The 140706-nt window shown below is 55.6% G+C and overlaps 3 protein-coding genes across 13 annotated transcripts in view; 1 reads left to right on the top strand and 2 right to left on the bottom strand.

Annotated features, from left to right (window-relative positions):
* Positions 1 to 4789, bottom strand: part of TWNK (twinkle mtDNA helicase) — a 13274-nt gene extending 8485 nt beyond the window's left edge. Inside the window, exons 1-3 of one of the 2 annotated variants that reach the window (XM_073354532.1) lie at positions 3460 to 4789; positions 2287 to 2527; positions 1398 to 1505 (exon numbers count right to left, since the gene is read on the bottom strand). In XM_073354532.1, the coding sequence (XP_073210633.1) occupies positions 1398 to 1505; positions 2287 to 2527; positions 3460 to 4708 (1598 nt within the window). In that variant the 5' untranslated portion in view covers positions 4709 to 4789. The other variant, XM_073354533.1, reaches the window with a different exon arrangement.
* Positions 4790 to 5312: 523 nt separating this feature from the next.
* Positions 5313 to 12180, top strand: MRPL43 (mitochondrial ribosomal protein L43). Of its 2 annotated transcripts, none has more exons than XM_073354531.1 (3): positions 5313 to 5474; positions 7288 to 7394; positions 11937 to 12180. In XM_073354531.1, exons 1-3 carry the CDS (start codon positions 5344 to 5346, stop codon positions 12164 to 12166), a joined length of 468 nt encoding a protein of 155 aa, XP_073210632.1. In that variant the 5' UTR covers positions 5313 to 5343; the 3' UTR covers positions 12167 to 12180. The 2 variants fall into 2 exon arrangements, with proteins under 2 accessions (XP_073210632.1, XP_073210630.1); XM_073354529.1 differs by lacking the exon at positions 11937 to 12180 and adding an exon at positions 8233 to 8994.
* A 7248-nt stretch (positions 12181 to 19428) lies between these two features.
* SEMA4G (semaphorin 4G) lies at positions 19429 to 127752 on the bottom strand. Of its 9 annotated transcripts, XM_073354523.1 has the most exons (18): positions 127628 to 127752; positions 125228 to 125413; positions 80554 to 80797; positions 50814 to 50962; positions 42820 to 42882; positions 42623 to 42721; positions 41139 to 41232; positions 40494 to 40607; positions 39047 to 39210; positions 38737 to 38906; positions 34583 to 34727; positions 33244 to 33466; positions 32828 to 32943; positions 30506 to 30660; positions 29700 to 29761; positions 27184 to 28353; positions 25598 to 25842; positions 19429 to 23963 (listed from the first exon to the last, which is right to left on the bottom strand). In XM_073354523.1, the coding sequence occupies exons 3-16, from the start codon at positions 80672 to 80674 to the stop codon at positions 27512 to 27514; spliced, it is 2517 nt and encodes an 838-aa protein (XP_073210624.1). In that variant the 5' UTR covers positions 80675 to 80797; positions 125228 to 125413; positions 127628 to 127752; the 3' UTR covers positions 19429 to 23963; positions 25598 to 25842; positions 27184 to 27511. The 9 variants fall into 9 exon arrangements, with proteins under 9 accessions (XP_073210624.1, XP_073210621.1, XP_073210622.1 ...); XM_073354520.1 differs by lacking the exon at positions 125228 to 125413; XM_073354521.1 differs by lacking the exon at positions 125228 to 125413 and having other exon boundaries at positions 19429 to 23960.
* Positions 127753 to 140706: the final 12954 nt, after the last annotated feature.

The following is a 140706-nucleotide window of genomic DNA, read 5'->3' as shown; positions in this document are numbered from 1 at the left end:
TCCAGCACTAAAATGCTACCTGGTGTTGCTGAGCACTGTCAGACAGCTCCCCCTCATTCCCCAGAAGACACCGCATTTCAGCAGTGGCTGAAGTGACCCCTGTGCACTGTCTGTGTATCAGGTTGCTACATTTGCAAAGCTCCTTGAGATCCTGCAGGGGCTGGAAAAGCAAAAAATCATTCTAGTAAATAAAATAATTTAAATATCCCCCCACCAATGAACCATTTTTAATCCATTAGGTTTTTATACCATAACTCAAACACTGCAGCACCACACACAAAGTCACATCAGAGAGGGACTCACCTTGGTACAGTAAAAGCTGTTTTATCTGGCACTTCACCAACCAGAAAGCTCTCTAAACCAGCATTTCTGATCTTCGTTGAAAATCCAGTTTATAGTCCAGTTGGCGTGGGGCCAGCACGGGGTTGGGGCGCAGGAGAGGGTGCGGGATCTGGGGGGCGCTCACCTCGGGTGGCTCCTCACAAGCGACAACCTGTCCCGTCTGCTCCTAGGCGGAGGCGCGACAGGCAACTCTGCACGCTGCCTCTGCCCTCAGGCGCTGCCCCTGCAGCTCCCATTGGCCAGGCAGCACTTGGGGCGGGGCTGGGGCAGCGCACAGAGCTGCTTGCCGTGCCTCCACCTAGGAGCAGCTGGGACAGGTCACCGCTTGCGGGGAGCCGCCTGAGGTGAGTGCTCCCCATATCTGGTACCCCGTGGCCCCTCCCATCCCCCAACTCCCTGCCCCAAGCCTTCTCCTGCACCCAAACTCCCTCTCAGGGTCTGCACCATGCACACACCCTCCCACGCCCCAACCCCCAGCCATGCGCCCAAACTCCCTCCCTCTTAGTTAACCGTCATTTTTCACTTACCAGTATCCTCCATTCCCCTAACATGCCGGATAAAACAGCTTTTAATGTATCTCCTAATGCGAACCCACCTGAAGGAATGCTTTCCCCCCTTTTGCCCTGATCTTCTTGTCACGTAAGATTCCCAGCTGAGAAAACACTTTGCACCAAAAAATCTAAACCCAGAAAACGGTGTAAATGCCAGGGCTCACCTTGCAGGCACTGACTAACGGGACATTCTCTTCAAAGGTATTTTATCGATAGAGCGCCTAGCACAACGAGACCTGGTCTATGACTTAGGGCCCCTAGGTGCTGCCACAATGCAGACAGTAATAAAACCAAATTCCCTAAATACATTATACAGGCAGCACCTCTAGATGAGGAAAGGCTCCCTGGCACACATGGGTCAAGGTAAGAAGAAGGAGAAGGAGTGAGATGGAGCCCTAAGGAACCAGGTTCCACGGTTACACTGGAGAGGACTGCATGAGGAGGTTCTAGGCCGGGGAGAAGCAGCATGAGTGGAACGCGCCAAGTAAGAGGGAAGAGGGTCACCTGTCCACAGTGAGCTGCTCCTGCCCCATCATGAACTGGAGATTGTCAATGACCACGTGGCTGATATCATACATGTACACTGCGTGCAGCATGGTCTCTATCACCGTCCTGAGGGGGAAAGGAGAAGAAGGTGCCTCAGTCACACGCATTCAGCCCAGGCAAATGAGGCACCAGAGAAGCTGGTTCCTGTGAAGGTGAGAGGAGGAATGAGGGGATTGTGGTTGGAGCATGGGACGGGGACTCTGAAGAGCCATTCCTAGCTGTGCCACTGACTCACTGCAAGACCTTGGGCAAGTCACCACCTCAGCCTACCGGCTATACAAGGGGTTTGCACCCTGATCTACAGGCTGGGCCGTGTGGTTAATTAAATCGACACTCACAAGGTGCTTTGGACAGAAGGCATCACAGACACACTTTTGGCTGTAAGATGCCAAACGAAAGGCCTGATCCTTCCTCGTCTGTAATGCTGCTGCTGTTCTCTTCCCCCAGAGGCAAAGGTGTGTTCCCTCAAGTGACCTGCAGCAGACGGCAGGCATTTGCGGTATTAGGTACCAAATGGCTCTGGTGATTCCATCCAGCCCATCTAAGCGCCCCAGATCACAGTCTGCATAGCAACACAGGACCCTCCAGGTCCCTCTCGGAGGTGTGGTCCAGTGGACTGGGCACAAGACTTGGAGTCAAGAACTGCCTAGTTCTAACCCAACTCTACTGGCAGCTCTTGTGCGATCCTGGGGAACTCCCTTCACCTCCCTGTGCCCCTGTCTGCCCCACAGCATGTTATATTAATACGAAATATTCTGGGGGCAGATCACTGCCGCCATGGTGAATGTGATGCAAAGGTCTCACGAGTGTGGATGTGCAAGAGCGGGGCTGCTGGCAGATACGTTACTTGATGCTTTGGTGCCCATGGAAGGTCATGAAGTAGAGTGGCAGGTCCTCAAACTTGTCTGCCCACTCGTCGAACTGGTCCAGTTGCTCCTCCAGCCGCCTGACCGCAAACTGGGTCAGCATGATCTTGGCCAGGCGCACGTTGTTAATCTCAAAACTTCCCCACAGGGTGTTCACCCCCTGCATGCAGAGGTCCAGGGCATACTCGCTGATAAAGGTAGTTTTCCCACTGCCCGTCGGGCCTGTTTCAATGGAAATAGGTTCAATGAGAGCTAGAACTGACAGGCTCTCCTGCCTTGCCAGCCAGAGAATGCTGCAGGGGGTTGAACACCAGGAAACTCTTCCTAATAGAGACTAGGACAAGGGAAGAACCTCCCTAGTTGAGAGCCACTTATCTGGGGTGGAGAAGTCACTGGGGAATATACTGCAGGGCCCAGCCCTCCACTGGTCAAGGACTCAATGAGACCCAACAGGTCTTTTCTGTCTCTAATGCTGAAGGGCCAGATTCTGTGCTGAGTTACGTACACCCTCACAAGAGGGTTCTCCAGATGAAACCAGTGATGCGGAACTAGCGTACGACCTCTCGTGACCATGCCCGCAGTAACAGGCGGGCTAGATGCACAGGGAATTTACACCTCACTTAAAGCAGCCTGGAAAAAAGAAACTGAGCCACGTTTACCTGGATGGACTTCAACAGGATCAACTGAGCCCAAGAGTCCTTCAGAAACTTCTGCAGGTATCTTACATTTTCCAGTGGGGGCGGGAACAAGAGGGAATATAATTTCTAAATCCAATGGTATGAAAAGAGGCTCTATCGCTTCAATGTCTGGCAGCTCCTGCTGCTCATTCCTCACTGGAAATCAAACTGGCTCCTGGTAACATCACAGTCAGCTGTTACAGTGCAGGATATGACATTACCAGTAATTCCAGGTGGGGAAGAGAGGATTAAACAGGAACCCACAAGTCTGTAGGAGCCACCTCAACTGAGTCCTGGCTATAGGAGTACTATCAATGACAAGGGGAGTGACAAGAGCGCCTCTGCAGGAATGGAGAGACCCCACACCTCGACTAGGTCAAAGAAAGACAGAGGGATGAAGTGCTCAAACACAGAGGCCGAAGGTGTCAGAGGAGTCCCACTCTCCCAGCCCCCTCCCTCACGCCACTAGCCAGTCACCTGTGAAGATGGTGAGCTCCCCTTTGCGGTGGCCCTTGAGGAGTTTGTTCAGCTCAGGGAAGCGGGCCCACTTGACCCCGGACACCTGCTCCACGTTGGACAGCTCCCCAAAGACCTCGTCCCGCAGCTGGCGGAAGGAGATGATTGACTTGTGACCGGCAGGCAGGGCGGAGCGGAGGATCTTGGAGAGGTTCATGCCGCGGGTGAAAGCCTCCAGGGGCCGGAGCTGCTGGTCACCGGGTCGCACCAGGGAGCAGCGCTTGGGGTTCAGTTTGCGGGCGAAGAGCTTGGCAGCCTCCCAGGAGCGGAAGTCTTCGCCCAGCCACAGGGTGATGCGCTTGAACTGCTCTAGGTAGGGAAGCAGGGCTGGAGGCAGGCAGGTAGCCCCCCGGGGTAAGGACAAGCTGGGCAAGCCAGTAGCCTGGTACAGTGCCAGGGTGTCCAGCTCCCGGCCTGTCAGCACCACCTCTGTGTCTCTGCGGCCGATCAGGGGCAGCCCGAAGAGGTTGTGATAGGCACTCGGCCGCGGCAGAGTGTTCTCCACGTAACGTACCGTGTCCCCCTGGCACTCAGCCCCCAGCAGCTTCAGGCCCTTCAGGCCGGTGCCACGGGGGCTGAACCAGGGGAAGACTAGGGTGCGAACAGCCCTCAGGTAGCGCACCCCAAAGCGTTTTAGGGTGGCGTCCGACACCTTGGAGATGCCGAACATGGCCTTGGCCGTCCGAGTCTCCTCCTCATCCAGCAGCTCCCAGAGCGGCAGGGCCCGGTCCCAGATATGGCGGGCATCCTCCCCAGTCTGGTCCACCCAGTCAAGCTGCTCCAGGCCAGCATGAGGGACTCCTTTGTGCTTCAGCTCCACACTAGCCTGGAAGTCCTGCCAAGTGCCCTCGGCCAGGGTGGCCGTGCACACGAAGCTGCCCGTGGTCTTGTCAATGAAGAGGCTGTAGCGGGCGCTGCCAGTGGGGGGCTGCTGCTGCTCTCCCGGCCCCTCCACGAAGAGGCTGGGCACATGCAGGCAGCTGTAGCCGTCGTGGAAGGAGATGCCCTGGGCTCGCAGGTACTGGCGGATCTCGGTGATGGTCACGGGCGGGATGGGGCCCTCGGAGGCAGGGAGTGTCTCCTTCTTGTAGTGCCGCTGGGGGGGGCCAGCGAGGGCCCCCAGGCTCCGCGGGGCTCCCCGGCCCCTCGCCCAGCCGGCGAGCACAGAAAGCAGGCGCAGGGGGGCTCTGGAGGGGGGCACCCCCATCATCCCACTGGGGCCAGCCTCCAGCACAGGGTGCCCCAAGTTCACCTGGCTGCCCCCGGCAGCCCCCCCTCGGAGTCTCCCTGCCCCCCCGGCAACCCTCCCTTGGAGTCTCCCTGCACCCCCTCCCACCTCAACCCCTCCTGCCCCCCCACGGAGTCCCCCTGCCACCTCAACCCCTCCTGCCCCCCTGGCAGCCCTCCCGCAGAGTCCCCCTGCCCCCCCTCAACCCCTCCTGCCCCCCCGGAGTCCCCCTGCCCCTCCGGGAGCCCCCCCTGGAGTCTCCCTGCACCCCCTCTCACCTCAACCCCTCCTGCCCCCCCGGAGTCCCCCTGCCCCTCCGGGAGCCCCCCCGGAGTCTCCCTGCACCCCCTCTCACCTCAACCCCCCTCCTGCCCCGCCGGCAGCCCCCCCGCGGAGTCCCCCTGCCCCCCCCGGCAGCCCCCCTCTGACCCGGCGCCCCTCCCCCCAGCAGCGCTGAGCCCGGTCCCGCCCCTCAGGCCGGCGCCCCCCGCGCGCCCCCGCCCGCTCCCGGGCCCCGCACGTGCAGCGCGGAAGGCGCCATCCTCCCCCGACCCCGGAACCACAACAGCCGCGTCACTTCCGGGGCGGGGCCGGAGCCGGAAGAGCCGCCCGGCGCCATGACCGCGCGCGGGACTGCGAGCCGCTACCTGGGCAGCGTCCTGCGCAACGGGCTGGGCCGCTACGTGTGTCAGCTGCAGCGCCTCAGCCTGGCCTTCAGCCCCGGCGGGCAGAGCTCGCGCGGGGCCAGGTGCGTCCCCCGCGACCCCTAGCCGGGGCGGGCAGAGCCCTGACCCCCCGACCTCTGACCCGGGCGGGCAGGAGCCCTGACCCCCCGACCTCTGACCCGGGCGGGCAGGAGCCCTGACCCCCCGACCTCTGACCCCTGACCCGGGCGGACAGAGCCCTGACCCCCCGACCCCTGACCCCTGACCCGGGCGGGCAGGAGCCCTGACCCCCCGACCCCTGACCCCTGACCCGGGCGGGCAGGAGCCCTGACCCCCCGACCCCTGACCCCTGACCCGGGCGGGCAGGAGCCCTGACCCCCCGACCCCTGACCCCTGACCCGGGCGGGCAGGAGCCCTGACCCCCCGACCCCTGACCCCTGACCCGGGCGGGCAGGAGCCCTGACCCCCCGACCTCTGACCGCTGACCGGGGCGGACAGACCCCTGACCCCCCGACCCCTGACCTTTAGCCTGGGAGCGGGCAGGAGCCCTGACCCCCCCGACCTCTGACCCGGGCGGGCAGGAGCCCTGACCCCCCGACCTCTGACCCCTGACCCGGGCGGGCAGGAGCCCTGACCCCCCGACCCCTGACCCCTGACCCGGGCGGGCAGGAGCCCTGACCCCTTGACCCCTGACCCGGGCGGGCAGGAGCCCTGACCCCCCGACCCCTGACCCGGGCGGGCAGGAGCCCTGACCCCCCGACCCCCGACCCGGGCGGACAGAGCCCTGACCCCCCGACCCCTGACCCGGGCGGGCAGGAGCCCTGACCCCCCGACCCCTGACCCCTGACCCGGGCGGGCAGGAGCCCTGACCCCCCGACCCCTGACCCGGGCGGGCAGGAGCCCTGACCCCCTGACCCGGGCGGGCAGGAGCCCTGACCCCCCGACCCCTGACCTTTAGCCTGGGAGCGGGCAGGAGCCCTGACCCCCGACCTCTGACCCCTGACCCGGGCGGGCAGGAGCCCTGACCCCCCGATCTCTGACCCCTGACTCCTGACGGGGCGGGCAGGAGCCCTGATCCCCCGACCCCTGATCTCTATCCGGGGCGGGCAGGAGCCCTGACCCCCAACCCCTGACCTCTAACCCGGGAGCGGGGAGGAGCCGTGACCCCCCCTGGCCCCTGCACTCTGACCTCTAACCCGGGAGCGGGCAGGAGCCGTGACCCCTGACCTCTAGCCGGGGCGGGCAGGAGCCGTGACCCCCGACCCCTAGCCGGGGCGGGCAGGAGCCGTGACCCCTGACCTCTAGCCGGGGCGGGCAGGAGCCGTGACCCCCGACCCCTGACCTCTAGCCGGGGCGGGCAGGAGCCGTGACCCCCGACCCCTGACCTCTAGCCGGGGCGGGCAGGAGCCGTGACCCCCGACCCCTGACCTCTAGCCGGGGCGGGCAGGAGCCGTGACCCCCCGACCCCTGACCTCTAGCCGGGGCGGGCAGGAGCCGTGACCCCCCGACCCCTGACCTCTAGCCGGGGCGGGCAGGAGCCGTGACCCCCCGACCCCTGACCTCTATCCCGGGCGGGTAGGAGCTGTGACCCCTGCACTCTGACCTCTACCCTGAGGGGGAGGTATGTACAGGCAATCCCTGACCCCCAGGCACTCTGAGGACTCACGGAGGACAGATTAAGATCAGTGCACTAAGCTCCTACTCCCTGCACTCAGACCTTTCATCCTGGCTCCCCTGTCTCACTCAGCGGGCTGCTAGGTGCCAGCTGTGTGGTCCCTACGTCAGGGGAGCACACCTGTACCCTGACTCCTTCTGTAAGGTGGGTCATAGAGCTCACATATAGGTGGTATAGTACTGACCCCTCACCTCTGATTTCTCCCTGCTTTTTTGTTGTAGAGGCTACATAGAAGAGAAGGTGTTGGACTTTGCCAAGCAGAACCCTGGTGTGGTGGTGTATGTGACCCCACAGAAATGCAGAAGTCCCACAGTGGTCGCAGAATATTGTGAGTATGAAACATGCTGCTTCCAACTTAAATGAAGGGGAGACTTGTTGAGAATTCCCCTGGTATTTAACAGTCATCCCGGAAAACGGGTTTTAAAGCATCACATTGGAGGGTGCTTCCTCCCAGATCAAAGAGACTTGCATTAAAGGGAAGAGCTGTATGAAGGTAAAAGATAACTTAATCCTCTTTGAAAGTGGAGTTAAACCAGAACTAGGCATTCTTACTTTAGAATAAGAGAGTCCACACATGGAATTATTCAGGACTAGCTAGAGTGCTTTAAATGTACATGCTATCTTAATCTGAATTAATTTTTAAGCACTGACAAGCCCCAGCTTCTAGACTTATGACAATGGACTTCTCTGGCGGTAGAGCTGCGAGTCTTTTGTGGATGGAGAGAATCAAACTCCACGAAGTAAAGCTATACCCAGACCAGACAGATGGCTGGATTGGGGGAATAAGCTCTTGGAAGTATAATGCAGTTCATATTGTGCTGTCAAAGTGCCCAAGAAAATGATAGCTTTTGTTAAATGGACACCCAGTTTAGTCATAGTCTGAAAATCATGCATCTGTTAAAGCAACAAAGAGAACTAACAAGAAACTAAAAGGAAGTTTGTGTAAGCTTGCTTTTAAGACCGCACGTATGCCTCATGTACTCCAGTTCCCCTGTTCGGGGTCTCTTGCAGCAGGAAAGAAGAGAAAAAAACAATTTAAAAATGTGATTGTAAGACCACAGCAGTTGGTCAGGACCAGATGTAGGACCTGAAATTATATTTAAATCAGCTTGAAATCCACTAGAGACAAGGTGTGTGAGAGTCTTTTACTGGCCTAATTTCTGCAGGTGGAGGAGACAAAGACAAGCTTTCAAACTACACAGAGATCAGCCCTGAAGAACAGCTCTGCGTAGCACAAAGGTTTGTCTCTTCCACCAACAAAAGTTGGTCCAATAAAAGTTATTATCTCACCCACCTTGTCTGTCTCATTTCCTGGCAGGTGCGTGGTTATAGCAACACTGCTAATTTGAAATCTAGGCAGTTTCAGTGGGCTTTTAACATCTTGCCAGGGAAGTACTACCTTAGCATCGCAGTACGGCTTCTGAAGGGTAGGTGGTGCTGTCTCCCTGAATAGATTTCTCAGATGCACAAATAGGACAAAAAGCAGAGTAAAGAACTGTATCTGGAGAAGAAAATGCAAAGCACTCAGCATTTTGCTGTGGACAGAAAGGCTAGAGAGGCATTGACGTGATCACGTGTGGAAATGCATTGATCTGAGACATGTCCTCTTAGAATCAGCTCTTGCTGGCAGTAGGTTATTGTTTGGCAATTCAGAGCTTGGAGTAGCTGTACAGAAAGTCACTTCTGCCTCTGAGTTTTGCTCACTGGAAATGGTGAGATCATTGCACAGTGCCCGCAAGCAGCTAGGTTGCTGGCAGAAGACAGGACCCTGTCCCAAAGTGCTTACAGGCTGAATGATGGACTAGACAGACAAGGGAGGATATAACACATGATAAGAAGGGACCCAGGCTGCTGAAAGAGGATCACTCAGTTTAGTTGCTTAGATGATCTGGCGAGGAGAACCCTGTTAGCACTTGATCAGATGGCACAGTCGGTCACACCTGGGGCGGGGGAGGGAGGGGTAAGTATTTCCTTGTAGGTGATGCAGCAGAAGCAAGTTTTGAGGAGTGATGTGGACCAGGGGAGGGCAGCCATTTGCCCAGGAGGTTTCTGAAGGGAAGGGTATCCCAAGCCGTGGGGACAGAGGCACATGGTAGAACAGCTATGGAGGCTGGGGTCACTGGGAGAGCAGAAAGGGGGGAGGGGATGCCAGCAGAGGTGTAACAAGGCCCTGAAGGCAAAGGGGGAGCAGTTTGCGAAGCCAGAGAAGTGGTTCGCAACGGGTGAGGGTGCAGGAGTAAGTGATGTTCAGGTGCAGCATTTAGGATGGGCTGGAGCAGGGCGAGGGGAGGAGGTAGATGTAATTGGGAGACGGGTAGAGGAGGGGGCTGGTCACTTGGCAAATCCCTTTGCTGCTGAGCCCTGCCCCGATCAGGCTCCCCTTCTCCCACCCTGCTGGGCCTGCAGCCCCATGGCCAGTTGTCTCCTGGTCTCTGACTGAGGAAGCGTTCAAGAGCTCAGTGGTTTGGCTGAAGGCGATGGCTGTCTGCAGCCTGCATGCAGCCCTGTTCCTATTCAGGAGTGCCATAGCATACTCCCGTTAGCCAGGCTGCCACCCGGGCATCACACAGAGCATGGCTATCCCAGCTGGCAAACCCAAGCAGCTCTGTAAGGATCAGCAATTGTCTTAAAGTGCAGTTTCCTGCTGGTGCTTTAACCCTCCCCATGCCCGCCAGGGAACTCCCTTCCCCAGCCCTGCGTCCCCCTGCCCGCAGAGCGGGCTCTGAACACCGGGAGCGATTGGAAGAGAACTGGGCTGTCCTCGCCAGGACAGTCTGACGCCAACTGAGTCCCTGCACATGCTTCTCCGCGTGGAGCTGAAACCTGCCAGTGCCGAGCTACAGGAGAACTTGCCCCTTCTTGTCCTCCAGCCTGCCCCCTCCTCAGGTCTCTGGCAGGCTCCTGATGGGAGCGCGTTACCCGGCTGTGTTCCATTCACTGAGCACTCGTTAAGATCACTCCCATCCTGGAGAAAGCCAAGGCCTCTTCTCCCAGCAGCAAAGGGGTTAATTGGCACAAGTGCCATTGACTCTCCATAACTGGTGGGAGGGTCTCAGGAGAGACCCCTGGCCCTGGATCTCCCGCATGGGCCTTGCGGCACATTCTCCCCTTGGTCAGGCTGGAGTGGGGCTGTTGGGTTCAGCGCAGGGACGCGGGTGTTGTTACAGGGAAGCAGGAGTCCTTTGCTGGCCCTTCAGCTGAATGTTTCCTGTCTGGCTCTTCGTGAGGTGCCAGAGCACCGATCAAAAATCGTGCCCAGTGCAAGGGCCGCGGCTACCTGTCAGCCCATCCTGACTGACGCCTCTGAATGCCGCTGGCAGGTGTATTGAGGCCAGCAGTCCTGCAGCCTGTGTGCAGCGAGCTGGCGGGGTCTCAGCTTGGGGGCCAGCTGCCTGCACCGCCCCCAGCGCCATCGCAGCGCTCCCTAAGACGGCTGAACCCACGCCGGAGCCCTTTAACCGGGAACGGGCCCATTCAGAACAGCTCTCCGACGCTCCGCAGAGGCAAGGCGCCTTGGTGCAGGGAGAACCTGCCCTGCCGCTAGCTGGAGCTCTCCTGTTCGGTTCCCCCCCCGGCCGGCGCAGCCCCTTTCAGCAGCACAGCCAGAGAGCTGAGCAGAGGGGGCTGCGGAGGGATTTTAAAAATCAGGCCATGAGGAACCGCAGGACGTTCTAGCAGATGCTCGCGGAACGGGACCTGCCACTGCAGATCGCATCACACTGGGCTAAGAATAGCGGCTGCCCCTCTTCCCAGCTTGCACAACAATCGCCCCAGGGTCTGGCAGGAAGGGGGCTTGCCTGGGCGTGGGCTGCGCTGATTCCCTGGGAGGGCTAGGCACGCAACTGGTGGGAGGCGAGAGAAATGAAGACGGCCCCCTTGCTGTGCTGTGCCAGCATGGAGACACACTGACAGTGTCGAGAGAGGGGCCTTCCTGCTGAGCTGCCGAGAGCACCGGCCCTGTTATTCCTGCGGGGGCTTGATGACGCATGCAGCTGACAAGATGCAGATCCTTGTGCCTCTCACTGGGGGCAGAAGCCAGACGCCCCCTCAGCCTGAAGCTAGCTTTCAACTACCTGAAGGGGGGTTCCAAAGAGGATGGCTCTAGGCTGTTCTCAGTGGTAGCAGATGACAGAACGAGGAGTAATGGTCTCAAGTTGCAGTGGGGGAGGTTTAGGTTGGATATTAGGAAATACTTTTTCACTAGGAGGGTGGTGAAACACTGGAATGCGTTACCTAGGGAGGTGGTGGAATCTCCTTCCTTAGAAGTTTTTAAGGTCAGGCTTGCAAAGCCCTGGCTGGGATGATTTAATTGGGGATCGGTCCTGCTTTGAGCAGGGGGTTGGACTAGATACCTCCCGAGGTCCCTTCCAACCCTGATATTCTATGATTCTATGAGAAGCATAGGAGTCTCTCCTGCATCCCCCTCCGAGGGGTAGCTGGGTGGGAAGGACAGAGGAGTCTGGCTTGCAGCCACGTGCCCAGACCTACAGCTAAGCAGGCGTGGATCAGGGCAATATTTCGACTGCCAAATTCCAAATGGGGAGGGTGACCTACCGCCCCAAGCCCCCTGTAGTTTAAATTGTTTCTCCTTTGCATCCCATCCTCAAGTGTTGTGTACTGTTGCAAACAGCTGCCATGTTCCACCCCAGAGGTGGCTGCATTTCAGTGGGGGAGGGGGTCAGAGTCCATGTAGCTCACATTGGGGTCCCTTTAAATGAGGCGCTGCAGACGTGTGCTTTATTACTAGCCTTGCCACTGCATTTCTTTTGCACCCCAGGCCTTCAGAGACCTCCATGCCGAGCGTAGCCTGCGTGTCCGGCGATAAGAGCAGGTCTGGGCTAACTCCCTGGGCTCTTCTCTCTCCTTCCAGTGAACGGAGCAGTGAGGGAAGAGATCATCGCTGACAAGACAGTGGCTGAGATAACGCAGCTGGTCCAGAAGCTGGCCAACCAGTCGGGGTTGGAGATCATTCGCATCCGCAAGCCCTTCCACACAGACAACCCCAGCATCCAGGGCCAGTGGCACCCATTCACCAACAAGCCGAGCACCCTCCCAGGGCAGAGCCTGCGCAGACTGGAGCAGCAGCCTAATAAAGTGTGACCTGCTGGAAAGAGTGTGACCGAGCATTGTGTGTGTGGGGGGGGGGGAACGACACCTCTCTGGTTCAGATCCAGGGATCCATGGGTTAAATACTTCTGAGAAGTGTCAGCCATTGACCCAGCCCATCGTTAATAGTAACTCTTGGCACTACAGGGGCCTTGCAACTGAACACCTCCAAGTACTTAAACCCCCTGGGATGCAAAGACCCCTTATCCCACCTTGCACATGGGGAAATAGAGGCATAGAGAAGGGAGGAGTCTTGCCCCTGGTCAGTCAGCAGCAAGTACAACCGGGAGTCCTAATTCCTGTCGTGTCTAGTAGTCAGCTGCCCTGTTCCACCCCAGAGACAGCTGCATTTCAAGGGGAGAGATCTCTACCCCGAGTCTGTAACGCCCCAGGGGATCAAGGAGCTATGGGAGGCAGCTGTTCTTTCAGTCCCAGCCCCCACACTCACCTTCACAAAGTCCCGAACTTTTCTCCCATCCCAGCTTTAAGGCCTTGCAGCGTTACCTCCCAGGCCTGGGCCCCTGGTGGGCTGTTCACGGGGGGAATAAACGAAGCGTTTCTTGTCGAGGGGGGTTTCAAGTTCCCAACGGATGTGGTTGTCCCCCACTTGCCCTGGGGGCATTCCACCGCCAGGCCGTTCCGCCTGATTCTCCACGCTGCTTCGGTGGGTCTGCTGCCGATTTCCTGCCGCAGGAAGCAATGAGCAGCGTTTCTCGCTGTGATGGGGAGATCTGGCAGGCCTTCAGAGCAACGGCTGCCCTCCCCCCCCGAAACACGGCCAGACGAGGAGCAGAAACTCAGGTCCTGCTGCATGGCTGGTGCGGCTCTGGAGAAAACCCGGGGGGGGACCCTGATCTTCAGCCCATGGAATGGGGGAAGGGGTGGACTGCAGGGACCTGGAGTCAGACACAGCCAGGTGGTAGATGGCCAGCTGTTCACCAGGGCTCCCTCAACCCTGGCTGACTGGAAGGTGGGTGGATGAGGGGGCTCTGTCCCAGGGGAAGCCCCCCACGATTGGCCTAAGGTGGGGTAGGAGAGTTGGGTTGCTGGCAGAGCAGGATCCGTAGTAGCCAGTTCCTCCCCACGCTGGCCCTGCACCGCGTGGGGTCTCTGTGACCCATTCAGCCCTTGGCCAGTCAGCATGAACAGAGACGGGGGGGTGGGTTCTGCCACACAAATGGGGCAGGGGCCACCACCCACCCACCAGCCCTGAGCGGTGCCAAGGACATGGACCCTGCAGTCCCCTCCCGGGCCGGGACAGGCTGCACCACACTTCCCTGACAGTGGTGGGTGGGGTGCAGCCCCCTCCCCAAACCCCTGCTGAAGCACCTGGGACCTGGCTGCTCTCTCCCGGGGAGGGCAGGCCCAGCTCCAGCCAGGACAGGGGCAGTACCGTGGGCTGTATGGCCCAGCAGCCCCTTCCCCAGCCTGTGCTAGCCAGGTGCCTGGCCCCCTCCTGCAGGTGTGGGGGGCAGGGGAAAGGCCAGACAGGGACTTCACCTCAACAACTAGCAAAGGCCACTGCCCGGAGAGCTAGGGGCCTGCTACCCCCCTTATTCTCCCCCCCCCCATGATCCCCACCCCCCCATCCCAGCTGGCACAGGGATGTGCCACCCACCAGCCCATCCACCCCCTGCCCTGTGCTCCCTGCCCCCACAGCCATCCCTGGGCCCAGAGGGGCGGTCATGCCGTGCTGTGCTGGGTCATGCCCCCGTCACCAGCAGGAGGTACCCGCAGGGCCTGAGCATGGCTCTGGGCAGACCCACGCCAACCCCCACCCCCCAGCTCGGTTGGGGGTCCTGGCAGCACCAGCCCAGTCCCCTACTTGAAGGGCAGGCGTCTGGACTAAGCCGCCCGTCTGGCCAATGCTGGCACATCCAGCCCTTCCCTGGCCGCGCCTTCTGTCGCCTGCCTCCCTGGCTAAGGGGGCCCCTGGCTCCTCCACTCCCCGGGGTCCCCAAACCCCCTTGCCCTGGGAGGAAGCTGGCGGCATCCGACATGGCTAGACAGGGCAGCCCGCAGGGTGAGGGGGTTGGCAGCCCTGCCAGGTTTCCAGGCTCCGGAGTGGGGAGGGCAGGAAGCCCCTGCCAGTTCGTTAGTCCAGCTACGGCTTCCAGCACCTCTGCAAGGGGCTGTAGCTCAAACAGCCGGGGCATGGCCCCAATTCACCCCCCCGGCTGAGTCTCTCACGGGAGAATGGGGCCTTACCGCCCCACTCCCTTAGGCCAATCGCGGGAGGCTGCCCAGCAGCCAGCACGGCTCCCCCTGGGACGGAGCCCCCTCATCCACCCCTCCTTCCAGTCAGCGAGGGTTGGGGGAGCCCTGGTGAACAGCTGGCCATCTACCACCTGGCTGTGTCTGACTCCGGGTCCCTGCAGTCCACCCCTTCCCCCATTCCATAGGCTTGGGGTGCACACAGAGCCCCTGCCATGGGGGTGGGGAATAGGGGATCCTGGCATGGGGGGAACAGAACCCCGCATGGAAGGGGGGGAATGTGGGGAGTTGCTGAGAGCTCCAGCTATAGAGGGGGTACACAGGGAGACTGGGGGGGGGCAGTGAGCTCTGAAGTACCCTGCCTCACTAACAGATGTCGACAGCGTCTTTCACCCTGCAGGATCCCCAAGGGCCCCAGAGCACAAACACTCCACCCACTGCTGAAATGCAACCACTTCTGGGGCAGACCGTGGCTGCCGCTTTTAACACTGCTATGCAGTTTAGGCCAGGAAGCCATGCCGTGCTCCTTCACTGGTGAGGCGGGGTGCAATGGCCCGAGTCAGAGCGTGGCCCAGACACCGGGGCTCACCCCCTGTGCCAGTGAGTAGGAGCGATCTTGAGCCTGGCACCAGCAGGTAGCAATCGAGCTCTGCCTTCCTCCTGCCAGCTCTCCTGGCTCCTCAGGCCAGCTTGGGGGGAGGAGGAGGAGAATTTATGCACGAGCTAATCCTTCCTCCCTGCTAATCCTTCCTCCCACCTGCATGGTGCAGAGCAGGCTCAGCCCCCGGTGCGTAAAACCAGCCTTACCAGTGCAGGGCCCCATGTTCTGAGCCACCTCCTCCCAGCACACACTGCTCCCCTGCCCCCAATCCCTGGGGTTTATAGTCAGCTGGCCCACTCACAGGGCTTGAGAGAGCCAGCCCCTTAACCCTTCCCTGGCTGGGCCTGTGCAGATCAGCCTGGGGCGGGGCAGATTCGGAGCTCAGCTGGGCAGGATGCCCCGGCATGGGGCAGGAGGGGAGCACAGCACCCAGCTCATGTGGGGACATCGATCTCCCAGCGTTGGCATCTCTGCCCCTCACATGGGTGGGTGGGCGGAGGAAGCCACGAACTCCCTTGTGCCCAGACTCCGGCTCTGGGGCTCCTTGTCCCCACTGGGGCCGGGCCGAGGGGTTTCCCCACCCCACACACGCAGGGCCCTCAAGGGCTTAGTCGGCAGCATCCCCAGCACTGGCTCTGGATGGATGCTCCCGGCCGCAGCTCGCAGCCCTTGCTGGGATGGGACCCGCCGGCTAGTCCCTGTTCGGTGGTGTTAAAAGAGCAGCCATGGGTGGCGGTGGGGGGGGCTATGGGGCTGAGATCTCGTTCCCCACCCCTCTGTCCAAGCGTGCACCATCCTTACACCCTGCCACCTTCGGCGCAGTCCCATTGCTGAGGGGTTGAGCTTTTCCCAAGGTTACTAAGGGATCAGTATTTCTGCAAAGTGGAATTTCCTGCACCGATCACCCCCCGGGGCTCCTGGCTCGGCTGATTAAACTCAGCTGTTCCTGCCTGACAACGGCCCAGGGAGAGCAGCAGAGAAATTGAGAGGGGAGCCAGAGTGCCTGGCTCCCGCTGGAGCCTCAGACCCCCCAGCCCGGCTAATCCGTGGCATTGGACGTGCCTTGGAATCTGCTATCGGGATGTGGCCCAGCCGGGGGCGCCGGGCCTGCACACATGGTCCCCGCCTCGCTCCTCACGTGCGTCCGGCGGCAAGGTCCAAGAACAGGCCTGGGAAGTCCCAGCAGCGAGTCCCTGCCACATACCCCCCCAACACCCCCTGCCCGGACCGCTAGCTTGTGCCGGTGAGAGGCAGTCGCGCCCGCCTAAAACTCAGCTGGGCTCTTTGTGACCAGGCCTTTCTGCAGTGTTTGGGCAGCGCCTGGCACGCTGGGGCCCAGTCGGGTTGGCCCCTCAAGGGCCTACGGCACTGGACCCCATAGATCCTAATAGCTGCGAACCGTCCCAGCCCTGTGGCCATGCGGGTGGGGGTGGGGGTCTTGGGCTACCACAAGCAGCCAGGGTTAAATTCCTCCATGCCGATGAGGAGCCCTGGGGTGACCCGGTGTGGCTGCTTTCTGGCAGGGCCAGGATCAGACCTTCACAGGGGGCTTCGCCCCATTTCTGCAGGGTTCTCACCCCTTTCTCTGGGCCACACTCTGCTCCGGGATGGGGACTCCCATGGCAAGGGTGAAGCGTTTCCTGCTAGCCAGCTCCCCCAGCTGCCCTCCTGGCCAGGGGGGAGCAGCCAGGCCTCAGGGTTAGCCCCCCCTGCCCCAAGACCTGGGCTTCTCCACTGAGTCTGGCCATGGCGCCAAGGGCCAGTCACCTTCATTGCCCCAAAGGGCTTAGCTAACTGGAAGGGGCTGGGCTCCTTCCCAGCAGCTGATCCCCTGGTGGAGCCGATGGCTCAGCAAAGGGCTTTGCAACTGGGGGGTGATTCGGGGGGGGACACCCATCCCCGCTCAGCTTCAGGCAAGGCAGAGATGGTCCCGGGCAATCTGAGGGGATGGGCAAACAACGGAGACACCAAGCGTAAACCAGCATGGCTGCTGACCCCCGGCTGCTTGGGCATCCCACCACCCCGGTGCTATCTGGTGTTGAGACACAAAGCAACCAGCTGCCTGGGAATCTCTGCCACTGACTTGCTGGGTGAGCCTGAGCAAGTCCCTGCCCCCTCTGTGCCTCAGTTTCCCTCAAACCTCTCATCTGTTTAGCATGTGAGCTCTTGGGGGCAAGGACTGCCTCGCTCTGTGCCTGTACAGCGCCTGGCACAATGGGGCCGTAATATCAAGGTGCCACCACAAAGTCCTGCTACTGACAGTAATCCTGGGCTGGCCCATAGTGCCAGAACCCCCTGGGAATTGCAGCACTGATCAGTAGGTGTGAACACGCTTTCAAAAGGAGGGGCAGGATCATTTGCTCTATGTTACAGATGGGAAAACTGAGGCACTGGGTGTGCGGGGGAGGGACTTGATCCTGCTCACGCAGTGATTCAGCAGCAGAGCCAGGAAGAGAACCCAGGCGTCCTGCCTCCTCGTCCTACACCCCGAAGAACGAAGCTCTGTCATTTTTTTGGTGGCTGCTAACCCCGGCTGTGAAGGCGCTCCTCTCTAGAGCAGGGCGCAGTCTAATGCCAATGCCCAGCTGAAGGCCTCACAAGCGCAGACCTTCACAAAGCTGCTGGGGGGGGGGGTGCCCCAGCTCCGACAGCACCGTGATTGAACCCACATTGCTATGGGCTGGCGTTGTAACAGCTTGACCTAACACCCCCCTTGCCCCCCCCCACCATTAGCTGCTCCAGAAACTTCAGCTCCTCGCTGGTCTGTCACACCCAGCTGTGGGGCACTGTTCAGGAGGTGGCGGGTCTAGGGCCAGCTGCTGTCAGGGCTGAATGAGGTAGGTTGCCAGGGCCAGAGAGTGGGAGGGCTCACCGGCTGGCTGGGAAGCTCTGCCCCTCCAAGGGCGGGGGCTTGCCCGTGCCGGCGTTGGGCCAAAGGGTGATGGGCCAGGAGAGGGGCCTTTCTTGAGCCTGGTCTCAGCCTGGCCAACCCTTAGGGTTCAAAGATCACGAGGCTGGCTTAAAACCATCAGCCTCTGAAAACTCCCCTTGTGCCAGAAGGGGCCGATGGCTGCCGGCTGCGGGAGTCTTGGGCCCAACCCATCCCAGCCGTCGGGAAAGCCACGGTGCGGCCAAGCACCCTGCTCAGCAGACAGCACCTCACGCCCCTTCATGGGGATAGACCAGCTGCAGGCGCTGGCTGGGCCACCCGCAGTAACAGACTGTGGGTGCGTCCGCACTGAGCCCCGCAGGCTAAGGCCAGTCCCTGGAGGGCAGTTGGAGACTGTGGGTGTGGGTGTGGCAGCTGTGAGTGTGTCCCTGATGGGAAGCAGACCATGGCTTTTTGGGCACAGAGCTGGTAGAAGGGCAGGCGTGGGGGTTTCTTAGACAGGGACTGGCCAGCTGCTGTTCACTTGTCCAGAGAAGCAGGCCGGGGTCACTATACAAGTTTACACCAAGAACACCCTGATTCATATGGTCGCTGTCTCAGTGTAATGGAAGCAACTCAGTGAACCTCTGGATTTTGACCCCCCAGGTGGGATAAAAGGGGCACCCCTAATACATTCAAGGGGTGTTTTCTTTGCCTTTTGGCTTCGGCCCTTTCAGTCACATTTGGGTCCCGTTTTCGATGAGAGTCTCTCCTAATCACGGGACTCCTGGAGCTGGGGCTTTAGGAGAAGCACCAAATATGAACATTGGCAACGCTGTTCTGGTGAACCTTTGTGCACTAGGAGCTGAGCGGAGGCCACTACCCATGGCACGAGGGCCACCAGCCAGGTGGTAACAGATCCCAGCCATTCCAGAGAAAACGCCCAACCCAATTCTGTGCATGGAGCTCCCAGCAGCTGAGGGGCAGTTGGGCTGGGATCCTGCTTCCCTCTCCTGACCCCAAGCCTCACACCTAGAACTCCCCTCAGCATCAGAGCAGAACCATACACCTTGGGCTGGGTTCAGCCTATGAGGTCAAAGAAGCCAGATACCACGGTGACGGGCACAGTCTCAGAATCTGAATAGGAGGGAGGTGCCAGCTGGTGGCCAGATCCTCAGCTGGTGCTAATCAGCACAATTCCAGTGAGGACAACGCAGCTGAGCCCGTCTCCACCAGCAGAGTTCACTGTCATTGTTAACCCTTGAACCTACCGAGGGCACTTAGACATTATAGTGCCGGGGGCTCATACCAGTAGCTAAGAGCCACATACTGCCCTCTTATACTGTAGCAGAGACGGTCCAATGGACCCACATGGGGTGACCCCGGGGCTGTCCCAGTACAATGGCCAGAGAGAGCTCTCTGACGCCAAATGGGTTCCCTGGTTTGAATCTGGAGGGTCTGCAGTGCCCTAATGAACGGTGCCTCTTTACCCTCGCAGCTCTGCCCCCACCTCAGCGGTGCCGCACACTAGCAGAGAATGGACCCCCGAGGCCAGATTCACACCACACTGGCTCATTCAGACAGATCTAGGTTTATTGAGCAGCTAGGGGCAGAGGCAACCAGACGCAAGGTGCTGTACGCTGCTGCTTTGACTGTCCATGGTGGAATGTCACTGAGGACAAGGCAGGCCGCTGGGCAGCCAGGTTGGTACATAGGGTTTAGATCAAGCCATCCTGGAGACAAGGTGCTTCCATTATGCAGGGCTCCAGCCCTGCTCCTTCCCAGGGGATCAGCCACGGATTCAGCCCCGGCCACGCTGATTCCTCCCTCCCTTTCCCATTCCAGGAACCGGGTGCCAAGGCTGGCCGACAATCTGCCCTGGAGCAGGGCTCGAGAACTCCCCTGGCACGCAAACACAGCCCTGGGTCTGTGCTGTGCTCCCCGAGCCATGCTGACCGGGGCCTTTCCCAGGCATGGCTGGGGAATGGGCAAGGCCCAGCAATGCTGAGGTGCGGGGTACAGCACCAGCCTTACCAACCCCGCAGCAACAGCCTGGGACGGCTACAGCAGCACCTGGGGCCACTGCTGTCGGATCACCAGTCGGCTCGCTCTACATTTCTACCACGCTGTCCCAATGCTGGAAACCTCCCTCCCCGCACCTCCCAACAGCAGGGAGGGAGAAATTACCCTTGCTTTATGGAGGGGAAACTGAGGCTCAGAGAGGAAAGGTGACTTGCCCAAGGTCAGCCAGTGAGTCAGTGGCAGAGCTGGGAATAGGCCCCAGGCATCCTGACTTCCAGTCCCCTCCCCGAGCTGGGAATAGGACCTGACTCACAATCTGCTGCTCCTATCACTGACCCAGACACCCTCCCACTTGAAATATTTTCCACACGAGGGACGTTCTGTACACGTCTCTCCTCCCCTCCTTCCGCCCCCCATTCCCATGCACTGAGCCTGGCATAGCCAGGTCTAGGATGGCCGGCAGCATGGCAGGCCAGCGGGGGACAGCCTGAGCCACGCAGACTCAGCGACATTATTGCCCCAGGCAAAGCACCACCCAGCCCTTCCTCCACTCATCTGGGGCAGCGCATCCCCTGGAGCTCACAGAGATCCACATCAGCGGGGCAGGGCCTGGGGGTGCCAGTGAGGGAACCCTCGAAGAGCGCAGCCTTCCCCTGTGATTGTATGGAGAGGCAGGCAGGAGGGCGATGCGGAGGTGGGGAGCCCCATCGCCTGGGCCATTTAAAGCTAGAGCAGGCGGGTGCTCAGAGACCACAGGAGCGGGCAGCCTGGCAGCCCCTCACAGGCCTGGCGCAGTTGCTTCGGGGGGGGGGACCTGTCGTGCCCTGGCCAGACAGAAGAACCACCTCTGTTGCTCACTTCCATGAGGAACCACGGCCTGCCCCCAACTCCAGCTCTCCAACCCCAGGGCTGCGGTCCGCGTGCTCGGGGTGCCCGCTCCACGCAGAGGGAGAGGTGGGGGGCAGGAAGGCAGATGCTGCTTGATGCTGCCCCTGATGCTGCAAACGAGGACTGGGGGAGGATGCACGGGACATCCACAGCTCCCATCTGCCTCTAGGGGCTGGCCCACAGGCTAAGAGCCAGCTTGTTTGCTCTGCCAGAGCTACCTGCCCTGGTGGCACAGGGCCCGAGCGGTGGGGAGAGGAAGATCCACCCACCCTGAGAGCTCGCCCACAGCCGTGGGGGTGTTTGTCCAGCAGACCTGTCTGCATACACCTCCGCTGCTCTGGTTACAAGGTGATGGGTGCAGGGGGGGGATGCTTGTTCGGGAGCTGTCTGCTTCCAGCCACAGCAGGGTTTCGAAGCGGCTTCATGGGTGGTCTCTCCCCCCCTCCGCAGAACGCCAGGGCAGCCTGGTAACGGAGCGAAGGCCAAAGTCAATTAGCCGGGGAGAGCTGGTGCCGAACTCCCACGGCGAGATGGCCTGCGAAGCCTCCCGAGGAGGAGAGCGGGCCGGGGCTCTGCCAGCCTGTGGGAACGGTGCCCCGAGGGACTCAGAGCCAGCCCCATCGCTTGGGCCCCTTCCCACCGCGCTGGCTGGGCAGGGGGCGTGGCGCGGCCGGTCTGGTCTCTCAGTGGCTGTGATGTTCAGGAGACGCCGCGGTAACTCGCGCTGCCTAGCGGACTGGCCAGATACCACCGGAGCCGGGGGTGTGCGCGTGGCCTTGGCCAGGCAGTCTCTCTCTCTCTCTCGCCAGGACGCTCGGGGCCATCGGCCGGCGGCCGCTCCGGGGCCGACTGTCCCTGCGCTTGAAGCGACGGCCGTCGCCCGCCGTTCCCAAGCCGCGCTGGAGGCCCGGGCGCCGAGTGCTCGCTAGCGAACCAGTCACTTCGCACGGCGCGGCGGCTCTGCCGGGGGTGAAGCCGCGGCCGAGCAGGGACGGAGGGAGGAGGCGGTGGACAGGCGGAGGCGTAATGACAGGCGGAGCAGGGGGGCCGGTCTCTGGCGTGCGTCGCACACCCGCACGCTCCGGGGGTCCGTGGCTGGGATAAACCCAGGCGGCGTGCACAGGTCTTCGGCACCGGTGGGGGCCAGAACTCGCAGCCTGTGCTCCCCAAGCACCCCCTGCAAGGGGGTCCCCGTGGCGGCAGGCGTGCTCGCGAGCAGGTACGGTCGCGTGGCGGGTCTGCCATGCCAGCGCGCGGAGCTGGGCGTGTGCACCCCCCCCACGCACGCCCACAGCAGGGCCTGTCACAATGCCCTGCCCTGCCCAGCTCCATAGGCAGGGGGCGCCGGGGCGGGAAAGACCCAGGCAGCAGGCAAGGGAAGCCAAGGGGAGCTGGAATCCGGGACCAGCACCTGCTCCCAGTTACACCAGAGTTACCCGAGCACCTGCACTGGGACAGGGCACAGGATGGGGCCCTCCCCTGGCTGTGAGGACGAAGGAGGCTGTTTGGCCGCATCACCCGGCCCCCTCACCTGCCCCGTCCTCTGTGCTGAGCCTGGCTCCTGGGGTCTTGGTTCCCAACGGCCGGGGGGGCCTGGCAATGGGAGGGCACTGCCACAGGCAAGGGGTGACCCCGACACGCACCACTCCACGGCCACGCTGCCGTGACCACCCACACGCACCACTCACGGCCACGCTGCCGTGACCCCAACACGCACCACTCCACGGCCACGCTGCCGTGACCACCCACACGCACCACTCCATGGCCACGCTGCCGTGAACCCCACACGCACCACTCCACGGCCACGCTGCCGTGACCACCCACACGCACCACTCCACGGCCACGCTGCCGTGAACCCCCACACGCACCACTCACGGCCACGCTGCCGTGAACCCCACATGCACCACTCCACGGCCACGCTGCCGTGAACCCCACACGCACCACTCCACGGCCACGCTGCTGTGACCCCGACACGCACCACTCCACGGCCACGCTGCCGTGACCACCCACACGCACCACTCACGGCCACGCTGCCGTGAACCCCACACGGACCACTCCACGGCCACGCTGCCGTGACCCCAACATGCACCACTCCACGGCCACGCTGCCGTGAACCCCACACGCACCACTCCACGGCCACGCTGCCGTGAACCCCACACGCACCACTCCACGGCCACGCTGCTGTGACCCCGACACGCACCACTCCACGGCCACGCTGCCGTGACCCCCACACGCACCACTCCATGGCCACGCTGCCGTGAACCCCACACGCACCACTCCACGGCCACGCTGCTGTGACCCCCACACGCACCACTCCACGGCCACGCTGCCGTGACCACCCACACGCACCACTCCATGGCCATGCTGCCGTGACCCCCACACATACCATTCCACGGCCACGCTACCGTGACCCCCACACGCACCACTCCACGGCTACGCTGCCGTGACCACTCACACGGACCACTCCACGGCCACGCTGCCGTGACCCCCATACGTACCACTCCACGGCCATGCTGCCGTGACCCCCACACGTACCACTCCACGGCCACGCTGCCGTGACCACCCACACGGACCAGTCCACGGCCACGCTGCCATGACCCCCATACGTACCACTCCACGGCCACGCTGCCGTGACCCCCTACACGTATCACACCATGGCTACGCTGCCGTGACCACCCACACGGACCACTCCACGGCCACGCTGCCGTGACCACCCACACGGACCACTCCATGGCCACGCTGCTGTGACCCCCATACGTATCACTCCACGGCCATGCTGCCGTGACCCCCATACATACCACTCCACGGCCACGCTGCCGTGACCACCCACACGGACCACTCCACGGCCACGCTGCCGTGACCCCCTACACGTATCACTCCATGGCTACGCTGCCGTGACCACCCACACGGACCACTCCACAGCCACGCTGCCGTGACCCTACACACGTACCCCTACGCACTCACTCTGCAGGGCCTGTCTGCCCACTCTCTGCCCCACAACCTGGCTGCAGCTTGGCATCGCTAGGATAGCTCCAGGCTACTCTTGCTGGCGATGGAGGGGCCAGGCACAGCTCGCTCCCCACCACGTCAGGCTGTGTTGAAAGCCGGTGTCCCCCAGCCCTGCGCTCCGGCCTGTGGCGGTGGAGCCAGCCCCTTCACGGCCACGTCGGCGTTCTGCACAGACTAACGGGCTCCTGCTGAGAGACAGACAAGGGCTTGTGTAAGGCATTTGCACAGAATGTGCAGCAGGGTCCCCAGCCCCAGCTACACCCCCCTGCACCCCCTGAGCTGAGACATCCCCTGCATCCCCCAAGCAGAACAGGGATGCCCCCTTGCACCCCCTAAGCGGAGCGGGACACCCCCTGCACTGGGAAATGCCGTTCAGTTCCGCCCGTAAAACCAGCTGGGTTCACCAGTTCCAGCTCCAGGGCCCGGTCTGGCCCCAGCCCTTCTCCTCAGGAGCCGGGTTCGGGCTGTGGCACCGGACCCTCGCCATCAGCTGCCGGTTCCTGGCTGGCTGGGCACGTCCTGACAGTGCTGCCCTGACACCACCCTGGCCCCAGTGCCCCGTCGCCGGTGCCTTTCCCTCTCCATTATTTCTGCACCCCCCCCCGCCACGCCGGACACGGCCTGCCAAACCTGTCCCTCCCCCTGCCTGTGGGATGGGCACCGGCGCCAGGAGGCGGGCAGTGGGAAGCCGGCAGGGGCGGGTGGGAGAGAAGCCGACAGCCACGCCCGCGGGGGCAGCCTAAGCAGGGCCGGGGCAGGGTGTCGGGAAGTGGAGGGGAGACCCCCCCCCCGGCATGCTGCCTTGCTGAGAGCAGTAGCCATGGCTGCTTGGCAGGTGGCACTCTGCCCTCCGATGCAGATGGCAGAGAGTTGTCATCAGATGCCTATTACCCGGGCAGCTCAGTGCCAGCCAGGGCCCCGCGCTGCTAGGAGGTGGCTGGAGAGACGTAAAACAGCCCCTCAGCTTGCGGGCACGACAGCTCCCCTGGCAGGCGGGGGGGTGCCGGCCCTGGCGTCCCGGCCGAATCCCAGCAGGGGTGATTACATCCCCCGCCCCGGGGTCTCGTGACTGGAATCTGCAATTGGGCGGCCTGGCCTGTCCCGAATGCCGAGCGGTGCGGCCCTGCTGCTAAAGGAGGCCAGGGCCCAGGGATTTGCAAAGAGCTGTGGGGGTGGTTCCTGGAGAGGGGGGCATGCGGAGGCAGGTTGCTATGGGGAGCAGCTGAGGACGGGGCCGTGGGTCTGGCTTCTGTCCCCCGAGCCGCTCGGTCTGGCCCAGCCTTTCTGGCCTGGAGAAGGGGGAGCCCAGCCGCCCTGGATCAGCGATGGGACAAAGTGATTCGTTAATGGGCTGGAGGGAAAGGGCCTTGTTCAGCACAGGGCCCCGGGGGAGGCTGGGGGTCTGCAAACCCGACCTGGCCAGACCCAGCTGCAGGAGGGAGCTGGAACCAGCCCAGCTGCCCGTCCCGAGGCAGGGGGGCGCTGCGCTGGAAGGGCTCAGTGCAGCCAGGTGGGATGCGGGCTCAACCCCATCGGCAGGAGCTGGGCGACAGCCTAGCCTGGCACTGATGGGCCCCACTGCTCCCGTCTCCTCCTCCAGCCCTCGCCTTGTCCCCACTGCTCAATGGCTCCTGACCCACTCCTGTCTGGTGCCTGGACTCTGCCAGCTCCAGCTGCCTGCTCCCTTGCCCGCCCTCCACCAGTGCCACCCCGAGGTGCCCACCCCCGAGTCCCTGCAGACGGGCTCCCCTTGCCATGTGCTCAGCTCTCCAGGCAGGGACCGACCTGCCGAGCCCCTCTTCAGCGCTCGCATGGATCCTACCTTTCCAGCTCTCCTCCGCGCCGGGTTCCCCGTCTCTGTCTCTCGGCCCAGCGGGTCCCAGGGGCCATGTCTGTGGCACAGGAAATGGGGGGCACTGCATCTTCCTTCCAGGCCAGGACCGCTTTGGGGCTGGCTAGGACCACACGCTCTGCCCGGGTCCCCATGGACGTCAAACAGACTCAGCCCAGGCTGGAAGCTGCCGCTGGCCACAGAGCCGGGGGGTGGTTTTCTGTGCCTTCCCCCATCTGCACACGCATGGTGAATTGCAGGGCCCCACGACAAACGTGGAGGGAGGGGAGAGCCATGCAAGAGTCACACTGGAGTGCATTGCTGCCCCCTCACCTGTCACCCCCAGGGCTGAGCCCAGCACCCCACGTCGGAGCAGCTCAAAGAGCTGGCAGATGGGAAACCCCCTCCTGCCATGGGGAATCCACCCCCCAAATCACCCCAAGGGCCAGGATGGGCGTCACGCTGCCCAAGACCACAAAGTGCTTCTCTTCTCTGCCAGTACAGACGCCAGGGCTCTGCAGGCCAACCCCTCACCACGGGCCCACCGCCCGCTGGGATGGGGAGCCCTGCCCCACGCTGGGTGTGTGGGAGGGAACTTCCTCCCCACTGAGCACCGGGAGCCAGGGAACTATGGCCCCTGGTGGGACAGATGGAGGGAGACAGAAAATAATCCCAATGTAATTTGTTCAGACTTTGAGAACTGTCCCTAAAGTGCTACCCACAGGACGGGCGGGGGAGGAAGGGGGCCGCCCTCATGGGAGAGGGGCTGGGTCACCCTGTGTGAGCCACAAAGCCACCCTGTGCCTGCTGGTCAAACCATTGGACTGCCCTGCCAGCCAGGTATCCACAGACACCCCCTGCCCCTCCAAGTGTGTCACAGGGCTCTGCACCCCTGCACCTCCCCTATCATTGTGCACATCCCCCCTCCCATCCTCTGCGCACACCCCCCCGTCCTTGTGCACCCCTCATCCTGGTACACACACCCACACACACGTATTCTGTATATTGAAGCTCCAAGGTCCTTCAGCAAACAAACCACACAGCCGTCGTCAGGCAGACTGGCCTACTGGTTCAAGCACTAGGCTGGGACCCGGGAGCTGGGGGTTCAATCCCTGCTCTGCCACAAACTCCCTGGATGAGTCACTTAGCTCTCCTCTGAATGGTGGGGATGGCGCTCCCCCTCTCTCCCCCCATTGGTCTGTCTCCTCGGCTTAGACCGGGTGCCCTAGGGGGTAGGGACCGTCTGACTGTCTCCGTCCGGCCCCAGCACGACGGGGCCCCGATCTCAGCTGGGGCAGCTAGAGGCTGCTCTACCAGAACCAACCCCCCACCGGCAGCCGATGAAGTGCCCAAGCCGCAGTGCTGGGCGAGCCCCTGGCAAGCAACGGCCAAAGCATTCAGCCCGGACCTGGCGCTGGGACGCTACACGAGAGTGGGGCAGCCAGTTTCCCCCGGCGCCGTGCCCCCAGGCAAGGGCGTGGAGCCCCCTAGCAGGGAATCAGCTGAGTTCTTCAATCCCGGGGGAGAGAGGCCTTAGAAAGCAGCTCTCAGGCAGGGCTTTATTAATCGTCACCTACCTCTTCTCAGCACGCAGGGGCCAGCTCCCACCTCTCCCGCAGGAGCGGTCCGAGGCCAGCGTGCGGGCAGGCGTCTCCTCCCGCCCCACCCTGACACAGCCGCGTTTCCGGATCGTCATCTTTTATCCATAAATAGAATTCCCATTTCAATCCACGTCTCTTTACAGCAGTGTCCGAACCCAAGCAGTCCCAGCAAGGGGGATCCCGGCGCCCCGAGGCCCGGCCCCGCGCTTTGGTTCCAGAGGTAGTTTCCCGTGGGTCTGTGTAACACTGGTTGGTGGGGGGGGACGGGGACAGGGGACTGAATCCGGCCGGCGTCCGGGGGCCCCTACACGGAGCTCTCGTCCAGCTTGTCCACCAGCTGCGTGTGTTTCCGCTTCTCCAGGATCTTGCTCAGCTCCTCGGCGAAGGAGGTGGTGTACAGGGGCGAGGGGCTGGCCTCCTCCTGCTGCAGCAGCATGTAGCTGTTGCCGTTCATCTTGCGCAGCACGTTGGGCAGGGCGGCGATGCCGTTGGTGAACTCGGCCGGGAGGGGCGGGGGCGGCGGGGGGGGCGCCGGGGGCATCTCCCTGGCCGGGGAGGCCGCCGGCGGGGCCTCGCCCGGGACGATCTGCAGGCAGCCGGCCTCCCGGTCCAGCTCTTCCTCCGCGGCCTCCCGGGCCCTGCCCAGGCAGCTGGCCGAGACCGTCTGCAGCTCCACGGAGGGGGCGCGGGGGGCGCCCAGCACGTACCTGCCCTTGCGGCGCTGCAGGCAGGAGACGTGGAGCAGCACCGTGCTCAGCACCAGGCACAGCCCGCCCAGCACCGTGATGACCGCGATGTAGACGAACTTCATGTCGGGGGAGGCCTGGCGGGCGGTGCGGGGGGGCGGGGGGGCCGTGGGCGCCGCCGGCTCCTGGGGAGGCTCTGGCAGCACCGTCAGGGCGTAGGCGGCCAGCGGGGAGCGCAGGCCATTCTCCTCCCCGTAGCAGCTGTACTCCCCGCTGTGCTCCGGCAGGGCGTCCGTCACCAGCAGCCCGTCCGCCCCCAGCCGGAAGTGGCCCTGCCCGGCCGCCAGCCCCACCGTGCCGTTCACCAGCCACGTGGCCTGAGCCAGGTTGGAGCGCTGCTCGCACGGCAGCAGCACGTCGTCGCCCCGCAGCACCGTCCGGTTCTTCTGCACAGGGGGCGCTGGGGGGAGAGACGGGAGGGGCGGAGCTCAGCCTGCGCCCCATGGCCTGCGCCGTGGGCTGAGCCCAGAGAGCGCTCCCAGAATGTCTTGGGACTGCCCCCCCGCCCCGCCCCAGTGACTGCCATGGTAAGGCAATGGCTGAGCCCAGAGAGCGCTCCCAGAATGCCTTGGGACTGCCCCCCCGCCCCGCCCCAGTGACTGCCATGGTAAGGCAATGACTGAGCCCAGAGAGCGCTCCCAGAATGCCTTGGGACTGCTCCCCCGCCCCAGTGACTGCCATGGTAAGGCAATGACTGAGCCCAGAGAGCGCTCCCAGAATGCCTTGGGACTGCCGCCCCCCGACCCCAGTGACTGCCATGGTAAGGCAATGGCTGAGCCCAGAGAGCGCTCCCAGAATGCCTTGGGACTGCCGCCCCCCGACCCCAGTGACTGCCATGGTAAGGCAATGACTGAGCTGTGAGAGTTCCCAGAATGCCTTGGGACTGCCGCCCCCCCGCCCCAGTGACTGCCATGGTAAGGCAATGACTGTGCCCAGAGAGCGCTCCCAGAATGCCTTGGGACTGCCCCCCCCGACCCAGTGACTGCCATGGTAAGGCAATGACTGAGCCCAGAGAGCGCTCCCAGAATGCCATGGGACTGCCGCCCCCCCGCCCCAGTGACTGCCATGGTAAGGCAATGACTGAGCCCAGAGAGCGCTCCCAGAATGCCTTGGGACTGCTCCCCCGCCCCAGTGACTGCCATGGTAAGGCAATGGCTGAGCCCAGAGAGCACTCCCAGAATGCCATGGGACTGCCCCCCCCCGACCCAGTGACTGCCATGGTAAGGCAATGACTGAGCCCAGAGAGCACTCCCAGAATGCCATGGGACTGCCCCCCCCCGCCCCAGTGACTGCCATGGTAAGGCAATGACTGAGCCCAGAGAGCACTCCCAGAATGCCTTGGGACTGCCGCCCCCCCGCCCCAGTGACTGCCATGGTAAGGCAATGACTGAGCCCAGAGAGCACTCCCAGAATGCCATGGGACTGCCGCCCCCCCGCCCCAGTGACTGCCATGGTAAGGCAATGGCTGAGCCGTGAGAGTTCCCAGAATGCCATGGGACTGCAGCCCCCCCCCCCAGCGCAGTGACTGGGCAAGGCAGGGGACACCTCCCTCCCGGGGAACAGGGGGTGAAGGTGGGGACGGTGAGGGGGCCAACGGGACGCTTCCCCTTCTCTCCTGGGCAGTGCCAGAGCAGCTGGTGCTGCCCACAGCCCCAAGGCGCCAGGGCCCAGAAGGCCCCTGTGGCTCCTTGGGGGGGAGGCTGGATGGTCCCAGCATGAGCACACAGGCCCGGGGCGGAGCCTCACCCTGAGCAGAGCCGTTCCTGCAGCCCTCCCTGCCGTGCTGCACGTCCTGGGTCAGCTGGGTCCTGTGAGGAGCAAGACGGGCCGTGTCAGCAGGGGGTTGGTGGCCAAAGGCCCCAAGAGACACGCACACGCGTGCACACGCAGCCCCGCCCGCAGACACACACATGCAGCCCCGCCCGCAGTCAGTTACACACACACACACGAACACAGACTAGCTGGTCCCCAGCAGCCCAGCTCTGATCAGAGCCCAGCTAACGGTGCCATTCTGGGTGCCATTCTGGGTGCCTTGCTGCCCGGGGGCAGCAAGGGAGCCGGGGTGAGAAGTCGGGGCTTCCTGAGCACGAGGGCCAACTCTGGGAAGGGGCCACCAGTGCCCACGAGGGGCTAAGATGGCACCGCAGAACCTCCGGGCGGTGGAGCTGGCAGGGGGGTGGTTTGCTTCGTGGGCCAGGGCGTAGGGAAATCCCAATGTTTCGGCACGCGCCCCTAGCAAGAGACACCAGGATGGGGGTTCACCCTGACAGGGTGAGCCGTCCTGCCGGGCAGCGTTGGAGGAGGCTGCGGTGCCCCCATCCGCACCTGGCTCTGGGCAGTGTTTGCACATGGCAGCGATCCAGTTCCGAGTCCAGCTGGGAGGGATCCAGCATCACTCCAGCCCAGGCTGGAGCAGGGACGATGGCTGGGCCGGCAGCCTCTCTGACCTCATGGCCGTGTCTCACCCAGGCAGCAGGAGCTCGGTGGGGCAGGCCGCGCAGGGGCCGGGACCTCCCCACTGGGAGGCCTGGGGCAGCTCAGCGGATCCGTACCTGTCCGCAGCGCCGGCCAGCTCCCGGCAGCCCTCGCCGTCCCAGGTGCAGTAGGGGTCCCGGGCCAGGATGCAGTCATAGCAGGAGCCGTACCTGGCGCAGCTGGACAGGGGGAGCTGCAGGACTCCGCTGCCAGCCCCCACGTACACGCTTCTCTGCCAGGCAAAGAGCGGAGACCCCGGTGTTACGCGCCGGCAGAAACTCGATCACATTAAGGTGGGAACGCACCGTCCCTCAGGGCATTGTAAGACACACCTGAACCGAGACCTAAGAGGATCTGCCCAGAAACGAGCCCCAGCCGGGCAGCAGCTCCGCTGGGCACTGTGTAGAGCGCGAGAAGACATCCAGGCCGGGAACAGGCGGCACAGAGAGAGGCAGAGACAAGCCGTGAGGAAGCCCAGTGGCCGCCTTTGGGCACAGCGGGACCCTGGGAAAGCTCCGGAGAGTTTTGGGGTCTGTTGGCTACAGAGGCTGGAAGCTGGGAAATGCCCCTTCATTCCCGGTTCTGCCCGCGTGCGGCACGGCAGGACGCGTGACCCTCCTTGTAAATAAACAGGAGTGCAGCAAACGATGCCGCCAGCTGGGATGTCCCCAGAGCCTGCGCTTTGACCAGCCGCTCGGGCTGAGAAGGGGCCACGCCGGCTTGGCGCGCCCCGGTGCCCCATCAGGCAGGCTGGGTGGCAGCATGGCTGGGAGGGGGCCGAGGTGAGCTGGGGTCTCAGGACAAAGTCAGTAACACAATCGCCCCTGGTCGGCGACCTCCAGGGGCCGAAGGGAGACAGGGCGCTGCTCTCGTCCCCTGGGTCCCGCCCCAGGCCACGCCATGGCAAGGGCTGGGTGGGAGCTCAGACAGAAGGACAGACTCTCACGGCCCTGTTAAAGCCACCTGGGAAACCCGGAGCAGAGCACGGAGCCAGCACCTGGCCTGAGCGAAGCCACAGAGCCCCCACCCCTCCCTATCCCCCCATGCAGCCGCCCAGCCTCGCTACACAAACTACCCTGCTGGAGGCTGGGGGCCCGGACTCCTGGGTTCTCCTCCCAGCTGTGTCACTGACCTATGTGTGTCCTTGGGACGGGGCTCACCCCCCAATCGACTCACTCCCGTGGTGTTGGGGAAGCGATGGGGGCCCGGGGTTGGGTGGCACCAAAGGGATCAGTACGTTCCTGGATGCCTGGTTCCTAGGATCCGGGCTGCACCCCGTGACTGAGGAGATGGGATGGGGGTGCTACGAAGAGGGGGGTTTCCCTTCCCCCATGCAGAGACCCCAGTAACAATGGCCCTGGGGGAACAGCCCCAGGCCCTGCCCCACTGGGCTGGCGGCAGGGCCTGGCTCTGCCGTTGCTGCCTCCTCTGGCTTTCTGAGGCCTGTGCTTGGAAAGCCAGCAGGGGCACAGGGGGGCCTCCCCAGGGCCTCGGATAAGGACAGCAGGGATGGAGACCCCGAGCAGGGGGGGGGCCCAGGGATGCCCCTCTCATTCAGCAGAGCCCCCTGCCCCACGTCTGTCAGCCAGTGCCTCGCCGAGGAGGGGTTAACGTTGGGGTGTGGGGAGGTGCCCTGCCCCACAGCACAGCTCTGAGCCCCTTCCCTGGGGCAGGCAGGCTGGCAGGCAGCCGAGGGCACCCAGGCTCCGATAAGCTCTGGCATTCCAAGCTGGGGTCAGCCAGTGCCAGGCAGAAGTGAGGCCGCACCTCCGCCGTGGGCAGGGGGCCAGGCTGGCTAATCAGAGCCACCCTGCGGTGCTGGCAGCTCTCTGGGCGAGACGGGCCCCAGGGAGCGCCGGGCACCCACCGCCAGGCCTCTCTGCTCGGCCAGCTGCCCCAGAAGGAGTTTAAAGCGTGGCTGGGTGGGAGACAGGCTCCCAGAAAGGCTGCGGGGGCCCCATTCACTGCCGCCCTGCAGCACCAGGGCCTGGCAGCCTAGGTAACCATGCAAAGGCAGCTGTTTCTCCTGCCCCCGCCTGGGCAACTGTACAGAGGGGCAGCGGCTGGGTGGGAGTCAGTGGCAGACTCTGGAATAGAACTCAGGTGTCCTGGCGCCCGGCCCCGTGCTCCAGCCGGCAGAACTCCCTGCCCCTCCTTCCTTGCCCGTCTTGCCCGCCCCAATCCCCCCTCAGAGGGTGCCCCGATGCGCCACTAGATTTCAAGGGGCCTGGCTGCGGGGTGTGGCAGCCGTGGATTTCAACACGCCCATTTTGTTCTGCCTTCTACAAGCGAGAGGGCCCCTGGAGGGGCAGCGTGTCCATGGTGCCTCCCCCTCGGGGAGCCAGTTCTACTCTGTCCCTCCCGGCGGAGTCGGGGTGCAGCCCGGAGCAGCATCTCACCTGGCCTTTGGAGATCACCAGGCTTTCCACGGGCTGGGGGGTCCCGAAGACCTGCAGCTCCTCCACGATATGTACGGCAGAGCCGATCACCACCCCCTTGTGCAGCCAGCCGTCACCTGGGCAAAGGCAGAGGGGCACGGTCAGGGTGGCACCGGGCGGGAGAGTGCTGTGCCCATAGGCCAGGGCTGGGGCCGGGCAACCGCACTGCTAATTTCCCCCCTGGCCTGGGCCCCTGGCTGCTGCCCCGATGGGGGGATGGAGCTCTCTGCTACCCCCCTTCTTCTGTGGGTCCCGTCTCCGGGGGCAGCTTTCGCCCGGGCACCCCAGCCACACTGGGGTCCCCCATCCCGCTCAGCCTGGGCGAGTGACACAGGGCCCCCAGATGACACTGCCCCCCCAGCCCCTGGCCGACGCACCCGTCCCCATGAAGAGCACGTCGTACTGCTGGCCGTCCAGGGCCGGCGCCCTGTCCACCGCCAGGGCCGTGTAGAGCACATTCTTCTTCACCAGCAGGGGCTCCCCCCGCGCCGGCTTCACCTCCTCGAACATGAGTGGGTGTAGCTTGACGAAGTCCAGCACGCCGTTGGGCAGGTCCTGGGAGGAGTGGTAGCCGTCCTCGCGGGAGCGGTCGGTGATGCACTGCAGCGGAGAGGAGAGGTGGCTAGGGACGGGTAGCAGGCTGCCCGCTGGGGCAAGGCGGCCACCTCTGGGATCACCTGGGCTTGGTCTCACCTAACCAGTGCCCTGCCATTGCACGGATCTCGGTGGCACCTTGGGCGCTGCTGTTCTTTTCAGTCTGACTGTACCTGGCCTCAGCACGGGGTGAAACACCTGGTCTGTGCTTTGCGGGAGGTCAAACTAAATGATCTAATGATTCCTTCCGGCCTCAGACTCCAGGGCTTTCCTCGACACCAGGGCCAGAAGCCTCACCCCCTGCAGAGCACATGCCAGAGACCTGCCCCCAAATCCCTCCTCGAGCAGCGTTCAGACAAGCGCTCAGGCTGGATTTCCAAACCGCCAGTGACGGGGAATCCACCAGGCGCTTGGTACATTGCTCCATGGTTAGTTACTCTCACTGTCCACATTTACCCCTCGTTTCCGGTCGGAACTTCTCTAGCTTCAGATGGTGTTAGAGCTTCCTCTGCCAGACTGCGGAGCCCGTTAACCAATATTTATTCCCCACCTAGGTGCTGACAGATTGTGATCAGTCCCCCCTTCACCTGCTCTGTGTTCAGCGAGCCAGACGGAGCTCCTTGAGTCTGTCACTACAAGGCAGGTTTTAACCCTTTAACCATTCTATGGCTCTTCTCTGAGCCCCTCCAGTTGATCAACATCCTTCCTGAACTGCGGGCGCCAGACCCGGACACAGGACCCCGGCAGCGGTCGCACCAGGGCCAAATACAGAGCTAAAATAACATCTCTTCTCCTCGAGATTCCCATTTATACAGCCCCAGATTGCATTAGCCCTTTTGGCCCCAGCATCGCCCTGGGAGCTCATGTTCAGCTGATTCCCGCCCTCCCCTCCCAGCCTCCCAAAACTCAGGAAGTGGCTGGGGCGCGAGCACCAAGCCCTGCCCCCCACGCCCCGAGGAGGGAGCCATGCATGCTGGAACCGGTGGGCCTGGCCGTGAGTCAGCAGCAGAGCTGGGACCAGCATCCAGGCCTTCGTGGCCCCTCACCAATCCCTCCTGGGGATGAAGCCCGAGGGCATGTTTGCAGCCCAACAGGGGGCACTGGCGTCTCCGGGTCACTTACAAAGCCCGGCCGTGGGTCCGGCACCTCCCCGTCATAGCGGGTCCATTTGCGGGTGGTGTCCTGGTATTGCATGTAGGGGCCCTCGAAAGCCCTCTGCAGCTCAGAGATGTTGTACTGGCAGACGGCGGATGCCTCCATGCTCCTCCTAGGAGAGACAGCGAGAGGATCAGCGATCCGTGGCCGCCCCACGGGCTACACACACCTCCCTGCTCCGTCCGCCAGACGCCCCAGCCACTGACCACGCCACCCGCTCCCTCACTGAGAGCTGGGGCCTACAGAAACAGCTCCAAACACCCAGGCTTTCCTGGAGGGGGACAAGGAGCTGCTGCCCTCTCTGAAATGACAACAGGGCCATCCCACGGACCAGCAGCTGGAGACCTCAAAGTGGATCTGTTGCATAATGTCCATTTTACAGATGGGAACCCAAGGCCCAGAGGGGGAAGGGGCTTGCCCAGAGTCACACGGCAAGGCAGTGGCAGAGAACCCCAGTTTCCTGAGGCCCAGAACTGTCTCTCCAGGGAAAGGGAATGGAAAACGGAGAGACCCCCATTGCTCCATCAGGCACTGGCTGGCAAACGCCAGAGCGGCAGCTGGCATTGGCAGAGCTGTGGCAGGATGGGACGTGGGCGCAGCAGGCCCTAGGAGGGACGGGGGAATGGACAGTGCGTCCACAAACGACACAGAGCCGCTGTCCAACCCCAGCATAGGAAGCAGATGGGCGACCTCACCAATCCGGGCAGCACACAACCCTCAATCCCGACCCGCAGCCCCCGTGCTGTTCTGGTCCTGGTCTCCCAGGTGGGCTGCTCCGCAAAAGGAACCAGCAAAAGCCCAGGTGGTTCTGGTTCTGCTCCCAGCAGCTGCCTCGCTCCGGCAGTGAGGTCGCGGCACCCCCGCGCTGTTTGCCACCCCCTGCACGCAGCAGCCTGGGCAGATCAGCCCCAAAGGCACCAGAGATGAGCTCAGAGGGAACGGAGATGCTAACGGGTACACGGCAATAGCAGGGTCACTCGCCATACATCTCCTGCCTCAGCGGGGGGTGGGGGAGTGTCAGGCAGAGCCCCTGCAGGTCGGGGAAGAGCCCCCAAGTTTGGGAGCCTTAGGGCTGGCGATTTCCCAAGCGCAGGGCTCTCCAGGGAGATCCCAAGGGTGCCCCAGACCCGGCCTGCTGGAGGTGCTGAGCGCAGCAGGCCCGCAGCCCGCAGGGCATGCGCTCACCAGAGAGGAACGCTGCCCAGCCAGGCCTGGCAAGCTGGCACGTCAGCAGGAAGGGAGGTGGAGAGAAGCAGCCATTCAAGGACTCCAGGAGTCAGGACGAGCCCCAGCCACAATGTGTGCCTCAGTTTCCCCACTCTGTTAAACCTACCCTTGGAGATCCTCTGTTTAGCGGCCGTCGCATAGAGCCGAGAAAGCACAGCCCCTGGTGAGCGGTCAGCCCTCTGCACGTGGCTTGGGGGACCCCTGCTGGCTCTCACGGCCCCGCTGGCTCCTACAGCCCCTGTGCCTCCAGAGGAAATTCCTTCCCAACCCCAGACAGCTTGGCATCCACCCCCACAGTAGGGTGGAGTGAGAGGGGGCTTCTTCCTCACTGCTGGCCTGGCCCCATTCCCACCTCACAGTTGCTGACCTCACCAAGGTCTGAGCCCCGGCCCAGCGCCCTCTGCCCAGCTTACGGTACAGCTGGGAGGGTGACCGCCCAGCTCCAGGCTTGGTAGCGGGGTGGCCCTGTGATCCCCAGAGACGCTTGCCCTGGGCCGCTGCCCCTTCCTCGCCCAGTGTGCTCAGTGCAAGAAGCTGGCACTGGGGACGGGGACCTGGGGGAGACCCAGCTCAGGAGGTGGTTTCCAGGTCCCTGGTCAGCAGGAGTGGGATGGATTACTGCTTGCTGCTGCCTCGAGATGCTTCCTCCCCTCCCTGCAAAGGACCCGCTCATCTTCACCCTGCTGCCTCACTGGAGAGTGGAGCAGGGCCCCTACTAGGCCAGGTGCCTCAGCTGCTCTCCTTTTAATTTAACCCTCTCCCACCTGCATTCTTCCTGGCTACCTGCACACTCCCCCGGCAGACCCACTCCTGGGGGGTTACTGAGCCGCCTGAGTGATCATTAATGAATTTCTCTATAGAAACCATCCCCTCCCCACCGCCCAGTTGCTCTCCCTGTCCCATTATGCTATAAATAGCCACGGTCAGTGTCAGGCTTCTAGAGGCAGGCCGGGCTAATTAGCCAGGCAGCGATTCATTAGAATTCATGTCGACGTCAATAACCAACAGGAAATGCCCTTTTCCATTAAAACGGCTGTTGGAGCACGGATATGCCCAAGTGAAATCCACCCCGGCTCCTCAATAGCTCCCGTTCCTGCTAAACCTCCTGTTTAACTGGGCTGCTTTTCCACCAGATAAGGCGGAGATAGGAAGCCTGCCAGAATGGTTCGACTCCCTCCCCTGCCACCCGCGATGTAACGCACGCAGCAGCGATTAACCGCGCTGCAGGAAGCCTTCGGGCTCCGGATGGGTTCTCTGTGCCCTGTCGGTCCCCTGCTCTCCAGGTTTGCCCTCTGCACACAAACGAAGCTTTGCAAACTGGGGCCCAAACGTTTGCAACGCCCGACGTGTTTGGAACGGACGGTGAGAGCAGAAAGCCCCCTGTGGAGCAGGAGTGCCGAGCTTGGGAAATAATCCAGCAAATTCGGGAAAACACCACCTCTCTCTCTGCCGTCCCAGTGTCCTCCTGAGCTCCGGGCACTGGGTTTTCCCAGGCCTGTGCTTTCCCAGTGACACGTTTATACACTGCGTCTTGTTCGCACCGTTCGCAGGAGCAGTGCCATCATCAGCCCCGAGCCGCCCCATGCGACGGTGCGTAGGCGCGTCGCTCTGCGACGAAGAGCTTGTTCAAAGCCACACGACGGGCTTGGCTTTTCTCACGGTCCCTACATGTACGTTCCTGTGCTGCGGAGTGTGGCCAGATCTGCGCACACTGAGGTGGATCATCACTTTGGGGTGGGGCGGAGGGGGACACGCTTTGCGGGATTTGGCTATGTACAGCTCAGGTAGTCTGGTTCATTGGGTGAAATTCCTGTATCAGTGAATGCCTCAATGGGGCATGAGTAGGGTGACCACATGTTCTGTTTTTATAGGGACAGTCCCTCTTTTTGGGACTTTTTCTTATACAGGCGCCTATTACCCCCATCCCCGTTCTCGTTTTTTCACAGTTGCTATCTGGTCACCCTAGGTGTGAGTCAGCCATGGGGCCCCCTGTCTCTATAGCCACCCCTTGGTCTGGAAGAAGTGGCAGACTGAACAAAGGAAGTTGTTAACCTTACTGTCTGCGCTCTGGCAGGACAAGGATTATGCTGAAGAGCCTGCCTGAGCTGGGGGAACCAGAGCTACCCAGGTGGTTGGCCAGGAGGAGGATTTGGAGCAGTAGAATTTCCCCACGAAGGGGAAACACAGGCCCAGAGTCAATACGAATCTTTAAACCCACACAGAGTGATGGAGAGGGGAAGGGCGGTCCAGGACCCTTGCAAGGACGCTGCAAATCCTGCAGAGTGGGGAGGAAACTGAGGCAGGGGATGGCGTACGGGTGGTTTAGTAGGCTGTCTGGAGCTGCGTATATCCCGGGCTGTCTATAGGAAAGAGGGACTGGTTTGGGAACAGTTTGCACAGCCTGTGCACAGCTCTCAGAAGCGGGCGCTAGGAGGAACATCTGCCCGCCCAGAGTGCGCCGAGAGAGCCAGAGGCAGGGCCTGGCTTGGCACAGATCAGGGAGCTGAAAGCACATGGACCCGGCCCGGCAGCCTGCCTGGCCAAGCAGGGTTGTGATGGGGGAACGGGTCAGATGCTGGCAGTGGACAAAGCACAGAGCCCACTGCTGAGGGCCAGTTTCTGGAAGAACCCGCAGTGGAGGAGGACCTGTTTGGGGACTGCAAGGAGCTGTGACGTGTCCATGAGGGGAATGGCCAGAACCAGCTATTCCGACCAGGGCAGGCGCCCGTGCGGCCAGGGGCAGGGGATCAGCCATTCCATCAGCTCTCGGGGTCGCCCGCAAGGGACAAGGCGACCCTGCTGAACTGCTCCAGCCCGCGTCCCCCCAGTGGCTCCATCACCCTGCTCTGGGGACGAGCCTGTGGGCCCTGCGGGGAAAGCAGAACCCTACTCACCAGTGAGCCGACAAGGTGAACGTGGCGTAGAAGACGGTGCTGGGCCAGCTGCCCCCGTCCACGGTGTGCACGGCCTTGAGCACTTCGTAGTAGGGGATATAGCAGACCAGCCGGGCCTTCATGAAGGACGTCCATTTCCGCTGCAGGATCTTCTTCCCACCCAGGTCGCTCTGCGAAGGGAAGGGAAGGGAAGCGCTGGGAGAGGGCGAGGCTGTCACCTGGGCTGACCCCATCACAGCCTCTGAGCCCTGCGGGACTGGGGTGCTCCCAACCCCCCCCCCCTGCAGCTGCTCCGGCAGCGTCTCTTCACCTTGCACACCCGGGCCACTCTGGCCACCCTGGCCACCTGGCTCTTGTCGAAGGAGGCACTCTCCTCGGCCGCCCGCTCCATGAAGAAGTAGTAGATCTTGTCATCGTCCCCCACTGGGCTGCGCACGCTCTCCTGGACCAGCACAGAGGCCACGAACTCTGCATCTGCAAACAGCACCGGCGTCAGACGCGCCCCGCCACCGGGCGGGTGGTGGATCTGATTGGTACCTAGCTCTGCCACTGCCTGAGTCCCTTTCCCTCTGGATGTCTCAGCTTCCTTCACTCTAAATAAGGACGGATGATACCGCCCACCCCTCTGCCTGCAGGGTTATTGCAGGGCCTGACAAGAGCTTTGAGATCTGCACTTTAGTCAACTCTGTGTCTCATCCCCTCCTCACCCAGCTCTGAGCACTCCAGCTGGCCTCTGTGCCCATGCTGGTCTGCTTAGCGAACCCCCCAACTCCTAGTGATCTCGGGCACCCCGCCCGCCCAGACATGGCAAGAGGTTCAGGGTGCCCTGTCACCGGAGTGACCCAGATTCCCAAGGGCAGGTTCTTGCCAGGGTTGGCAGCGGGACGGGCTGCCACTCAACATGGGGCAAGGGTGGGAAAAGGTTTGGAGAGCGATCACCGCCAGGACACTCCCCAAAAAGAGGCGGAGGGCAAAGACTGAAGGGACAAACACGAGAAGGAGGAAGGAACTCAGCCGTATGGACAAAGCAGAGCCGCCCGCTCCGTGGCCAGTGCCGTGCCCTCCCGGGGAGTGAGCACAGAGGCGGCTTGCTAGGATCAGTGCCAAGGCTCCGAGGACGGCCCTAGGCTCCAGTGACCGTGGCACATCTTGCCACACATGCCCCCTCTGCCCTGCTCTCCGCTAACGGAGAAGGCCCCGGGCTTCTGCCCTCTCCATGGCTCAGGCCCGTTTGGCGCTCTGGGGAAGGCGGGCATAAGGAGCAGAAACCTCCCCACGTTTGTGTGAATATCTGCAGCCCCACCGAGCCACGGGCATCTTTGCCCCACTGCCAGGCCCGCCCGTCTGCCGGCCGACCTGGAGGTGGGCGAGGCGTTGCGGAAGCACACAGGAACGACCCGCCCTCGTGAGTCCGGCTGACGCCCTCGGCCCAGCTTGGGCGCGTCGGAGGGCAGTGTAAACCCCCCCCGGAGCGCACCACATTGTGCCACATGCCAGATGGGCAGCGAGGCGGTGCCGGGCTGCGGATCAAACGCACAGCCGAGATTCGGACCGCAGGACGCCCTTCAGACCCCGGGGGACGCGGGGCTGACTCAGACGGGTCTATTCTGCCCGTTTAAATGCCCCCTGGGCGATACTCTGCCCGAGGACGGCAGGGTTGGGCCCGGAGGGGGCAGCAGTGCCTTTGGCGGTGAAGGGGGGCTCAGAGCCGGCAACGGAGGGGGAGGCTCAGGTCTCTCCTGGGGGCTGGATCTTACCGTTTAGCCCGTGCACGGGGGACTCTTCCGTCTTCAGGGGCTGCTGGTGCAGGTTGCGCCTGATGTCCGGCAGGCTGCGGAACTCGTACCGCGTGGCCGTGTACAACCCGCCATCTGAGATCGGGGGTGGGGAAGGATGGGTCAGGGTCCCCCAGCTGTTTAGCCACGTGTGGCCCAACCTGCATCCCGATCCCTTAGGCCCCGGGGCGGGGGGAGGAGGGTGGAGGAAGGGGAAGCCGCGTGGCCAGGCTGGACCCACTTCGGGGACTCCTACGTAACGTGGAGCAAGTGGTGCCCGTGGACACTGCTCCCCAGCCCTGATCGCATCGGGACCTGGCTGGACCCTCGCAGAGACCCTGTCGGGGGGGAGGGCGGGGAGGAGAATTTCTCCTTCGTTAGGGCTCGGGCAGGGTTCGGGCCAGAAGGGAACTGGCATGCCATGCGGCAGGTGGGCGTTGTGGGGAGGTGACTGGCTGTGAAAGGAGAGGTGGGGAGAGGCTGGCTCCAGCCCCTGAGGGGTGCACAGAGATTTGGGTGGGGGCAGGGGGAAAACCTCCCTGGCTGCTCCAACTCACTCAGCGACAGCCCAGAACCAGATCAAGCTGCGACCTCCCCGGGGAACCCCAGGTGAGCGGCCCCACCTACCTACGATGAGGCCGGTGTAACCGCGGGTGGGGTCATACGGGCACTTCTCCTTGCCCTCCTCCAGGTGGGACGGCAGCGCGAACCTGTCGGCATCCTGCAGAGAGAGGGGAGCAAGGGGGTGAGGAGCCGCTGGGCTGGGCAGGACGGCATGAAAGCAGCACCCACAGCTCCAGGGGCCTTCATGCAGCCACGGATCAGGGACAGGTGAGGTTCCACCACGTTCCCCAGGCCGTGAGCTGGCAGGACCCCCCTCCAGGGGCAGACAACCACACCAACGTCCTGTGATGTGGGCATTTCCCGACCAGGCAAGTGGGCAGAGACTGCCCCCCACCAATGCAAATCACAGAGCCCCCAAATGGCTACGACTGTCAGCCACTGCCCATCTCGGGCCGGGCGGGAGCTGGCAGCCTGGGGATGCAGAGCTCCGGCGCTCATTGGCCTCCCCCCAGGCCATGCACGAGAGCCACCATCCCCACCCACCCTGCCAGTCTCAGGGCATGCCATGCTGTCACTGCTGGAAGCCAGCCCACCGGGATGCGCCATCGTTACCGGCGGGCTGGGGAACACGGTGGAATCAGGCGGCTACCAGGGCTTGGCTCTTCCAACCAGACGCCTAGACTAACTAACGGAGCAAGTGGTTACCAGACAGACATGGTCAGAAGCAACTGAAAACAGGGTCTTATAATGGAAGTGTCAGGCAACCTTCCACCAGCCCTGACTATTTTTATAAATTTGATACCCCTATCTATGCCCGTGTCCACAACGTCTGACATCAGCGAAGGGACCTTCAGATGAAAGCCCACACACTGGTTTAAAAAGTGCCCTCTCCTGTTTATCAAAGACCGGAGGTGAAGAACAGAAAGCCCAGAATGGACTCTTTTACTCCCTGCGCTGGGTGGGGCAGCGTGAGGTGGAGGCCTAGATCCAGCCATGTTCCTTGCGAGCCACATTTAATTTGTGACTGTCACGCGGGAGGGCCTGGGCAGGAGGTTTCGGGTTGCAGACGCTGCGAGGGGAACGCTCAAATAAAGACACTGATGCCCCTGGATTTCGTTTTTCCCCTTTACGTTTCCTGAAAACGGTTCCGCCCATCTTCACGTTTCTAAAACAGCCACAAGCTGGGACCTTGAACCAATCCAACCAGCTCCCCCGAGAAGAAAAACTCAACCCTAGGGGTTTTTCTCCTTCCCATAAAGTGACAGGCCCATAACCCTTCCAAAGAAGGGCTGGCTGGAGCGCCCCCTGCTGGCTAACAATGCCCCGCTCCCTGCGTTGAACGGGTCCATGGATCAACCATGAGGGCTGGCGGCAACTTGTTGCCAGGAGGTTATTGCCAGCCAGGAGGGAGAGCACCGAAGAGCGACAGAAGCCTGTGACGGGGCCGGAAGCACGGAGCGATGAACAAAGACGGAGGGAGCATCCAACACCCAGCAAGGGTTTCCCTCCTCGTGAATTCCCTCCCCACCAACCGTGCTTGCACTCACAATGGCCGCGCACAGCGGGTGGAAGGCGTAGGTCCCGCAGGCGTACAGGTGAGTGTCGTTCAGCCTCTGCACGAGCCGGATGTGGTTGAAGCACTCGGTCTGCAGAGAGGAAGAAAGAGCATCACGCGGGGGCCCGACTCCCGCGCCTGCAGGCCGCCCGCGCCCCCCCACACGTGCAGAGACCCTGCCGCAAATACCTTGTTGTTCTTGCCCTTCTGGAGGCAGTCGGTTTGCTTCTCCGGAGACGCCTCCCACCGGATCTGTGAAGGGGAAAGGGGTCGTTACTCACCGGCGCCTCCTGGCTGTGGAGACGATAGCTGCCCCGCAACGCCCTGGAGCGATGTCATCGAAGCTCCTAAAGAGCCGACGAGGCTGGTAAACACTAATGGCAGGTTGACCAGTGCCAGGAACAGCCCTATGCCTGGGTCCATTTATTTTCCGCGCTTCTTGACTAAAATAAAGACCTGGTTGCTATTAATCCCAGGCCGGGGGCCCGCTGAGCAGAAGAAGCACCCAACTCACCTGGAAAATGCCTTTCACAAACTGGGGTTTTAGTGCTTTGAGTTCCCTTGCCTTCCCCGCGCAAAGCAAAGGGGCAGACTGTCCGGACTGACGAGTTCACTTTGTCCCACTTATGGAATCATAGGACTGGAAGGGACCTTGAGAGGTCATCTAGCCCAGGCCCCTGCACTGAGGCAGGACTAAGTATTATCTAGGCCATCCCTGGCAGGTGTTTGTCCAACCTGCTCTTAAAAATCCCCAGTGACGGAGATTCCACAACCTCCCTAGGCAATTTATTCCGGTGCTTAACCACCCTGACAGTTAGGAAGTTTTTCCTAAGGTTCAACCTAACCCTCCCTTGCTGCAGTTTAAGCCCATTGCTTCTTGTCCTAGCCTCAGCGGTTAAGAAGAACAATTTTTCTCTCTCCTCCTTGTAACAACCTTTTATGTACTTGAAAACTGTGATCATGTCCCCTCTCAGTCGTCTATTCTCCAGCCTAAACAAACCCAGTTTTTTCAATCTTCCCTCACAGGTCATGTTTTTTAGATCTTTAATCATTTTTGTTGCTCTTCTCTGGACTTTCTCCAATTTGTCCACATCTTTCCTGCCATGTGGCGCCCAGTTGAGGCCTAATCAGCGCAGAACAGAGCAGAAGAATTACTTCTCGTGTCTTGCTTACAACGCTCCTGCTAATACAGCCCAGCGTGATGTTTGCCTTTGCAACAGCGTTACACTGCTGACTCATATTTAGCTTGTGATCCACTATGACCCCCAGATCCCTTTCCGCAGCACTCCTTCCTAGGCAGTCATTTCCCATTTTGTATGTGTGCAACTGATTGTTCCTTCCTACGTGGAGTACTTTGCATTTGTCCTGATTGAATTTCATCCTATTTACTTCAGACCATTTCTCCAGTTTGTCCAGATCATTTTGAATTTTAATCCTGTCTCCAAAGCACTTGCAACCCCTCCCAGCTTGGTATCGTCCGCACACTGAATGAGTGGACACTCTATGCCGTCATCTAAATCAAGGATGAAGATATTGAACAGAACCGGAAGGAGCTTAAATCACCCAGCTTATGCGCTGGAGAATCCACCCCAGGAGGGGGTACTGCCCTCCAATGTGAAACTCTAGTGCCCAAACCCACCACGTCCTGGGCCAGAGAAGGCATGGGCCAGAGAGGGTGCCACCATAATATACATAATAAATACATAATATGCATAATAAAACTATCGTGCAACTGGGACACTGCTGCCGTCGTGACAAAAGCCCAGGGGCTCCTCGTGGGAAAGGCTCGGAGAGACAGAGACGGGAAGCAAAAATGCCCCTCCACCGCCCAGCGACACCATCCTGCCAATGCAGCGGGGCTGGCAGAGAGACGGCCTGGCTGTCAGTAAGACCTCCGGATGGACTGGCACCTCGCGGGGGAGGGCAGAGACAAGATTCATCACCCACCTATTTGTCAGGTTGCGAAATCGCATCCGCTGCTCCCGTCAGCGGGGGTGGGGGATGTCTTAAAATTGGGACACAAAAGGCTGTGTGTGTGTCCAGGACAACAGGATCTGGAAGGACTTAATGGCTGGAAAGCCTTAACTCTATCCTGCAATGGTCTGACCTCCCAACCACCTGTGGGCACGTATCCTTAGCTGTCGGCTACCACCAGTCCTGCAGGCCCATTCTGACAGCGTCCCTCATCGGGGCCTCTGGGTTGGCACTGCAGGAGACCCTGGGCAGAGAGTGTTGGGGTAGGATGTGCCGGCTCAGTTCATCCCATCGAGCCAGCACCCTGGGGGGCGGTCCCATTGTCCCAGGCACCCAGCAGCAGCTGCAGAGTTGGAGGGGAGGGAGACAGGGGCGCTCGGCAGGTGTCAAGTTTCTTCAGGAAGGGGTGCCCAGGGGATCTGGAGAGGGGGGTGTCCAAGCATGGGCGGGGGGAGGGAAGGACTTTAGCGGCAGCATTCGGGATGGGCTGTTGGGGGAGGGGAGCAGCAGGAGCACCCGCGAGTGGGTTACAGAGGTCACGGCTTGGGGGAGGGTGCTGGGGCTTGGGGCTGCAAGGAAGGGGACACTGGACCGAGGGGCGTGAGCCAGACAGGCGGAGAAGGATCCAGGACGGGGCGAGGCGTCCAGCTTTGGGGAGACATTGAACTGGCTGCAGGGGAGCTGCCTGCCCCACTGCCTTCAGGCTATGCCTCTCCCCCCGCATCACCCCAGGCCTGCTCCCCCCGGAGCTCCCAGGAGCCGGGCTGGGCAGAAAGGTGTGGGCCTACAGGATTCAGAGCTAGGAAAGCCCGGGGCGGGGGTGCTGCCTATGCCATGAGTTTGGGGAGGAGGAGTGGACAGATTCGCAAGTGAGCGGCTGCCTTTGGCACCTGCTGGGTGGCTCTGGCCTAGCCCAGCACGGCGCACTCAGGCCGCCAGGCAATTCATGGAGGACAGTCGCAAGGCTCCCAGAGAGACGTTGGCATGCCCCCGGCTGGCCACAGACGAGCAAAAGCTGCCACAGCAGCTGGGCAACTAGCCAGAGCTCGGACCAAACCACCCCTCCACCAGAGGACAGCTCACCCTCTCCTGCCCGTCTGCCGGCGTCCCCCAGCACCATCTCTGGAGTCTCCGCCGGCTGGCCCTGCCGCACCCCGTTCCCAGCCAGAGAGCAGGCGAGCCGCTCGAACACGCAGAGCTAGCGGGTGGCTCGCCGTCTCTCGCCGCGCCGCTCTGGGTCATTTCCACAGCAGATGGAAAAGGAAACGAAGACAAAGCCACAGCAGGCAGCTGCAGGGCAGGGGTAAACCCACAGGCCTACAAAGGGGACCCGCTGCTGACGGCTCCTTCAGTTGCGGCATGGCCCAGCAGCTGGGCGGCCAGACGCCCTGCGAGGCCTGGCGTGGAGGCTGCATGGACTTCAGTGGACCGTGTTGCAATGGCAGCCCAGGAGCATGGCATGTGGGGGGGGCCAGTGGGTCCGGGGGTTAAAGGTCACTTGGGGACACATCTGGGGAGGAGCTGGGCGCCAGATGTGTTTGACCACGTGGGGTTTGGGGGTAAGGAGCTCTGCGAGATGGGCACGGATGCTGCCTGGTGCCCGTCGCCGTCCTGGCTGGATGCACTGCCCGCGGCTTTAGATGAAAGCAAAGGGCTCTTCCGCGGCACAGGGAACCAGTGCTCCACAATCCCCGCCCGCCTCAGCCGTAAGAAGCTGCCAAGGGAGACTGAACAGCGGGCAGTGGGACTAGCGGAGAGCCTGGCCAAAGCAGTGCGGCTTGCAGCGCTTCCTCCAAGTGGCTGCGCTTGGGCTGGGGACCAGCAGAGTCCACGAGGGAGGGCTGACTGCTGAGGACACGCTGCCCCCGGCTCCCTCCAGCCCCCTCCTGCACCCCAATCCCCCGCCACGCTCTGCCTGGGGCAAACAGCCTGGACTTTGGCCTGCTCCAGATTCCTAGGCTCCCTGCTGGGTGAGGGTGAACAGCCTGTGCTCTACAGCAGGTCTGGCTAGGTTACCGGGGGGCCCCATCTGGCCTTAACGCCTGTGACCCCAGACCGGGTGCTTTATAGAACCATGGGTTGGGTTGGGTTGGGTTTCAGCTGCTGGGTGCCAGGGCCCAGGGAGGAATTTGCAGGAAGGGTGTTCTCCCCAGCCCACCTTGCTCAGCGGACAACAGCCGGCATTGCCGGGGGGCTTGGCATGTACCTCAAAAGAAGAAGGTAAAGCAGCTGAGCTTTTGAGGGAGAAGCACTTGAGGGCATCAGCTGGGAGGACAGATGGACCAACCCCAATATGCAGGAGTGGTGGCAAGTCACTGAAATGGACCCGTATGCCCGCGGGGTGATGGCCCGGCCCCAGGAGGGGACGGAGACCCCGGGGAAGAACAGGAAAAGCAATCTGCACCCTGGTCAGGCAGAGGGGGTTGCTGGGAGCAAACTCACTTGGTACCAAGAACTAGCTCAGCTAAGTCAGGCAACGGAGAGATGATGGAGCCTGGTCATTGTTACTAATGACTGGAATCATGGTAGCACCAGCCGAGATCAGGGCCCCCTGGTGCTAGGCGCTGTGCATAATGAGAGAAGGTCCCTGCCCTGAAGAGCTCACCATAGACGCAGCCAGGCAAACAAGGGAAAGATTACTAGCCCTGTTTTGCAGATGGGAAACTGAGGCACAGAAGTGACTTGCCCAAGGTCACGTGGGGATCCTGAGGCAAAGCTGGGAAAAGAACCTTGATCTCCTGGGTCCCAGTCCTGTGTGTTAGCCACATGCCCATCCTCCCTCTCTCATGGACTTGAGAGTCAATTTTGCCTGCTCTGCCAAGGAACAGCCTCCTTCGGCCTCCTGGTCCTGTGGGCGGGAGTGGAGCTGCTTGCCCTGTGGTTGCTGCACCTGTAAAAGGCGTCTCCTTTGGGGCTGTCAGCCCAGAGCCGTCCACTAGCATGCAAAGCGCTTGTTCCTGCCCCAGAGAGAGGGCAGGTGCGGTGAACAATGGTCGTCACCCCAATCAACTGGACAGCAACACAGGGGGCTTTGGGAACGGCTAGGGGAACCCGACCCATTTCTGCCCTTTAAGTCCAGGCTTCAGAAACAGCCAGCACATGCCCCATTCTATCTAGTTGGCAGCCGGTATCAAGTGGAGTACCCCAAGGGTTGGTCCTGGGGCCGGTTTTGTTCAATATCTTCATAAATGATCTGGAGGATGGTGTGGATTGCACTCTCAGCAAATTTGCGGATGATACTAAACTGGGAGGAGTGGTAGATACGCTGGAGGGGAGGGATAGGATACAGAAAGACCTAGACAAATTGGAGGATTGGGCCAAAAGAAATCTGATGAGGTTCAATAAGGATAAGTGCAGGGTCCTGCACTTGGGACGGAAGAACCCAATGCACAGCTACAGACTAGGGACCGAATGGCTAGGCAGCAGTTCTGCGGAAAAGGACCTAGGGGTGACAGTGGACGAGAAGCTGGATATGAGTCAGCAGTGTGCCCTTGTTGCCAAGAAGGCCAATGGCATTTTGGGATGTATAAGTAGGGGCATAGCGAGCAGATCGAGGGACGTGATCGTTCCCCTCTATTCGACATTGGTGAGGCCTCATCTGGAGTACTGTGTCCAGTTTTGGGCCCCACACTTCAAGAAGGATGTGGATAAATTGGAGAGAGTCCAGCGAAGGGCAACAAAAATGATTAGGGGACTGGAACACATGACTTATGAGGAGAGGCTGAGGGAGCTGGGATTGTTTAGCCTGCAGAAGAGAAGAATGAGGGGGGATTTGATAGCTGCTTTCAACTACCTGAAAGGGGGTTCCAAAGAGGATGGCTCTAGACTGTTCTCAATGGTAGCAGATGACAGAACGAGGAGTAATGGTCTCAAGTTGCAGTGGGGGAGGTTTAGATTGGATATTAGGAAAAACTTTTTCACTGAGAGGGTGGTGAAACACTGGAATGCGTTACCTAGGGAGGTGGTAGAATCTCCTTCCTTAGAGGTTTTTAAGGTCAGGCTTGACAAAGCCCTGGCTGGGATGATTTAACTGGGAATTGGTCCTGCTTTGAGCAGGGGGTTGGACTAGATGACCTTCTGGGGTCCCTTCCAACCCTGATATTCTATGATTCTATGATTCATTCTCTGCACCGCCAGGTTGGGAACTCTCTGATGAACAGGTGTCCCCCCCCCCCACCCAAAAAAGCTAATTTATCGAAACCCAAACTATTCACAAAACTCGGTCAGGATCAACAGAACACCAGACTTGGAAACCTTTCGTCAAAGAGACCAGAGACAGGCGAACCGGAACGTTTCGGTTTGTCGTCAAAATTACTTTTAGTTAAGAAATGTCTGTAAATTTACACTAAAAAAAAAAGCGGGGTGGGGGGAGGCTAAAAAAGTCAAAACGTTACGTTTGGACTGACCTGGACAGTGGATCTTTGGTTCTTGAACATTTTGGACATTTTGACTTTTTTCCACAATCTGGGACAGGACCATTTTTCAGACTGTTGAAAATTCTCCTGGGATTAGAAAACCGTGTCTCACCCAGCCCTAACGAGCATCCAACCGGAGCTGTTAATTGCTCTCCAGAATCTCAGCTTGTAGAACAAAATAAAAAGTCTGCAGCTGTCCTCCTTAGGAAGACAATCGTGAAAATGTGACAAGTGTCACTGAGGCAGAGAGCCTGGGGCAATCGCTAGAGGAAGTGAAAACCGCCTCATTCAGCTCTGCCAGGGGTTAGCTCAGACACCCAGGGACGCCAATTCAGACATCAGCCTTGTTCGTTCTGTCACTGCTTGTGTGAGGAAGCAGAGGGAAGGACACCGATCCACACGTTCTCCTGGGAGCCAGGCCTCGTTTTGGGGACACACGGGCAGAGTATATTTTTGTGGGTGGGGCTTATATTTGTGGGTGGAGCTTAGACGAATACCACCACCTTGCCCTCCCCCCATACCAATCTGACCCCTATATGTCATTTAAAAAAAAAAAAAAAAGGCAGCTAGGAGCCAAGGAGAAGATTTCAAGTGACCAGTGACTTGGTTTTGCCCAGCTGCAGATGCCTGATACTCAGCACCTGTGACGTTCAGAGTGGAATCTAATATCTCATTGAAAGGTGACACAGGGCCAGAAAGAGTTAATGAACTCCCAGACTGACCTGACCCAGGGCCGAACTTTAAAGACTGGTTAGGAAGAGATGGAAATGAACAGAGCTTTGAAATGCAGCCCCATTGTTAGAGAGAAAAGGGGAGCTGTGTGCTCAGGGCTTGTGATGTCAGCAAACAAGTCTTGTCTATTACTATGGCTTTGATTCAAAGATCAAAAAAAAGGAGTGTTAATATTCAGGAAGACACCTGAGTGAAATAGCACTGTTGTCTAGATGTCTCTTTGAAGGTTGTGGTAACCTGTTTAATGGATAAATGACCCTGTGCTAATTGCCAGGATGTTTGGGAGAAGGAAAGTTAAGCCAATTGTCTTCTCAGGTCAAAAGGCTTCTGGAAATGTATAAAAACCCTGGGACACTATCCTTCTTCATCTCAGATCTGCTTTGGGTTTCAAGAAGGGGAAACCCTGAGCCATAAGGATTGAGATCCCCAGTCACTGACTGGAGTCACCCTGAATATGGACATTGGACTGTAACCTGTAGACTATTTCTAAAAGGACTTTTGGCAACTACAAACTCACCATCTCTGCTAGGTATCAGGACCTCAAGAAATGGAACTCAAGTCTGTCTGTATATTGATCTTTCAACAAACTCTCTCTCTCTTTCCTTTTTTAACAAATTTTAGTTTCGTTAACAAGCATTGGCTGTCAGTGTGAATTTTGGGTAAGATCTAAGTTATCATTGGACCTGGGTGTGTGGCTGATCCTTTGGGACTGGAAGACCCTTGTCTTTTATATGATGAGATAACACTTCCAGTAATCATCATCATATCTGACATGTGTGTCTGGAGGGAGGCCGGAGGCTGGGCACTTTAAGGGAACGGCGTTGTTTGGACTTCTGAGTAACCAGAGAGGTAAGACAGAGGCTGTTCTGGTAAATCTACGTACTGGAATATCCACCAGGGGTTTGTCTGCCCCGTTCTGTTTGCAGTTCACCCTAATTGAGTGACCTCAGCTGGCTCCTACAGGCAGCATCGTTGCCGCACCCAAAACAATCCACTGGCCATGCAGGAACCTCAGCCAAAGCTGCTGCAAAGGGAGCCAAGACCAGGCGGGATATTGCTCACCTCCCTCTGGGAGCCATCGGCAATGTTGCTGGAGTTTAAGGCGAATATGGCCCCTCGCGCTCCCACATAGAGGATCCCCTTCTCGTCCTCCAGCAGCAGGGTGGTGTAGTTCAGGGCGTGGCTGCTGAAGCGCCGGACGTCGGACAACTCTGCGGAGGGAGAAGCACAGGGCAGTGTTAGAACAGGACACTTGGCTAGCTGGCTCAGGTCATCTAGGGTGAAATTTGCCCCTACAAGAAGGCCCAGGTCCCATCCAGCCCAGAGAGATCTAGGTCTCTGGGACTAGCCCTTTGTCCTAGCCCACCAAACAGGGGTGAATTGCACCTTTAATGTACCTGCATGAGACAGGAGTGGGGATAACTTCACTGGCATTAGAAGGGAAATCCACTTCTCTGGTATCTGCAGATCTATATGAACGTATGTTTTCCCAGGCCCGGGCCGGAGGTTCCTGGGTGCTATTGTGAGATTTCAAAGGGGGGAGAAGGATTCAGGATTTGGCCGTGCACAGCGGGGAAACCGTTTGCACCTCCAGAAGAGGACGGACCTGGGGTCTGTTGGCCGTGTGCGCGCCAAGCAGAACTAAACTGCAGGGGAATTGTCACTCCCGTAGACAGGCAAAGCAAAGCAGGACCTGCGGACAGCACTCAGCGTCGGGATGCGGAGGCAGCAACGTGGGTTTTGGAGCAATCTCCTGGACTCACACAAATGTGGGGCTGGAAGGGACCCTGAGAGATCACCCAGCTGATCTACACGGGGTGGGAAAAGGAAACCAAGCATCTGGATGAGTCTGAGCAGAGGAACCGATGCCCTTCTGCAGACGCACCAGGGCACATGCAGACAGATGTGATCGCGGCTTCTGAGCTGCATTTATTAGGAGCTGAAGGACAAGGCTGCTTCCCCGGAGCCAGTGTGACTCATCTCTGGAAGTGCCCGCAAGCCGCACACCAGCTGTCGATGCTGAGTCCTGGTCACTTGGATTCAGCGCTTGCTCTTTGTTGGGCTGCTGTATCGGGTCCCCCAGCTCCAGGGAACCCCTCTCTCTCACCAATCTGTGTTTAAGTTCTGCATCTACCAGGCACTCGGCTGTCACTCCCCCGGGCTGCTGCTGCGCAGCTGGGTTTATTTCACGCTCGTATCTGGACCTTTGCGTTGGCTCAGGAGCGTCCATATGAAACATGAATCTGTGCTTTACAGTCAGACGGGAACAGCAAACTCCTGCAGCTGTGGAGTTGGGTGGGGAAGGTGCTGGTGCGGGAGACGCAGCCCCCTCCCCCCCCGACTTTGCCCAAAGGATTGCATGGTGACACAGAGCTGCTGCTCCTCTATCCTGGAGGTGGGGGTCCGTGGAGAAGTGGGTCCCAGCATGCAACAACAGCACTGCATGCTGGGCCCAGGGCGTCCTGGCAGGAGAGAGGTTTCAGGAGAGAGACTGGTTTAGGGAGGGCATCCCGCTGGAAGGCACGTGGGCACAGGGGGCAGCATGAAGGGGCAAAGCCGAAAGTGGGAGGAAGGACAGAGGGGAGCGGAGAGAGAGAGCAGGAGGGAACAGGAGCAGAGACATGCAGGGAGGGTGAACAACCAGAGCTTAATGCAGAAGGAAGCTAGGGAAGGGATTCGAGGAATCAGGGACTCCCAGGAGCCCATCCCCGGACTGTTATACCCTCTCAATTCCCACTTGGCAAAGGGAGCTTCTCACAAGCTGAGCTGGCCGTCTGAGGGGCTTGGGGGCTCAGGCCAGGGGTAGCCACCTCTCCAGGTGGACGAAATGGGTGTGGGGCTTACAGGACGCAGCAGGGGGCTAGAAACCAGGCCTGAGGGGGAAGAGAAGGGCAGCCTGAGGTCAAGGAGAGAGGGAGAGCCATGCAGGGAGCAGGAGCCTACTGGGTGAAAAGCCCCCGCTCAGAGGACCACCAAGGAGTCGTGTGGCTGGAGGGAAGGCAAGGCAGGCTGCAGGCCAGGCTGTAAGCCAGGGGAAGCCCTGAAAAATGAACACGGAGACTTTGGAGCCTAGAGGGAAACTGAGGCAGCAGATGGGCCCAAAGCCAGCCCAAGTGAGTCCCTGCTCAGAGTGTCTCCCCTGCCCTCTGGCTTTAGTGCATTATAGGACCTCCCCACATCGGCTTGCATCAAGGGCCCACATGGGAGAGGGGATCTCGGCTGGGAGAAGGCACCTTTCCAAGCGGCAGAAGCTGGCAGGGCTGCCCATGACTGTGGCCGTGGCCCGTTCAGTTCCTCTTAGAGCTGCCAGCCTGGCCCACGCCCAGGGGCAGGGAGAGACGGGAAGTGGGGGCTGGCTGGCGGCTTGCTGCTTCCCTTGGGGGGGGCGGGTCCGAGGCCGGCTGGGGCTTCGTAAGCAGAAGTGGGAAAGCCCCACCCGGCGGCGGGGGGGAGCAGCTGTGACGTCACAAACGCCGCAGGAAGACGGGGCTCCGCACCGCCGGCTTGGGGTGCAGCCACAGGAGCCTTACGGCTGTAACTGCCGGGGCAGCTGCAGCCGGAGTGCTTTACCGGCTGCGTTATCGCCCTGCCCACGCAGGAAGGGGGGATCAGCTAGGCCGGTGGGTGGCACCTTTTCCCCGGTACAACGGCCCTGGTTTAACTCGACTTTAAAGCTGGGTAGTCCCACGGCAGGCAGCCCGATGCAGTGCTGATGCTGGGCCTGTCGCGTGTACGTTCCCTGAGTTCGGCGAAGCCCCTCTGACCCGGCTGAAACGGTCTCCACCCAGGCCAGCCATATGAGCGTTTGTGTCCGTTAGTTAAACTGGTGCCTCTTCTGCCTGGCGACGAGGCCTCAGTGGGACTTCCCCTCACGAGCGGGAGACGGCTCCAGCCAGAGTCCGCCATATCGTGCGGGTTTTAAGCCAGGAGACTGGGCCTGGTGGGCCACGAAGAGGGGCCCGTTTCCAGCCAGACGGTGGCTCGGGAATCCCCAGGCCTTGCTGCCGTGAGACAGGCCGATCTGTCGCATTTCACAGCGGAGCGCGACGCAGGAAGCACGTGCCGCTGGGCAAAGCGGAGAATGTTTCCCTGTGGCATTTCACACCCGCGCGGTCACTGGGCTCACAGCATGGCGGGAAAAATGAAAACAAAAGCCAGTGGCCCAGGAAGGGATTTAGTGTACTGGCGAAGGACTAACTGCCAGGAACTGGGGCTCCTTATCTTGGATCTGCCACTGCTTCCTTCTGAGGCCTTCACCAAGTCACCTTCTCTTTGCCCTGGTTTAAGAAGCGGAACCGTGGGGTCCTTGCCCAGCCCAGGGAAGGGACTGGGGCAGAGCCGGCCAGAAACCCGTTTAGTGAACAACTTAAAAACTGTCTTCATTCGGAAGTGTGCGAACGAGCACATTTTAAGTTTTGTGGGTGAAATGTATGCACTTCCCGCCCCCCAAATTCCTGAAAACATTCTCCCAAACATTCCATTTCCATTGCCCAAACCCCTGGCTGTGGGGAAACAAAACACTGCCATACAAATGGGATGCACCTTTCTTTTTAAAAAGTGTTGGTTTTTTTCCCACCCAAAAAAAGACCTTTTCATCTGAAGAAACTGAAAGCAGCCCCAGGGGTGAGGATTAACCAACGTTTGTAAAGCACTTTGAACGTGCACATCGAGTATTATTATTTAACCAGCTTGGCTAACGAGCGAAGAGGACAAAAGAAATAAATGAGGAGGAAGGTCTTGTGGAAAGCAAACAGCCCTAATTGCTTTCAGTCTCGTGTTGGAAAGTTTTCTTCACCAATTAAAATCCCTCTTCAGATTCAGGAGCCACTAGTGTCTGGGTCCTGCTACAACAAATCACACCGTTTATGACACCGGTGTCTTTCCACGGCTGGAAGGAGAAGAAAACACATCCCTGGAGAGCCCGGCTGAGGGCTGTGTACAGAGTCCGGCTGGAATTCATCAAGGAATAGTGTTGTTTAGGAGTTATAGAGCCAGGCACAAAAGGAAGACGCACGGAAACCTGACTGCGGCTGTAGGGAAAAGAGCCAAACCTTTCCACCCACTCCTTAAAGCAGCAGTGCGGTCTCCCTACAGGTGCCCAGAGGCAGCTGTCTGAGGTTTGTGTCTTGTTCCTGGGTCTAACGCGCACAGGAGCTGCAATTCGAAACGGGAGGGACAAAGGACGAGGTGCTCCCGGGACCCAGTTCCACGACAGAGGGAGCTTTCCAAGGGTTTAGTAAGCTGCTAGGGGAAAAGAGGGGCTCAGCCTCTGTGGCCCACCCAGCTCATTGTCCCCCTGCTGCGGCTGCTCACCTGGGGCACAATCGAGCCCAACAGTGAGCGGGAGGGCGGGGTGCTTCCTGCCGCTAATTTCACACAGGCCGCCGAAGAGCCATTGTGTGGGAACAGCGTCTGGGCCCAATCCTGAGGGGCCTGCAGAAAGAAGGTAACTAACCAAAAGCCCCAGGCGGGGGCTCCTGCCAGCTGGGCTTTGGAGGTGCTGAAGGGTGAAGCAGCTCAGGAGATGAGCTCCCCACAATGGCACAGTCTGTCTGTGGCTCCCCCCCCCCCCGACCCCCGATTTGCGCCGCTGAGAGATCCTTTCAGGCCCCAGCCCGGCGGGCCGAGCCAGCCCGGTGCTAGGAGATCGAAGCCTGTTTAGGTGCAGGAAGCATGGGGGACCTTGCTGCCCCCGCTGGCTGGCTCATAACTCTCTGGAGAGCAGGTGCAATGGGCCCATCGCAGTCACATACACGCACCACTCGACCCTGAGCCCTCCCAGAGCTCTTTGCAGCCTTTAGAGCTCAAAGCTTAGTACAGAACAGGGAATGCAGCTTTCACTCCCGTGCACAGGGTCGCCCTGGCCTGCAGCAGAGCTGGGAGCAGAATCCAAGCTTGCAAGCCGGTGCCTTATCCATTGGCCCATAGGCACCAACTCTGTGGGTGGAGATCCACTGGGAAAAATAAAGTCAGGGCCTATGCAGTGGCCCACATAGTCCCCACTGGACCCACGTTTGCACAAGTGGCATCATCGGCTGCCCGCATCTTTCCCCCAGGGGTACTTCGGAGGCCGAGTGGCCGACTGTGGTCGCCGGCTGGGTGGGAGAAGTGAAGCAGCTTTTCCCTGAGATGGCTCAGCGCGGCGCTGGGCTTCACTCCAGCCTGTGTCAGGGCCCTTGGCCCCTCTGCTGAGCCTGCCCCCAAGGCCCAGGCCCGCGGCTAAGGCACTGGCGGGGGAATCAGGCCACCGGGGTTTGATTCTTGCCTCCGCCGCTGAGCAGACGTCAGCACATCGCTGCCTGTCTCCGTACCCCAGGTTCCCCTCTAGGAGGCTGCGCTCGAGACAGGAGATATCGAGAGCCAGAGCTGACAGCAGGGACTCAGGTGTGGACAGACACCGCTCAGACCACCCACGCAGCTCTCAGGCACGCCAGGTGTTATTGAAGGCCAAAGCTCAAGGGAGAGGAGCTCGTGGCTGGCACGACGCCCCTCACGGCTCCAAAGGCGATCCCCAAATGGCTGTGAGGCAACCAGCTCCGCTCTGCGAGGGATCCATCCCCCAGCAACGGGGAGGGAGAGATTGTAACCTGGCCCAGGGACTCCGCACTCGGTGCTGGGATCCCAGGAGGGGGAAACCTCCAAGGGTCACCTGGCTGGCGCAGACGTGCCACTGCGGACTGCAAGGAGGAAAAAGGCTTCCCTCTGACCCAGCACTGAGTCAGCGACGCAAAGGGGCCTCCAGAGGAGGCACAAAACTGAGGTCTTAACAGGCTGGTCATCGGCCATAGAGCAGATTTCTCTCTGCCACATTTCCGCATCCAACTGAAAGTGCAGGAAAAGAGCCAGGGAGGTGGAATTCCTGTGTCAGCTTTTCAGGCCAGAAGGGACCATTAAATCATCTTGTCTGGCCTCAAGGAAGCAGTCCAGGACTAGCAGAGGATGGAACTGTTATGTACCATTGCGTGGGGCCATTAGATAGCTGCCAGGTTTCGCCCCAGAGGTGGCTGCATTTCGGAGGCCAGTGGAAGCGGGCCCTGCAGATCAGTTGAAGTTTGGAAACCACGTTGGGATCCTTGGGCTGGAGGGCGCTGCAGAAACTAAAGTTATTCGTGAAACAGAACGGGTGAGGCTAGTGTGGGGCACTCTGGGCTCCAGCCCCACACCCATGAATGTAACCAGCCAACCAGGGCCGAGAGCTGGGCTCCCAGGATTCACTCTCCAAAGCACTGACATTAGACAACCGATAGAAGCAGCCAGTTCACCCCAATTTCACTTGGACGGAGAGAGGGTGGGGCTGGGGAGTTTGGCCACCTGGCAGCAATTCATCAGCTCTCACAAAGCAAGAGCCTGGCAGCTGGCCCGCAACAACTCAAACCCGCCCAGCAGGGGAAAGGGACGGGTTGAGGAAGGTGGCACCAGGGCTGGATTCAACAGGTGCCAGGAAGGAGCAAAGAGATGGCCAGCATATCCTCTCCCCGTTCCCTGCTCGGCAGGAACACTCAAGAGCTGGTTGTTAGAGCACGGTGGAGTGGTTAGAGCATGTCACATCTCTTGTAAGCTCGGGGGCTGTCTTTTCAGGGTGTGTATATACAGCGCCTAGCACCACAGGGTCCTGCTCCCTAATAACAACGCACTAAACAAACAGCAGAGCGAGGAACAAGGATCTGTCCCCAGCGCTGCCTCGGAATCACTGTGTGACTTTAGACAGGTCACTTAACCTCTCTGTGCATCAGTTTTGTTGGCACAATGCAGATAATGTGAGACAGAGAGAGTGAATGAGTGTGTGTCTGTCCATCCGTCCATCTCCATCCTACATGAAAAGCCAGCAATGGCTGTGAGGGGGTTTGAGATCTTTGCTATTGGCCAGTTCTTCACAAAGTTCAGGCACACAACTGGATGCTGCATGGCCTAGTGGATAACGCACTGGAGTGGGATTCAGGAGACCTAAATTCTACTCCCAGCTCTGTCACTGGGCTGCTGGGTGACCTTGCCTCAGTTTCCCCATCTGTAAAATCGGGATAATAATACCGCCCTCCTTTGTAAAGCATGTTGAGATCTGCTGCTGAAGACTGCTAGAAACACCAGGTATTATTCTTTTGCACATGTAATATTGATTGTACAGTCCTGCCCAGCAGCCCCACTCAGGATTGGGGGCCCACTGTGCACGATGCTGTACATACAATGAGGTAGACACAGTCCCTTCCCCAAAGAGCTTCCAGTCCACTAAATGACTGGCCTTTCTGACTGCACACGCCATCACTGTGACGGTGCATACAACTGAGGTGCACGACCGCCTGCCCAAACGACCTGGAATTCAGACAGGCAAGGTATTTGCATCGTTAAACTTTTACAAACAAACAGGCCTGTGCAGAGTAAATAAAGGATCCCCCCCAGCCCGAGCAAAGCATCTGATCTTGACCTCCAGGCTGCTGGAACCCTGGCTGAGGGGAGTGGGAACAGATGGCAGGCACCTGCCTTGCAGAGCGACTCTCCAAAGCGGCCAGGAAACAAACAGGACTTTCTAGGCTCCGGCCGTGGGGAGGGAAGGCAACTGAGGCCAAGAGCTGCAATTAACCAGGTGACTTCCCCACCGACAGGACCCCGGCTGCCATCTGCTGCGACGTGGGAAATCAGGCACTTGCCAGCAGTCACCGCATGCGCGTTCCCCGCTGGTTTTCGGAGTCAGTGACCTCACGCGGCGCCAGGCAACGGCATACTCTCCCCAAAGGTCCCTGGAGCGCTAGATAGTGCAAAAGCCATGGCACCCCGGCAACCGCTGCTTCCCTGGAGAGCCGGCGGCTGACCGTTCCTGCCCGGATCTGAGACCGTCAGGCTTGCATGGCCCAGGGAAGAGACCCAAAAGGCCACATGGCGGGGAGGGCTGGCAGCCACTTGTCCTCCTTTTTGGGGCGTCCTTTGATTGCCTTGCCAAGGCGCTCCGGAGTGTGCTTCCGCTCTGAGGGAATGACTGGGGAGGGAACCCCGTTCTACGTAGCTTCCCACCCAGTGGGTCGTGACAACGGCCCAAAGCCAGAGCTCTCCTCTCCGGCAGCCTCCCAGGTAAAGCACCGGGAGTTCTGCCAGAGTATGGCCAGAGGAACAGGGCAGGAGGGCCTGCTACCTATGCCTTACGTAAGGGGACTGTTGACCCCTTACTAACAGTCAGTGGGGGTGTTTTGGTTGGCTAACTCCCAGTACTACAAGGGGGAAGGGTCGCTGGGGAATCAGGACCCTGAGACTGACAGTCCCCAGGAACAATGGGGAGAGGCCAATGCTCCAGGTCAGCCTGAATGACAGGGCGAGCAGGCTATTCAGGGAGTCAGGAGGCCAGGGAGGTCCGGTCCTCCGTGTGAGCTGGAATTGGCTGGGTCAGACAGAGTGGGGCCGAGCTAAGGAGAAAGCAGGGGCCTGAGCTGAGCTGGGGAGCTGAGCTGGGCCAGATCCAGCAGCCCAGAGAGAGCAGACCCTGTCCTGGGAGCAGAGCTGCAGCCCCAAAGCTAGAGGCACAGCCCAGAGAGAGCAGACTTGCCCTGGGAGGAGAGCTGCAGCAACCAGAGCCAGAGGAACCAGAAAAGCAGCCCAGGAAGCAGGTCAGTGCTGGGAGCAGAGTCACAGAAGCAGCCTGCAGAGCAGACCTGCCCTGGGAGCAGAGCTGCAGCAACCAGAGCCAGAGGGGCCAGAGGGGCCAGAGCAGCAGCCCAGGGAGCTGGGGGCAGAGCAGCAGCTGTGCAGAGACCGAGTGGTGGGGCTGGGGCTGGAGCAGTCCGGAGCTGGGTGCAGTGAGCAGCTGGGGAGAGCGAGGGGGGACCCTGGGCAGCGGGCCCCGCACAGGGAGATGCCTCAGCCAGGAGGCTGCAGGCCAGACTCGGAGCGGGATTGGTAACCCCGACAGGGCGGGGGCGACACTGGGCAGAAGGGTCCTGCCACCTAGAGCCTGAGAGCGTGTGGCCACCACCAGAGCGAGTGTCCAACCCGCAGCATCCCTGCAGCACGGCCAGGGCCTGAGCAGGAGGCCTGGGGCTTACAAGGAACAGATTGTGAACTGCCCTGACACTCCAGAGACACTGTTTGTGATGTTCCCTGCCACAGAGCGGGGTGATGTGTTTCCTTTAACCTTTCCCATTTTCCCTTATTCTTTTCAAAATTAATTGTTGATTAAATAACTTGCATTTGCTTTAACTTGTATGTAATAGTCAGTGGGTCAGAGAAGTGCCCAGTGCAGAGAGAGTACCCCAGAGTGGGGACACCCTAGCCCCTGTCCTAGGTGACCACAGCAGGGTTGGGGGTCGAGCCCCCCAGGAATCCTGGGCCCAGCCTTGTTGGGGTTACGAGGACTCTGCCAGACAGGAGAGTGGAAGGGGAGTCCTCAAGGGCAGGGAGGCCACTGGGTAAAGGAAGTGGGAGCGAGGACTCAGATCCTTTCGCTAGCCCACTTCACCGGGGTCGTGCAGAAGCCAGGAAAGTTCCCCACAATAGCAGGACTGTTCCCCCGCTTACACTTAGGAACTGTCACATTACCGCGTTCACCTGGAGTGATTATTCTCTTCTAACGCAGAGTGTCCCCAGCCAGCCTGACCCCACCCAGGCTCCAGCATGATGGAAGGACACCAGCTGCTGGCAGCATAGGGCCGCTCCGGATTGAGACCTGGCCTTGCTCGCGCTTCCCACGTGCTTCCTGCGCTCACGGCCTGGGTTGGGTTGGCTGGATTTGCCTGGAGGCTGGGACCATGCAAATCTTCCCTCGGCTAGTCACAGGAGCCCCCTCTGCTCACTGATTCTGTCTTCCCTGCCCGGGACCCTGCAGTGTACGATTCTGGGTTGGGACAGCAGGATACACACGCTGACACAAAGGCCTGGGAACCGGAGGAGAGATGCCGTTTGCACGTGGGCGTGGAGAGCAGAAATCGCTCGCATCATAAATCCCCCAGCGGCCATCCCTTTGCTGGGGCGCCAGCTGCCTGGGGCCCAGGTTTCGATCTCTGTGAGATCCTCCGAGTTTCCTTGAAGCTTTTCACCTTCTACTCACCAGCTCCCTGCCTCCCCCAGCCTTGGGAGCTGGGAAGATGGATGTGGAGGGAGGGGAGCAGACAGGGCAGGATGGGCAGGTGCTGCCTGGGGGGAAGTACAGGTCTGGGGTGGAGCTCAGCCCGGGTGATATCCCAGAGCCACATAAACCCGACCACGCCCCCTTTCTGTGCTCCACCGTTTGCCCCGCAGCGGCATTGCAGCCCCTCTGGTTCATATGGTGCCCTGGGATGTGCTGAGACCCCTGCTAAGGACCGAGACAAGCTACGCCTGTTATCAGGCTGTAGGGTTACGACTGGATACTGCAGGGTCGCTGCGTGAGAGCCAGCACGGGCAGCTGACGGAGACTCCTGCACTGCAGGAAGCCGTGTGGCTTGCGCCCGAGGCTCCCCCTCTCCTCCCCGCAGCACCAGATGGGGACCAGGGGCAGGGCAGCGAGGTGGAAGAGAGCCATGCAGATGGTAAGGGCTACCGAGGCAATGGAGCCAGCCTGCCATCACCCCAGCAGCCAGAGCGTGTACAGAACCAAAGCCACGGGCTCATCTGGCCATGGGCCACCCCAACGGCAGCCCCCACCCCTCCTCCCCCTGCCACGGCACTGCTGGAACAGACTCACAGCTCCCAAGGCCAGAAGGGACCAGTGTGATCATCTTGTCTGACCTCCTGTCTAGCACAGGCCAGAGACCTGCCCCAGAATAATCCCTAGGGCAGATCTCTTAGAAACTCTTATGTTCTACAACCACCCAGCCTTATTTTAAAATTGCCAGCCATGGAGAATCCACTCCGGCTCTTGGTAAATTGCTCCAATGGTTAATGACTGACTATTAAACACTGACACCTTATTTCTAGTCTGAATTTGTCTAGCTTCAGCTTCCAGCCATCGGATGGTGTTAGACGTTTGTCTGCTAGACTGAGCAGCCCGTTATTCAAGATTTATTCCCCATGCAGATATTTGCAGACTGTGATCAAGTCACCCCTTAAGCTTTTCTTTGTTAAACTAAAATAGATGGATCACCTTGCTACAAGGCAAGTTTTCTAACCCTTTAATCAATCAGTCTTGTGGCTTTTCTCTGACCCCGCTCCAATTCATCGACATTCTTCTTGAACGGTGGGCACCAGACCTGGACACAGGATCCCGGCAGCGGTCGCACCAGGGCCAAATCCAGAGGGAACATAACCTCTCTGCTCCTACTGGACAGTCCCCTGTTTACGGATGTCTGGCCACAGCACTGCGCTGAGACCTCAGGGTCCCCTGATTCTCTACCTCAACCTCCAAATCTACAAGTTGCTGCTTCCCAAGCTAGCCTCACCCGTCCTGTAAGCACGGTGGCATTCTTCCTTCCCAGACGGATACATTTACATTTAGCCATATTAAAACACATTGGTTGCTTGTGCCCATTTTACCAAGGGATCCAGATCACTCCATCAGTGACCTGTGCGCTTCATTCTACACAGACCCCCACAATTCTTGTGTCACCTGCGAACGTTACCAGTGATGATTTCATGTTTCCTTCCAGGTCATTAATACAAATGTTAAATAATGGAGGGCCAAGAACAGGACCCTCCTGGAAACACCCCCGTTGGGTGCCGCTGCCCCATTGACCATTCCCTTTTGAGACCTCTCAGCTAGCCAGCCGTTAATCCACTTAACGTGGGCCATGTTAATTTGATAGCTTTCTATTTTTTTAATCACCATGTCAGGTGGTACCAAGTCAAATGCCTTACAGAAGTCTTAAGGGGGTCACAAGCATGTTCCGGACCCAAGCCTCCCCTAAACCAGCTGGCAGCTGATCTCCCCCTCAGCAGCTGGAAGAAAGGGCAGCCCTGGGGGGCGGTGGGGACGACAACGCAGGAACGGTGGGAGAAATGAGCTACCCCTATGTGCTGCAGCTGGCCAGACAGGGCCAAATCCAACCTCTGGGGAAGACTGCGGGTCAGTGTAACCAGGAGCAACATCTGGCCCAATGGGGGTTGGCCCATGGTAGAGGGATGGGAATGCAGGTCAGGTGACAGGCTGGTGCATTCACTCAACACCTATACAGAGGGCTGGGCCGGAGTCTCCATGGACAGGCAATGGCATAGCCAGGATTCAAATTCTGCTTCCTCCCCAATCCTTTGCTCAGAGCAGCAGCCGACACTGACCGGCAGAGCTGGGTGTTTCCTAAAAGGCGGAGAAGCAATCTTGGTCTGATCGGCGTCTAGGGCGCAAGAGAAATAAAACGAGCAGAAGGCAAACAAGCAGGAGGCTGAAAGATCCAGAGATTCCACACGGTGCCTTGCTTACTCAGGATCTAACGAGGCCCGGAGCTACAGAGCCCCAGTCAGCTCCACCGATGTGGATGACGGTCTCTGCTGGCGGATCTGAGTGAGCCTTTAAACAGCCCCATTGGCCTGGTACCAAGGCAGTCGCCCCAGGAAGGAGCTGTCATCCCTGGGACCTGTCTGCCTGCTGATAACACACCCAGTGGGTCCAGAGACCAGAGCTGGACAACGGAGCCCTTGGCTTGGATGCTCTGGTCCGCTCTGTGGCCTGGGGATAAAACCGGTTGATGATGGGTCCAGGGGGTTGGGTGACCATAGCACAAAAGGCTCCATCATGACTGATCCCCAGAGAGGCCCTGGCTAAGAAGGCCTGGAGCCTACCGTCCCCCCTTACTGGCAGCAGACTGGGCCCTGGGGCGGGGTAAAGCACAGTGCCAGGACATGGGGGAGGGAAGAAAGCTTGCTGGGGGTGGGGGGGGTCTGTGCTGTACCTGTCCCAGGGGAGGGCAGAGGAGCAGGTTTTCACTCCAGCAATGGAGAAGAGGGAGGAATCTGCAAGGACGCTTTTCCCCAGCAGCTTCCAGCCTGACCCAGTTTTGCTTTCTGCAGTGAAACCAGGTCTCGGGAACGGCTGCGTGCAGGACCCAGGCACGGTCTGATTGTGCATGTGGCCTTGATAAGGATTTTTACGCAGTTGCCGATGGAGTCAAACGATGGTGCCGCCCCGAGGGAGCAGAGAAGCTGGCTCCCTTAGCACAGATCCCACAGGCAGGAGCTCTCCCTGGGTCCTCGTTCCACCTCTTCCCCCTCTCTGCCCTGCTGCAGCGACCAAGCGGAGGAGAGAGCTCAGCTGATCAGAGGAAGGGAGGGCTGTGTTGCACTCCCAGTACACAGGTGGGCTGGATGATAGTGCCCTTCACAGTCACTTTAGAGGAAGGGAAGCCCAGGCTGCTGTGAGTGGATCCCAGCCTGGGCTCACCACCACGCTCGCACAGAGCCAGAGGAGCATTTCTGTTTTTAGAGTGAGCTCTTGGATCCCCCCCGAAAGCGACTGACCCGGCGTAAAACACACAGCAATGTCCCAACCCCAAGGGACGCTCGCTCCCCTTCTCGGTGGGCAATAAGCTCATCACTGCAAGGGCAAGAGACACAGCTGGCCCGGCCCAGCCCACAGGTTTGCTGAGCCTTCCTCCAAAGGGTTAACGGGGACTTCGAGTGTTATTGTCCTGGAAAACAGCCGAGCAGCGCCCCTCCCTGCACAGGACAGCTGGCAGCTGGTCACACACCTGGGGCCGGGTGTGTGCTACAGAGTTAGGCTGGCATAGCTCTGCCGGCCAGGGGTGTGAAAAAATGACACCCCGAACCGCCATAACTGCTGGCAAAATTCCCAATGGAGACGTAACTATGCCAGCAGAAGAGCACTTCCAACAGCGGCCTGACATCGGGTTCGGGGAGGTGGGGCAGCTGTGCCAGCAGCTGCCTTACGGTTCATCTACACTAAGGGGCTCTGCCAGAGTCAGGCCTTAGCAACGGGCAGACGCCGGTCCTCAGAGAGGGGAGAAGCATTGGGCGAAGCAATGCTTGCGGGGAGGAGGGGCAGCACGGAGCTCGAGGAGGGGCAGAGCTGGCCTGGCCAGATGAGGGCTGCAATGCACTTGGGGGTGACGTGGCAGATGGGCTGCAGCGCTGGGTGACACACTTCCACGATGGCGCAGGGGCCCCAAAACATACATCGCAGGCGGCTTCGCTGGTCCCGCAAGCCACAGATGCAGGACAGACCGCCACAGCGGGGCTGCGTGGTGGCCCTGCGCCAAGCCCTGCTTCGGCGCGCGCCAGCCAGGGAGAGGGAGAAGCCGGTTTACTCCACGGAATCCTGAATTCTTCTGTGGAGGAACGGGGCCGAGGCCTGACAGTGGCCGGTTCACGTCTCGGCAGGGGCCCATGCGAGCAGTGGTCGGCCACGGCACACCCAGCCGGGCTCTGGCAGTGACAGGAGTGAGCCAGAGGGCCCCAGAGTGCACCTGGAGCTCATGGAGGGGAGGCGGACGCGAGTGGAAAGCAGTTTCTCCCTGCCCCCATCAGCTTCTTCCCCGAGGCGCGAGAGAGTCGGTCACCTGGGCTGTACGTGTAGAACTCCAGGGACCGGCGTCCTCCTCGCCCTTCCCAGCCAGGCCCAGCGGCAGAGGACCCACCTGCGGCGTCCGTGGCACAGAGGCAGCAGCCGGGGGGTGGGATTTCAGGGCAACGCAAGGGTTGAAGCGGAGCCAGGCTTTTATCAAAGTGCTAAGTTCCCTTTCCCACTGTGCCCGCCCTGCAGAAGGCAGAGAACAGCCGTGGCGCGGGGACATGCAGAGTCAGTGCCCTGAACGGTCAGTCTATTCTGAGCCCCTTGCTGGACTTCACGCTCCTTCTGATCACCCCACATCAGAGCCCAGTGGGCACGCCGATTCCAGCCCAGCTTGCTTTGCCACCTTCATTCACCAGGCCGCCTGCCCCCAGCACTCCCACCCGTGCTCCAGGAGCACTGGCAGGAGGAGACAGGTCCACAGCAATTATCCCCCTGCCCAGAGCACACAGCAGTGGGGCCAGCTCCTACGGGGCTCCCGTACTGCATCCAAAGGAAGGAGGAGCTACATCTGGGAGGTCCCAGGGTGTGGTACAGAGACCAGCAACATTCTCCTCCACTCTCCGGATAAGAATCCCCGTAGATGGCACATCCCCTACTCCCTTGGGAGAGACTATTCCCCAGGCTACCTGAGATCTGAGTTCAACACTGGCCTCTGAAACCAGATTTTCCCCTGGAGGGTGCTCAGAACCTCTGGGGGAAAAATTCAGGCTCCTTATGACTTGGGATGTGGTCACCTACATCCTCAAGTCATTGCCCAAGGGGCTCAGACACCACAGCTGGTGAAGAGGGCCCAGCTGCAATGGATCTGGGATGAGGTCCACCAGCGGGATCGGGCCCACGGTCCCTATGATCTTCATAAGAACAGCCATCCTGGGTCAGATCAATCATCTGTCTAGCCCAGTATCCTGCCTTCCAATGGTGGCCAATGCCAGACGCTTCAGAAGGAATGACCAGAACCGGGCAATTATCAAGTGATCCATTCCCTGTCATTCTGTCCCAGCATCTGGAAGTCAGAGGTTTAGGAACACCCAGAGCACAGGGTTACACCCCTGACCATCGTGGCTAATAGCCATTGACCGATCTAGCCTCCATGAACTTTCTAATTCTTTTTTGAACCCAGTTACATTTTAGGCCTTCATAACATCCCCTGGCAATGAGTTCCACAGGTTGACTGTGCGTTGTGTGAAAAAGTACTGTTTGTTTTAAACCCTGTTGCCTATTCACTGGGTGACCCCTGGTTCTTGTGGTATGTGAAGAGGTAAATAACACTTCCCTATTCACTTCCTCCACACCTGTCATGATTGTATAGACCTCTATCATATCCCCCCTTCGTCGTCTCTTTTCCAAGGTGAACAGTCCCAGTCTTTCAAAACTTTCCTCATACAGAAGCTGTTCCATCCCCCCGATCATTTTTGTTGCCCTTCTCTGCATCTTTTCCTATTGTAATATATCCTTGTCAAGATGGGACGACCAGAACTGCACTCAGCTGCTTCAGAGAGTGGCTAATTCTGGCAGCTGTTTGAGTCCAAAGGAAATCTCCGAAAGCCTAGGCAGCCCATTAAGCACCCTCTAACTTTGATAACCCAGGGCACTGCTGAGCTGCCGTATTTCAGGCAGCTAAGCTCACTGCAAGAAGAGCTGAAAGCTTTCCTGTTTGCCACAATTGTGGCACATGTATATTGGAGCCCCAAGAGTTAGAGATTAGCTTTACCCTTCCTTCCCTCTGCTCACCTTACAGGGATGCAGCCTACAGTGCGAGAGGCAATTTAACAGGCCTGGTAAAGTTAGACGGAACCACTCCAAAACATTGTAGGCCTAAAAGCAAACCTGCCCTGCGCCCCTCTTGCTGTCTCACAGCTTCCACCTGGCCGCAGGAAGATTGTAGAATAATTGGAAAATGATCTTCCGTCAGGGAGTTTTAAAATGTATTTCCCTGCAGAGGTTCGGAAAGGCCCCCTCCAAACACAGCAGTGTGTCAGATTGAACTGGGCGCTAAGACAGTGAGAAACCAGCTGGGAAAAAATCCAGAATTGTGCTCCACACCTGAAGCATCCATCTGTTCCAAAATGGGCCTCTGTTTGCACCTGCAGTCAACTGCATCCCAAGTCGGCACAGCAGGAAGCTAACGCTTCAGCACACGGATTCAAGAATCAATAAGAAAGGAAGTTGTGGGTCACATACTCCACCTTACCCTGCTGGGGAGGTCAGCCATTCTGCACCGGCCCACCTGGGTACTTGGATCAGTACCCATTCTGCACCAGCCCACCTGGTACTTGGTACCCATACCGCACTGGCCCACCTGGTACTTGGTACCCATTCCGCACCGGCCCACCTGGTACTTTTTGGGGCATAGAAGTTCATCTCAACCACTTCACCGTCACTAGTCAATAAGACCCATCTTTGTCCCACCTCTACCTTGCTGGCCATCTAGCTATCCCTTGCAGGTCCAATGCCTCTTGTTTACAGAACCTCAGATTGCGCTGGTCCCTCGTCCATAGAAAGGGCCCTGCTTTCCACCCATCCTTCTGCCCAGCACAGCTGAACTCCATGGCAAAAGTCAAAAACAGCTGTGGGGCCCACGGCAGAGAAGCACGTATAGACCTACCCTACAGGGAAGTCCAGGATTATTATTCCTCAAATGGTGCATTCTCTCGCTCCCTCTTCCCTGAATCCGTGCTAGGGCAGCTATATTTCCAGTGCCTGAGGCACACGCAGGGCCCCCCGCAACCCACATTCTGATCTGTTACAAATTTCCCGCAGCATCGCTCAATTCGGACTTCAATGAATTTACTCTGAATTTATCCCAGAGTCTCCCGGACCAGAATTTATGAATCGACCCCCTCTGCATTTAACACAGGATACATTCCATAAAGAGGGTCACATCTGCAGCATAAGCCACAGCGTCCAGATCTTCAGTCTAGACCAGTATTTCCTGATCCCCAGGGGAGGCTGCCTGATGGGGTCATGGCTTTTTAACACATTTAGATGCGTCACAGGGGGACTCCTGGCCAAACACAGGGCTGGAAAGCCTCTTCCCCTCCGGCTGCAGCTGCAAACCTCCCCTTGGGCTTCCCGCCTGAAACGAGCCCTTTCAGCAGCTCTAGCGAGCAGAGGTGATGGGGGCCAGCCCAGGTGGGGAGCTGTGGTGCTGCATGGGGCTGTTTTTAGAGACTGTCACGTTTAGCCCGCAGCACAGGGGCTTCAGATGATGCTGGTGAGCAACGAGGAGCAGCTCTGAAGAGCTGGGTCGAAAGCTGGTGGCTACAAGATGGAGCTGTCCTCAGAGGGAGGAAGTGGGGCAAGACCTTCAGGGAGGCAGGAAGGGGGGTGGGGTGCAGCGGCCCCTGACCGTCAAGAAACACATAGACTGTTTTTTACCTGAAAGAGGGCGACTGTAACTTTTCACACTCTCTCCCCAACCTCTCCATCCTCCTCCTCAAAGGAAACCTGGGCAGCACCTTCAAAAGACCAGCTGGGGGGCTCGGGCCTCATCCACACTTCAAACGCGACAGCGGCCCAGCTGCGGTGCTTAGTGTAGACGCTCCCTACGCCAACGGGGTTTCGGGGAAGGTCTCCCAGCAGCCTGGGCAATCCACCTCCCCGAGAGGAAAGAGCCAGAATGACGGAAGAATTCTTGTGTCGACCTAGTGCTGTCCGCGCTGGGAATTAGGTCTGCTTAACTGCTTTGCTCAGGGTATGGATTTTCACACCCCTGAGCACCGTGGCTGGGTCGATGGAATTTTCTAGGGTAGACCAGCCCGTAAATTCATAACTGCCAGGCCCCAAAAGCCATGGACTCAGTTGTGACGCTGGTTTACCAGCTCATCACAACAATCTGAATCACACTAACTCTCCTTTCTCCCGGGGCAGCAGGAGGGTTAACTGCCCACTTCACTCTGAATGGTCTCTTGCAACCCGTGCAACTCCTTATGCTTCACAGAGCACGTCTACACTACAAGCTTAATTCAAGCTTTGTTAGGTCGATTAACAGCCGCTGCAGTAATTATTTTGGTGGCTGATGTCCACACTACCCTTCTGTCCTCACCAGGAGCGCTTCCACCCACAGAAGAGGGGTGGGGTGCGGGGGGCTGAGAGCCAGGGCTCAGCTCTGCATAGCTCCCTGCTGGGAGCCCAGCTGTCCCCGGGCCGTCATGCCTTCCTGCTCCTAGCTGGGAGCGAGGTGGGAAGCCTCCTGGAGCTACTCACCTCGGCGGGGAGATCCTCGAGGGCAGGTGTGGGCACCATGCGCTCATCACACAGCTCCTTGGGAGATCTGACTAGCCCCGGGGGATCCCTCCTGGCAGAAGAGGTGGATTCCCGGGGAACCTTAGAAGAACAAACAAGATGGAGGAGAGAAGCCCTAGCTCCAAAAGACAGAGTTGTGAGACGAGAGGAAACACGCCAAGATGACTCGGGACCCCGTTATTGTTTCAAGGCCCTCGTTACACCGTTCCCAAGCCTAGAGAGCAGGCTCAGCTCCCTCGTTCGGATGGAATTTTACTCCTCTCTGATCCAGGCCACGAGCCCGCCATTGTGGTAATTCAGGGCGAGACCCAGTGATGCACGGTGCATCTCGCTGTGCTGTGGGCTGCACCCACAATACTCCTGGAATGGCCCCCATGCTCCTCCTGACCACCCAGCTCCTTCAGGAGCCATCCCCTCTGCCCAGATCTCGGGCTCCCCGCACCCAGAGGGCAGGGAAAGAAGCACTCACTCCACACGCACTATGGAGAAAAACCCCAGACAGGGACCAATACGGGTCTGGATTTCTCTCCTCCCCAGTGACCACGTCCCTGATCCCCAGAACTTCTGTTTCAAGAGAGATTCTGTGGATTCCACAGGGTCTGAACATGCCTGGGTGGCCAAGAGGCCATGAACTCACAAATCCACAGTTATGGGCTATTCCAACTTCTAGCCAGGCCCCAGTATGGGCGTAAGGAGCCGCCCTGGTACAAAGCTGCCCGCCATGAAACGCCACCAAGCCAGTGTGGAGCCATTTCACTTTTGTGCTCCGATTCGGGGAGTGGTTCTAGGATTCCAAAGATCACCAGGGATGGAACCAAATCAGGTAAGATGAGGTGGCTTCAGCCCTGCCCCGCACTGTTCCCCTCTCGGTGTGGCCCCTGCAGCTGTCAGGAGAGGGCAGAGCCAGGGAGCTCAAAACACCCCAACACAAGCAGGTTCCCGGGAACGTGTGGTCTCCAACTGTTTATATTCTGCACGTAAGTGTTCTGTACAAGCACCGCTATTCACAGGCCTCAGATTGACACAGGGACACACACCCGTGGTTTGCAGATTTGCATCTTAAGACGCTGTTCTGTCGAAGTGTGAAGAATATCTTAGCACCTCCCGTGGTCTCTCTCCCCCCAGTGCGTGCCAGGCGCACACCGGGGGTGTATGGGAGGAGTCTCACACCCACACACACGTACGTCGAGTGCATGCTTATGTCTAGGGGCTGGACTGGCTCCGTCCTCAGTGGTTCACCAAGCCAGGCCTTTATTTTAGAAGTGAATGTCTTGTCTCTAGCCCGCAGGTCACACGCGCAAAAAAGCCTTCAAAAGGGGAAGGGACACAGGGACCCCTGCTGGAGTGTGCAGCACCGGCTGGTGCAGCGAGACGGGGTGTCGGTGCACAGCCCCCCCCCGTGCCAGAGTTACTGGAGGTTGTCCCCCGGCTCGGTTTCACTGCTGCTTAGAGCGTGCAGGGGAGGCCGCGAATGGCCGGGACAGGAAGATCTAGGAGCACCGTCTCATGGTGCGGGAACAAACCACCACCTTCCTCCCCCACCCCGCGTGGCTCCTGTGTGCAGCCAGAGCCCTTTGTCCCCTGACTCACAGCGGTCTGGGGAAACCCAGAGACATGCTAAATGCTTCACACTAGATGACGTGACATTCTGGGGACACAGTGACCTCGGAGGAAAGAGATTCCACGCAGCTATCTGCTCCCATCCCTTGCGGGGGGAGAGCAGTCACCTGCGCCGTGACACGCTGGCCCAGGGCAAAGCCCTTTCAAACGAAACGGGCGAACGGCAGCGGGCGGCACGGGCCGTGTTCAACAGGCCTGGAACCGCAGGGCGGGCTGCTGATCACGCCAGCGGTGCTTGGCCAGAGCGACAAATGGCCAGCTTGCGCTAGGATTAGCTCCAGCCACTCCCACCGGTTCTGCATTTCATGGAGTGCCAAATACAGCCGAAAACTGAAGATCCGCGCTAATGCAGCGAGAGGCAGCGTAGCCTAGTGGATAGGTCACTGGACCCAGACCTGAATTCCAGTCCCAGCTTTGCTACTGACCTGCTGGGTGATCCTGAGCGGACAAGTCAGATCCCCTCCCCTTGTCTTACAGCCAACTGGCAAAGGGGCTCCAGGAATATCCGGGTTCTGGTCTTTACACTCCGGTGGGGTCTCTAGATGCTATTGCAATAAAAAGTGACCCCAAAACACACGCACCCCCACGCACTTCCCTGGGAAGGAAACGTCCTTATTTTGCCAATTGCTCGGGGTTGTGGCAGGTACAGAGATCTCTAGACAGCTTAGGGTGACCGGATAGAAAGTGAGAAAAATCGGGATGGGGTGGGGTAATAGGCACCTATATAAGAAAAAGCCCGGAATATCTGGGCCATCCCTATAAAATCGGGACACCTGGTCACCCTAAGACAGTCTGACTCAGTGAAGGAAAACAAGTACGTTCCGGTTTCCCAAACCTCACTGGGAGGGTGGGGTGGATTGAGAGCCATGTACAGAGACGAACAATCCAAACAGAGTGGGGACGCTTGGAACAATCTTTCAGACGTGAGGCGAACACCCCAGAATCCGCTCGCTAATTCATGCCCACACCTGCCTGTCTGCTCCAAGCCTAGGCGATGGAGGTGACTGTCTAATAAGAAGAATTCCTAGCTCTTATAGAGCTGTCTCTCGTCAGATCTCAAAGCGCTTTACAAAGGAGGTTGGAGGCATTATCCCCATTTTACAGATGGGGAAACTGAGGCACAGAGAGGTACAGTGACTTGCCCGCAATTACTCCACAGGCCAATGGCAGAGCCAGGAATAGTACTCAGGTCTCTTGAGTCCCAGTGCCCTCCCCACTAGGCTATACTGCCCAACAATACCTGTGAACACAACACACACAGGCAGGAACACCCGCCAAAGCTCCAAAGAGCCATGGCGAATCCCAAGCACTGCCCATGGCTGCAAGCTTGCACCCAGATCATGAAAGCACAATACGGGCTCTGCTGGGTGGACAGGTCCACGCTAAGTGGATTTTAATCACCTGGTGTGTTGGGCTTATTTGAAAAGCCTCCAGAGCGCCATTCAAACACTATTAATTGCCAATCTCTCTTAATGCGTGCAACATGCCCGCACTGTCTCCGTGCCATGGTGGGACGCTCGCCCAGCTGCTAGAGCCCATCGTTCAGACACCAGCCACAGCCACTTAACTTCCTCATCTGGGACCTGCCAGACGGATCCCACACAAGCTGACAGTCATCATCAAGTGAAAAGGCAAACCAGCTCGTTTCTCTCCTCCCGCCCCGGGCCTTCCTGCTCTGCTAGGTCTGTAGCTGCATCTTCCTTTGCAAACCCACGCTGGGCAATCCAGGGCACGCAACATCACGGCTGCAGAGTTAAGCGGCAGCCCAGGAAAGCATTATGGTTCCTACAGCAGCCCAGCTCCCTGAACCTCGGGGCGGGGGCGGGTTTGCAATCAAATCAGCAGGCTAGATGAGTGAGGAACATGCTAAAGCCCAGCTAGCTGGAAAGAAACAACACACAGGCGACCTTGGGCCACCACTTTTAACGATGTCGCCAGCTGATTCCACGCATCGAAGCATGAGCCTCGACTGCCAGGTGCAAGGGACACAGGCCTGTCAGCTCAGGGCCTCTATGGGGGCCACAATTCCTCGCACGCGCTCGGCCCAAACCAGCATGCTCAAAACCAGCAGCGTGGATGTTGTGGCGCGGGCTGCGGCTTGGGATGGCCACCCAAGTTCCCGTCAGCCTGAGCTTGGGTAGCTAGCCTGAGCCGGCCCCGCCGCTGCAACGGTGCCCCGGCTATTTTGAGCAGAGCGGAGCTGGTGCGAGTCTGTCTGCCCGGGCTGGGAACCGCAGCGTAGACGTGCCCTTGGCTGCTGGAGGAACAAAGTCACACTGCTAGCGTGCGCAACGGGGCCAAAGTAAGCAGACTTTGGGTGCCCGGTCAGTAGATCTGACCGGACATTGTCAGGTCCCCTTTTTGGCCAGGCTTTCCGGTCGAAAACCGGTCACCCGGCAACCCTACCAGGGCCATCTTAGCAAAGTTTTTGGCATTTCATTTCCTAGGATTTCTTTTCAAAGGTAGGACTGCAGGTAACCCCAGGATTTCTTGCTCTTTGGGGTGCATGGGCTTTTCGTCAGCTCTCCTGGATGTCCTGGGCTTTGGCCAGGAAGGACTCTTCTGCGTGGAGCAGTAAGAGTTATCCCCCCGAATCGCGCCAGGTGTCCCAGCAGCAGCTCAACCCAGGCAGGCAAAGTGCACAGATCATCAAAGGGGGAGGGAGCTCGTCCAGGCTCTGCTCAAAAGCTCCACCGATACCCACTGACCGTGCACAGAAATTATTCTTCACCCCTGCATGTTCTCGCGCCCCGCCATCATCTAGCAAACCATGTGCTCCTGGAGGGCGGGGCCCAGCCCACTTTGGCTGAAGCCTTGTTAAAAATAATGCATTCGGATTTTCTTTTCGAAAAAGCATCACAAGAAGGGAGCCCTCCCCCAACCCGCAACTTCCCCTCCTGCAGGAAGAGGTGAAGGATTTTAGCGTGTAGTGGCTCAGGCTCTTGGGGGTGATCTTGGGCTACTCCTTTCCCCTCTCTGTGCCACATCAATACATTTTTGGAAACTTTTAAAACACCACGATAACAGAGGCTCCCCCGAAGAAAAACAAAAAACGGTGAGAAGGCCAAAAAACCACCCCCCTAGCAAAACAGAGTAAAAGAGGCAAAAAGACATCCTTTCAAAACGGGAAGTCAAAATCCTACTGAGGAAAACAGAAAGGACCCTAAACTCTGGCAAGTCAAGTGTAAAAGTATAATTAGGCAGGCCCAAAAAGAATAGAAGAGCAACGAGCACAACTAAGAGCAGATTTTTTAAAGTACATCTGAAGCAAGAAGCCTGCCAAACAGTCATTAGGCCCACTGCACAATCGGGGTGCCAAAAAGCACTCGGGGAAGACAAGGCCGTTGCAGAGAAGCTAAATGAATTCTCTGCATCGTTCTTGACGGCTGAGGAGAGGAGGGAGATACCTGTACCTGAGTCCTTCTTTTTTGGTGACAAATCGGAACAACTGTCCCAGATTGAGGTGTCAACAGAGGAGATTTTGGAACAAACTGGAATTACCATGTAATTTAAGACACCCCGACCAGATGGGATTCACCCCCAAAGTTGGAAGGAACTCTAATATGAAACTGCAGAACTACTAACAGGGGTACGTAACCTATTGCTTAAATCAGCCTCTGTATCAGATAACTGGAGGGCAGCTAATGTAACCCTGGTGTCAGAGTAGCCGCCGTGTTAGTCTGTATCTGCAAAAAGAACAGGAGGACTTGTGGCACCGTAGAGACTAACCAATTTATTTGAGCATGAGCTTTCGTGAGCTACAGCTCACTTCATCAGATGCATAGAATGGAACACATAGTAAGAAGATAGATATATACACACAGAGAACATGAAAAGGTGGAGTAAGAGGCTAATTAATTAAGATGTGCTATTATCAGCAGGAGAAAAAAAAACTTTTGTAGTGATCATCAAGATGGCCCATTTAGACTCCTCCTGAAGGTTGAAACAACAGACTGGACTTCTACATAGAGTGCTTCCGTCGACTTGCATGGGCTGAAATTGTGGAAAAGCAGCATCACTTGCCCCATAACCTCAGCCGTGCTGAACACAATGCCATCCACAGCCTCAGGAACAACTCTGACATCATAATCACAAAGGCTGACAAAGGAGGTGCTGTCGTCATCATGAATAAGTTGGAATATGAACAAGAGGCTGCTCGGCAGCTCTCTAAATTCACATTCTACAGGCCATTATCCTCTGATCCCACTGAGGGTTACCAAAAGAAATTACACCATCTGCTCAAGAAACTCCCTGAAAAAGCACAGGAACAGATCTGTGTAGACACATGCCTAGAACCCCAAGCAGGGGTATTCTATTTGCTACCCAAGATCCATAAACCTGGAAATCCTGGATGCCCCATCATCTCAGGAATTGGCAGGATTGTCTGGCAATGTAGACTCTCTCCTCAGGCCCTATGCTACAAGCACTCCTAGCTATCTTCGAGACACCACTGACTTCCTGAGGAAACTACAATCCATCGGTGATCTTCCTGAAAACACCATCCTGGCCACTATGGATGTAGAAGCCCTCTACAACAACATTCCACACAAAGATGGGCAACAAAGCATCAGGAACAGTATCCCCAATAATGTCACGGCAAACCTGGTGGCTGAACTTCATGACTTTGTCCTCACCCACAACTATTTCACATTTGGAGACAACTTATACCTTCAAGTCAGCCGCACTGCTGTGGGTACCCGCATGGCCCCACAGTGTGCCAACATTTTTATGGCTGACTTAGAACAACGCTTCCTCAGCTCTCGTCCCCTAATGGCCCTACTCTACTTGCGCTATATTGATGACATCTTCATTGTCTGGACCCATGGAAAAGAAGCCCTTGAGGAATTCCACCATCATTTCAACAATTTCCATCCCACCACCAACTTCAGCCTAGACCAACAAGCGGTCTATTTCCTGGACACTACAGTGCTAATAAGCAATGGTCACATAAACACTACCCTATACCAGAAACCTGCTGACCGCTATACTTACCTACATGCCTCCAGCTTCCATCCAGGACATACCACACGATCCATTGTCTACAGCCAAGCTCTAAGATACAACCGCATTTGCTCCAATCCCTCAGACAAACACCTAAAAGATCTCTATCAAGCATTCTTAAAACTACAGTACCCACCTGCTGAAGTGAAAAAACAGATTGACAGAGCCAGAAGAGTACCCAGAAGTTGCCTACTACAGGACAGGCCCAACAAAGAAAATAACAGAACGCCACTAGCCGTCACCTTCAGCCCCCAACTAAAACCTCTCCAGCGCATCATCAGAGATCTACAACCTATCCTGAAAAATGATCCCTCACTCTCACAGATCTTGGGAGACAGACCAGTCCTCGCTTACAGACAGCCCCCCAACCTGAAGCAAATACTCACCAGCAACCACACACCACACAACAAAAACACTAACCTAGGAACCTATCCTTGCAACAAAGCCTGATGCCAACTCTGTCCTCATATTTATTCAAGTGACACCATCATAGGACCTAATCACTTTAGCCACACCATCAGGGGCTCGTTCACCTGCACATCTACCAATGTGATATCTGCCATCATGTGCCAGCAATGTCCCTCTGCCATGTACATTGACCAAACCGGACAGTCTCTGCTTAAAAGAATAAATGGACACAAATCTGACACCAGGAATCATAACATTCAAAAACCGGTAGGAGAACACTTCAACCTCTCTGGCCACTCAGTAACAGACTTAAGGGTGGCAATTTTGCAACAGAAAAGCTTCAAAAACAGACTCCAACAAGAAACTGCTGAGCTTAAATTAATATGCAAACTAGATCCCATTAACCTGGGTTTGAATAGGGACTTTGAGTGGCTGGGTCATTACACATATTGAATCTATTTCCCCGTGTTAAGTATCCTCACACCTTCTTGTCAACTGTCTAAATGGGCCATCTTGATTAGCACTACAAAAGTTTTTTTCTCCTCCTGATAATCATCTTAATTAATTTGCCTCTTATCCACCTTTTCATGTTCTCTGTATGTATATAGAAAAGGAGGACTTGTGGCACCTTAGAGACTAACCAATTTATTTGAGCATAAGCTTTCGTGAGCTACAGCTCACTTCATCGTATGCATTCAGTGGAAAATACAGTGGGGAGATTTATATACACACAGAACATGAAAAAATGGGTGTTACCATACACACTGTAAGGAGAGTGATCACTTAACATGAGCTATTACGAGCGGGGGTGGGGGGAGAGAAAACCTTTTGTGGTTTTAATCAAGGTGGGCCATTTCCAGCAGTTAACGGGAACGTTGGAGGAGCAGTGTGTGTGTGGGGGGGGGGTGTTCCTGTTAACTGCTGGAAATGGCCCACCTTGATTATCACTACAAAAGGTTTTCTCCCCCGCCCTCCCTCCCCCGCTCTTCTGCTGGTAATAGCTCATCTTAAGTGATCACTCTCCTTACAGTGCATATGGTAACACCCATTGTTTCATGTTCTGTGTGTATATAAATCTCCTCACTGTATTTTCCACTGCATGCATCTGATGAAGTGAGCTGTAGCTCACGAAAGCTTATGCTCAAAGAAATTGGTTAGTCTCTAAGGTGCCACAAGTCCTCCTTTTCTTTTTGCGAATACAGACTAACACGGCTGTTACTCTGAAACCTGTATGTGTGTGTGTATATATATATATCTTCTTACTATATGTTCCATTCTATGCATCCGATGAAGTAAACTGTAGCCCACGAAAGCTTATGCTCTAATAAATTTGTTAGTCTCTAAGATGCCACAAGTCCTCTGTTCTTTTTAATATAACACTGATTTTTTAAAAAGGCTCCAGAGGCTATCCTGGCAACTACAGGCCAGTGAGCCTAACTTCAGTATCAGGCAAGTTGGTTGAAACTATAATAAAGAACAGAATTCTCACACACACAGATGAACACAATATGCTGGGGAAGAGCCAACATGGCTTTTGTAAAGGGAACTTACGCCTCACCAATCCATTAGAATTCTTTGAGGGGGTTGACAAGCATGTGGACAAGGGGGATCCAATGGATATAGTGTACTTGGACTTTCAGAAAGTTTTTGGCAAGGTCCCTCACCAAAGGCTTTTAAGCAAAGTAAGCAGTCATGGGATAAAAAGGAAGGTCCTCTCATGGATCAGTAACTAGTTAAAAGACAGGAGACAAAGGGTAAGAATAAATGGTCACTTTTCAGAATGGAGAGAGGTAAATAGCAAGGCCCGCCAGGGACCTTTACTGGGACCAGCACTGTTCACCATGTTCATAAATGATCTGGAACAAGCAGTAAACCGTGAAGTGGCAAAGTTTGCAGACAATACAAAATTACTCAAAATAGTTAAGTCCGAAGTTGACTGGGAAGAGTTACAAAAGGAACTCACAAAACTGGGCAACAAAATGGCAGATGAAATTCAATGTTGATAAATGCAAAGTAATGCACGTTGGAAAACATAATCCCAACTACACATATAAAACGATGGGATCTAAAATAGCTGTTACCACTCAAGAAAGAGACCTTGGAGTCATTGTGGAGAGTTCTCTGAAAACATCCACTCAATGTGCAGCGGCCCTCGAAAAAGTGACCAGAATGTTGGGAACCATTAGAAAAGGGATAGATAATAAAACAGAAAAATATCAAATTGCCACTATATAAATCCATGGTACACCCACATCCTGAATACTGTGTGCAGATCTGGTCACCCCCTTTCAAGAAAGGTATGTGAGAATTGGAAAAAGTACAGAGAAGGGCAACAAAAATGATAAGGGGGATGGAACAGCTTCTATATTAGGAGAGATTAATGAGACTGCGACTTTTCAGCTTGGAAAAGAGACCACTGACGGGGGATGTGAGAGAGGTCTGTAAAATCATACCGGGTGTGGAGAAAGCGTATGGGGAAATGTTATTTACCCCTTCACATAACACAAGAACCAGGGGTCACTCAATAAAACTAATAGGCAACAAGTTTAAAACAAACAAAGGAAGTATTTCTTCACACAACGTCCAGTCAACTTGTGGAACTCCTTGCCAGGGGATGTTGTGAGGCCAAAACCATAACTGGGTTCAAAAAAGAACGAGCTAAGTTCATGGAGGATAGGTCCATCAATGGCTATTAGCCAGAATGGGTGGGGATGGTGTCCCTAGCCTCTGTTTGCAGAAGCTGGGAATGGGCAAAGGGGGATAGATCCCGTGATGATTGCCAACTCTGTTAGTTCCCTCTGGGGCACCTGGCACTGGGCACGGTCGGAGAACAGGGTGCTGGGCTGGATGGACCTTTGGTCTGACCCAGTCTGGTTGTTCTCATGTACTGGGCTAGACGGACCATTGGCCTGACCCAGTGGTGCCGTTCTTATGTAAAATGGAACAATGACACCAAACTGTTTCGTGGCTAAGGGTTTATAAACATCTCTCTGGTTTTCAAAGCAGTTACACCCTCAGCGATAGATGTGTGAAAAAGCTGGGACCAACCTCTTGGCTCCGAGCCCTGAGCTAAACCCGCTAGCCCACACGGCGCTCATGGGACACTTCCTACTCATCTCAAGCATGAACTTTTAACCAAGCTCTCGGCTTCTCCTGAGCATTCTGCAGGGATATTTCAGTCAACCCTTTTGCGTTGCAAAGAAATTGCTGCAGTTAATTGAAGGTTTTATTTTTCCATGAGAATTGAATTCTCCTTGCTCCATTAGCCTTTAAATTAACGCTGTGCAAATGTTAGCTAATTAATCAGCCCTCGCATCATCCCTGTAAGGTAGAGACTCTTGCCTAGGGTTCACTTCCAAATTCTCGTGAAGTATTTAGCAGCATCTCAGGTGAGATGTCACCAAGCCAGCCCGCAGGGCAAAGGCCAAGCCTTCTTCTGTCTATCCAAGACAACTGCAAGACTCCCACTCCTTTCCGACCTTGCAACCAGGAGTCAGTCCACAGGCTGGGGGCAGATGATTCAGGAGGCTGGATAAACCAGTCCTGCCAAGAAAGCCATGCCATGGTGGGCCTGCGACAACCTATCTGACCACCCTCCAGCTCACCACAGGCGGAATTCACCCCTAGGCAGAGGGGCCAGGACAAGGTTCATGCTCCACCTTATGAGCTGAACTGGGGTTTACATGGGATGGTGGGTGGACCCCAGGCCAGCCCCTCTGCAGAGAAGACAAAATCCTCCCTTCAAGCCCCCGGGAAGGAAGCAGGTGGGGATGTCATAGGGAAGGTCAGTCTAACACAATTGCTCGGGGAAGCTCTAGCAGCTGGGGGCTGAGCAGAAGCAGCCAGGAACAGGCGGCCTCACCAAAGAGCCTCCATGCTCGAGCGGCTGCGGCCATATGTCCTTGTGCCACGGCAGCCTGGGAAAGGGGAGATGCTGATGTCATCGGCCAGGCAGATGCTGCCGTGCTGACAGCTCCGATCTGGCATGTAGCAATCGGCAGCAGCCCCCAGACAGCATGCAAGGCAGGCTGATGGCTCTCCGAGGAGGTTCCCCCCGAAAGCCCCAACAAGGCCTACCACTCCCGGGGCAGGAGTCAAACCGAGCTTTTTTACCGTTATCGGCGATCGTCATCCTTGGGGTGGCATCCAAATCCACGGCGGATCGTCGAGAGGGGTAGCCCGTTGTTGCGGCCGCCAACAGGACCAAGAGGTAACAGGCCATACGGCTTCTCATCTTCCCAGGTGACCGAGGTCGCTGCTCTGCCGACACAAACTCTTTGCCAGTGGATGGGGGCCCAGCTCACAGAGATCGCCCCGCCGGCTCCTGCGTGTCTCACGGCGAACCACGATCGTGCTCCTGAAATACAGAGGAGAAGTTGAGCAGTGGAACACGCCGGTCCTTTCACCTGAGGATCTCAAAGCACTTCCCCAAACATTACGCTTCACAACAGCCCCATGAGACAGGGAATCATAGAACTGGAAGGGACCTTGAGAGGTCACCTAGTCCAGCCCCTGCACTCATGGCAGGACTCAGTAGGCTTTTATCTAGACCATCCCTGGCAGATGTTTGTCCAACCTGCTCTTAAAAATCTCCAATGATGAAGATTTCACAAACTCCCTGGGCAATTTATTCCAGTGCTTCACCACCCTGACAGTTAGGAAGTTTTTCCTAATGACCAACCTAAACCACCTTCACTGTAATTTAAGCCCATTGCTTCTTGTCCTAGCCTCAGAGGTTAATGAGATCAATTTTTCTCCCTCCTCCTTGTAACAACCTTTTATGTGCTTGAAAACTGTTCTCATGTCCTCTCTCAGTCGTCTCTTCTCCAGACTAAACTAACCCAGCTTTTTCAATCTTCCCTCATAGGTCATGTTTTCTAGACTTTTAATCATTTGTGTTGCTCTTCTCTGGGCTTTCTCCAATTTGTCCACATCTTTCCTGCCATGTGGCGCCCAGAGCTGGACACAATACTCCAGTTGTGGCCTAATCAGCGTGGAGTAGAGCAGAAGAATTACTTCTCGTGTCTTGCTTACAGCGTTCCTGCTAAGACAGCCCAGAAGGATGTTCACTTTTTTTGCAACAGTGCTACACTGTTGACTCATATTTAGTTTGTGATCCACTATGACCCCCAGATCCCTTTCCGCAGCACTCCTTCCTAGGCAGTCATTTCCCATTTTGTATGTTTGCAACTGATTGTTCCTTCCTAAGTGCAGTACTTTGCATTTGTCCTTATTGAATTTTCATCCTATTTACTTCAGACCATTTCTCCAGTTTGTCCAGATCATTTTGAATTTTAATCCTGTCCTCCAAAGCACTTGCAACCCCCTCCAGCTTGGTATCATCTGCAAACTTTATAAGTGTACTCTCTACACCATTATCTAAGTCACTGATGAAGCTATTGAACTGAGCCGGACACAGAACTGATCCGTGCGGGACCCCACTTGTTATGCCCTTCCAGTATGACTGTGAACCACTGATAACTACTCTCTGGGAACAGTTTTCCAACCAGTTCTGCACCCACCTTATAGTAGCTCCATCTAGGTTGCATTTCCCTAGTTTGTTTATGAGAAGTATTATCCCCTGCTGATAGATGGGGAAACTGAGGCAAAGAGAGGGGATGCAATTTACTCCAAGACACAGAATGAGTCAGTGGCAGAGGTAAGTATAGAAACCCAGGAGTTCTGAGCGTCACCTGCACTAGCCACTACACATCACTCCCTCTGGCTAGGGATTCTGTTCTGATAGGTTCTCCTCTTTCAACGGTATTAATTTGCTACATTTAATAAACATGCACAGCCTGTGGGAAAGACATTCAAACAGAAATGGCACCTTACCAAACCCCAGAAGCCTGCTACCCTCATCAAATCCAAACGCAAAAAGATCTACATCGCTACATTCTCCCACAGGCAAACGGTGGCCCACGTATTACAGAAATCGAAAGATTCCGTGCAGCTGGGTAACAGCTCAGTTACTCATTCTATCTGCATCATAACTACAGCATCTGAAAAGCTTGGGTGCAGCCATTTCCAGAAGAGGTGGTGTGGGAATAAACTGATTTATCCCTGCTCCCCCAGATTTTTTTATGCAAGATGCTAAGATGCACAAACACGTCACATTTACACTGCAATGAATTCGAGAAGGAGAGGATCCTTCGTGTTTTATTATACCTTGCAATCCGAGCACTTCATTTGAAATAATCAAGGTAATAAATATAATTAAAAAGAAGAAGTGGGACTTCCAGCCATCCTTGTGGTACCAGAGTCCCTATTTGCACTCTGCGTCCAGCACAGAGTCCTATGGAATGCATTGGGCATTTAGGGCCAATATTTCAGTCTCGTTTCGGCTAGTTTTTTGTTTTCCTACTGTACTAACCTGCCCCACCTGAAAGAACAAGCTAATCTAGGACCAAATTAAAGCCAAAAAAATCCAAGAGGAAACACTTGAGGGAGCAGGCAGCCTGCGGAACTCCCTGCTGCATGATGTCATGAAGCCTGATCCCAGGTCTGGGTTTTTAGAAGATGCAATGCATTTATTACTAACCCTTGGACCTATCTAAGCCGAGGAGCATTACAGAATTCATGCTTCATGGAGTCACCCCTCCCGTGTACTGCAATTACCAATTTGCACCCACAATAGATTCCAGTTCAAAGTCTATCTATCCCTTCATGCAATTGGCCCCGGTTCCCAGGGAGATCAGCATACCCTCTACCACTACAATCTCCGAGGTCAGCTCTGAGCTACAGAAACCATGACAACGCCAGCGTGGAGTGTCGGGGAGAAGGGCAGCAGGGAGAACGGTCCCGGGACTGGACAATTTCAGTGCTTTCATTCGCCCTTGCAAGAGACCTCCCTGACTAAAACCTCACCCGCTTCTTAGAGTTAACTGTCCCTGGAAGTGTTTTCCATATGCCATCCACCTGCTCACCCCAGACAGGAGACCCTGGGAACCAACCAAACTGCTTCTACAGGCAGGGAAGGAAGAGACAGAGTTTGGGTGATGTCTCTTTTTAACTGCTCAGGAGGCACTCAGACACTATGGAGATGGGTAACGGATAACACTAATAACCGATTACAAATGGGGGCAAGAAAGAATTAAGTAAGAACACAAGAACGGCCATACTGGGTCAGACCAAAGGTCCATCTAGCCCAGTGTCCTGTCTTCCAACAGTGGCCAATGCCAGGGGCCCCAGAGGGAATGAACAGGACAGGGCAACTTCAAGTGATCCATCCCCTGTCACCCACTCCCAGCTTCTGGCAAACAGAGGCTAGGGACACCATCCCTGCCCATCCTGGCTAATAGTCATTGATGGACCTGCCCTCCATGAATTTACCTAGTTCTTTTTTGAACCCTGTTATATTTTTGGCCTTCACAGCATCCTCCGGCAAAGAGTTCCACAGGTTGACTGTGCCTTGTGTGAAGAAATACTTCCTTGTGTTTGTTTTAAACCTGTTGCCTGTTAGTTTTATTGGTTTGTATGTTATGGGAAAGAGTAAATAACACTTCCCAATTCACTTTCTCCACGCCAGTCATGATTTTATAGAACTCTGTCATATCCCCCATAAGTCGTCTCTTTTCCAAGCTGAACAGCAGGGCCGGCTCCAGCTTTTTTGCCGCCCCAAGTGGCGAAGAAAAAAAGAAAAAAGAAAAACCCAATTGAGCTGACGCCAAATTGCCGCTGAAGAGGAAGAGAGGGAATGGAGGGCTCACCGCCGAAGACCCGGACGTGCCACCCCAATAACGCAAGGAGTGCGCCCCTTTCTATTGGCCGCCTCAGACACCTGCTTCCTTTGCTGGTGCCTGGAGCCGGCCCTGCTGACAGTCCCAGTGGAAGCTCTTCCATTCCCCTAACCATATTTGTTGCTTTTCTCTGTAACTTTTCAAATTCTAAAATACCTTTTTTGAGATGTGGCGACCAGATCTGCACGCAGTATCCAAGATCTGGACATACCAGGGATTTTTATGGAGGCAATATGCTATTTTCTGTCTTATTATCTATCTACAGTATATATATATGTATCATTAGAGGCAGAGCTACTTGCCTAAGGTTCTGGGGAGGTCACTGGAAGAGAACCCAGGTGGTCCCAGACTCCTGCACCAGCCCCCAACTGCGTCTGTGCATGGTGAGGCAAGGTCACCAGGGAAAACCCCTTGAGACAATTTTAGCTCGTTTCCAAGACAGCAAGTTGTGATCACAGCCACACCATGGCGTTGAAGGTGCAATGCCCCTGATTCATGCCATGCGACGCAGCCGTCGTTAACTGAACACGCTGCAATCGTTAAGCCAAACTAGTTGCAGCAACTTGCTAAACCGTAAGCCAGAGGTGGAAACCATCAGCAAAAATCTTCCCGCTCCCCCCCAAGTGCCGAGCCGTTTTCTAGCAAGTCTAGGGAGAGGTGTGAATTCCTCCTCACACCAAAGCAGAGGGTGAGCATGGCGCGCCAGCTTCCCGATCCCTTTGAGTTTTGCTGCAGCTGGTCTTCTTCCAATTCAGAATATTGTGGCAAGAAACAGGGCCCTCCGGTGCACCTGCCCAGGCTGAAAGAGTGTGGGGAGCAAGGGCCGGCAGACAGCTAGCGACACCAAAGGGAGCAGCTCTGCCCAATGCCTCTGGCTTGAACAGTCACGCTGCTCCGGCTGCGTGAAAGGAAGGATATAGCACTGCGGTTTCCTTATCATCCAGAAACTTACCCAGCCATCCCAAGGGACAGCAAAGCCACTTAGACATGCAGGAGGGAGGAGAGACTTGGCAGGGCCGACCGTTTGTTCCAGCTTTAAGCTTCTAGCTAGCTAAATCGGGAGCAGAGGGCAGCGGGGGACGTGGCAGCTGTGAGCCCCCCATGGAAGACAATCCCATGATACCAGGGCTGTGGGTTAAGTCTCACCTGAAAGACAGCGCCCCCTACTGCCATGCTACAGGAATACGCCCACTACCTCCCCAGAGGGAAGGCTGCGGCCTGTTGACTGGCACCTCCTGCCACTCTCCCCTGTCTTGCCCCTACAGGTCTCTCTGACCAGCCCTGAACCCGCTTAGGGGAAGCTGCAGAGCTCCGAGGGAGGCCGAGATACTGCAGGAGGCAGCGAGCGATTGCATACATTTCAGGTTCTCTTTCACAACCAGGGGGGTGGGCACAGAGAGGAACAGTAGCCGAGTCAGGCAGCCAGACTCTGTTCTCTTCATTTCACAGCTTCCGAGCTGTTCAGACTCCAATAAAAGCCGTCACCTCTGATCCCTGCCAGCTTTTCAGTGCTCTCCAGCACTGCGAGTAAGTTAGCGAGACTCTCCAAGCTTCTATCGTGGCAGCTTTTCTGTAGGCGTTCTGAGCAATGCCGACTCGTCCCAAAGGATCACAAAGAGCCGGAGCTATCATTTAGCGTCTCTGCGAGCCACCGGTCACAGCAGGAACTCGGTCACTTTAATGATTCAAAGTGAGGGAAGCGCACGTTAGAGGTACCCCTGTACCATCACAGGCCTGGTAGGCTGGCTCGTAGCCAGGCAATTTTACTCTCCGCTTATGTGGCTCAACGGCACTGGCCGTATATAGTTAATCTCTCACCAGCACCTTTCAAAATCCAAACGTGTGTGTGTGAGAGAGAGAGATTCACACCTACCACTGACAATGCAGCAGCTGTGTCAGCTGCAGGGATTTTAGGACAGGCAGTGAAATGTTGGCAGGACACAAGGACAGACCACTCCTGACTCCTGAGTGGCCACGGGGGATACAGCAGGGGGTCTCAACTTTTTTCTTTCAGAGGCCCCCCCCAACATGCTATAAAAACTCCACGGCCCACCTGTGCCACAACACCTGGTTTTCTGCATATAAAAGCCAGGGCCGGCGTTAAGCAGGACAATTCCCCAGGGCCCCATGCGATGGGGACCCCCACAAAGCTAAGAAGCTCAGGCTTCCGCTTCAGCCCCAGGTGGTGGGGGTCAGGGACCTGGGATTCAGCCCCATGCGGTGGGCCTTCGGCTTTCTGCCTTGTGTCTCAGCAAGTCTAATGCTGGCCCTGCTTGGTGGACCCCCTGACACCTGCTCGCGGCCCCCGGATCCCTGGTTGAGAACCACTGGGATATATCATGGCTCCATGTGGTTAGAGCCTTGGGTTTAAGTTTTGCCCAGCAGATGGCACCTGCAGTCTAGCGCCCTGGGCCAGCATGCTGGGGCATCAAGGCACCACTGGCCCGGGTACAGGGCTTTCCCCATTTCAGAGCAGTTCAGCCCTGGATCCTCCATGCCTCTGGGAGGGTCTGTCCCCGTTTCGCAGATAGAGAAGCTGTGACAGAGAGATTCAGCAATCTCCCAAAGCCATGGGGGGAGGCAGGGCAGGTGCTCCTAGTACAATGTTCAGTCGTCCAGTCTTCTGTCCCCATCTACAGTCACCCGCTGCTAGCAGGCTGGCTCTCTCTTGGTCAGACCCTGCTTTTGCTTGCAAGCCAGGGCAGCACGGCCAGCCCCTACAGTTTCTAGAGATTTTAGGCGTAGGTTAGAGACCTCCATCCCCTGCAAGAAGTGTTATGGAGAAAGATTTCCCAGCCTGCCACCAGAGCCTCTGGAGCAGAGGGGAGACCATGGGACAGGAGGGGTTGGTTCCTGTTACTGGCTGGGAATCCATCTGCTTCAGAATGGGAAGCAGGAGAGGCTTGGCTTTCAGGTCCCTCCAGTCTCTCCCCATGACTGATCCCCACAAGGTATGGCTTTCCTCTTGGGTTTGTGGTCCCTTCCAGCCGTAAACTCTGTGCCTTGGCACAGTGCCTTGCTCCGAGCTGCCCCTGAAGCAGGCTCCCTGGAAATCAAACCAACAAGGTTCCTTTCATGGCAGGCCGTGATGTCACTGTCCTGGAGCCACTCCTGCCCGGGAAGGGCAGCTCAGTGGTCAAAGCAGGGGAGGTATTTGGAGTCGAACTCCTGGGACCTACCCTCAGCTTTGCCACTAACTGCCCTTGGGCACGTCAATTAGCCTAGGTAAAGCAGGGACAATGCCCAGGGCCCAGTGCACTGGGAGACTTACTGCTTTGCAAGACCCTCTGATGACTGGTGCTACAGCGGCAGTTCCCAAACCATGGGCCGTCCACCCAAATGACATCACCCCATCAGCAGTTGGGATTGCCGCAATCCCTAGTGCAGGGCGGATGCCATTTGCTCCACTCAGCGTGACCTCGCATGCCCCACTGCTCTTCACGATGATGCCCTCCATGCTGTCTGGGGCCCCAGAAGAAATAATTCATTACAATGGGGTTGTGCTGGCAAAAAGTTTGGGAACCCCTGTGCTGTGGGAAGGTGACGTGATAATCTCTATTATGCTAGCACTGAGGGACCCGATCCTGGATCGAGGCCCTGCTGCGCTAGGCGCTGTACACCCCCCCACACACACCCTGAAATGACTGTCCCTGCCGCACACAGCTTACAACCTGAGTCAGAGACAAGTGACAGCCAGTAGAAGCACGGGGAAACCACCGGTCAGCACGGGCAGCGGTTGTGGGCTCTGGTACCTGGCCTTTGCATGGGGGGTTACGGTAACAACCCTGTTCCAAGGGGACAGGTGTACCCGCTGCATCGTACACGGGAATTCTGACTTCAGCCCTACGGCAGGCAGCAAGCCTGCGGCTTTTCCTGCCAGGCTGTAAGCATGCTAGCCAGCGGCTTCATGGAGGCCGCTGGGTTTACTCCCCATTCCACCGCTGACTCACCACGGGAGGCCAGGGAAGGCAGGTAGGCTTTTCCCTGCTTCCCAAAGTTGGGTTACAGACCCATGGCTTCGAGAGCTACGGCTGGAAAGTACTAAGTCATCTTGGCAAGGAGCTAGACTAGCCGACCCTCACGGGCCCTTCTAACCCTACGGGTCTATGGAGCATGGTTCTGACTGCGGCCCACTCAAGCCTGGGCTCCTGGAAGGGATTCACTGAGAGGGGAAAGCGTGGATATCTGTCTGGAATAGCAACCGCTCGGTGCTCGCTCTCTCCCAGATGCACAGAGCGGCTTTCCTTTGGAGGAGACCAGCTGCCACCGCTCACTCACCAGTTGGCACTGGTCTCGCTGGCAGACCCCCCATGCTGCCAGTGCATGCTGGAGACCACCCAGCGATCAGCGTTCGAGGGAGGATATTTGCAGACGGTAGCTCATTGCAGCCAGGCTGTACCAACACAAACGTCCGTGTTTATGCAACAACAAGCTCCGGGCCGTGCTGCAGAGGCCTGACTTTCACAGCAAGAACGCCTCCGTGCCTGGGGTAACGGGGAGGCTGGTCTCCGTCGGGGCATCTAACTGGAGATCAGCTGGAGCAGCACACACTTGGCTCAGCTGGAAGTTAAACCAGCAGCGAGCTGCGTTTTCAATGGGGTGTTCTCAACGTGTGCAGAGTTAAGTACATTGTACCAGACCTAACGGGGAGCTTGAATTACATGCCAGGTAGGGAGGTCCCGGATGACCTTTCCATCCAGCCCTGGGGCAGAGTATTCCTTGTGTTATTCCCATCCCGGGGCTCAGGCATGGTGAAGACAATTCACTTCCACTCTGAGCCACGGGCCCCTCTCCGCTAGTCCAGATCTAGGCCACCCAGAAACCCTGCATCAGACAGGTGGCACATGTGCACAGAAGTGGGGAGAAGCCACCAAATTCGTTATCGCCCATGACCCAAGGTTGCACCTGGCAATGTTTCAGGAAAGTAGAGCTTATTTCATGGCCGGGTGGCTGGAGAAACTTTGGCTGCTCTCTCTGCTTCCTGACTCAAGGGAGCGTAGCATCCGATCCGACATTCCTTGGGCACCCCAAGCGCACCGTGGGAGTTGAGGGGGTGACAGGCTGTGCACAAGGGCAGAAGGGGCTTGCCAGACCTCGGCTCATCCGCCTTTTGCTACATCATTGCCCCTAACTTCAAATCCAACGTGCTTTGATCTGCAACAACGGCACCTCTGCCAGCTTCCCTAGGCATTCTGGCCTGATGGCTCTTGAGGCTACGAATTATCTTCTTTAAAGTCTGGCCTAAACTTTTCCTTCCTTCGCCTTCAGGCCATTTTTTGCACTGCTGACCTGTGTGAAGAGTAATATGTAGGAGAAACAATTGATCTTAGTCACACGGCAGAGCTGGAGGGGGAAAGGAGGGAATTGCTGACTCTGAAAATGAAACCAATGAAAAGATAAAAAAAAACCCAACAGGCCGTTCTAGGAGAACCTTAGCAAAGACCACTCCCTGCCTTGGTTGGCCTAAGGAAGAAGCAAGTGGGAGAGCGGGTCCACCATGGTTGGCTGGCCTAGGCTGAGGCAGATACTGTGAGGGTGTCTGAACTGCCAACGGTGTCGGCTCACGGGAAGGGATTTCTGCAGATTTGCTCACCAGCTCGGCGCGCAGAGATCAGCACTTCCAGAGGCGAGAGAGCTACAGACAGACAGACAGATACGCACACGCACACACGGAACTAATCTCTGACAGAGATGTGAGCTTTAATCTGGGTGCATCTCTGCCTGCTCGGTTAGTCACTTTCCACTCCGCTCTCACATCCTGCTGGGGCCTGGGAAGGCAGGTGGCTGAACTGGATCAGAGAGGAGGGTTTTCCTGGGAAGAGCCGCATTAAGGTTGTCCAGCCTGACGGAAGGTGCATTTAGACAGGAGGCCTCCCCTGCTCCCTGTCTGCCCTGGGACAGGAGAAGAGCCACAGTCCACGTCCCTTACGGCACAGAGGATCCATTTCCAGTGGCACGAGGAACACAAGCAGGCCCGGTTTAACACAGCACGCGTGCTTCACACGCACCAGGTCACCTCCACAACCCCTAGTTCTAGACCCCAGCCCAGGCACTCCCCTGCACTGCGTGGCACGCTCTGTGTCGGCTGCAGAGCAGGGCGGAGGGTCGCAGTAACAGAACGGGGGCACGGGGGGAGCTTTTCATGCCCCACGATGCCCCACGAAATGCAGCCACGGGCAGGACCCATTTGGCCGGGGGCAGAGGAAGCTCAGGCCAGCAGGGCTAAGGGGACCCACGGCGGGACAGCTTTTGGCCAGCTAATGGCAGTTTTGGAGGTGGGGGCGGGGGACAGGAGGAGCCAGACAACAGCCGGGGGTCCTAAGCCAGCCAGGTGCGGAGCTGAGATGCCTCCACCAGCTCTGCAGCTCCTAGGGCTCCTGCTGGCACAATCAGCTCCAGGGCTGCACGACCCAAGCTCTCTTACTGCCCGGCTCAGACGCCCCCAGGGACAGGCAGCGCTGCGCCCACTCCTCCCCAGGACAACGCTTCAGCCCTTTCCACTGAGAGGCAGCACGCCCGTCACCCAGGAAGGACCAATCTCTCTCTGCCGGTCCCTGCTGAATGGAAGATGGCACGAGGGAGAAGTAGCGAGAACCCTCATGCTATGGCAAAGGAAGCGGGGTACGGTGGAGAGAGACAGAAGGGGGCAGCCGCTCGTCCTATACGGCTCATTCTGCAATTTTTCCTTAGAGTTAGGACTCCACTTTCATCAGCTTAGGGGGCTCAAAGGTAGCTCGGTTATGTCTACACGTGCAGCAATCACACCTCCTGACTGCAGTGTCGACAGACTCTAAGGGCAGGTCTACACTTAAAACACTGTATCGGCACAGCTGAAGTGCTTTAATGAAGATGCTCTCCGTCGACGGGAGAGAGCTCTCCCGTCGGTGTCATTAATCCTACCGACAGGCAGTAGCTATGTCGGCGCTGTCTACATCGGCGTTTAGGTCGGTGTAACTAAGTCACTCAGGCATGTGGATTTTTCACACCCTGGGGCAATGTAGTTACACCGAAATAATTCTGTCGTGAAGACCTGCCCTGCTAAGTCGCCTCTCCAGACAGGGACAAAGAACACGGCAAGCGTTCCATCGGATGAAGTGGGTTTTAGCCCACGAAAGTTTATGCCCAAATAAATGTGTTAGTCTCTAAGGTGCCACAAGGACTCCTCCTTGTTTCTGCTGATACAGACTAACACGGCTACCACTTTGAAACCCAAAACCAGAAGGGCGCTTTCCCCTTCAGTTGAAAGGTTTATTGGATGTGATGCAACTGGACAACTAAGTCAACAGGAGTGTAGCTCCCTGCATTGTACATTTAAAAACCAAAGCCTGGGCCAGCCTCTTCAGAAGAGAAAAGCTAGCCAGGAACAAACCTGACCACGTGGGGAAGAGATTGAAAAGATCCAGATGTTTTCAATTTCCCTACCTCCTCCTGCAGCCCGAGGGAGCTGGAAGCCTCCTTTCATGAGGCAACATCTGTTCTCAAAGGCAGCCCTTTCCTGTACAGCTGGATTCATGCCTCTTTTGGCAATTGAGAGAGACAAGGTAAGGGGAGGTGATATCCTTTACTGGCCCATTCTCTTTGCAATTAACACGTGGAGCCTCATAACAAGATTTTTTCAGCTTTGACGCAGCCGTGTCCTATGCCTTCAGATGAAGGACGGGTGCTGAGACGGGACGGGGAAGGCGTCCCTGAAGTTGCAAGTCACAGCGGGGAGACTTGAGCGGACGGGGCCTTCAGGTGAAGACATTTCAGGCAGTGACCAAAAACGAAAAGGAGAAGTGGGAGAATACAGGGGCAATTTGGCACCTTAGCCGAGTTGTTTCTAGGGTGAGCAGGTTTCCCACCATTATTCCACCAGATTTCAGCTTCTCCTTAAAAAGTTGCCTGGAAATTCAGCATCTGCCTTGGATTCCGTTCCAGCAGGGAGGAAATTCCGGCCAAAACCCCACGCAACATGCCAGTAACCTGATCCGGTCGTGCAAACCTGTCTAATCCAGCCGGGCATTTCAGAGGAAGGTGTAAAACTGTAATGGAGGGAGCCAATTAAGCAATGCGGTGTGTAGGGAAAAGCCCACTTCCTGCTGTCCACAAAGAAGGTGGGAGGATTAAACCAATCCAGCCACACAAGATTTAACTTGCTGGCCTTCTGCAGCAGCTAACTCCAGCCAGTTTAGTGGTAACTAGGGTGATGAGATTAGGTGCCCAGAGTGCTCAGGGCACGAGATACATTACAAACACAAGTGCTTGCCCCGAAGACCTTACACAGCCGGCCGCCGGGGTGGGGAACACAGCACAGTGTGCAAGGAAAGGGGTCGAGGCAGGATGCAACACTGTAACATTGTGCAACCCGAGTCTATGATGCTGGTGTTTCACCACACGATCCCTTGTTTTCACACTAAAGGTCAGGGTAATAAAGCAGGGCCTGACGCATATGACGTGCCCTTGAGGTTCCCAGCTAGATAATTATTCCTCTGGGACTAGGGCTTTGGAGCTGTTCTCCGACTCCGCTCCAGCTCCAGGCAAAAACCTGCAGCTCCACTGCGCCGTGCTCCAGCTCGGGGCTCTGCTCCAAAGCCCTGTCTGGGACTCTTCAAGGCTAAGCAAGCCTTGTGGGGCTGCCACCTGCAAGCCTTGGGCCAGTGGGGCACAAACTTTTCCAGTTGTGCCCAACCTTACCATTAACAGAATCTGTCTGCAACCTCCCCCAGCCGGGGCAGAGTGGAACTGGGCCTGGGGGCGGAGCTGGGCCTGGAGGCGGAGCTGGGTTGGGGGCAAAGCGGAGCTGGGCCTGGGGGCGGAGCTGGGCCTGGACGCGGAGCTGGGTTGGGGGCAAAGCGGAGCTGGGCCTGGGGGCGGAGCTGGGCCTGGACGCGGAGCTGGGTTGGGGGCAAAGCGGAGCTGGGCCTGGGGGCGGAGCTGGGCCTGGAGGCGGAGCTGGGTTGGGGGCAAAGCGGAGCTGGGCCTGGGGGCGGAGCTGGGCCTGGAGGCGGAGCTGGGTTGGGGGCAAAGCGGAGCTGGGCCTGGGGGCGGAGCTGGGCCTGGACGCGGAGCTGGGTTGGGGGCAAAGCGGAGCTGGGCCTGGGGGCGGAGCTGGGCCTGGAGGAGGAGCTGGGTTGGGGGCAAAGTGGAGCTGGGCCTGGGGGCGGAGCTGGGCCTGGAGGCGGAGCTGGCCTGGAAGCATAGCGCTCCTTCCCTGTTCCCCATGGGGCTGGCCCGGGCCTGGACGCCGAGCAGGACTGGGGAAGGAGAGAGGCTGGGGACGGAGCAAGGCTGGGGATGTGGGGACCACTGCCTTAGGGGGAATGCCATCACCACAGTCAGTATACGTATTGTGGTTGTGGAGCAGGGCAGCAAGGCGCTAGGCGCTGTACAAACACAGAACAAAGACAGTCCCTGCTCCAAGAGGGGAAGCCGAAGGAAACAATCAGGTGATAGTGGTCAGCACACAGCAGAACAGGCAGGGGTCTCAGCACACAAGCTGCCCACCCACAGCATCTGATCACTTCCCAGCTTAAAGTAGATTGCCATATTGAGGTGCCCAGCAAACCTCATTGAATCTCCAACTCTTCTCTGGTTATAGGAAGCTCAGTGTGAGGTAACAGGGTCCCCCCAACCCCACACGACTGGAGATTAGGGGGCTCTTCTGCACATCCTTCTATTTGCTATCTCAGACAATTGTACCAGCCGTTAGTTCCTTTCCTGGCAGAGGAGCAAAGGGCAAGGTCTGGGGTCTGACCCAGAGTCTGACAATTAAGTTCTTTCACCAAGACAGGATGACGCAAGTTACTGGGGGATCAAAGTGCTAACGGAGACTTATGTGGAGTGAAGGATGGTGTCCCTAGCCTCTGTTTGCCAGAAGCTTGGAATGAGCGACAGGGAACGGATCACTTGAGGATTCCCTGTTCTGTTCATTCCCTCTGAGGCACCTGGTATCGGCCACTGTCGGCAGACAGGACACTGGGCTAGATGGACCTTTGGTCTGACCCAGTCTGGCCGCTCTGATGTTATGTTCTAAGGGGCCTCTAGTGAATCATCAGTCCTTGCACACAAGCTGTGACTGCCAGTTCCAACCTTCCCAACCCTCCCATCGTAGACGGGTGCAAAGTCTAACCCTGATTATCTCTGGTCAAGACGATCCCCAAAACCTCAGCTCGTTCCATCGGCTGAATGGCTAGGATTGTGCCTAGAACTTACATGATGTTTTCCCTGCTGCATCATAAACCAACAGCTTCTGGTTTCATCCCTGGGGCCTGGTAAGCAGAAAATTGGCTCCACTATATAAATATGCCTTTAAATATCCACTGGGGGCACGGCCAGTGGGGAAGGGAATGCCAGGAAATATCTAATAACGGGCTGGAGCTTCGAGAGCTCAGAACCCCACCGGGTGGGTGCGTCTGAAAGCCCAGTCGGGCACTTCGGAAAATACTGGCCAATGTGACTGATGGGAAGAGACACCATCCGAGCGAAAACGAGAGAGACTCAGCCCTGTCCTGTGTCTGACCCCGCATCATACAGGCAGGGAGCCCCCAGCCTTTTAAACGGACCCTCGCTTTAACAGCTTCTTGCAGCCAGGGGGCCCGAGGTGCGTCACAAACATGGCGTAAGTGTCACACACCGGTGAGGTGGCCGTTCGACCCAGTTTAGAGTGGCTTGAACGAGGTTATATGGAGAGTCTGCCAGAACCAGGAATGGACCCAGCCACCCAGCTCAGCGCCCGGCTCTAACCACTCAGCAGCACTCCCTCCCTGTGCCTGTGGGCATGACTGACTTCCTTTGCTCCCAATGCAGATGGAGCAAGAAGCTTTTCAGAGAGATGGCCGGCGAGGTAAACTGTCACTGCAGTGCCCGGCTTCCTTGGTGGAGAGTTCTCCACAGGGATTTGCCAGGGCTGTCTCTCTCGGCACTGCTCCTTTCAGGGAGCTGGAATATTTCAGATGCCTCCGAGCAAAGCGCACCCAAGGAAGCCACCTGGCTGCATTCTCGGGTCATCTCTGCAGCGTCTGCTTTTGCCCAGGGTTTCCCTCCCTTGCAGAATTGCTGCTATGCACCCACCGTTTATAGAGAGATTGAAAATCAGACTCTTGCTAATATGCCCAACGCAGCCATGCCCAGGGCAGGCGACTGCCCAGAGGATCAGCTCCCGTTACCGCCCCAGTAGCTGCGGTTAGCTTTGGAAGCCTGGATGCCCATGAGCCCTGCCCCGCCCGCCAGCGCTACGGAAAAGACACGTGGCCTCGTCACGTGCAGAGTCACGGGAACACATTTGTTCCACTCAACCCTGGAGCTTGAGTCCTCCCGGCTGAAGGCTCACCATGTGCCCGCAGGAAAGCCACACTGTTTGGCTATAGATATTCAGGCCTGTCTGTAAAGGCCTGTACTCTAAGAATTTAGGTGTATTCTTATCACTTAGCTAGTTACAGAGGCATAAAAGAGAAAATCAAAATCACTGTCTGACTGTACAGGGCCGTCTCTCACTGTGACAGTCTGAGGCCCTGTTCTTAGGCTAAGGCCTTTGGCTAAGCAGCAGAGGCAGCCGTAAGCTGGGAAGCGACCAGTCACCTCCTCACATTCCAACCAAGTCACATTGAAAGAAGGTGCTATTGGGCTGTTAGGATACAATCCTGTCCTGATAGTGCCTATCGCCTCCAGAGAAAGGGAAGTGCCTAGAAGATGTAAAAGGAAACTTAGTTTGAGAGCAACCTGTCTGGCAAGAACTCACTTATTAATAGCTGGGATGTGAAATCCTCACTTCTATATTGTTTTGTCATTATAGTTCCCACTTTGCTATGGTTTATCTGTATAATCTCTGTCTGGTTCTGTGATTGTTTCTGTCTGCTGTATAATTAATTTTGCTGGGTGTAAAATAATTAAGGTGGTGGGATATAATTGGTTACATAATCATGTTACAATATGTTAGGATTGGTTAGTTAAATTTCAGTAAAATGATTGTTTAAGGTATAGCTAAGCAGAACTCAAGCTTTACTATATAGTCTGCAGTCAATCAGGAAGTAAGGGGGGAGAAATGGGAACAGGGAATGGGGGTGTGGAAACTGGAATCATGTTTCGCTAAGGGGGGAACAGGAACAGGGACACAGGTAAGGCTCTGTGGTGTCAGAGCTGGGAAGGGGGACTCTAAGGAAGGAAACTGGAATCATGCTTGCTGGAAGTTCACCCCAATAAACATTGAATTGTTTGCACCTTTGGACTTCGGGTATTGTTGCTCTCTGTGCATGCAAGAAGGACCAGGGAAGTGAGTGGGTGAAGGAATAAGCCCCCTAACACACACGTTTGGGAGCATGACGGGCCCCCCAACACTAGAGGGCATCAGGCAATGAGAATTGGGGCTCAGAGCTGTGTCCCCACATCCTGCTCTATATTTACTCCTCTGGCTGAACTGGGAGCTGTGCCGGCAGCTTCTGCAAGGACTGGGGGCCAGCTCTTCCAGCAGGGCACTGGGGAGGGAGAACAAAAGGGCCCCAGAACCCGACACCGAGGGCTTCAGAGAACCTGCAAGCAGCACACTGCTGATAAATGAGGGTGAGTCTAACCCCACGCCCAGCTGAGGTGGCGCGAGCCCCGCAGGCTGTGACCTCGGCAGCTCTCCCAAGCGACACAGGGTCGGGTCTGGGCAGCGTTTGAGACTTCCCAGGAGAAGCCAGAAGGCGGCAGGCAGTGGGGACGGTGGGACAGATGGTGGCTTTCCTCCCCTCTTAGAGGGAGCCACGAATCACTGCATCGGGCTGGGCCATCCTGCCGGGGGTGCGAAACAGACTCCAAACACTTGTGGTCCTGGAAGATTGGAGGGCATTTTTTGCAAGACGAGGGGCTGTGGAATGTCCTGACCTTCCCCCCGGAGCTTTGACTGGATATTGTCTTATGCTTTACTCCTCAGGTTCACAGGCACTGCACGGTGTCAGGCGTCGCACAGTGGAACCCTGGGTCTGCCACCCAGAGCGCCCCCACCTGGCCAGAAAGGGAGAGATGGGTGGGAGAGTCCGCTGCGCTTTCCAGCCCCTTGGTCGCCCCTGCTTTCTCAGGAACGTCTTTCACCTGGTGCGACCCAGACAGTCTCCTCTGAGGAGTTACCTGCAGCCCCGGCCTCAATCGCCAAGCCCAGCACTGGGTTGTAGCCATCGGCTCTCGGGAACGCAGCAGAGACATTTCCAGCAAAGAGCATTTCACAGCGGCACGTTGCCAGCTGGCTCAGCTTCCCACTGCCGCTGGGCTTTGGAGACTTGAAGCGGAGCGGGGCGGGGGGGGGGGGAAGCAAGACTGAGTGAATTGGTTTCCCAGGCCCTTCTCTATTCTCTGCCAGCACAATGCTCCGTGCTCACACGGGTCCTTGATCATAAGCCAATGGAGGATGCATTTGTGGAAATACCCAGGGTAAGACCCCTGGTAGTGCCGAACGATTCGTGCAGGGCTCCTATTCTCCAGGGGGTTGGACGCCTGGCCCTGGACTCTATGCACCCGGGGCCAGGTTCAGAGACCAGCCATCCCAGGGCAGGTCCAGCACCAGGGCTGGCCTATCCCTCCCCTCCCCACCCCACCAACAACCTCAACCTTGTTAGGAGACCACCTCCACGGACTCGCCCTTCGTGCCCATCCAGTCCTGGTCCCCCTATCGAGAGGGCTAGTGGAGCTGCTGTATTAGAAACCCGACCGGGACCCACCAGCTTGTCTCACCCTCGGCTGGCTGATACCAGAGCAAAAAACGGGGGGTGGGAAAGGCCTTGCACTGAGTATGTGGATGCAGGTCTGAGCAGCAAAGCGGGCAGTGCTGCTCCTGGAGAAGCAGCCGCTCAGCGAGACACAGCTGTGTGTACTGATAACATCTAGTCTCATACATGCTCGCTTCACAGGATCAGGCCTCACGTGCACTGGAGAAGGGGGAACCCTGGCTGGGTCAGCAGCCAGGTGCCCCTTATGCAGCATCTCCCGCAATAGCCAGCGAGGGAGGAAATACCCGACCCTAGTGAACTCATCACGATTTACATCCACTTATGTGGGCCGGCTCATTAGGAACACAGATTTAGGATTAACGATTTGCAGTGGTTCTTTGGCCATGGGGGTGAGAATGGGACTCAGGCAAGTCCTGACCCCGCTGCACACAGGTAACCAACAGCAGGACTGGCCTCTCATTGCCACTCGGGAGACAAGACAGGCTCCAGTAAAGCACAACCGGAAAAGCATCAGAGAGGATGAACGTCAGACAGCCACAACTCTGCCTCCAACCCCACGCAGTCACCTTTAAAGACACCTCTGTGCTAGCAAACATCAGCACATTTCCAAACCCGGGGGAGCCCAGCAATGGAAACCAAGCCCTCTCTCCCCCTGCACAAAAAGCAAAACATTAGAGCGGTGCCTGATTACGAGTCATGAGCAAAGAAGCTATTTCCAGCAACACGTTTTGATCAGCAGCGAACAACGGAAAGGTCTCCCTATGCCCACCTAGGTAATGAGTCAGTCATTCTTTGTACAGTTTCATTTCGTTGCTTCTGCACTTGCAGCGAGCAGCTTTAAACACCCTCCCGGAGCGTCTCCCACCTCCCCCCCCCCCCCCGCCTTTGTTCCACTCTTCGGTTTCAGGAGAGGATAGAGAGGCGTTCACAGAAGCAGCAGCAGCCCTGGGATAAGCTTTCGAGCTACTTCTCAAAGCGCTTGCCAGTCTCAAGCAGGGGAAGTCAGAATATCGAGTGGCAAAAGCTAATCCGTATCGAGAGTTTTGTAATTTACCAAAAAAATCCTTAACGTTGCCCTGGGGCCTGCTAGTTCCTGTTTTAAAACAGCACAGGCTAGACTCTGGGGAGGTGGGTTTTAAAGGCCATTAACCAAACCTTGAAGTTGATGTCTCTTTATTGCCCGCTTTTGCGTTTCTGCCTCTCAATTGGGCTCTAATGAACAAAATCTTCATCTCCTCTAAGCTGTTCAGTTCCAATCCCATCGCAGGAATAGCCATTCCAGCAGAAGCTGCCTGCTAATTTTAAAAGGAACTAATGAGAACAGGAGAGATGGGCCAAGAACTCTGAATAGAAGACCTCTTGATAAAGCAACTCATGTGGATTGGTTTACTTAAGATTTTCTTTATATGTATATTGTTTATATATATATATATCACACACACACCAACTACCTAGCCCTCCAGAACACTGTTCAAACATGCTTGCTGCAGATGTTTTCCCAAGAGCAAATATTTCATCAGATCTGAAACAGAGAACAAACAAATTCTAAAAAGGCTAAACGAGATTCCAGGCCTGGAGAGAAAAGCTGGAGGGGTGAATTTTCCAGGCAAGATCAAAAGCCAGTCCCATAGAATGGCTGTGTTGCCCCCTTCTTCTGACACCTGTGTCCCATTAAAACATTTCTGCTGAGCAGTCGCTGATGTCTGGAGTCTTGCTGGTCAGCTTCCCAGCAGAGGAGAAATTAAAGTCAAAGAATTCGGGTACACTCCAAGGGTAACTCCTTGATTTTACACACACACCAGTCCTGGAACAGAGGTGGTCAAAAGAGCATGCAAAGCCATCCTTTCTTCTAGGAATCTCAGCCCAATAGCAGTGCCCTGTTCCTCCTTGAGGCATTGGAGACCAAGGCAGAGAGCAAACTCTCCTGCTTGCATAGCAACCTCTCTCCTCAGGCTGCCTCTATGCAGAAACCTCCCATAACACAAAACTCAACATGGCAGCATGTCTCCCCAAGAGTCAAAACTTGCTCACATGCTAAGAACGTGGATGACTAGGACAGTGCCACCTGGTGACACCTGCCATTAGAGCAGCCACGGCCATCTCTCTTTTCCTTGGCAGTCCTGTGAGAGCCATGGAGGCTGTTCAATTATCCCAAGAGGTGCAGTTTATTGGGCCGCGAGCTGGAGCACACTACCAAGGCAGGTGTGAATGGGGGCAGAGAGGGATAGGAGAGGAAGGAAGGAGCTAGCCTGTGCTGGACCTGTTCTGTGCATACCTATGATTTCAATCCCTGATAGCACTAAGTGGATTCTCTCTATAATTCTCTCTCTCGGTATAATATTTCGATACCATTTTACTACTCCCCCATCCCCAAAATAGGGTCACATTAAGCCACCTCTTGGGGGTGGCACCATCATTTTGCTAATGAAGCCTGTTCCGTCCCCTCCCCCCAAGCACAGACGAGATCGCAGTCTTCCCCCAAGCATCCTCCCACGTTACAGAGGGGCGCGCAGGAGCCTGGCTGACTCAGACGTGGGTCAAGGAGAGAAATGACAGGAGAGAGTGAGCTTGGGCATTTCTGCGCAGAGCACAAAGGGGGAACTCATCTCTAACTCCAGTAACTGGAACCTCTGAGATCAGACTTCTGGAGTCGCTGGGCCACCGACTGCCCCCTGCAGTTGGGAGCGAAAAGGGGCAGTTTGGATTTTAAGTGTGTGGAGCAAAATCTTTGTGTGGATTTTTTGTTTTAAACTTACACAAAAAAGAGAGATCTCTGCTCTCCACCACGGGCAGCGCTGCTCTACCTCACGATCACCGAGCTATTTCAGCCCAGCAGCGTCTCTAGACCGGTGTCTTTCTGGGACCAATGTAATATGCTTCTGAGGAAGCACACCAGACCTGGGTGGAGGAGAAGGAAGGGGAGTATATTTCGCAAAATATTTTGCAAGGAACTAAGGTGTTTTTGTTTTGTCTGAAATTCCATCGGCCCATGAAAGTGTCAAATAAATTTTGTTGGTGAAAAAACCCGACAATATGATTTTGTTGGGGGAAAAACCCACTTGCTCTTTTACTCTTCCCCCATCCCAGCTGGAAAAGAGGGGGTTCGGGGTGGGGGGGGAGATCAAGTGAGAATTTCCCCCAACAAAGACAAAAAGTTGTGTTTCAAGACTTTAAAAAACGGTGTTTTGATGAAAATGAAATTTTTCTGCAAATATTTTTATTTTGGTCAGGAAAAAGAAGCCACTTTTCATTTAAACACCCACACAGCCCTAACTTTACTGAAAATGTTTCAACCAGCTCCCAAGAGAACATACCTACAACCCTCCCACCTAGGAGGAAATGGGCATTTGTGCTTCCTGCTCTGAATGCCACAGGACAAAGTGTTGGAGGCCACGTAGGTACCCAGATTAGAGGTGCTTTGCCATCATCCCAACCGCCAGCTCTGCAACGCTGGGCAGAGTACAGCACGGCCAGAGTCTCCTTGCTGGTCCTCCCAGTTTATAGCATCTGCCTGTAGCTGTCTCCCCCCATCCTTTTACTCTCCACTCGGTTGTAGATTCAGCCCCAACTTCATCACTTCTTTTATGACGGCCACGTTAGCTTCTCCAGAGCAGGTTAACGCTATCCTTCACCTTGGCTTGTCCTCCCGTCTCTCCAGGGGAAAAGGCCCATCCACCATCCCATGCCTCACTGCCCAGCTGTCAGAAAGCTGGACTCCAGCTTCCAGTTCAGCAGGATGTACTGAGCCAGACTGTCCCCCGCTGTGAGCCTTTTCTCATCATAAACACCCACGCAAAGCGAGCGGCAAACGCTACTCATCATCCACACGGCCACTTGGCCTGGGCAATGGAGAACCAGGCCCAATGCACGCAGCCCTTCAGAAGGGCTGGGTACGGAAAGGGTCCAATTCTGCAAACACTGGACTGCCTTGAGACACCCAAGCGAAGCCTCCAAGAGGAGTGAGGGGTACAAATCCTCGGGATCGGGCAACTGGTGGGAACCGCCCACGTAAAGCAGGAAGGTACAGTATTATAGCAGCTGCGTTAGGAGGAGACTCGGTAACTGGAAACAACCCTGTTCTCCAATCCAACACCAAGATGAAAGACTGAACCAGAAGCCCCTACTGAAGCTGACAGCCCGACAGAGCCGGGTAAGACACTGAAGAATCTAAGCTCTCCGTTTACTCTAGAGTGGCAAGGCATTTTTAAATTACTGGTTGATTCAAGTGTTTATTGAACAGTAATCAGAGCAGAGACTGGCCGTGCATGCCTTCCCTCCCCCAAAAAGAGCAGGGAATTTAGCAGTGAGAGCTCTGACAAGCTCAGCATCCTGACGGGATGTTCTTTTCCCCATCACACAGGCCAATCTGCTTCCCAGGAGGAAGCCCTCACCAGCCAGACGGCCGCTCGCCCCACGTCCGTCCCCAGCACTGTCCTCCTTTGCAGAGCTAACAGTGGGAGCCGTTTTAATTTTCATGGCCATATAGGAAAAACTAAACCACCGTCCTGTGTCGCTGCCCATTGCTCCGGGATGGCGATTACATCAGCGCAGCCATTTTCGTCGGCTCTGCAGACCCAGCCCGGCAGAGCCCGTGCTTTGTTTCAAGTCCCCGGGCTCTATGAGCAGCCAACGGGAGTACTCACGTGCTTAAAAGCGCTTTGCTGGATCAGGGGTCAAAAGCCTCAGGCCTGAGATTGCGAGAGGTGCTGAGTTCTTGCTCTTCCCGCTGGGGTCTGATGCTGGCATTCAGGGCCTCGAAAGAATCAAGGGGGAGCTGTAACATGCTGACCCTCCTCCCCCGTAGCAATCCATTCCCACCTGGCAGTAGCTGCCGACAGAATATTGGGGCCTGCCACTTTCTCCCATTCCTTTGTACACCAGCGGCCGTTAAAAAGCTCCTCATTAGCTCTGTGTGCGGATATTGAATGCAGCTGTCACTGTTCCCCTCCTGCAACAACAAGTCGCCCGAATATTCCCCTCTGGATTCCTTTTCCCACAAAGCACTTCTAAAACCGCCGCGGCCCACCGAGAAATGGATGATCTTGTTTTCATTTGCAAGGCATGCACAGAAAGTGGCCTTGCTTAGATGCCCCCATGGGATCCGTTCCCATCTCGGCTCCGCTTATTAATGGCTTGTAACTTTCTCACATCTATTTAGAGACACCAGTTCCCCTCCCAGCCTGCCTGAAACACACACAGTGGCCATTCCCCCTCAGACACGGCTGCCCTTCGTTTTTACAATAGTACATTTGTGCATTCTGTTAAAAGCTCACCAGAGCGGTGCAAGGTCTGGGTGCAGCACAGGAAAGGGAGAACCGGCTGGCGTGGGAGACTGATAAAAAAGCACACAGAGCCTCCGCCCTCAGTCACTGATTTTAAATCAGCCCAGCTGATTAGTGGTCCAAGCCAGCCGACTGCTGTATGGCGGCCTATGCAACGCAAATCCAGTGCTGAGTCTCAGAATGGCTCACGCCCATTTATGTCTTATTTTCCTTTCTCTATACAGACCACCAACAGGTGGGCCTGGGGCTGGAGTTAGAGACCCTCCAAAGTCTAGATTTGGAAACACATCACTGCAAGATTAAGGTGATCCAGAGACCCACAGTTCTGAACTTTGCTACTGAGCCAAAGCCAATAGCGTACATGGCGATCAGTCAGTACGTAAGTCAGCACCCTTTGCAGGGCTACTTCATAAGAACGGCCATCCAGAGTCAGACCAAAGGTCCATCCAGCCCAGCATCCTGTCTTCCGACAGTGGCCAATGCCAGGTGCCCCAGAGGGAATGAACAGAACAGGGAATCATCAAGTGATCCCTCCCCTGTCGCGCATTCCCAGCTTCTGGCAAACAGAGGCTAGGGACACCATCCCTGCCCATCCTGGCCAATAGCCATTGATGGATCTGTCCTCCAGGAACTTATCTAGTTCTTTTTGAACCCTGTTATAGTCTTGGCCTTCACGACATCCTCTGGCAAAGAGTTCCACAGACTGACTGTGCGTTGTGTGAAGAAATACTTCCTTTTGTTTGTTTTAAACCTGCTGCCTATTAATGTCATTGGGTGACCCCTGGTTCTTGTGTTATGGGAAAGAGTAAATAACACTTCCTTATCGACTTTCTCCACGCCCGTCATGATTTCACAGACCTCGATCATATCGCCCCTTAGTCGTCTCTTTTCCAAGCTGAACAGTCCGTCTTCTTAATCTCTCCTATGGAAGCTGCTCCATCCCCCTGATCATTTTGGTTGCCCTTCTCTGTACCTTTTCCAAATCCAATATGGTATTTTTGAGATGGGGCAACCAGATCTGCAGGCAGTTGGCACACCCTTGCTCATCACCAGAGACTGGAAATCGGGCATACATTTTTAATGGTGAGAATAATTCATCCTTGGAACAATTTACCAAGGGTCATGGTGGATTCTCCATCGCTGACCATTTTTAAAACCACAATGGGATCTTTCTCTGAAAGCTCTGCTCTCGGAATTATTGGGGGGCAGTTCTCTGATCTCTGCTGTACAGGCAGGCAGACAACATGATCACAATGGCCCCTGCTGACCTTGAAATCTATGTTTCTAGGATATTCCTGGGTTTGGATCTTCGCTAACAGTTTCCTTCTCTTGAGTTTTCCTGGAGGGGCTAAAGCTGGGATGGATCCAAATGGAGGCCTTCCCAGAACAATGCTGCAAGGAACCCTAGGGGGATGCACAGAGTTTCTGCACACACACTGGAAGTTTTCATTGTACTGATGTCTCTTCGCTGCTTTGGACGATGGACAAACCAAGTCTGGAGCAGGACCGTTCTCTGGCCTGCATGTAGCGAGCCAGCGACGGGCTCGGCAGTCCCTGAAGAGTGGGCAGGATGCGGGGAATTTCACTGGGGGGGGGGCCAACTGGACAGGCACAGCCCCTATCTGAGCAGTCGCTGTGCCAGCGAGGGAAGACACAACACCCAGTTCCGCACAGACCAAGGGCAAGCACCAGGATGGCATCTGTCTGAGTACCATTGGATGCACTGGCATATGCGGGCGCACGGTGTGCCACACGCCGCCGGGGGCTGCGACACCAAAGTGCTTTCATGCAAACCGGCTTCGGGCACCCAAGCAACAGATCCCTGGGACTCCTACACACGAGCCCTGCGCACCGCTTTGACCACGCTGCATCAAGCAGAAGCGAGAACATGAAATTGTTTGTCCGAAGCCAGTGGATCGCTCCCCGCCCCAAAAAAGTCATGCAAGTAGATTATACGTCTGGGCTGGTAAATGTTAGGGCTACTTGTCTTCCGTGCACCAGACGAAAAACAGATCAATAAAAATCATGCCACTTGCCTGGCTATGGACAGGCGTGCACAGTTTGTCTTCCAAAAATAAATAAGCCCTGAACTTTGTTTCCTTGCCATCTCCTCCCCTAGAAAGCTGGCAGACCGCCGGCCAAACCCGGCCTCAGGAAAGATTGCTGGGCCTTTCTTTATCGCAAAGCAAACTCTGCTCAAACAGCAGTCTAAAACGTAACCAGATAGGGCAAAGCAAATGCTAATGGCAGACCCGGATTCTTGGGTGTTCGCGTCTTCCCAATGTAGGGGTTATGAAGTCAGCTTTTCGGTGTTTTTGCAGAGCAGTAATTACACCTCCTTCCCAGCACTCCTTTGTCTGCGATCAATGGGTAGCTTTTTGTCTTGAAGGACAATCATCCAATTAGCTGTAAAAGCTGGTTAATTTTTTACCCAGTGAATATAGAAAGAGGAACTGCTGGGGTTTAAATTTTATTTTTATTTATATTTTTTTGCAAGCAGGGGATGTTAACTCATCCTTGGCCTTGTTCGATTGGCAAACCCGAGTGCTCAGAGACCTTCCCTTGGCATGGGGAAAGCGGAGAGAAACCAGACCCTGTTCCTCAGCAAAGGATCAGAGAGTCACACAGCAGAGTGAGTTCAAGCTGGGGCAATACAAACGTCGCAGTGCAGTGACAAGGAAGTGCCCACACGGACTGGGGGGGGACTGGCTGGCTGGCATTTCACACCCACAGGAAGCTGGGTTTGTTCTGCAAGTTCTCCAGGTGCATGGCTTTCCCCGGGGGAAATCAGCGATGGGGAGGGAAGGCAAATTTCTGTCCCAGCCTCAGAGCTCACTTGTTTTTGGAAGTTTGATACCCAGGCAGGCCCCAAGCACTTCCTCCCTGAGCCAGTACATGACTGCCCAGAAAGGGATGATGGGAGAGAGAAACAAACAGAACTGCAAGATCTGACCGGACAGATGCATCTCAGCTCTACGGGTCACACTCAGGCCTTAGCCAGCCTAGAGATATATTCAGGCCACGTCTGCCACAGAACGTGCCAGCCTACATTCTAACACCAGCATCCACGCACGCTGCAGCTCAGGAGGGGAAAAGCTACAGGATGAAAGAAACCAGTTATCCATGGCCACAACAATGCAAGCTATTGTGCACTGGGCAGCTGCAAGCAGACGGTCTAAGCCAGACAAGACAGTCCTTGCCACCCTGAACATCGATCCAATTCTGTTCAGCAAGAGGGTCCCGGTGGGGGGAACAGCCCCTTGGAGATTTTCCCCAGTGTAGACCAACATAAGCAGCCCAACACAGCCCACCTGACGTAGTGGTAGGGATGGGAGGGAGAGCAGCCGACTGGCAGCTGGATCCAATTCACTTGGAGGGGCTGCGCAGGTTCCTGGAGAAGGTCAAAATTAGGGAGGCCCAAAGCCACCTTGGCACTCGCTGGCCTGCCCCAGATTCTCCAGAGCCACAGAGTTTAAGGCCAGAAAGATTCACCAGAACATCTAATCTGCCCTCCTGCATATCACAGACAAGAATTAAGACATAAGAATGGCCAGGGTGGGTCAGACCAATGGGCCATCTAGCCCAGTATCCTGTCTTCCAACAGCAGCTGGTACCAGATGCTTCAGAGGGAATGGGCAGGGCAATTATCAAGTGTCCCATCCCCTGTTGTCCAGTCCCAGCTTCTAGCCATCAGAGATTTAGGGACACCCAGAGCATGGGGTTACATCACTGCCCATCCTGGCTAATAGCCATTGATGGACCTATCCCCCATGAACTTATCTAGTTCTTTTTTGAATCCCATTATAGTTTTGGCCTTCACAGCATCCCCTGGCAATGAGCCCCACAGGCTGACTGTACATTGTGTGAAGAAATACTTCCTTCTGTTTATTTTAAACCTGCTGCCTATTCGTTTCATTTGGTGACCCCTGGTTCTTGTGTTATGGGAAGGGGTAAATGCAACATCCTTATTCATTTTCTCCACAGCGTTCACGATTAGACCAAAGTATAATAGCTCTCAGGAGACTAAGCCCCTGGTATTTAAACTACTCAACTAAAAAAAAAAAAATTCTACACAGTTTATTTACATTCCAGCATTCCCCTGCCAAGCTGGTAACCCAGAGAGTCTTGTTCTAACACGTGAGAACTGGAGAGCAAAACTAACCCATCTCCAGAACCATCACGCTAACCACATGGAGCCCAGATGTCAACAGCCAGCATAAGATAAACGAGGGCATTATAACTCTCATTCCAACACGCAGGGGTGTTAACGAAGTCCCGTACACAAGTGGCACGAACCTATTTGATTTTTTATCTTGACAGGGCCCTTTTCAGGGGGAGTTTTGCAGCATTCCTGGAGAAACGGGGCAATGCTTTGTTGTGAAATGGGCTTTGCCAAAGCCACATCAAGTTCACTGCCAACTGAGAGTGGGATCATCAAGTGGGAAAGTTCCACTTCAAAAATCAATGCTGAACTGGACTATACCATGATGTGGCTGTATATGTGGTGACTTTCTTCCTGACCCTACTCCGCAAGTCTAGGTTGTGCCCTGAAGCATGACAATAGGTACCCCTTTAACTTTTACTCTAGCGGGTGTAATTGCATTGCTACGTTAATATAGCAATTTTCTACTTATTATGGCCGCTTCAGATAAAATAGTGCAGGGAAATAGGTTAGCGTCTAACAGACTTTTGAAAATCTCCCGGCCAGGGCCCGTGAAGAGGGATTACATTTCCATGTGCTGCCATTACCCGGACCTTCACACAATAACCAATAGCTCAGTGTCTGAAAACACACTCAGCAGCACCATGTGTTTTGGCTATTATTTTTTAAGCTGATATTTTTAAGCTGGCTGCATAGGACTCCTGGCTAAAGCACAGCTTATGTCTCTTGCCAGCCTGTTTTTCCTGGGGCAAGCTCCTTGCTTAGTTTCTGATCCTAATTACATTTTTCTGCTTCTAATTTAAAAGCTTCCTTTTAAGAAAATGGAATGACTTACAATACTCAAGAGCTGAAATCCTATCTGTCTTCTGATCCTGCACTTACACAATGGGGCCTCTTGATGTCTTCACAGAGGGCTCTGAAACCTGTGTCAGACTTCTGGGAGTTGAGAAGGAAAAGGAGTGTTCCCAAGAACCCAGTTGTGGCATGCATGCTGTATCCACCAGCTGTTACTGAGTACTTTAACTGCAGTGTAGACATATCTTTACAGTAGAGACCCATGGCTGGCCAAAGGCTCGAGGGGCTCCAGCTGCGGGGCTGTTTAATTGTGGTGTAGACGTTGAGGCTGGGGCTGCAGCCTGAGGTCTGGGACCCTCCCACCTCGCAAGGTCCTAGAGCCCGGGCTCCAGCCCAAGCCCGGAAGTCTACACTGCAATTAAACAGCCATGCAGCCCAAGCCTTGCAAGCCCACATCAGCTGGCACGGGCCTGCTGCGGGTTTTTAACTGCAGTGTAGACAGACCCAAAGAAGACACCACATAGCACTGCGAGAGGGTCTTACAAAAGCTGCAGTGATTCTAGCCTGCCTCGTCCGTTTGTCAAAGAACAGAAAGGTCCCGCTCAAAGGCAAGGGAGCCAGTGTTGAGCAAAGAAACAAATCCATAGTCAGTGCGGACCTGTTGGCTCCTGTGGGCCCCCACTTTTCACTGCTGTCCCTTCAGTGCTCACTTGAGGTGTTTTCCCACATGTGAGGTATTTCCTTATCACAGCGTGAAAAGGCCCCTGGGGGAGCAGGCAGGAAGTGCACCTTTACCTTCTCCTTGGGGCCTGATTCTGATCTTGCTTACGCAAGCGTCTGTTCACTTCAGTGGAGCTGTTCTTGATTCTTACACTGATGTAACCCTCGCTTAATTGTTCTGCTGGAAAACGAAGCATCTGTTACTTTTAAAACTTGTTCCCTGATCCCTATCATCCAAGCAGTTAATATTGATATTAATGAGTGATAGCGGCTCAGGTTTGCCATACAATGCGATACAGGGCTGTACACCCAGCCCCCAACCATGAGACATGTCCAACTGTGTTCTCCTGCCACCATTGTTCATACCACCTTCTCCTTTCCGGCCTGGCTATACTTTTGGGGGGATCACAGGAATAGAAAAGACACAAGGCTAGAGTTGGCCATTGATCTGTTCCAGCCATGACAGTGTCTCTGTTCCTAGGGGGGAAAACAGTCCCCATGGGCCACGCAAAACATGAAGCTGAGTGGTGCAAATTCAGTTACAAGGGTGAATCAGGAAGATTAGCTGCAGCTTGAGGACACGGTTCATATTCATCTCAGTTCACTTCATTTAAAAATTAACAGTCATAGGTCTGCACTTTGGCCATTGCTGTGTCCGATTTTCATGAACAGATTTTACCCCATGAGACCAAAGTTTCGTAACACTGAGCTCATCTAAATACTTCTCATAAAGTGATGAGCTTTGCACACAAAGGGAATGGAGAGGGTGGCTCAGACATAGCACAAGCCCACATGGGCTGCATGCTATTCCGCCAGTCAAGACACTCCTGCGCCACTCCAGATCAGAGTAAGTTGTGTTGGGCTTTACGTTTTTAGTGTCCGTTCAAATTCGGGGGCATCAAACCGGAAAGTCAGTGCCCAATGCCCAGCTGTTACATTTAAAGCGCAGTACTCTGTTCAAGAAGCCACAGTCCCACCTGCCAACTGTCCAAAGCCTTACTACACTTAAAAGAATCGATTTTAATGGGCAAGGAAGCCTCATTTGAGTTCCTTCCGGCCTGCAGAAGAGAAGAATGAGGGGGGATTTGATAGCTGCTTTCAACTACCTGAAAGGGGGTTCCAAAGAGGATGGCTCTAGACTGTTCTCAATGGTAGCAGATGACAGAACAAGGAGTAATGGTCTCAAGTTGCAGTGGGGGAGGTTTAGGTTGGATATTAGGAAAAACTTTTTCACTAGGAGGGTGGTGAAACACTGGAATGCGTTACCTAGGGAGGTGGTAGAATCTCCTTCCTTAGAGGTTTTTAAGGTCAGGCTTGACAAAGCCCTGGCTGGGATGATTTAACTGGGAATTGGTCCTGCTTTGAGCAGGGGGTTGGACTAGATGACCTTCTGGGGTCCCTTCCAACCCTGATATTCTATGATTCTATGATTCTAATGATCACCAGACTGCATGTGGAAAAAGCCTGTGATCCCGTCGAGTGGGCCTGCCGGCAAAAAGCTGTTCTTGGACTGGTGAAGGAACATCTTAAATGAAACTGCTACCTAGCGCTCTGAAAGCTAGACTCCAGCTTGGAGTAGAAACAGCCCCTGTCACCACTGCATTGTAGTTATCACTTAGGCTGCCCCACCTCCCACTCCTAGTTTTTACCCTTGTGCTTGCTGTTGGCTATTAAATTGTGTGGCTTGAAAGAGTTCCAAGGCATTTACACATATCAAAAGCTTTCCCAAACAAGCTTTTGTGCCAGCAATATACTCAGTGCTCCCAAGAGTTTTCGACTGAGCATGTCAAACAAAGCACTTGTGTCAAAAGCTGAAATCTCTTCCTGTCACAGAAGACAACAGAAATCCCCCATGCCACCGTTTTGGGGATATACATTTATTTCCTTAAATCCAGCAGGCTAAAATTCACTGTGAACATTCCCACAATCCTGCTCTCTCATTCATAAACTCTCAGATAGTTAGGGATACATATTCTGCCTTCTACTGAAAATATTCTGCCTTAACCTGCAAGCCCTCGTTAAGAAAAGCACAATCAAATCATAGTCAACAGATTTCTCTCCCCATATTATAGGCCACCATACCAGCAGGTAAAGATATCAAGCCAGAGACAAAATACATTGCAAATGTCGCAGCTTTTTAAAGAGTCCAAACTGAAATCAAACCCTATTCCTTTGTTCTTAGAGGTCAGAAATCAAACTAAAAATTGCTCCATGATTATAAAACAAAAGGGCAGGGGGCCCTCCATTTTTCTCATGTATTTTGTTACCCCTCGCCCAGCAAACCTGCATTCAGTTTTGAGAATGGTTCCCACCACACCACAACTTTAGCTGGAACAACCAACTGGATAGGAATGTTTTTAACCGACCTTAGCTTTCTATATTACTCTAGGATTGTAAGCGCTTTAGGACAGGGAAGGCCATTTGCCATGTTTGTACCTTGGCTTGAACAGAGACCAATCCGGTTGAGGATTCGAGGTACTATCACAAGAGTATTGCCTCAGGACAGGCAAGGATACCCCAGAAACCGCTAGACCCAGCTTTCTTATTCAGAACACTAAGAGCTATGGAATGGAAGGAGCTTTTAAGAGAACCCAAATTTGTCACCTGTTCCATTAGAAGCCCAACTGGGCTCCTTCCATCTCTCCATTCCCCCTGCCCCCACAGGTTCCCTGTTGCCATCCTCCCATCCCCATCTATTTTAGGGACTCTCTGCCTCGTGCCAGGGGATCTTGAGCCCCCTTCCCACCACTATTCTTATTCTCATACATGCCAAGGCCAGAAGAGACCAGTGTGATTATCTAGTCTGACTCCTTTTATGGCAAAGGCCAGAGAACTGCCCCCAAAATAATCCCTAGAGCAGATCTTTTAGAAAAACAAGCAGAGAAATGACATCAAGTCGAGTGTAAAGCCTCGCAAGGCCATCCAACTAAGCAGCTTCATTCATTCAAGCTCGTACACTCAGAGCGAATGCTCCCCATTGGAAAACAGCCTCCCACACCAGTGTTATTAGCATTTGCGACATTGACTCAAACACAATCCGCCCATGCACAGCCTCTGCCCACAATGGGATCTCTTTGTATTGTTCTCTCCACAGTCACTGCAAAAAGACATACCTGCAGACAGGTGCCCTATAAGGAGCTGTGAATTACATTCCAAAGGCTACCCAGCTTAATTTCCCATTAACTCTAAATTGCCCCAAGACTTGCCCCAAGCAGCTTTTCCATCCCCCAGAACTCCCGAAAATGCTAACGGTCACAGATCACTTAAAACTGGCAGATCTGTAACGCAGTGATCAGCAGGCAGTAGGACATTCCTCTACGTTAGCAAGCCAGTCAAATGTTCGAGTCAGTGAGTTACTGCCTTCCCTTGGAGTTGCTGTTTAGGTTAGATTCACACTTGAGGACCTACATCTTATCGCTGGGACCAGAATTAATATTCTAGTTGCACCCAAATGCCTCAGACATTGGGCTAGGCACTGTGTAGATACAGAGTGGGAGACGGTCCTTGCTTGCAGTCCAGACAGCCAGAGGGAATACGATCTCATTTACAGATGGGAAATGGAGGTGTAGGATTAGGTGACATATGGAAGTGAATCCCAATCTCCTAAATCCCACTCCAGTGCCTTAATCACCAGGCTACCCTTGGACCTGCAGTGATTCCTAGTAAATCTAGCGCTCCTCATTGGCCTTCCCCACACCCCTAGTTACTTGGAACCATGGGTAATTCTGTGTGTAGTATTACTTAACTAGAGACGACCCTACTGCCAGAAACTGAGACACGGAGGGTCAGGCCGAGCGGTTGGAGCAGCGGCAGTCCAGCCTAGTGGTCAGTGTGGTAGCAGCCAGGCCAGGAACCAGAGGTCGGAGCTGGAGTCAGGAGTCAAGAGTGGGGTCGGAACAAGGCACATGTAGGGCTGGAGCAGGCAAAGGCATGCAGAGTCTGTTACCACTATCAGGCAGGGGACAGGTCCAAGCCAGGAAGTGACACTCGGCAGACTGAGCTGCTATGGCTCCTGCAGGGCTTATATACCTGCCCTGAGAGTCACCAGACCCGCTCCTGGCTTGCGGGTTGGCTCCGGAGCCTAGCACAGAAATGACTCATCACCACACGTGGCTCTAGTTCAGGGATGACCAATCACCTCGCATCTACCTGTGATGTCACTGGGACCCATCTTGCACAGCTCACTTCGTTTTTCCAGTAAAAGCGGTTTTTTACTTGGAGGGTAGCACTGGATTATGGAACTGCAACACCCAAACCTGCCCACGTGCAGAGGCCAGGAGCCCTGATATCAAGTCAGCCAACATACACCAGAGAATTAGCTTAAGGGCTTCTCAAAACCAGCTTGGAGGCTTATTTGAAACCAGAGCCAGCTCCCCTTTTTTAGCATTAATTAAAAAAAAAAAAAAAGAGAATAGTCCAGAGGGAAACGTCAGGTCCCATCTTCTATTCTCTGTGTTACATAGCAGCTCAATCCATTCTTCAGGGACCTTCTATGAGCAGCATCTTCTAAGTTAAGTAAAACAGGCTAAATGCTTTTTTTAAGTACACAAGACGTGGAAGGACAACGAGGTGCCTCTCTGCGCCTTCAGCTCCTCCTCAACTAACCCAACAAATGCTAGACACAGCAGCTGTAGTGAGAGCGGCAAGTTAATGAGTTGTCCCAGCACTTCAGGGAACGATACTTGCATTGGAGAACTGTACAAAGATTTGCAGAGTAGGGCCTCTGATGTTCCCTCGTGTCCCTGATCTCTGACTCTGAAAGATCAGCACCAGGGTGAAGTCTCAGAAGATCCGCTCTGCCATGCTCTCTGCACTAATCAAATGCAATTATACTCCCTTGAAACAGGGCCGTGCCTTCTGCCTTATCTCGCGCGGCTCTCCCTGTGTCAACAGATGAATGCTCTTTACCCTTCAGTACATGCAAGCAAATAAATTGGAATTATGCGCTCATCTCTTCTGTAGTAAGAGCTGTGAAAGCGCTAACAAAATACAAATCGGAATAGCAGGAGACTACAAGATAGTACATTCAAAGACGGCAACACACAAGTGCTCAAAAACACTTGCACGCTAATATGGCTAAAACTAAATGTACGCCAACCAAGTCCCGTCTTCTTTCACTGCACCACTCTCATAAATCTGGTCACACTTTATACGAAGGGTGTCATATGCACAGCTGGTAGGTGCCATCTATAGTTAAAGCTGTCCAACGCTTTGCACAATAAGACCCAGTTTTCCATTGTTTACAACTTTGCTAAACTTAAATCCTTCGGGCTGCTATGTCCTGGGCCCCTGCGACGGCAGAGGTCTTGATGACCCCAGGGGTCGCTTCCAGGCTGTGTCCTACGTCCGCTCCTCAGGCAGAATTATTTTGTGAAAGCTGCAGCTAAATACGTTTTGCCCATGCTAAAAAAAATTTCTTCCCCGTGTTTTCTTGAGAAGCTCTGGTGCTTCTGCTTTGGAGCAGGGCCTTGAAACGTGGCAGGGGAGGGGAGGTGTCACCCTGGCACCAGGGACGTGTCTTTTGCCATTCCTGTGAAAATTCACCCACATCTGGCCAAATTATAAGCCTGGAGTGGGGTGAGGGAGGGGAGAGGAGCCACAGGTGCACTCTCAGTTCACACACACTAGGACAGGCTTGTTAAAGTTTGGCAGCTAAATTCTCCCAAGAGGCCATCTGCACTGAGCATGCTCTAGCCCCTCACAGCTTCAACATGCAACTGGACTGCACATACGCCATCCCCACAGAGCAACTGAGCATGCTCCACCCCAGGGCCGCAGGGGCTGAGCAGGACTTTCCCTGCAATTGCTCCTCTCGCTGTCGGTGGCCACTGTGGCACTGGGCACCAGAACTGAGATCAGGGAGACTGTCTACTCTCCTGCTTCCCCTTCTGGCATCCAGGCAACCAGGAGGAAACAGAGGAAGCACCCGATTCAAACGCAGAGGACGAAGAAGTGGGAGGAAGGGTTTGCAGGAGCTAGAAGACGGAGAGCAGAAGCCAGGATGGGTGGGAGTGGGGAGGAGGAGAAAGAGCTGAGGGACAGGCACAGGGTTTGGGGTGGAAGCGTAACCACTAGAGCACATTCCCCCTCCAAAATCTAGAACTGTACCCAGATCCTGAATCTCTCCATTCCTCTGCTGTCAGCAAACATCTGTGAAGCCCACTGGCAAAGTGTGCGCCTCATTCCCCTCTACTGGCAACTCCACATAGAGGATGACAGCCTATTACTGCTCTTATTATTCCGTTAGCTCAAGTGGCAGACGTCTGTGCTGTGGATCAAAAGGTCCACAGCCTGCTCTTGACCAAGCTGGGGTCAATATGGTTCCAGATCATAGAATCATAGAATATCAGGGTTGGAAGGGACCTCAGGAGATCATGAATCTGGGGCTTTTAAAAATAAAACTTAGGAAAATCACAAAGAAACCTGAATTAACAGAGTTACGCTGTCTTAACGTTCCAGCATTCCAAAGTTAAGAAACGCCGGTACTAAGGTTGATTCAGCCCCCTTGGGCACATGCGTTACGACACAGTCTTTAATTACACAACCACAGACAATTACCCCGCCAACAGGACCCTGCCTCATTCAGTAACTGAAGAGTTATTCACTATTTTTTCTCCCTCTTCCTTGTTCAGTGTGTGGCCTGAGGCCTGTTTTAAGCACAGCTCTTCTAAAGCCTGCAATGAGCACAAAGTTATTAACTTCCTGCTGGGGCATTTCTATGATGCTCTCTCACCATGGCATCCGAGTGCTTTACAAACAGGAATTCATTTTCATCGCACACCCGAGAGTAGGTGGGATTCTTACCCTCTGTTAAAGATGGGGAACTGAAGCACAGAGATTAAGGCCAAGCATCTACTAATTTTGGGTGCCTCATCTGGGACAACAAGGCCATTGTTTTCCAGAGTCCTTAGCATCGTCATAGCACATGTGTTCAAAGGACAGCTCCCTCTACTTCCACTGCGGCTGTGAGCGCTCAGCACTTCTGCAAATCCAGCCCCAGGTGTTTCGTGCTGAGCACCCAGAAAATGAGGAACACACAGTTAGTGGCCACCTGGGAAAAGCTGGGTTTGTGTGACTTGCCCGGGGCCACATAAGAACTCGGTGGCAGAGGCAGGAAAAGAATCCAATTGTCCAGGGCAGCATTTCGCTGCCTTACCCAAGAGACCATCTTCATTCATTACACACCTTCCGACTTCTGCAACAAACTGCCAGGATCCTCCCATGGGCGGTCAGGACCAAGGGTCAGAGCAGGGGCAAACCTGGGTCTGCAAGTAGCATAGGAGTTCATAGTCAGGTTCCAGGCCAGGGTAGATACCAAGGGTCAGACTCTGAGTTACGTTTCAGGGTCCAGGTCAGGAGGCAAAGTCCATATCAAGCCAAGGTCAAAGCCAGGAGTTCGGGAGCGGGACTAATCATGGCACCAACAGGAGATCCACACCAGTGGCGGGACACTTCATGGAAGGCCCCGTGGGTTTACACAGGGCATGGAGCCAAACAGGAGCCACGAAGCTGCTGCCTGTCAAACCCTTGAGGCGGAACATCCCATGGTCTGTGTCCACAGTGGGTCATGGAAAGTGGAGCGTAAGCAGGTTACAGCTAGTGCTGGGTGGCAGCATGAAGCTAGCACCGATTCAGGCCTAGGTTCTCGACCCATGGGGCCTTATGCAAATGAGGCACAGGTCCTGCATAGGTAGCCTCCTTCGCTACCCAACCCTGGTTCATCCCTAGAGCAGATCTGCATGAAAGGGGCAGCGGGAATAGTATTCAACCGTCTTTAATGCCATAATGCATATGCCCCCGAGGGGGCTGAATTAGGGTTGCATGGGGCCATCTTAAACCGGCCACCTCCTGACTTTGCAGCCTGAACATTCTTCTGAATAGTTTATACAAAGTTAACCCATTTATAGGCCTTCTATTAATCACCTGCTCCAGGTGGCTTATAAACCTCTGTAAGAGAAACTAATGTCTGCTTATATCGTCATCTGTATTATCTTAGCACCTAGAAGCCCCAGTCACGGACCATATGATTAACCCTGTATAACTGCAGCCTTCCTATACAGCAGTAGCTCTCAAACTTTTGTACTGGTGACCCCTTTCACATACCAAGCCTCTGCGTGCGACCCCCACTTATAAATTAAGAAAACTTTTTTATATATTTAACACCATTATAAATGCTGGAGGCAAAGTGGGGTTTGGGGTGGAGGTTGACAGCTCGCGACCTCCCATGTAATAACCTCGTGACCCCCTGAGGGGTCCCGACCCCCAGTTTCAGAACCCCTGCCCTGCAGTGTGTGACCCACAATTCATTCATTTCAAGACGAACGTGTAGCAGGTACACAAAGGCTGGTTTTTGGGAGAGAGCAGCAGGAAGAAAAGAGGGGGAACGTGGTGGCTTGAGGATCCAATGGCACATCCCAGCCTAAGAGAAGAGATGGGGGAACTATATTAAGGAAGAGGGGTGGAGGAGGGAGAAGGAGGCCTGCTGCTTACTATGGGTATGGCGCATCCTAGGGCAGTGAGCGTACTGTGATCTTCCTCAGCCTCTGGCACAGACAAAGCCGGCAATGTCAGGTGAGCTCACTGGGAATTCATCAATGAAAAGTTTTTTCATTGGAAAGTGCTGATTTGTCAAAAACAAAGAGGTTATTTTATGGGAAAGGGCCTGGTCTGGTGACGTCCCTGTTTTGGGAGCTGGGGAGGGGAGCTTCAAAATTGCCAGCGCATCCTGTTTTGGCATTTTTCCAAAAGAAATGTTCTTTTCGGTTAAATTGCAGATAATGTATAGAAAAAAACCCCAAAAAAGAAGTTAAAACAAGGTTGAAATCAAAATGTTTTCATTGACCCAACGCAAAATACTGTGGGGAGGGGGGGGGTGCGTGTTGCAGTTTGTGAAAAGGTGCAAGATTTTGACTAATTCAGGCCAAAAAAAGTGTTCAAAATACTGAAAAATTTGCCAGGATGAAAAAATGGTTTTCTGCTCAGTTCGAACGCCAGGACCTCAATGGCGCCTAGGGAGTACGTCGAGTGAATGAGCCCAGGACACCTCCCTTGTGCAGAGCCAGTGGGAGTTTTGCTGTGCTGGTTTCCTCTGGAAGCCATCAGAGCCTCGCGAACGCACATCCTCCCACAACTGACCATTGCTGGTCTGTGGGTGACTGGGAGGAGCGGGCAGCGCATGTATTAAAGCACCAATGGGAGCCATCTGGGGTTGAGGGGAAAACACTTTCCCCCCCCCCATTCTTAATTGGACAATGGCTTGGAATGTGCCACGCAAAAAAACCTCAGGAAGGGATGGCCAAATAGGAGAAGATAAAGAGACATGCGGAATGTCTTCCAATAAATCAGAGCCCCACTTCCCTGCACAAAACCTGGAAGAAGTGACTCGAGAGAGACAGGAACACATCAGCCCTGCAGTTAACCAGGGAGACGGTACAGCAGGAACAGGCCAGAGCAGTCTACTGCATCAAACAGAGCAAAATCAGCACCCAAGCCGAGACCTGGCTGCTGCCAGGAGCTTCAAAGCTTTAAAACCAGGAGTTGCCCATATAACACCCTCTTTGATTGCTAAGAATGGGGAAGAAATTCAAAATCTAATCCTTGTTGTATATTTGCGCAGTGCCCCTTTAACCTGCCCCCTCAGAAGCAGGGCTGGAGTGCAAACAGCATCTCATGTTCTGATCCTGCACGTCAGGAGAGAAGAAGGGGGAGGGAGGTGAACTTACTGGGAAGCAGAAAAACAAAGTGATGGATGACAGCACACGCACTCAGTACTTCGAAACAGAGCTCTCAGCATTCCCCCTTCACAAAAGCCAACAAGAACCGAGGGATGGATTACGATGTACTGGGTCCAAAAAAGGAGAAGTAAATCCATATGATTTCTAGCTGAAGGATCACACTCAGAAATGGTAACAACAAAGGGACACTGTCGACCAATAAAACTCTTCCTTGCCTTTGTTACTCAGCACTGTCAACTCTTGTGGTTTGATTACCAATCTCACAATATGCTTTTGAATCCCCAGCTGCTGGAGTCACATTATTCCATGAGAATCGCTGCTTTCATTTTAAAAACATATGTTTTTTCTAGCCCTCAGGGTTGCAGAGGAAAGCAAGAATGTGTGACCTTTTGTAGCGATAATCAAGGTGGGCCATTTCCAGCAGTTGACAAGAACGTCTGATGAAGAGCGGGGCGGGGGGGTGGGGAAGGGGTGGGGAGGTGAATAAACATGGGGAGATAGTTTTACTTTGTGTAATGACCCATCCGCTCCCAGTCTCTATTCAAGCCTAAGTTAATTGTATCCAGTTTGCAAATTAATTCCAATTCAGCAGTCTCTCGTTGGAGTCTGTTTTGAAGTTTTTTTGCTGAAGAATTGCCACTTTTAGGTCTATAATTGAGTGACCAATGAGATTGAAGTGTTCTCCGACTGGTTTATGAATGTTATAATTCTTGACGTCTGATTGTGTCCATTTATTCTTTTACGCAGAGACTGTCCAGTTTGACCAATGTACATGGCAGAGGGACATTGCTGGCACATGATGGCATATATCACATTGGTGGATGTGCAGGTGAACGAGCCTCTGATAGTGTGACTGATGTGATTAGGCCCTACGATGGTGTCCCCTGAATAGATATGTGGACACAGTTGGCAACGGGCTTTGTTGCAAAGATAGGTTCCTGGGTTAGTGGTTCTCTTGTGTGGTTGCTGGTGAGTGTTTGCTTCAGGTTGAGGAGCTGTCTGTAAGCAAGGACTGGCCTGTCTCCCAAGATCTGTGAGAGTGTGTCCCCGCCCACCCGCTGTTCCTCAGACGTTCTTGTCAACTGCTGGAAATGGCCCACCTTGATTATCACTACAAAAGGTGTGTCTCCCCCACCCCCCCACCCCACCCCACCCCCCCGGTATGCATCCGATGAAGTGAGCTGTAGCCCACGAAAGCTTATGCTCAAACAAATTTGTTAGTCTCTAAGGTGCCACAAGTCGTCCTTTTCTTTTTTCTCAGTTTGGACAGTAGAACTAGATCAGATTCCATTCCACTTTTAGATAGTTTTAATAGCAAGCTCTTGGAGAGTAGAAATCCACCCTGGACACATTCTCCATTGGCTGTGTAATGGCAATGCCTTAGTGTCTCAAGGCTTCTCCAGAGAGGGATGCTGACTAGTGGTGAACTTCAGACGAGCACTCTTCATCCATTTAGAGACACTTGGTCCGCCGGGACTTTCTCCCCAGAGCACTTTGTCTCCGGCTTATGGCTGGTAACTACATTAGCCACCGGCCATCAATCAGTAGTGGAGACAGCTTGGTTCTCAAGTGAATTTCCTGAGTTTTAGGTATGTGTCGCAGAAGTTAAAAGGGGAGGGTTACTCTGCATTAGGTTATCATAATTGATTACATCTGTGCCTTGCACACTGGTCACAGTTTCACAGCGTTTAAGGTCAGAAGGGATCACATTAGATCAGCTCCCTCCGTATTCTTGGTAGTTCACACCAGCTTTCAGCCCTCCCAGTCTGTTATTCGATTTCCCCTACACACACACACTCCTTTCCAAATGGTCAGCCACCTCCTAATGGGCACCCAGGTTCACTGTGACACAGACCCAAAGATCGGCATCTCCACTCCTCTCTGGAACACTGGTACTCTTCAGCACTGGGGATTAGTCAAACAGATGCTATTTGTCTGGCGAATGGGGCTGAAGTATCTGCTAGGTTTAGAGCCAAAAGCTGATCTAGCTCGTTACCTCCCTAATCTGGAGAGGGAATAAATCAGTGAATTGCTAGGATCAGGAAGAACATCTCATGGCAACGCATCAGGCTCAGAAAGTGAAATGTACAGAGTCATACTCAGAGGCCAGTCTCCGGAGCTTCTCGTTATCTGCCTTCAGCAGCTCCAAGAGTATTCTTAGGCCCATGGCTGAGAATTGTCCTGGGACGTTAATGGGAGCTGGGGACAGCATTATGTGCACTCCAGGCTATGAACTGGCTTTTAGTGTATCCCTGTTTCCGCCCCACACTTCAGGATTTGACACGCTCAGACCCTCTGGCTGGAGCTCCTCTCCGACTGCTACGGAGCGGAAGAAGAGCCGCATGGGTCCGCTGGTTCTGTTTGTTCAGCTGTCTTCAGTTTCCAGCAGCTCTCACTCCATCACTCCAATAACTAGCAACCAACCTGCAACACCGCCCCCGCCCCCAGACAACGGGGCCCACAGACTCCTTCCTGCCAGCAAACGTATCCCCGCTCCAGAGCCAGCCCCACCTCAGAGCACTACAGAGCAACAGCTGATGGGACACGCTAGAAAGAGGAACATGTCCAGCCCAGGGCTTGAATGCAGATGCACAATGAGTGACAGCAAGCCTGGGGCTGGTGTTCCCAGAACACCGGTATGGGACACAAACCCCCCTGCCCCACCCCGAACTACTGCCCCCTCACTCCTCTGGTGTTAGGGATTTGATTTTGACTCCTTCAGGGCAAACCTCAAGGGGGCTCTGGGCTTGACAGAAGGGGGCACAAGGAGAGGAAGAAGGGCCGGGTGCTGTGGAAGAAGCCAGTATTGATACACCAGGCCTCTGTCCAGGAGTCTCTCCACCAACCTGTGCGGAGTAACTGGCCCCTGCCTCTCCCTGGGAGGTCGCATCAGGGAGCTAGCTCAGAACAGAGGCGGTGAGCACGTGGGATTTCCTGCACCACACCTGGAAAGCAGCGCCATCCTGAAGGACTCAGGGAGGTGGGTGGGGAGTGGTCCGTCTTTCAGAACTTGTGGGGAGAGACAGGCAGGCTCTCATTCATTCAGCAGGGGAAGCCAGAAGCCAAGTTTACCTGGCTCCTGTCCCTCAACTCCGGGGTAAAAAACCCCTATCCCTTACCAGGACAATTTGCGTCATTTATCCGCACAGCGGAGGGTTTGCTGGAAGCCGTTTGGCTTTGCAAGACGCTCCCATGAAAGGGCATGTGCAAGCAATTTCCACGAATCTTCTCTTTTATTTACTAATCAGAAACCCAAACAAAGCAGCCCTGTGTTAGTTCTGTGGTCTGAGGACCACCAGCGATCTGCGGTGCCTTCCTAGCTTGGGTCTGCACAGTGACACGCCAGACGGCCGGGGGTGGGGGAAGGACCTTTTACCAGAAAGGACAAAAGGAGAGAGAGGAGTGCTAGGGCATATGAGAACCTGAAAGTGAAACTGGCAAAGCGGAGGGCTTGATTCAGACCTCACGCCTGGGGAAATGATCCAGCTTCAAGAGCTTATGTGAGAGGCGATTCAGAGCTCAGTTTTCATAATCCAAGGTTCTGGGTAACCCAGAGAAATGCAATTTTTATCGTGAGAGCTTTCCTTCACAGGAGGGGTGTTCTGCCCATACTGCTCCCCAGTTTTCCCCTCAAATGCTATGGCTGGTTATTTCCCTTATGTTGCAATGTACACACAGGGGATGTCTTTGCTGCACAGAGCTAGGCACAGGTGCCAACCAGCCAAGTTGAGCCTGCAAGAAGCCACGTGGCAAAGCCAGCACATGTGACCATGTCCTCACTTGCGCTGCGCTCCCCGGTGTGTATCGCTAGAGCTTCTGGGGGCACATCCCAGGGTGCTCTGAGCTGCGGTGAGCTGAGCCGCTCTGATTCCCTCCCACCAAATCGTGGGAGAACTTGTCTGACCTCCTGGGCACGTGGCGGGAATTGTGGGCAGGCACTGGAGGACGAGCAGCATGGGAATGGTTTAGCCTGTGTGTTCACTGCAAAGTGGGCAGATAACCAGCCCCACTGAAAGTGGAACCCGGGCTCTAACCCCGCTTCCCCAGTTAGCCGGGGTTTAAATCACCAATCTCGGGTGCAAGTTTTGCATGTGGACTGGAGAGGGCTGAGGGGCAACAACCAAAAAGCCCGAGTGAACTTGGCAGCGAATCATAGGATCACAGGATATCAGGGTTGGAAGAGACCTTGGGAGGTCATCTAGTCCAACCCCCTGCTCAAAGCAGGACCAATCCCCAATTTTTGCCCCAGATCCCTAAATGGCCCCCTCAAGGATTGAACTCACGACCCTGGGTTTAGCAGGCCAATGCTCAAAACACTGAGCTATCCCTCCCCCCAGACAGACCCATAGCGTAGGTCAATTTCCCCAAGCAACCCTACGTCTCTGCTACCTTGGACTATCTGTCCAAGCAAGAGGGAATCCCAGTAACAAACTCAAACTAGAGTTCAGCACAATAGACCAGTCCAGCTGTGACCTTAGTGAGCACAATTCCCACTGAGCTTAGCCGGATTTGCTCCCACTCGCACCAAGTTCCTCCATGGCTCCATTACCTTAGAGACTAGGAACAGGGCATAAATATACCAACAATCCCCCCCAGACTGAGTCAGACTCCAGCACACCAAGGCAGCCCATCCACCTCCTGCTCAGAGGGGCATGCTCTCCCTCTAAAGCCAGCACAAGGGGACTGGAGATAAAATCCAGAAGGAAAGAAAACAACCAAGCCCTCAAATGGTAAGTACGTTTGGAAAGACGATGCACAGGGCTGGGAAATGATCACTTCCCCAGCAGCGCCGCATCCGAGCTGCGCAGCAGCTAACTCTGGGCTGACAGTGCTACGGCAAAGGTTCCCAGCAGCACGCATTTGTCTTTTCTTTCAGACAAAGCTGTGCCGTTCATCATAACATGCTGGATGCGACCTCCACTTAACCCTTCCCAGGCTTCGTGGTGCCAGGGCTTTATTTTCAGGTTAGAAGCGGAAGCGTAATTTTAGAGTTACGCTGAGAAGAAAACGGGGCCACAAATGTAAAAAGACTCTTGACACGTTATTTACATGGACAAGTTTCCCTGCTGTTGTTAGCAATACCTCCGGCTTCAAGAGTTTCCCACTATTTATAGATCCAATCTGCTTGTCCCTGGCCGTGCTCTTTGTGACAGTTTGCATTTCACTGGGCTCGAACAATGAAAGACCATTTAAGTCAGTTTCATGTGCGCTTAGTGCCAGTTTTACTTCTAGTTTCTTTGTGCCACAAGGTTTGGGTTTCAAAATCCCTCACTGGCAACCTGCTTACCCCACCATCACTACAGTACCAGAGCACCTCACGAACAGCAGTGGACTGATCCTCGCAACAGCACTGTGCGGTAGGATGTACTTGCCCCATTTTACAGATGGGAAACTGAGGCTCAGAAAGGCTAAGTGACTCGCTAAAGGTCTCACAGGAAGCTTGTGGCAGGGCCGGGAATTGAACCAAACTGCCTCAATCCAGTGCTTTAACCCCAAGACTGAATCATCTCCCCTTTATTTACTCAAAGATACATTTTCTTTCAAAAATCCCATGAAAACATTTAATAGAAGCATTTTTATTGGCTTCAAGTTTTATAAAACCTTGTTTGTTTTTTCCCCGTAGCTTAACTGTAAGTTGATGTCCCCTTTCACTCAGCTTTCAAGATGAATATTAGAAGAAAATTACTTCTACCTTGGACAAAAGCTTACCATAGCTGCACAGCACTTTGTCCCAGCCAAGGTTATTTGCACGTACATGGCTTTGTGTAGGACCTCCATTCAAAGCACAGTCCTGCTTGCCCCCCAGAAGTCCCAGTAGGCAGAACATCGGGTATTTTAATTCTGCTGACGTCCTCTCTCTCTTTCTCTTTCTCTCTCTCTTTCAAGTCACAAACTAGAGCAAAGCCTAAGTCTAATAGCTGATGTCTGTTCAGGGCATCATCTTATTACAAGGCTGCCGGAACGCTCAGCTTGAAGGTTTTATTTTCAGGTTAGCTGCAGGGTTGGGACTGGGAGGTCCACGGGGGAGGGGAGGGAGGAGAGAGAGTTTATTCAGAAAATTCACATGGAGATGATTTCGCCATGACCTTATGAAAGCAGAGCCCTAGCACTGACAAAATACGACAAGGGGTCGCAAAGCAACAAGAGCAACAAAAATAGGAATTCTAATCACACCGATTTCCAAAGCAAGTAACAGGGCAGAGAGGAGCCAGCGAGCTTCACCCTACCTTCAAGCCAAATACACACCCAACCCTAATATTGTACACAGGGTTTTCAACACCAGAGGAAGGGCAGCAAAGCAGATTGGAAGCCAAACTCAGCTCTCTCCCTGCACTATTTTATCCAGGGTGGGTGGATACAAACACACACTCTCTGATAGCTTAAGCAGATACCAAGTCTTTTGCGGGACTCTCACCAGACCTCTCCTGTTTGAATTCTACAGCAGCTTTCACTCCATCAGCTCAAACAGCTTTACAAAGCATTAGTGATAAACTGTTCTTCCCTGTACCTTAAGCTGCAGCAGGTACACGAGTTGCATCAAACTGTCAATTTCAGCCTCCCAGGCAAACTCCAGAAACCCAGGGGACAGCTTCTCCCTCCCCACCCCTCACACATCCCGTCTCATTCACCTTTGAAATTACCTTGATACCAGCTCCCGTGCTTGGACCCTTACCTGAGCTGCTAACACAGACGCTCCATGCATAGTTATGAAGTAAGGTAATGCACCTAAAAGCAGCTACTCCGCTCCGGAGCACAGACTAGACATCAATTATTCCAAGTGCTCCTGGTTGTTTTTTCTTCCATTCAATCTTCCACAACCGCTGAATAAATCTCACAGCTACAAGAACACACTACATCCCTAAAGGGAAGGGAAGGGAAAGATTCGAACGGACTTTAAAAACCCCTCAGTGGGCTATCAACACGTTTTCCAGACCCCAAACCGAAATTCAGGACCGCCACAAACACTGGTGTTCTGCCCTCTCCAGAGCAACCATGCCAAGAGGAACAGAGATCCGCTGTGTTGAGCATGGCTCCATAACAAACCAGAGGGAAATGTGGCCACAATAGACACCCCCCCCCAGCCCCGATTCAGCAAATCACTTAAGTCCAGGCTCAAGTTTAAGTCCTACCGAAGTCACTAAGAGTTGGGCCTTTATTCCGGGCAACACTTAAGCTCCTGTTTAAGGGAGGGGGAAGGGGGGACATAAAGGAGCCTGTCTGGGAGGGTAGCCACTTTCCAATGAGCACAGGAAAATGGCATCGTTGTTCATAATAATTTCCCTGCCTCTGGGGGGACCTGCGCTCCTCATCCATGTTGGACAGTTTCTTTGTCTTGCAAGACTATTTTTGTCAGCAGCAGAAGAAGCATCTCCTGGTTACCCACTTTCAAGCCGGCGTTCTGAAAGGCCACCCTGAGGCGCAGGGCTCATTGGGGACGAGGAGGGGGCCAGCGAAGGAAGCTTGTCCGGAGTGTGTGAAAGATCCCTGCATCACACACAGCCCCGCACTCAGGGAAGGGGGAGAAGGGAAAGTGCCCAGCTGGCTGAGAAAAACAACTGCATTCCAGCACCACAATCCCAGTCTGCTGCATCCCCCTCCAGCCCCCAGCCCAAGTGTCACTGGCCCGCAATTTGTTATGAACCTGAAATCCCCAAGCCTCACAGCCAGCCCCCTCAAGGGGCCACAGCCTTCAATCCAGGTGACTCCCCATACCACCCGCCACCCTCCCCCACCATCCATGAGGGCACTCATGGGGGGGGGGGGGAAGGCATCAATATCCCATTGGATTTCTGTGTTATATCGCCCACGCAGTGAATGTTCCCTGCACTACCGACCAAAACCTGGCCACGACCAAAACCTGGCCACCCCCATACATAACCCCTGCCTCCCAGCCCACCCATCCACCACACTCCCTGATCCATAGCTCCCAACATACACACACGCAGCCCAAGTCACTCCCCACCCCACCATGCCCCCAGGACTACACACTGGCATCTCACACTTTACAGTATGTCTCCCACACCCATGGACCCCAGAATCTGCTCCTCTAAACCCACCCCCACATCACCCCCCCAAGATCCTAGCCTCCAGCACCTTACCCCTGTTCCCCTAAATCCAGCCCCACTCACAGCCCCCAATATGTGTCACTCTTCCAGACCCCTGCCCACCAAAGTCCCCCCAGACACGCCTTTATACTTCTCACCCCAAGGATATTACCTCTGCCCTGTACAGCCCTGGATCCTCCCACTATACCCCCCACCCCCTCTCCCAGCTCCCCATGGATGTTACTCCTGCCTCATACCCTCCATCCTCCTCTATATCCCTGCGCCCGGATCCTGCCCCCCATGGATGTTACCTCTGTCCCATAACCCCACAGATCCGCCCTGAATACCCTCACACTCCAGTCCTGCCCCCCAGACTCCCACAACTCCCCAGATCCTTCCCCTATTCCTGTGGCCACTGATCCTGCCCCCAACCCCTGTAGTCGCCCAGATTCTCCCTACACCACACCCCGCAATCCTGCCCCCCAGCCTCCAGGGTCCTGTAGCCTCCCAGATCCTCGCCCACACCCCCACTCTCCAATCCTGTTCCCCAGATTGTCCCCTATAGCCCCCCCGATCCTGCCCCCCCCAAACCTGCATGGCCCAGTAGCCCTCCAGATCCTCCCCCAATACCCCATCCCCTAATCCTACCCCCCCAGGCCTCCATAGCTCCCCAGATCCTTCCCCTGGCCACTGAGCCTGGCCCCCAGGCCCCATGGCCCACAGATCTTCCCTATACCCTGCCCCCCACTCCTGCCTCCCAGATCCTTGCCCATACCCCCAGCCCCCAATCCTGCCCCCAGCCCCGCAGCCCTCCAAATCCTCCCCCTATATCCCACCGCCTAATCCTGCCCCACAGCCCCCATAGCTCCCCAGATCCTGGGCCATACCCCACCCCTCGAGCCTGCCCCCCAACCCCCACGGCCCCCAAATCCTCCCCCATGCCCCACCCCCCGCAATCCCGCCCCCCAACCCGCCAGAGCCGCCCCCGGTGCTGCCCCCCGTCTCCGCCCCGTCTCCGCCGCACTTGCCTGGGGCTCTGCCCGCGGTCCCGGCTCGGGGCTGGCGGGGGCTCGCTGCGCACCGGGGCCGGGCGGCGGGGCCGGCGCAGGTTCCCTCTGCCCGAGCCGAGTGAGCGGCAGCCGCTGCCGAGCGCCGCGGAGCCGGGCACCGGCGGGCACCGCGCCGCCACCTAGCGGCCGCTGCCGGGCACGGGCTGCGGGCGGGGAGCCCCGGGGGCCTCCGGGCGTGGGGGGCTGGATGAGGGGTTCGGGGGGGGGGATGATGGGCTCCTGGCAGTGTGGGGGTGGAGGCCCCATGGGGGGTTGGCTGTGGGGTTGGGGGGGGGATGATGGGCTCCTGGAAGTGGGGGGTAGAGGCCCCGTGGCGGGGCTGGTTATGGGGTTTGGGGGGGCTGATGGGCTCCTGGCAGTGTGGGGGTGGAGGCCCCATGGGGGGTTGGCTGTGGGGTTGGGGGGGGGGGATGATGGGCTCCTGGAAGTGGGGGGTAGAGGCCCCGTGGCGGGGCTGGTTATAGGGTTGGGGGGGCTGATGAGGTGGGGGCCCAGGTGGTCCTGGCAGTGGAGGAGTAGGGGACCTATGGGAGGTTGGGGGCCCAAGGGTTCCTGGCTATTGAGATTGGGGGTCCTTGGGCCCCGTGGCCCCTGGCTGTGGGATCAGGGGGACGCCCACAGGTGGATCTGGCCCTGGGGAACTAAGGAGGGGGGCCCCTGACGCTGGGAGGCTGAGGTTCTTCTGGCTATGGGGCTCCCTGATGGGGATGGAGTGAGCAAGGAGGGGAGTCAGAGCTCTCACTGCAGGGGGGGCTGGGATTCCCACAGATGCTGGAGCACTGGGGTAGCTGGGGGGATGGGAATGGGGGTTGTGCCCCTGCCTGGAGGCTGATGATGGGGCAGGACCATCAGGCCATGGGCGTGCAATGCATCCACGCCAAGGTCCCCCCTCCCCCTGGGCAAATGGGTTTATTGTGGTGACAGGAATTCCCCCATCACGCTTTCAGCCAAAACAGAAAGCATTGTTTTATGACCACTTGGGGATTTTTAAAAAAATAAAAGTAAAGGAAATTTCAAGATAAAATGTCACGTCAAGCTGGCAAAGCAAAACTTTGATTTTCCCTTCCCAGTGACTGACGTGGTGAATGTTTTGGTGTTACCGAATCTGCATTTTTCACTGAAAGGAGTTTTGGGCAAAACATTTCACCCCACTCTAATATTTGGGGAGAAGGAGCCCGCTACAGAGTCCTACCCCCCACTTATCCCTGGAACAGGTGCAGTCCAGAGATCTATGGCCAGAAGGAACCGTCATGATCATTTAGTCTGGCCTCCTGCATAACACAGGCCAGAGAATGTCCCCCAGCCAGCATGTGCCTGCACCGGCCAGGTAGAGGGATGAAAGGGGGGTTCAGACTGTATGGCCCATCCAGGTCTTGGCGAACAAGGGTGATACACATTTGTGCTTGTTTTTGTGGGTTTAGTGGCCATCCTCACTTGCAACTATAAAGAGAGAGAGGAAGTTTGGGGGGAGGGGTAGCTCAGTGGTTTGAGCATTGGCCTACTAAACCCAGGGTTGTGAGTTCAATCCCTGAGGGGGCCATTTAGGGATCTGGGGCAAAAAAAATTGGGGATTGTGCCTGCTTTGAGCAGGGGGTTGGACTAGATTATCTCCTGAGGTCCCTTCCAACCCTGATAGTCTATGAGTCTAAGTTTCCAGCTAGAAAGCCAGGTGTTGAATTGATTCGCCTCCTGTTCCCTCTCAATCATCCCTTGTAGACCAGTCCCACAGCCCTCTGGGCCATTTTTGTTCATCTGCTCTGAATTCCCTCCAGTTTGCCCATGCACTTCTGGTAACCGAGGGCCTGCAGTGACCAGCCTAGTCCAGGTGCACTTGTACCAGATCCATACAAGTTATGCACTACAAGACCTGCAGCATGGCCACGACTAGCTCGGGTCACCTGACGCGGGCTTGCGGAGCTCTAAAATAGCAGGGGAGACATGGGTCTGCACTGCTATTCTTAGCCCTGCAAGCCCGAGTCAACTGACCTGGGCTCTGAGACTCGGGCCATGTCTACACTAGACAGCTTGCAGCGGCTCAGCTGTGTCGCTGCAGCTGGAAGCTCTCTCACGTAGCCGCTCCATGCTGGTGTCGACATAGCCTCCATGCCGCGGGCTTGTAGCCGTATCCATAGAGATGGATCTATTAATTCCCCATCCTGCAATGCCTCTGCGTAGACTCCCCCCCAGACCCAGTTGTACTGGTCCCTTCTTGCTGCCATATCACGTTGAAATCGTGTGTCCAGTTTGCTGTCTGCTCCCACCCCTAGGTCTCTTTCAGCATCTCTGCTTCCCACTTTACCTGCCTACTAAATAGCTGAATGTCAGATTCTTTTGCATTTACCCCAAAGCGGTTGGACTAGATGACCTGCAGAGGTACCTTCCAGTCCTACTTCTCTATGATTCTAGGGGGAATTTTGTTTCTTTCATTACCTGGCCATGTTTCCAGTCTCTCTAGAGGTCTTAGTAGTCTATCTTTGCCTCAGTGGCATTTGCAGCTCCTCCCAGTTTAGTATCAGTTGCTAGTTTCATTCCTAGGTTTACTTCCTCATCCCAATTATTTAATCAAATCCAACCCAGCCCAGATCCCTGCTGCACCTAGATCCCGCCCTTTGTTCCAGACACTGGAAGTCAACCCACAGATCATAAACCAAGGCTCTGTTTGATGACCATGCTCGTAGCCAAGTTCAGTTGAATTAATCTCATGTGTAAGCCTGAGATACTGTATCAAGTGCTTTACTAAGATCAGATTCAGTATGCCATGGGATCATAGCAATGTAGGGCCCTCAAGAGACCATCTAATCCATCCCTTGCTGCCTGTCCTAGACCTAGACCATCCTGGCAGGCATTTGTTGAACCTGTTCTCCAAGAATGGGGGTTCCACAACCTCCCTATTCCAGTGCTTAACTAGCCTCAGATCGCCGGCGTCCCCCTCAGCTAGCAGTCTTGTGAATCCTATCAGAGGGAATGGCCAGGTTGGGCTGGCAACTGACAACTGCTGTAAAGGCTGCTCTCCTTTATAAAACCCTGCTGTTCCTTTCTGGACCCTTCTGGATACTTCCCCCATTGGTTTACAGGTGACGGGAGTTCGGTCTCTGGGAGCAGCCTGGCTGTGGTGTATTTATTACGTATGCATGACAGGAGCACTGGGTGGCCCTTCAGCATGGGACTCTTCCTAGTTCTAAACAATGCGACCGCATCTGTTCCTTAGCTGGAGCTTTCTGCACCTCCTGCAAGCGCCAGGCAGCTAGCAGCAGTGCCCTGTCCTCAGGGGATGGGCAGAGTTGGCATTTGTGAGGTCACGCTTGGCCAACGCCCACATTTCGAAATTCTGCAGGCGGAGCTGCTGAGGCCGCAGGAGAATTGCAGTTCTGCCTCTCCAGCCTGCTGCCGCCGTTGCAGTTAGAATCAGGAACCGTCTTCCTGACTCTAGACAGATTGGTTATTTCTCTGATTCGGTTCTAGATGCGGAGTCCTGACTGCTCTTCACTGGAAACACCTGTGGTATTTAAGACCCTAGAATCCAGCCATCACCACGAGCGAGGGGACCCACCGACGCTCAATTGTTATGGGGCTGTTCAACTGCAGGAAGGTGTCACACATCCTGCTGCCCTCCAGACCCGGAAAAGCAACCGTTCTTTGCCAGCGACCTCGTAGCAAGGCTGGTCCATTCCACAGGGCCTAGCCAGCAGCAGTGTCTCCATCACACCAAGTTCTCAGATCCTCGCGCCAGGCGCTTTTGGCCTCACGTAAACGAGATTTGCTCTTTCACCAGTTCTTGCAACTGGTTAGCGTCCCCCCGGATGGATTCCTGAGCCAATCCCAGAGCTCGGTGCCAGGGTGCCCCCTGCTGCTGGAGGTGCCATAGATCTAAGGTTTCAGAGTAGCAGCCGTGTTAGTCTGTATTCGCAAAAAGAACAGGAGGACTTGCGGCACCTTAGAGACTAACCCATTTATTTGAGCATGAGCTTTCGTGAGCTACAGCTCGCTTCATCGGATGCATGCCGTGGAAAGTATCGAAGATCCTCCAGCCACGTGATCATTGGAGAGCCCGCAGTATTTTTCAGGAGAGTAAGGATGTTTGTTAGTCCTTTTCTCCTGGGTGGCTGCATTCTGGCTCCTGAAATTCCCCTCCATTTCAAGGGCAGATTAGCATTTCCTGTTGTGCTAGACTGAGTGTACCTGCCTTCCCTCCCACTCCACTGGAAGCCGGGAAGTGCGCACCTACACACTACAGGCTGATGCAAGGGCTTAGAGATTCTGCTAAAGAATCAAACACGAACAGGGTCAAACTGGAATGACCAAGTCACGGCTGTTAGTCTCTGGCCTGTGCTATGCACTAGGTCAGAATAGATTATCATAATGATCCCCTCTGGCCTAAAAAATCTTCTTTCCATCAGGCTGGTATAACTTGCCTCATATCTGACCCATCAATGCTATTGTTTCAGATGGCTAGGATACTCTTTACTCCCTGAAACATAGCATTGCAGTGAGCCAGGTAGAAAGAGGAGCTGGCAAGTGTATAGATTCCTGGGCTGAATATCCCCATTAGCCAGGCCATGGTGAGGGAGAGGTAGCTGACGCAGAAGTGCAGTAGCCCTTCTTTTATAAAATTCCTCTCCCTCTCTGTCAAATCCTCCTTTGGCATTTCCTAGCTCACTGTAAATATCCTAGAATGGGACGTCAATCACCAGAAGCGGTGTTGCATTTCACTGCATTTGCAATGTCACCAGGCGATGCATGCTAGGACACCTTCAGTGAAATAAGAAATACTTTTCTTTTTTTTTATATCTTGACTAGATGAGACACTTTTCTGGGCTAAGAATGCCTGTGTCTGGCTAGTGGGGAAGTTAGCACAGAAATTTGGACTTAACCTCAACCATCATTTGTTCTAGGCAGCTGTTTAAAGCCGAGTGCAATTTCCTACCCCAGCGGTGGCTGCATTTTAGTAATGGGAGAATTTGTACCGCGCTTTGGGATAATAGATGCTCTAGGAGGACCCCCAGGCAGTATGGATCTGGAAGGGGATCTCAGTGTGGAGCGGCCACTGAGCCACCAGGGACTCTCCTTGATCTTCAGTGGTGAAGCTTCTGCCTCTAGATCCACATCTGTTCTCTTTAGCTCAGCTCCCAGTCCATGGCTCGAACCCCATTGTGCCACGTAGGCTGATGCTGCTTGGCTTATGCCAGCCGGATGGGTATCCATGCCAGGCATCCTCCGCACTGCAGCAGCTTAGCACTTGGCCCAGATTCACAGCACCGCATCAGAGCCTCCGCCTGGCACTTGGGAACAGCCCTGGTGACAGCTCCAGGGCTGGGGAGGGAGTCCAACCCAACTCGGGTCATTTCCCTGGAGTGTGCAGATTTCCTTTGCTTTTGCAAGTTATGCCGATTCAGCTGGTAGCATACACCATCCCCAGCAAGGTGGGGGAGCCGCTATGCCTTTTCTACCAAGGTTATTCAGTTTAATGACGAAGAAGTTTTGTGCAATTCCTCCCCCCTATTACCACGTGGCTGACCTCTCCTCCTCATCCGCAGATTACACAGTGACCCAGCCATGTGACTAGCTCAAGGCAAAGGCAAACACACTAGAGATTGCAGCCTCCTCTGTCAGACAGGTGGCAGTTCAACACCCCCATTGAATCACCTTATTGGATGAGCAGAGTTCAAGGAAAGCATGTTGCAACCAGAAAATGGGCCAAGCACGCATTGCATAACAGGCGCCGGGGCATCCTGGCTTGTTACACGAGATGCTTGATCCATGTTCCACGAAACCAGGGCTTCTCTCTGACACAGTCTCCAAAGGAAACGGCATTCTCATAAGACATCCTGCCGCACAGACAGTGACAGGTGAGCAAACCCCAGATCCCGCCAGGCGCTGAGCACACAGTGACAGCAATGGGGGCCAATTGCACTCAGCCCCTTGTTGGGTTGGTCCACTGATCACTTTTCCAGCCATCACGCTGTAGAAGCGACAAAGATGTAGCTGGGCTCGTAACCTGAATACTGAGTGGTGCAGCAAAGGAAGCACAGGTCAGGTCTGACCAGGTAGGAAAGGCAGGGCAGGAGACTAGCTATGCTGTAACAATGCCATTACACTGAAATAAACCATTCACATGAGTTTAATCAACAGCTTTGTAAGTTCCCCAGCCTTTGGAGCCCTTTTCCTCTTCTCTGAAAGGCCCCCTGAAGCCAAAGGGTTAGCAGTCTAGGGCTTGTGACACACAGATGAGCAGTTCTGAATCTAGCCAGTAGAGGGCAGCGGTGAACCTGCTCAATGTCCATTACAAAACAGATGCAGTAGCCCGCTGAGACTCTTTTCACTGCGCAGTTTGTGGGTACAGCATTTCTGAGTACTAGGAAGAGCTCAGCTGAACTAGGGTGAACTCAGCTGAACTACCTCAGCCCACTAGACTCCTAGGTTTGATCGCCAGGAATGGCGGTTTACCCTTTAATTCCCCCAAGGTGAGGCTTTAACCCCAAATTTCCTTGCTTTCACCTCTTTGCAGTGCATTATGGCCCAGATCCCCTACCTCCCATAGCCAGGAATCAACCCCGCACCAGTGCTGCCTTTTCATCGTCCTACAGCCTGTTATTTGTCAACACACAACTGCCAGGATCATTTGATAAGAGAGTTCCCCCCACAATGCAGCCAGTAGTCAAACCATGCAAAAAGAAAAAAGAAATCAGGTGACTAACTCGTGGTTATATTCCAAGGTCGGCATTCGGCTGTGGCTGGCCTGGGCAGTGCAGATTAATTCAGCAACCCAGCGTGATTGTGCCAAGGGGGTCCCCAGGAGAACAGAGGGCATGGTTAACTCCTGCCCACATGCTCTCTGTCAAAGCCCTGGATTTATCCCTCACTTTAGCAGTTTCTTTTTCCAGGCTCACGGATCATCCAAACTGTTCTTCCATCTTGTTGAGAGGTAACTGCAATTCTCTGTTCCACTGCATCATTTATCAGCCCCTGGCCATGGAGATAAAGCCATTGAGTAATGTGATACTAGACTGGTCAGTTTCAGGCTCTGTCTCTGGTCAGTTTCACTTTCTGGTTCTCCTGCCTTAGACTAACCAGTTGTGTTTGGTTTGCAAAGGCTGCTGAGGAAAGTTTGGGTATTTCAAAGGCCAATCCCTTTGCTTGTTTCATAAAGGAGATCTCATCCTACACTCCTCCCTTGATGGAATGACCAGATTATGTCATGTCTAGACAGTGGCTTCATGGAGAAAACTCTATCCTCGTACTCCAAAAACACATGGCCACCCACTTGAGCTACTGGGGAATCTCCTTCAGCTGTTAGCAGTATAGGCCCCATGACACACAGCAAAGTGGCACTGATTCTAGCTACAAGAAGTGTACACACAGTAGCCAGTTCATTTTCATTAATCATCATTATTACTTATTTATATTGAAGAATTTACAGGGATACATCTATCTCCCCCTCTTTATTTCCATCCTTCTCCACCCCCAAACAATACCAACTTCAGGCCCTGACCCTCCAAGCTATTCTGCATGGGCTGACCCAACTGGGGCTCTGCCGTGGTCTCCTCACTCATACCAGTTTGCATGATCAGGGGGGCCAGGTTTGTGATTTTTCACGGACCTTGCCCTTCCCCACAGAGGAGGAGCAGTATTAGCTCAAACTTATTATTGTTATTACTATTATTTGTATTACCCATAACACCTGGGAGTCCGAGTCACGGGCCAGGCCCCCACTGTGCTAGACGCTGGACAAACAGAACAAAAAGACAGCCCCAGCCCCGAAGAGCTGACGACCTAAGTAGGGCTGGTTGGGAAGTGATTTTATTTTTCCCCACCTTGGAAATTTTAGACGAAAATAAAACTCCCATTTTCTTTCAAATGTTTTGGGTTTCTGTTGACAAGTGAAAACGTTCAATATTTGGGTTAAAACCGATAACGTTCACCCAAACCAGATATTTTTCATGGAAGTTTCCATTTTGTCAACAACAAAAAAGCCATTTTCCACGCAAAAACCACCACAAATATTTTGAGGGAAAATTTTCAAGCAGCTCTAGGATTAACTATCCATCCCGGCTCATCCCCACCTCGTGGGTGCCCCCTCTTCTATGGTCACAGCATCATATAGGATCCCCATCTCAGGTAATCCCTCCCCTCCCACCAAGCTCTCCCTCGGCTCTGAAATGGCCTTTCCCAACCTTCGTCTTCTCCAACTCCCGCTCTGAGTGTTCTGGGGCTCGGCCCTCCCGCCACGTAACTCTCTGGTAACTCTCTAGTTAGCTCTACCTCAGGGCTTTCCCAGCAGAAGCCTAACCCATTCCTATAGGATTCTTCTTCCATTGTTTCCTGTCTGCTAAACCCTATCCCAGGGCTTCTCTGCGCCAGACACCCATCTCCTCTGCAGTCTTCCCTGTCAGTCTACTTCTAAAGCCTAGCTCTGCCTCCTTGCACCAGGAGGCAATTAGTTAATCACCCCCCAGGAGCAGAGCATGATTCATGGGGGTTCTTCCTGTGCCTTGCAAGGAATGAGGGTTAAGCCCCCATCACACTAGCATCAAAGTCTTTGTCTGCCCCTCAACCTGAATTGACGACAATTCAATCCAACGATGGAGATTCCACAACCTCCCTAGGCAATTTATTCCAGTGCTTCACCACCCTGACAGTTAGGAATTTTTTCCTAATGACCAACCTAAGCCTCCCCTGCTGCAATTTAAGCCCATTGCTTCTTGTCCTATCCTCAGAGGTTAAGAAGAACAATTTTTCATCCTCTTCCTTGTAACAACCTTTTATGTACTTAAAAACTGTGATCATGTCCCCTCTCAGTCTTCTCTTCTCCAGACTAAACAAACCCAATTTTTTCAATCTTCCCTCATAGGTCATGTTTTCTAGACCTTTCAACATTTGTGTTGTTCTTTCCTGGACTTTCTCTAGTTTGTCCACATCTTTCCTGAAATGTGGCGCCCAGAACTGGACACAATACTCCAGTGAGGCCTAATTAGTGCGGAGTAGAGCTGAAGAATTACTTCTCACATCTTGCTTACAACACTCCTGCTAATACAGCCCAGAAGGATGTTCACTTTTTTTGCAACAGTGCTACACTGTTGACTCATATTTAGCTTGTGATCCACTATGACCCCCCAGATCCCTTTCTGCAGTACTCCTTCCTAGGCAGTCTTTTCCCATTTTGTACGTGTGCAACTGATTGTTCCTTCCTAAATTCCTTCCTAAGTGGAGTACTTTGCATTTGTCCTTATTGAATTTCCATTCAACTTCCCCCCACACACACACCAGGTACAAGTTCCCAGGCCACATCTCTCCACCCACCACAAACCCAACTCACGGTTCAGGTCATTGACTAGCAGTGTTCTGGCTGGCTAAGGGCAGCGCTCTGCAGAGATCTTTGCTGCTTGCCTAGTCCCACCGCCAGGTACCACCTCTGACCCTGCTTTATGAATCAGTTCAGGGCTGGGTGGGGGCGGGGGAATCACATCCAAGTCACCCCAGCTCTTCTAGCACCCTTCTGATCTCTGCTGAGGAATCCTCTTTGCATTACAGGATCCTCAGTAGGGGGAACCCAAAACCACCTAGGACCCTGGGGCAGAGACCTTGCGACTTAGAGATGCACTTCTCACCCCACAGAAGAACCTTTTCCCACTCCTCCCTCAGAGTTCAAACCTCACCGCCCTCCAAAAGTCTACGGCTTTGTCTACATGACACAGCTTTTAGCGACATAGTTGTGTTGCTACAGCCGTGCTGCTAAAAGTTATGCAGCGTAGCCACTGTTTGTTGGCTCTCCTGCCAACAAAAAACTTCCACCCCCCATGAGCGGCGTTTGCGCTCTCGGCAGGAGAGCGCTCTTGCCAACAACACACTGGTCACACTGGCACTTGTCACAACAAAACTTTTGTCTTTCAGTGCAGGGTTAGGATTTTAACACCTCTGAAAGACAAAAGTTTTGGTTTTCAATTGCAAGGGTAAACATAACCTAAGTCTGGTACAGTTAGGGTGAGAGCCAAGTGCTACTGGTGGATTGTGGGTATGTAAGACGTGTAAATGAGGTGCTCTATAGCTATGCTTTTCCCTTTCCACAAACAGAGAGAGCAAGGAGCTCTTTCCACTCTGAAGTGTCTGGCGACAGGCTTACGCATGCACAGAGGGCCCTGCAGGATGGGGCCTGAGCTGCTTGGCTCCTACCCTCCTCTGGCTGCAGGTTCTGATTCAACTGGGGAAAGACGGAAGTGGCAGACCCACCCCCTGTCAATCAACCCCGTGCTTCCCAGCAGGCAAAGAATTAACTCCCGGTTCAGCTCTCCCAGGAGGTGGAAGCCCCAGTGGGGCTCTGGAAGGAAAGGCAAGAAGCAAGCCCAGCCCGTAGCCAGAGGGAGGCGGAACCGTGGAGCCGGTAGAGCTACTGGAAGGCCAGGCTGTTTGCATCGTTCATTCTATGTTCAAATACCAGGAGTTTTGACCAGCCAAGGCTATTTCATTGCCCACTCCACCAGCTTCCTCACCTCTGTCCCTACCAGAAGCCTCATGACTGTGCTCCCGAGCTTGGCTGGCGAGTCTGCACCGGCCTGCACATCCTCCCTGACATGAGCTTGCTGCAATAAAAATTTCTGCTGGCCTGTCGAGACATGAAGACCCGACAGAGCCTGAAAGCAGCTTTTCTGCTCCTTAGACCTGAAACCAGACCCTGCTTTTTAAGAGTAAAATAGGACAGATGGGAAATCAGGGATTTCTGCTGAAAACACAGACTGGCACTGGGGAGGGGAGGACACTTATTACCTTGATATTTAAGTGCCGGAGCACTGGTACAGAAAAGGCCCTAGACAAGTCACAAGTTCTTCTCTCGGTGGTTGCAAATCAGTGTGTGTTATTACTCTTTTTTGACTCAAGCAGTTAGCCAAAATTCAGGGTGTTGCAGGTTTTTTCGGTTAGGAGGAGAAAGTGATGGTGGAATCAAGTCATTCTTTGATGCACTCCTGTTTGTTTACCAAGAATGCACAAATTCCTGTTTCTCTGAGCACAGGAGGAATCAAACAGCAGGAGACGGTTCACTTGCTCACAATTCCAAGCCCCCCTCTAGGCAGCACACAACCCAAAAGCTCTCTCTTTCAGCTTTTTCTCAGGGTCATGGGACCAGTGTTTCTGTGGCTGTGTCTGATGCGTCCTCCTCGCTCTACTTCTCCGGTCTTTCTGCCTCTCTTTCACGGACACATAAACCTTCACAAAACAATGGCCAGGGAAACCCCTCCACCCACATGTGCCTTTGTTTTGGTGGAGGCTGCTGTGGTTTCAGCTCCCTAGTTCCATAAAGGAGTTGAGCTGCATCTTGTATTTATTCCAAATGAAGGGTGGCGGTTACACCCGACCCATTTCAACAAGGTTTAACCCAACCCAGAATGTTCTTTCAGCAGCCGCCATTGAGAGCAGGGCTAAACACGGTACAAACACACAGCGAGACAGCCCATGCCCTGGGAAGCTCAGACAGATAAAGAGTGGGAGGGGAAACAAAGGCACAGAAAGGCACAAAGACTTGCCTAAAGTCATGCAGCAGAACCCAGGGCTCCTGACACCCGCTCCAGCTCCCTCTCCACTACATCACCCTGCTTCACTCCACACCACCTGGTGGAACACTTTGCTGACGAGACAGGGCCTTGCCCGTGCTCAGCCGGTCTGATCTCTCCCGGGAAGGGTTTCCCTCGCTGGTGCCCTGCTGCTGAGAAGGTTCTGCCTCCAGAGAGCCTGACGCCGAGGCTTCCAGGTCCCTCAGCCCCGTGCAGCACCGTGGTCATGGGTGATAAGCCTGTGGGCGATAAGGAAGCCTGCTGAAGGCTTTGTCAATTAGGACCAGCGCTCAGTGCATAGAAATTGGGTAGTGTCCCTTTAAATAGTTTGGGAGCCCTCCCTGTCTTCTATTGCTACAGCCAATAGATAGCTAGGCCTGGTAAATCAAAATATACCAGGCCTAGCTACCTATGCACACAGCCTCTCTGGGAGGGCTCTGGTGGCTCCAGGCGCGTAGAGGCTTCCAAACCTTGTAAAGGGGTGAATACGACCCAAGTCCTCTATACTGCGGCTCTGAATTCAGATGGGGAGTTGAGGGAGCGAGGAGTTGGTATGGCAGAAAATCTCCCATTTTCTCCCTTGCTGACAACATAGAAACTGTCAGACTGTCCAGGATCACGTTCTGCATAGAGATAAATGGCAGGGGCACGTCCGCGCAGTCTGCCACCGGCTGGGCATGGTAACCACTGCTAGGAGCCGATAGAAAGAGCTACCAGAGGAGGCCAACGCACGGTCTCCGGGTCCGGCAGACTATGCTGCGTGTTCGGGAGCATGACCTACCAGCACCTGAGCAAGTACCTATTTACATCGCTGGAGATCTGGAGCAGCCTGCCTGTACCAGCCTCCTGGAAGGAGATGCCGTGAAAAAGCCATTTGCTCCCTCTGTCCAATCCCTTCCCTGCAGCAAGCCAAAGCGAAGATTTGCTATCGGGAGAGCGTGGTGCATCCACAGGACTCACAGATCACTGGGATGCAGGTGGGGAAGGAGGTGGCTCATTCTCAACATTTCCAGATTGGGATTTCCCTCACATTTCGCCAGGATGGAGCTAGGACTGCTCAGCAATGTGGGGAGGGCAGGGTCATCGTTACCTCCTGATGCTTGTTCATAACCCCCAGCATGAGAACCCCCAGTTTAGGGCCAACACTGGCTTCCCCGTCCCCAAAGTTCTCAGACAAAATATCCCAGGGGCTTGCAAAGTTCCACACCAAAGATGCCCTCCCCACAACCTCGCCCCATAACAGAACCTGCCCTGCACCGCAGATCTTTGCTGCAGCGGCCTATTGTCAACGTTACCAATGGAAGAACCAAAACAGCGATACCTGGGGATCAGCCAATGTGCCATCGGTGAGCTGAGAGGAGCCGAGCCATCGTAGGCTGGGGTGCCTGGCTCTCAGGAGACCACGTCGTGGAACACTCTGTACAATGCTGCTTCTCCGATACACACAACCTTGAGCCTTTCGCATCTTCATTATGGCAGAAAGGGGCCTAGTTATGT

This window comes from Lepidochelys kempii, chromosome 7 (genome assembly GCF_965140265.1).
Source record: "Lepidochelys kempii isolate rLepKem1 chromosome 7, rLepKem1.hap2, whole genome shotgun sequence".
Classification (NCBI taxonomy): domain Eukaryota; kingdom Metazoa; phylum Chordata; order Testudines; family Cheloniidae; genus Lepidochelys; species Lepidochelys kempii.
This window is presented reverse-complemented; position numbering and strand designations above follow the sequence as displayed.

Coding starts and splice junctions, on each gene's coding strand:
- SEMA4G (XM_073354523.1), bottom strand. CDS start 80,674: ATGAGAAGCCGTATGGCCTGTTACCTCTTGGTCCTGTTGGCGGCCGCA. Junction 38,907..39,046: donor GAGTGGCCCGGGTGTGCAAG/GTGAAGAGACGC, acceptor TTCCCTTCGCAG/AGCGACCTGGGTGGGAAGAA. Junction 30,661..32,827: donor TGGTGATCTCCAAAGGCCAG/GTGAGATGCTGC, acceptor TTTGCCTGGCAG/AGAAGCGTGTACGTGGGGGC.
- MRPL43 (XM_073354529.1), top strand. CDS start 5,344: ATGACCGCGCGCGGGACTGCGAGCCGCTACCTGGGCAGCGTCCTGCGC. Junction 5,475..7,287: donor CAGAGCTCGCGCGGGGCCAG/GTGCGTCCCCCG, acceptor TTTTTGTTGTAG/AGGCTACATAGAAGAGAAGG. Junction 7,395..8,232: donor CACAGTGGTCGCAGAATATT/GTGAGTATGAAA, acceptor TAATTTCTGCAG/GTGGAGGAGACAAAGACAAG.